Source organism: Cinclus cinclus, chromosome 28 (assembly GCF_963662255.1).
Source record: "Cinclus cinclus chromosome 28, bCinCin1.1, whole genome shotgun sequence".
NCBI lineage: Eukaryota > Metazoa > Chordata > Aves > Passeriformes > Cinclidae > Cinclus > Cinclus cinclus.
The window spans coordinates 2,463,501-2,602,603 of NC_085073.1; the positions used below are offsets into that span (position 1 = coordinate 2,463,501).

Consider the following 139,103-nt stretch of genomic DNA (forward strand, 5'->3'; position numbering starts at 1 on the left):
CCCCGAGCGGTCTGAACACGCCCCCTGACCCCGCCCCGTCCCATCTGCCCGGCTTCCTGCTCTCCAGACACGCCCCTCCCTCCTGATTACGTCTCTAAACACGCCCCGAACTCCCGCCCCATCCCTTCAGCGAAGCCACGCCCATCCATACATAGAGCTCCGCCCATTTCCCCTCAGGCCCTGCCCACTCGGCCCCTCAGGAGGATGCAGGCCCAGCGGGGGGCGGATCCTGCCTCTCATCCCATGGGATGGAAGCAAGCATCTGCAAACGCACGAGAGAAAACCACAACCCTGCAAGCTCTTGGAGCAAACACCGAGTGTTTAATGAGCTGCTGGACCTGAACTAGCGGCCAAGAGGCCGGTGGGATCTCGGGCTGTGTTAGGAGGAGAATCGGTGGTAGGACGTGGGATCCTGCCCCTTCCTCAGGCCTGCTGTGGCTCAGCTGGAGTGCTGTACCCAGCTCTGGGCTCCACGAGACATGGAGCTGCTAGAGTGGGGCCCATGGGGCTGTGGGCATAGTGCAGGGGCCGGAGCATCTCCCATAGGAGGAACGGCTGGGAGCTGAGGGCTGCTCCCTCCAGGGGAGACCCAGGTGAGAGAGGCCCTCAGTCCTGTGTGTCCGCGTGTGCAGGGAGGATCAGAGCAGGGCCCAGTTTCTGCTCCGTGAGGCCCAGCAATGGCACCAGAGGAACGGGCAGGAACCGATGCCCAGGAACTTCCACCTGGACGTGAGGCAGAACTTCTTTGCTGTGCAGGTAAGCACTGCACACGCTGTCCAGGAAAAGTGGGGGCTCTCCCTCACTGGGGATATTCCAGAGCCACCTGGACACAATCCTGTGCCCTGTGCTCTGGGATAGCCCTGCCGGAGCAGAAAGGTGGGAGCTGATGGCCCAGTCTCGTCCCTTCAACTTGAACTATTCATTCTGGGGCTCATCGCCCCCCAACCCCGCGACAGCCGCGTCACTGCCGCCACCGTTGTCACGCCCCCGCGTCCCCGGGACCACGCCCCTGTCCGGGGACCACGCCCCCGCCGGGCGCTCCCGCGGCTCCCACGTGGCAGCGCGGGCGCGCGCGGAGGGCACACGTGTGGGGACCGGGAAATTCCGTGGGAACAAGGTTCCTGCGCGGGGATAGGGGTCCCTCCATGCGACTGCGCGTCCTGGTGAGGCTGGGGGTCCCTCAACGGGGATGGGGGTCCTCGTGAGGCTGGGGGGGTCTCTTCGTGGGCCTGCGCATGGGGCTAGGGGTCACTCCTTGGGGCCGAGGAACCCTCCATAGGGATAGAGATACCTCCATGGGTGTGCAGGTCCTTTCTGGGGCTGAGTCCCCTCGTGGAGTCAGGGGTCTCTCCATAGGGATGGGGATCTCTCCTTTGGGATGTAGATCTGTGGGGCCAGGGGTTCTTCCATAGGGATGTGGATGCCCTCACAGGTCTGTGGATTCCTCCATGGGGTGGGGGTCCCACAGCGTGGGGCTGGCAGAGCTCTACCTCTCCCCTCTGCCCCTAGGTGTCAGCAGTGGCTGCACAGCCAATAGAGCCAAATTTTGGGCCATGTCTTTATTGGGGATGCAGCTCCGCAGGCTGCCACACCTGGGCACCCACTAAACACCATCACCCACTGCCCAGGTGACTGGTGTCGGTGTGGGAGAGCTGTGACAGGTGACAGGTGATATGATGGGTGATGGCCAGCTGGACGTAGAGCCTTGTGGGTGTCTCCACATGTGTAGGCACAGAGTGGGCAGTGGTTCAGTGTCCCCATGACCACAGTTTGTCCTCTACCCATGTGCCCAACACCCCTGGACGAGCCCCTACCCTTCGGTGACATGTCTCCACTGCAGGTGGGTGGTGACAGGGAACGGGAGAGGGAAAACAAAATATACGGGAGCTTTATATATATATATTATATATATATATATATACAATATACATATGCTTTCCCACCCCACCTTCATCATCCCAGCATCGGGGAAAGGAGGGAAATAGGGAAATAAACAGAACGGAGCTTGCAAACAAAAAGGAGACATGACCTTGCTAAGATCCACTTGGGATTCTGAGCCACTGCACAAGAGGGGAAGGAAAAGGATTTCTCTTACTCCCAGTGTTTTTCCCTTTGTTCTCTGCCTTCAGCCTGGGCTTTGCAGCTATTTGTGTTGCCCTCGGGGCAGAAAGAGGAGCCCGGGGGTTGTGTTTGTTTTATTCAGAAATAGCTGCACACATCAGCCCTTTTGCAGGAGCTTTCCCTTTTTAAGGGTAAAAGTCAAAGAGAAGAGTTATGTTTGCTGGAGTCATCATGGTGTGGAGAACATCCAGCTGCCAGGATGAGGCTGTGGTTGGGAAGGGCTGGCTGTACTCACCTGTGCTGTCGCTGTCCCCTCTACTGTCCCTCTGCTTCTGACTGGGCTGCTCTCTGAGGGGATCCCCAAAAACCTTGTGAAAATCCCTTGTTTTAACCCAGTTTGCAGTGGAGCTCAACCACTGTCACAGTGTCACTTTGTCACACCATCACACTGTCACACCCTCACACCCCCAGGACAGGGCCAGGCAGGGAAGCCCAGGCTGGGAGACACAACACCCTGAGCTGTGGGAAACATCTACAGATGGATTTGGGCCCAAGACTTCATCCTTCCCAACTAAATTTCCAGGGATTTCTCCTGAGGTATCCTGACTTAGTTCAGCCTTAAAAATAGAATTTGGGACACGATTGACTTTTTCACTATTCTTCCTGCTGAAGGGAATGCTGAAGGGTTTGGAATTCTCTTATGATCACCTTTAATTAAGAGCATTGCTTTAAAGCTAATTGCTGCCATTGATGAGACCTTAATCTTAAAATTCCCAGCTTTTGTCTTTCTTGGCCTTTGCAGATCAGATTTTTTTTTTTTTAATAAATTACGCCACCTCCTGTTTTCCCTGTTGCACTTATGCAGGCAACATTCCCAGGGAAGGAATTTTCCCACTCCAGCTGCATATCCAGCTGCTGACAGTGAGCATCCCTAAGGAATGCTGTGCCTTGGGAGAGCTGCTGAGCCCCAGTGTCAGTGGGAAAACACAATCCCAACCATCACATCCCCAATGAACCTGGGTCTGAGCTGCTTTTTGTTTTTTCCCCATGGCAGTGCTTCCAAGAGCTTTCCCCCCCCATTCCTGGCACTCAGAGCATTCCATGGGTTTCACATCCCAGCGAGGTTTAAAGAGGTTGTACTTGGTTATGTTAATTATGATTTTTGTGTAAATTGATCTGAAGGAAGAACCATGAAATCGGGACCGTTCAGCCTCTAAGGGTCCAGCCAGTGTTGCCATGTCATCCCATGACAGGATGTCCATTTTGGAGTGCTCGTTCTGGGGTGTCCCATGCCTGGATGCCCATATTGGGGTGCCTTTGTTGGAGTGTCCTTGCCAGGAATCCCATGCTAGGATGTTCTTTTTGCGGTATCCCATGTTGGGGTGTCTTCTATGGGACATCCAGGATGGGATGACTGTGCCACGGTGTCCTGTCCCCAGGTGACAATACTGGGGTACCCATTTTGGGATGCCCATTTTGGGGTGCTTGCATTGGGGCATCCCATGCGTGGGCGCCCATATTGGGATGCCTGTGTCAGAATGCCTTTTTTGGGGTGTCCCGTGTTGGGTTGTCCTTGATGCTCAGGATAGCATGAGTGTGTCAGGGTGTCCTGCCTCCTGGTGACAACAGTGGAATGCCCATATTGGGGAACCCCGATATTGCAGTCCCCATGCCAAGGTGTCCGCGACAGGATGCCCATTTTGGGGTGCCAGTTTTGAGGTGCATCATGCTGGGGTGCCCCATGCCCCAGTGTCCATATTGGCGTGCTCATATTGAGGTGCCTCTGTTGGAATGTCTTTACCGGGATGCCCGTGGTGGGCTGTGCCTATTGGGATGCCCATATCCAGCTACCCCATGCCGGGGTGCCCTTTTTGGGATCACCCTATCGGGTGCCCTGTCCTCGGGTGCCGCTGTCGCGACGTCCGCGTTGCCCCGGCACAGACCCCGCTCCGCCTGTCCCGGCTCGTCCCCGCGAGGTGGCGCCTGCGGCCCGGCAGAACCGGGGGGACACGGCGGGACACTCGTGGGGACCTGTATCGGGGGCAGGGACGCCCCGCCTTTGGGGGGACGGGGGCGATGGATGCCCCATTTTTGGGTGATGGGTGAATGGGGGCGATGTGTTCCCGTTTGGGTGCCGGGTGCCCCCTGCGTGGGGCTGGGGTGATGTGTCAATTCTGTCTGTTTGAGAGTGATGGGTGATCTTTGAATGGAGGTGACGGGTGCTCACATTTGGATTATGGGTGACCCAAACATGGTCCCACCCCCGCATTAGGGTGTGGGTGACGGCTGAGCTGAGGGGTGGGGGCAGCCGGTGTCCCCGCGGGCCAGGCACGGGGTGGGACACGTGGCCAGCCGGCGCTGCGGGGACAAGGGACCCATTCAGGAGGCTCCGTGTGCCGTGGCTGCCTTCGGGCGCTCCGGGTCCCGGGCGGCTGACTTGGGTCTGACACCGCTGCACGTGCGGCTGGCACGGTCCCCTCGCCCCCACCCAGCCAGAGCCTTTGTCCCCTCGCATCCCCTGCTGAAACAGGGGCGCGGGGTTGGACACAGCAGGGATGGAGCTGTCATGGAGCGGGGATGCAGCCTGAGAGTTAAACGCCCGCCTCGTGCTCACAAATTCCACATCTAATAAAATGCTTGGAATCCGTCCCAAAAGGTGCCACATTGGGAGGTCAGGCAGGGTGGAGGCTGGGAAGAGCTGGGCACTGCGCTCCCTCTGCTTGTGAGATGGAGCCAGGATGTGCCCAGCCCTGGCTGCCCCCAAACAGGGCGCAAAAAGGGTGAGAGAGGTAGGAGGCAGCAGCAGGGACACCCCAGCCCGCCCATGGGAGCTGGTTTGGTCTCTCCGTCCCCTCCTCCAGGAGCCAGGGCAGGGCAGAGGCTCCCTGGACGGCACCAGGGGCTCTCCACAAGCTCTCCGGCAGTGTGGGGTTTGACACAGCCGGGGCTGCACCACTGAGCGGTTCAAGCTCCAGCCGAGCCTCAAACGACTAAATTGAGTTTGTTTTCCCCTGGCAAAGCAGAGCTGATGGCAATCCCCAAGGGCTGGGTGGGAGAGAACCATTGTGTTCCAGTGAAAACATTCCTGGTAACTTCCCTGGGGTTCAGCAGGTGAGTCCTCTTCCATCAGCTGTTCCTGGCACAGGCAGTGTCCCTGGATTTGTCCATCTCGTTCCTTGCTGAATCTGGAGCTCCGGTTCCTTATGTACAGTGCTCCCAGTACTGGCTCAAACCCAGTTTGAGACCCGTTCCAGGACCAAAAGGAGAACACTGACAACCACAAGTGGCTTTAACCTGCCTGGACCTCTGCTGGCACCAGCACGGCTTTGATGCCTCACCCACCTCAGGTCCTCAATATCAACAGGACTCCCAGTGCAGAGGAAACTTGCATCATTTTGTTTTTGTGGCAACTGCAGCCAGAGCATCCCTGGAGAGATTTGGCCCAGAGTTGGCAGGACAGATGGAAAGGACAGATGTTGCTCCATCATGTGGGAGCAAACTCCCTGGTGCCATGCAGGATTGACCCCAAGAAATTAAAGTGGGGCTCAGAAAATTGCACATGGGGCATTGTGCATGAGTGAAAGGGAAGTTGTATACAGCCAGCAGAGCAGGGTGTTGGAGCAGGGAGCTGACTCCATCCCTGGGGCTATGGACCACCAGCATCCTGCCCTGCCACTACAGGGGCTCCAGTTGGGATATTTAATCTGATGGGAACAAACTTGCCTGCATTAACCCGCCTCATGATCCAGCTTGTTATTGTCACCTAAATTGGGTCAATACTGAAGATGAGCTGTTGCTGGAAGGCAGGTTGCACATCAGAGGAGCTGATGTGCTCCTCAAGCCCCTGTGCCAAGCATTGGCCCTGCCCAAGGGTCAATGGACTCGTGAACACAATAGAAGCCAACCCCACAACCGAAGTGGAGTAAACCCAGTGTGGGGTGAGCCCCAGAGGTGCCTTTGCACATGTTTTGTGCACGGAGTGTCAGAACACTGCTTGTACACAGTGTCCTTGGTGCATTAAGGCCCTCCCTGTGTCCTCCCACACCTGCACAATTGGGACTCCTATTTCAGGGGATCCCTGACTGGGGCTGTATGGGAACAAAGGTGGGGTGTGGGAGCAACGGGGCCGGAGGGGCTGTGCCAGCTGCCTGTGGGCACCAGCTTCCCACTGTACACTCTTGCCAGGGAAAAATCTCTTTTCTAGTGCTACAGGAGTGGAGTTGTGTGCACAGAGCTGTGCAGAGCTTCCCCATTTCTCCCTATCCAAACTGCTTCATCTGGTGGTGGCAAAAAAAAAAAATCAGCTCTGAATTGTGCTAGCATGGAGCCAGGAGCTGCAGCTGGGAAGGAGATGGGAACCTCTTCCCCCCACAAACCTCTGCACCAGAAAAATCCAGCTGCTGCCAATTTAGAAGTGGATTCTTGATTCTCTGGAAGGGTCAATGCTGCAGGTCACTGTCTGATGTCCCTGGGAAAGCATCGGCCCCTGGCAGCACCCAGCGTGTCCTGGTGCAGCACAGAGAGGAGCTGCAGGAGAGCACAGGGTGAGTGGGCAGAGAACCAGGGAATGATTCTTAAAGCCACCCATGCCACAGGCAGGGACACCTCCCAGCATCCCAGGCTGCTCCGAGCCCCATCCAGCCTGGCCTTGGACACTTCCAGGGATCCAGGGGAAACCTCTCTGCTCTGGACAACCTGTGCCAGGGCCTCACCACCCTCACAGGGAGGAATTATTTCCCAAAATCCCATCTAACCCTGCCCTCTGGCAGTGGAAGCCATTCCCTGTGTCCTGTTACTACATGCTCTGGTCAGAAGTCCCTCCCAAGATTTCTTATAGAACCCCAAGACATGCAAAAAAGCAAAAATCCAGAGCTGTCTAAAGGGACAGAGTGGCTCCCATGTCTTGGGGATTCTTATATCTCTCAAGGGCCAGTTCAGCTCACTGAACCAGCAGAAACCAAGGCACTGCCCTTCCTTGCTTCCTTCTCTTCTTCCAGATGGAAAACTCAGAGAAATCAGTGAAAGGATGTCCTGATTCAGGCAGGTGCTTCAAAAATGACCCACTCCCCACTACCTGCCAGGAGACATCAGTTCCAGCATTCAACTCTTGCATGGTGGCCAGATGGTTTGGATTCATCTGGGAAATCCTGAAAGCTTCCATTACTCTTTATTAGCAGCCCAGGAGCCTGCTTGGGCCACACAAGGACTTGGACGACAAACTGATTAAAGACCAACCTAACGAACTCAAAGAGAATTCTTTAAATGGAGCCCGCTGTGCCTTGGAGAACTCCTGCCATGTCTATTTATTTAAATTTAATGGAATTTTTGTGGTAAGCTAATTAAAAATGAATTGATTATTTAAGAGGCAGTCAGAGCAGTTTAAGCACTGCTGACTTGATGATTTTAGTGTTTTCCTTAGAAAAGTGTTCCTAGCTATGGAGCTTTCTGCACGTACAGACATTTAAGGGGGAGAAAAAGGATACAAAGAGGGGAGTGGATACTTGAGTTTAGAGTGGTTCCTGGTTAAGGGAGCAGCCATGGCCACAGCAGCAGGGGCACATCCCAGCCCCCATCACAGAGCTGTGCAGCTGCCCCCAGTAAACCGCTCCTGTCTGTGCTGAAAGCAGAGACCTGTCAGGAAATCCAGGTGTTAAATAATGTACAGAATCCCTCTGCAGGGAATGTCCCGCTCTGACACTCGTAGGCTCTGGATGCATTTCAGGCACGGTGCATTCCCTGCCTTCCTGTGGAGCACAGGGCCACAGGCAGTGACCCCAACCACAATGCCAGTTTTCAGCCCAAACACTGGATGTCTCCATGCCACATCTCAATCCCAAAGGATTTGCAGAGGTTCACTGAATGCAGGAGGCTTTGCCTGGCCCTAGAGCCACATCCCAGAGCAGGAGCAGAGTGGATGTGATGGCACCAACACAGAGGCACCAAAGTTGAGTTCCATGGCCCCCAGCTTCCCCAGCATGGCTGAGCCACATCCTCTCCAACAGAATAAAAGAATGATGGGATTAATAAACTGGGGACAACAGCCAGGAGAGCCAGATGGCAAAAGCATCCTGTCCCAAGCTATGTTTACTTGTCTTTGGCTGAGAAAGTGAGGAACCACAGGGGGGAAAGTTCCCAGCCCACATTGGCATCGCAGGGCAGCAGTTCCCAGCACCACTTCCACCACCAGTTTGATGGGGAAGGACTGGTTTTCCTTCCAGGTACCATTTGGCTCTGCCGGACCTGGCTGTAGGTCAGAGCCTGGGCTCACCCATGCCCAGCTGGGCTATGGGTACTTGTCCTGCAGGGATGCTCATCCCCAGCATACACTGGCTCCCAGCTGCTCTTCCAGCCCTCGGATGGAGCATGGCACCTGGCACAGTGTCACTGTCCCCTGGCCTCCTCTGGCAGTGCAGGGCGAGCAGCTGCGACAGGGAGGGGGTGGGTGCTGTGCTGGTGCTGGGTGCTCTTCCCTCGGAGTGCAGGGCAGGGTGCCAAAGTCCCCAAATGTTCCCAGAACCCAGGGCAGGCACACAGATACCCTCAGGTCCCAGGACAGGGTGGCAGAGCCTCCAAAAATGTCTCAGTAACCCATGGCAGGGTGGTAGAGCAGGATCATGGGACACTGAGATATCCCCATGCCCCAGAACAGGGTGGCAGGGCCCCCAGATGTCCCTGTACCCCAGGACATGTGCATATCTCTAGAAGAGGGGAATTATAACTGGAAAGACTGTGGAGGAGGAAGTTCTGGCCTGAATTTATTGCCCAGCTGGGCACCTATAGACATACAAACGGTGTCACCTAGCTCTGCGAGCACCTATAGACATGCAAAATGCTGTCACTGAGCCCATCACGGGCCATTATGGATATGCAGGACGGTGTCACCGCTCCCAGCCCCCACCCAAGGACACTTCCAGGTTCTGTCACTGCCCGACTGGGGTGCACTAAGTCCTACTCCCACGTTACACCGTGTTGTAAGGCTGTAGGTTCCGACGCTGCTCTCGGCACCCAGTGCTTGGTGTCTGTGGCTGATGGAGCCCGTGCCCATGTCCCTCCATCCCCCGTCCCGCTGTCCTGTTGTCCCCGCTGGACACCGCTGCACACAAGGGCTCAGCTGTGCTCCCCCATGGCAATAAAACTCCTCCCTGGAGCTGTGTGGAGCCCCTTGCACAGCCTGGCATGCACAATGTGTGTGTCTCTGTGTCCCCCCGTGTGACACAGCCCCCCATGACAGTGACTGTGACCTGTGATGCCAGGTGAAGCTCACACGTCACTTGTGTGCAGACTTTGCACCAGGAGCCACATGGGCTTGGTCCAGTGAGCATATGAGCATAGTCTGGCCTCACACGAGTGTGCCAGCCCTGTGCCATCAAAGTGTGCCAGCCCTGTGCCATCATATATGTGACAGCTTTGCACCACCACACGGTAGCCCAGCCCTGCAAGGCTACATGAATGTCCCATGCCAGCCTGGTGCTGTCATGTAGAGGGTCCCACCTTTGCCTTGCCACACGTTTGTGGCACCACCGGGTTCCATAAGCCACCCTTGCTGTGTCGTAACAGGGTTCCAGCCTGGCATCTCCCTGAGTGCCTTGTGCCAGCCCCACGCTATCACATGGAGGGTCCCAGCCTTGTGCTGTCACCTGGGTGCTCCACCCTTACACAGACCCTGAGTGCCATGGCCACCCTTGCCCTGTCATACTTGTGAAGATATGGCCTGTCTTATTCCCATGTGCCACCCTTGGCCTTGTCACATGTGTCACACTACAATACCTCCTGGTCCCATGTGCCAACCTCACCTTGTCACTCACATGTGACAATGTGGTTAGTCCCTTCCTGTGCCCATGTGCCACCTTCACCCCAACACATGCATGTGACACTGCAGCCCATCCTGCTCTTGTATGCCCATGTACCACCCTGGCCCTGTCACACGCACGTCACACTGCAGCCCGTCCTGCCATCGCACCCTGGGTGCCACCCCTGTGTCACATGTGTGCGACACCGCAGCCCGTCCTGCTCTGGTGTGCCAGGTGCCACCCTCGACCTTGTCACACGCGTGTCACACCGCAGCCCGTCCTGCTCTGGTGTGCCAGGTGCCACCCTCGACCTTGTCACACGCGTGTCACACCGCAGCCCGTCCTGCTCTGGTGTCCCAGGTGCCACCCCCGTGGCACGCGATCCCCGCCCGCATCCCGCGCGCGGAGGGGAGGCCGCGGGAGCGCGCGCGGTGCGGGGGCAGCTGAGGACAGGGGGGAGGGCGGGAGGGAGGGGAGGGGAGGGGAGGGGAGGGGAGGGAAGGGAAGGGAAGGGAAGGGACGGGGGGAGGGACCGCGGGGCCGCGCCCGCCCCTCTCCCCGCCCGCCCCCTCCCCGCGTCTGTCGCGTCGCTCGGGCCCGGCCCGGCCCGGCCCCGGCGCCTCATTGTGCTTCGCCTCACGCCGGCCCAAGATGGCGGCGGCGCCCGAGAGCCCCGCGAGCCGCCAACGACAATAGAGGGAGGGACGGGACCCGCCGCCCCCCCGGCACCGGCCGCCCCTCCCCGCCGCTCCCGCCGCCCCCCGCCCGCCGCACCGCGCCCACGCCCCCGGCCCGGCCCGGCCGCCGCACCCCGCCCCGGCCGGCCCCTCTAGCATGGTGCGGGGCCGCCGCCGCCTCGTCCTCCGGCTGCCGACATGGGCGAGAGGCTGGAGCTGCGGCTGAAGTCGCCCGTGGGAGCCGAGCCCGCCGTGTACCCCTGGCCGCTGCCCGTCTACGTGAGTATGGCCCGGCCCCGCACCTGTCCCGCGCCCTGTCAGCGCCCCCGGCCCTGCCCCGGCCCTGGCACCCGCCGGGCGATCCCTCAGCGCTGACCCTTCCCGGGATCCATCGGGATGATCGCCCCCCGTGCGGGAACAACCCCCCCCCCCCCCCCCCCGGAGCCCCGGCCCCGGGTGCCGCCGCTGCTCGCCTGGAAGTCAAATCCCCAATTTCATTTTATAATTGGTTGACTGAGCCGAAGGGCGGGGAGGAGGAGGACTGGTTAATGAAAAGTTTTCGTGTTTTCCTCGCGCTGGGCTGGTGTAACTGGTTAATAACCGGTGCTGCTGCGAGCGGGGTGGAATCCAGGGATTCTGGATGGGGAAATAGCGCTTAAATTATGGACGGCCTCGGGTGGTCGTGGGGACCCGCAGGGCCAGCCGCAGAGTGGGAATAAACAGCGGCCAGCGGGGGCTGTGGGTCTGGAGGCAGCGCTGGTGTCTGGGGCTGCCGCCAGTTCCCCTCTAGCCGTGCCCTTGGAGCTCCCCTTTTATTTATCCCGAGCAGAATTCGAGCCAGCCGCAGTCCTTGTGCTTCCAAATAAAATGTCACTTGTCCTTGCTTAGCTACCGAGCGGCGTTTTTCCTTAACTTGCCTGACTTTCTCCCGAGCCCGGACGAGCGATGTGTGACCTTGATAAACAATGTCCACGTTCAAATTGGTGACAATCCCACAAGAGGCAAAAGGCTCGGGGGAGGGTATTTTTGGATGCGTGTAGGCTTCTTACCAGCCCTTGAGCAATTTGTCTCCCTACTGCATGTAGCCCGTCGGAGCACAGTTTGCAGAGGCAGAACGTCTCTCTATATGTTTACTTGGCGCAGGCACTGTTGATTATCCCTGCGTTCCAGGCTGTGCTGTTGTACGTGAGCCGTTTCCCGGCGAGAACACGCTGGGACGCACAGGCTGGGGCAGCTGATACTGCTGATGTTGTTGCTCTCTTTGGCGTGTGTGAGTGATTAGGAATATATCGCTCGTGGCAGGGGGAGACGGCTGCCTGCTCCTATCTGCCGCCTGCCTTTCGGGGCTGCTGCTGTAGCTGTGCCTTTCCAAAACATCCTCCATGCAGGCTGGCGTGCTGCTCCCGGCGTGTCTCCCAGCACACACTGGTTAAACGCAGCCTTTCCTGTTTGGGCAGCTCTGTCAGTGTTGGCGGGCGCGCGCTCCGCTCAAATGTCAGAAACTGAAAGTACAAGCGATGACCGGGTTCGGTTTTCCTCGCCAAATATTAACTCGTGTCTAACCTCTCCCGCCCCGCACCCTCCTCCCCGAGCGGGTTGTGAAGCGGAGGTTAAAGATTACGCGGGATAGGGATTGTCCTGGGAGGGAGGGATGGTTTTATGTCTGTTCACAGAGATTCCTACAGGCTTAGAAACCGAAAAACCGAACCCCCCCCGCCCTTTATTTTTAAGGGTGAAACGTATGTTTTGCAGCGTGGGAAACAAGGATTTCGTCGATTTGGGAAAACTTAAGCAGCTGTTTTTGAGCATGGCAGAATAAATACAATTTCTTCTCAGTTAACCAGAAATGCAGCGGATGGGGGTGGTGGTGGGGGGAGGGGGTGTGATCCCCTCCATGTACTGAGAAATACCACAAACCCCCAAACATCCTGCCATTAAGCCGTCCGCTTGGCACTGCCAGCTTTTCCAGAGTAATTCCCGAGTGGATGGATGTTTCACTTGGAGCCGAGCAGCATCGCGGCCCCAGCTCCGGGGAGCGGAGCGCGGCGGCCGAGGCGTGCTCGCACACACGCACGCCCCGGCGCTGGCCGCGGCTGCGGCTGAGCCCTGGGGCTCTGCAAACAAATCCCTGTGTCCGTGGCAGCGCTTGGCCTGCTGACACCGTGCTCTGCTGAACTGCAGCCGCGCTTTCCCCGCGCTGGCGCGGCCCCGAGCTGCCGGAGAGCTCGGCTCGCTTTGACGTATGCAGAACATTTCTTCGTTTCACCGCTCGTGGTTCCGAGGAAGCAAGGTGGGATAGCTGAGAGGAGCGAAAAAAACCACACCACTCTTCAATGAGTTTTATTTAGCAGCGTTCTGGTTGCTTCCTGTTGTACTCTGTGAGATGTGTTTTTCGAGGAGAGTTGTAGGAAACGGGAACGGGAAACTCACGGTCCCGGCTGGTTATTTTTGGTGAGAGCAGCAGCAGTGGCAGGGAGTCATCTTTCCCAACATCCGAGGCTCTGTAGTGTGAACCCGCTGCGTGCCCGGGCTCCGTGGTGTGACGTAACCCTGCCTTGAGTAACTTGGCTATTTTTATGCTCTTACTACACCTTAAATTAGCAGCGTCGGTGTTGCTGCATACGAGGCTGGTCCCCCCTATTAATGGACGCCTGGATTAATACCGTGTCTCTTTATTTCTGGGTTGCTGCTTATTTCGTGTATAATAGGAAAAGCGGGGTCTCTCCAAACTGCTGAGTCCGGATAATAGCCCGGCTGACGACCCAGCGCTTGTTGGGATGCTAAAAGAACCGGGGTGGCTGATGTGAAACATGTATTTCCCTCCGAGTCTAATTAGGGCCGTGGGAGGAGAGAGAGCGGCGGCGGCGGTGCAGCTCCAGCCTCCCACTGGCTTCCACACAAAACTGAAAGTGCGGCTCCTTCCCCCGCCTTCCTCCGCCTCAAAGGAAAGGCCACGGTGCCCTAATGAAGCCGTGGTGAGCCGTGCTCGCCGTGCCACACTGTGATGAGTAAGTTGAATAGTGCATGGTGAGTAATCTCTCCTCATGACTCACAAAATATTTTCTGATGTTGACCTCTGTTTTTGTGACTGCCCCGCTTAATCAGATCTGAAGTGAGTGTACTCTTTTGTGGCCTGGTTAACTCCTCAGCTCCCACGTACCTGCCCCACTTTTTGCCCGTGCCAGGTTGTCAAGAGACTAGGGATACAGTGTTAAAATTTTAATTTTGCTACTATGAAAGATACAAGCCTGGATAAAGGAAGTATTTGGGTGAGAGGCTGGAGTTAATGGTTTTAAATAGGCTAATGCTGGTGGAGGATGACATTTTCAGTCATACTTCAAGTACTGATAAACATAACTTGGTACTCATAACTTAGATCTGAAGGGTGCAAGGGCTGAAATCCCCTTGTGTAGTTTTAAGACTTGCAGATATTTAGTCTTTTTCCCTGAGAATTTTTTTTAAATGGTTAATTTTCTTGTCTCTTTTACTATAGTTAAATTTGAATATGGATTAGGTTTACATGTGGAGTTTTTTTTTCATTTTATACCACAGTAAGGTCTGCCTGATCTGTGAGGTGTCTCAGGTTGTACTTTGAACTCCTGACAAGTTCCTGTGTAGAGTCACAGGCTGTTGTGTGTGCGGGAGGCAGAAAGGGGTGGAGGTGTTGTGGGGTGGATCAGCTCTACAGTCTGGTCTGGCAGGGTTCTGTTGATATATCTGTGGCACCAGAGAGGGATTGCTTACACAGGGAGCTGAGCAGCAGGAGGTTCAGAGCTGCTGAGGCTGATAATTGTCCCCAAAATCGATGTTTGCTGGACTGCACCCTATTGTAGCACAGAGCTGGTGAATGTGGAAAAGCCTGTTTGCAGTCTTTGAAAGAGAGGACACTCTTTGATTCATTGGCTCTCCTTGAGGCCTGCCCTGCTGGGGATGGCAGAGTGATGAGTGCCAGTTCTGAGTGGGAACAGGAGGCACAGCCAGGTGCTGAGGGAGGGCCTGCTTGTGCAGGGCTCTTGTGGCACCCACTTGACCCCACTGGCTGCAGGTGACTCGCTGCCTGTCATGGTCAAGAGGGTGCATGTCCTTTCCAGTTTCAGAATGAGACACCTGCCTGTTGTGTTCTGTTCCCTGCAGGGTGGCATTGCCACGGAAGGTGGCTGCAAACGTCAGTGTGCATCAGATGGTCGTGGGTTGTGTTCCCCTTCCCCTGTTTGACTTGCAAGGGCTGGGGGGTTAAGGTGTGACAGCACCTGGGAACTCCTCCTGCAGCCCCTGGGGATCCCAGTAGGGTTGTACTCTGGGTATAGGATCACAGAATCATGGAATGGTTTGGCTTGGAAGGGACCTTAAAGTCCATCTTGTTCCATCCCCTTCCACTATTCCAGGTTGCTCTGAGCCCTGCCCAAGTTTGCCTTGGACACTTGGAGGGATGCAGCAGCCACAGCTGCTCTGGGCAGCCTGTGCCAGGGTCTCACCACCCTCACAGCCAAGAATTTGTCTTCTGCCCTAGTTACCATATGGTAATACCATTATTTTTCATCTACCAGTTTTATTGCCTTCTTCCAGCCTTTGACTCCATCCCCGGAGGGGGACAGTCCTGGTTGTGCCACTGTGCACATCTTACCTGGGTGAGGTGCCTCTGCCCTGAGCTACTGGAGCTTAAACCCCCAAATAAGCACCTGTGATGGGAAGTCTGGCTTGAATAATTAATTTGTCTATGTTCCTCATCATTACTGCTGACTTTCCACTCAGCTGAGATGGCAAGAAAATTCTCATTTTCTAATTGAGTGTTGTCAGAGCACTGCCCTACACCTGGAGGTGTGTTTGTGGTTGCTACTGGGACTAATGGGGTACAAGCTCCTTACTACTAGATTTTGTACAGGTGGGAGGGTGCAGAGTGTGGGTTTTGGGTTTTTTTCCCCCTCCCTACTGTGGTGATCCAGCTGATACTATTCTGTCACCAAAGGAATGTGCTGTGCAGGGAGACCTCAAGGGCAGGGAGTGTTAATGAAAATCCCAGCCCAGCAGGGATTTTCACCTTTGAAATTAAAGATCAACAGTGGAGATGAATAACAAACCTTGTTTGAGAATTTAATCCTCTTTTTTTTTGTGCATGTCACTCAGCTTTCCTGGGAAGAGTTTCTGTGATGCCTGGCTTTGACTTCCCAGGCAGGAGGCAGGTGTGGGAGCACTGGAGTGCCATAGATGAATTTGGGAAAGACCTAAAGAGGAGCTAAATTGTTCCCTTGGGCTTGGAGCTGCCCTGCTGCTGAGGGTGGTCCTGTGCATCCTGCCCTCTGCCACAGGTCCCTCCTGTCCTTATTCCATATCCCACTGCACTCCTGTGGGATAAGCTGATGGAAAACACGTTTTACACGTGCTCCTGGATTTTCCCTGGGGTCAGCCTGTGCTGGAGGGGGAAGGTGAAGCCCCCCCGATCCTCCCTGCGGTTCGGAGTGTTGGTGCCTGTGGAGCTGTGTGTGGGGCGGCTCTGGGAACGGGATCGCTGGAAATATCTGGGCTGGAAAAATGTGTTGCAGTGTTTTCAGAGGCGGGCCCCCCCTCCCTGCTCTGTGAAATGTGAGTCAGGGCCTGCCCGGGGCAGCCGGCCCTACAAAGGAGGCAGAGGAGGAAACTGCTGCTGCCTTTGCCAGGCTAAAACCTCCTCATCCCCTGAGTAATCGCCCAGAAATTCTGAGCCGGGGCTGAGTCGGGGCTGAGTCCGGGGGTTTTCCCGTTGCTGTTGATGCAGTTTGTTGGGAAATGCTTGTGGGGATGACTAATCACTTCGAAAAGCTTGTTCCAGTGAAGGAAAGGTTTGAACACTTGAGCACAGTTCCGATTTCTCAGCACCTCTCTCTCTCTGCCTGCCCTCCCCAGTTGTAAAAACACCTGGAGTGGGGAGAGCGAGCAGCGTGGAACTGGGAAATACTGGCTCAGTCATTTCAAAAGCACTTGGGTTTCTCTACTGCCCAGCAGGTCACAGAGTTGGCACAGTTACATCACACTTTCTGCCCTTTTCCCAGGTGCCACAGGGACTCGGGGATGTGCTCTTGGGGGGCAGAAGAGCCCTACAGCATTAACTGTGCAGCACGTGGGCAGCACACAAGAGCAGTTTCCTTCTGGGCTTTACCCTTTGAAGTAGAACTTGCCCTGAGTGACAATCGGTGCTTGTTCAGTTCTCAAACTCCTTTTGTTCCAAGCTCTGACCCGTTGGATACAAGATAAATCATGAGTTCAGTTAACAGACATTTTTTCTCCCCAGTTTAAAAAGTGAAAGTTGGTCTCTTGTCTTGCATCTTAAGACCACACTAGTATTTATTTTTTTTATATAACTGATTTATCTGAAAGGCAGCTGTTGAAAGACAGAGTAGCTGTCCAAGATTGCTTGTTTTCCCCCTTTCGTTCATCAGCAGATGAGTGAGGATTAATGTTCCTGTCCCAGCAAAAGTTCCAGGTCAGGCAATTCAAATTTATCTACCTAAAAATTCACCCATCAGCTCCAGTTGAACACAACACTGAAAGCTTTCAGTGTGCCAAGGGAAATCCATGCCCCCACATGCAGCTCCAGCTCTTGTCCTTCATGGCAGCCTTATTGTATATGGAGATGATCATCCTTTCAAGTCCCAGATATGGGACTGAATTGTGTTGCCTCTGGGAATTTAGGCAAAATATCTTACCTCTTGGTATGTGAGATTTATGGGGGATTTAATCACCCTTCTCCCCAGACATCCATATGTCTACTTTTGTACTCTTCCTTCTTTCTTTTCCCCCTTTCTCATTGACTTGCTTTTTTTTTTTTTCTTCCTGCTTTGAGTTAACCTTTAACTGTCTGATTAAAGTTTTGCACTGTAATGATCAACACAAAGACCAGGGGTGGGGTGATTTTTTTTTGTCCCTTGCAGTGTCTTTTATCACAGATTGATAATCATGAAGGGTCTCAACATATTTTTGCTCCAATTATGTTCTCCTTCCTGACAGAAGGATCCACAGAAGGATGAAACATTTATGTTAGGAATTGCGAACATATTTACTTTCATGGTAATTATTAAAGACAAAACTAACTCTGAAGAGGAACAAGAAATAAAACTGACTAGAAAAGTTGGCCACATGCTGCTAGAGCTATCAAATCAAGTAGGGACTATTTTTAGAGCATAGGAAGAGGGTGAGTATATTTTACAGCAGGAAATGATGATTTCATAGATAGGAGCAGATCTGTGAATAATGAAAAAGTTCCTGTTCAGGGTATTTTGGTTTGTTTCATTTCACGAGTCAATGAGAGTTTTCTAAAAATTTACACTGAAAGAACTTTGTAGTGTTGGATGAAAAATCTAAGGAACTACTGAAGACAGATAAATGAAGCATTGGAAAACTTTTCTGAACCAAATGCTACAGAAAGTTCTGAATTAAGTTTCTTAGTAAAAGTTAATGGGTTTTAATAGTGTTTCTTTTATTTTCTGTGTACTGTGAGGGGCAGTTTCCTGAGGTTTTGGCATTAATGTGTCATTTACTTCTCGGAGCTTAGCAATATTATTATTTGACACTTGTAAAATTCCAACAACTGTGAGGTTTTGAGGCTTCTCATTTATTCCTCAGCTGAATTCCCACTGGGCTGCAGAGGTTCCCTCTGGTTCCCACATGTGTTGGCAACTGAACCTGGGAGATCAGGTGCTGGTTCAGGGTGGCCTCTGGAGCTGGGTTTGGAGTCTTTGTGGATCTTACCTTGGCTTCCATCCCTGCTCATTACAGCAAATAGTAATTTGAAATTCTGCAATCTGTGAAGAATGCATTGTAATATTGTAGGGTCATGTATAAGTCTTTAAAGGAAAAGCTTGTGGAAATGGTTGGTAGCTGGAAGTTGATGTCTGCTGTTCAGAACCTCCATTGGATCACTGCTCTGCTCCACAAGTTGAAGCTTATAAATGAAAACCTGAAAACCCATATATATATGTATATGTTTTTTTTCTACCTAACAAAGGGATTTCAGAAAGAGTACAAGGTTTTACTGCTAATTTCTGTTACATGGAGTATTTATGCGTGTTAAGTAGGAGCAGAATTTGTGAGCTGTCCAAGACTGAGTTATCTTTACAGAATATGAAGTGGTTATTTAAGCTGTTGTCTCACAGGATTCCCTGCAGGAGATGGGGCTCAGGCTGTGCCCTGAGCTTCCTCCCAGCTCCCACCGAGGCTGTGGGAAAACCCTGGGCTGGTGAAGGACATGGTGGCTACTTTCAGCACCAACAATATTGGGACCGTGTGTTCATTTCTTCCCTTGGGTTGTGTGTGCAGGTTTGTTTCTGGCAGTGTGGATGATCAGAGGTGTCCTGTGCTCCCCTGTACCTGCACGAGTGGGCTCTTTCCCTGCTAGCACAGGCTGTGGCTCCTGGGCAGGTGCAGGTTTGCAGCTGGGACATCTGCAGGTAGAAATGACTCTTGTCATCTCTGTTTCCTTGTGCCTGAGCTGCTCTCACCCTTGGAGCAGTTTGTGAACTGGTCTGGTTGAAAGGGAACTGAGGCAAAACCCCAACAAAAGTTTAGTTTTAGTTTTGGCCTCCCCTGCACTGCTGACCCCGAGCAAGAGGTGACTTTTGGGGAAGTGGTGGCAGGGCAGGTGGCTGGGTGGGGTTAAACTGTCTGGGAAATGGTGGCAGGGCTGCCTTCCTCTGTTCCAGGGGGTGAAAGCCCAGAACAAGCGGTGCTGGGTTCTTGTGCTCATTCTGGGGAACATGCACATGGGATGACCACAGCATCTGCCCAGGTGTGGACAGGGTGTGTCACTGCCTAGAACTCACCTGGGCGGGCAGTAGGACACACCAGTGAATTGCAGTTTTACCAAAATAATTGCATCCCCCTATGTATTCTGTTGGTGTTAGAATACATTGTTATGTATTCTAGCATAACATTATTTTAAACTGGGGTGGTTTTTTTGCATGGTGGAATTCCTTATTTTGTGTGGCTCATGCTGAGGAAGCTCATCCTGCTGTGACTGTCCTGTGTGCCTCCAACACTCGTGCAGGCTGATTGCATGTTAATGGATTGCCACAGCCCCTCCTGCACGTACCAGGGGAACCATTCCCTCCTGCATCTGTGCAGTGTCCGTAGCAACAGTTGGGATTGCTGTGTGCAAAGGCAAAACTGTTACTGTGCTTGAAGTAGCAGCAGTGCAAGTGCAATCCCTGTTGCAACCGTGCTAATGATTATCCAGAGCAGTTTGGATCTTCTTTCCCAATGCCTGTTTCCTTTTTTAGTTTATTTTGGATCTTGGGCCAACCTTTTCTTTTTATTTAAATGTCCTTGTGTAGTCATTAAAGAAGGCCATAAGTGACCACCGTATTTTCCAGCTGGTTTTGTGTGACAGTAACTTAGAAACTACTGAAACTACCTCAGGCTTATCAGCCCCCTGCTGTGTGGGAGATGGGCTTCCAAATGCAGTCTTGGGAGCTCTTCCTTCCCTTGTGTTTTTTTCCCTGAAACTGGGAGGAAAAGCATGGATACAAGTTGTTCTCTTCAGGAGATCTCCTTTTATACATTTTAATAAAAATGTATTATTGTGAATTTCCCTGTGCTCTCTTGATTAAGGTAATGACAGTAATTGTGTGGTTCAGAGGAGAGTTTTGGTCCTTGCTTCTCTTGGTAAGAAAAATAGTGTTGCTATGGAAGCCAAAATGGCACAACTTGATTTGGGATAAAATCTGGTAATATTAAACCGAGTCTTGCTATCCAGTATGGAATACTGCAAGGAGCAGGCTTTCCCTTAACTGGTATTGGAACACAAGGCAAACACCTGAAAATGCAAAGTGGTGGAAGGCAGAGCTGGCAGGACATGGAACCTGAGATCCTCCCTTCATTGAGCAGCTCCTGGCTGCTGCAGTGGCTGGAAGTGCTTTGGCTTTTCACAGACTCTTGTGAGCCTTTGCTCAGGTGTGTTGGCCATGGATGATGTGCTCTGGGCAGGAGGACTATGCTGGTGGGTCTCTCTAGGTGGGTCAAGTGAAATTAAACCCTGTGTGAGGAGAAACACAAACTTCTGACCTGCTGAAATCCCTGGTTTGTGAGGGTATCTGTGTGCCACGCAGAACACTGGGTCTTTCCTGGCTTCCAGGGAAGCTGCAGCTGCTGTGGCTCATGTTGCCTTTCCTGGTGTCCAGAGAAACCCTTATCATCCTCCCCAGATGGAGGGGGAAGTGAGGGGCTTGAAAGAGGCACTTGTCCCACCAGCATTCTGCAAGATTGATTGGCTTTTCCTAATCCATCTTTTTGATCTCTGCTAACCATGTTGTCTGCAGCTGTAACATCCTCTCCTTTGAATTTATGGACTGCTGCCTGGGGAGAGAGAGCTGCCACTGCAGGCAACCAAGCTGTTGTTTAAACCCAGGGGCTGGTGGGACTGACCTCTTTCGTTTTGTGAGTTAAATGGGTCGTGTGGAGATCAGAATTTGGCAAATCCAAATGACTTCTGTTAATCCATGAGTGGGGTCAGTGTTCAGGATTTGGGAGGAACTACTTTTACATCGGAGTTCTGGAAGTGTATCCAGACAGGGTCATTAAAAGGTACACAAGTGTTGCCATTGATTTATTTGTAACTGGCTTGTTTCAGGCTTGGTTTTCACACATCTGGTGGGCAGGGGAAAGTTGTAGGAGATCTGTCCCTCCTGCTCTGCCCCTGCTTGACCACAGCTGCTTTTCACATTTCTGAAGAGCTGCTTGGGTCACCTAACCTGTTTTTAGGGGAGGAAGCGTGGTCTGGTAAGTCAGAACTGGCTCTGAAAGGGCAAGGTTTGCTTTGGTGTGAGACAGTTAAGTCTAGGCAGCCAAAACTATGCCCAGAAATGCTCCTGCCTATGAAGAGGAGATAAGGAGTCTTGTGTGGTGCTGGGAGAATGAAGGATTAAAGGAGCCTGAGCTGTGTTTACTTTTTTTTTTTTTTGTTGTTGTTGTTGTTTTGTTTTTGCAAGAACTTACCCAGGTTTTCAAACCCATTTGTTTGCTGCTGAGGTCTGCAGGCTTTTTACCTTTTCACTACCTGTGCTGTGTGGATGGTCAGCTCTCACAAAGTTCCCACTTGCAGAGACTCGTGGAATCCCAGATTTGGGTTGGAAAGGACCTTAAAGGCCATCCAGTCCCACCCCTGCCATGGGCAGGGACACCTTCCACTATCCCAGCTGCTCCAAGCCCTGTCCAGCCCAGATGAGTAACTTGGCATGTGGGGAAAAAAAGTTTAGAAAAATATGATGTTCACCTTATTGCCTCAATTTAGGTTTACCCCAAGGCTAAGCACAGTTTCGTAAGAAGAGCCCAAATAAAAAAAGATGTAAATTTGGAAGGGTACTGGGGTGGTGTTTCTTCCTTCAGGCAGTTCTGGCTGCCCAATTTAACTGAATAAGTTCTTTGTGTTTGAGGATGGAAAACAGAACATTTAAAACTGTTGCTTTAGGTTATAGATTCACTTTAGACTATGTATTGTTGCACTGGGGGTTACATGTTCTATACAAACACACCCAAGAGTCTGGGATATGGTACTGGAAGGCAGAATTAAATCAAAATCTTGCCATTTAAGTATCTTAAGGGATGTTAGTTTGAAAATTTGATGTAACCAAAGCCCCACCACACCTGAAGGAGTTTCAGGCTTTGTTTTCTGGGTGAATTACAAACCCTTACAACAGCCAGCTTGTGGCAAAAATGTTGCAAATCTAATTTGTACCTTACCTTGCTCTTGTAGTGTGTTCTGTAGAAATGTGTGATTTGGCTGTTTTTAATAGGAATTTGGTGCTTTGTAGAACAAAGCTGTGCACAGATAACTGAGCTGTGGCTGCTGCTGATCGTGTCATGCACACTGTGATCTGTATAGACAGTATGTGTTATTGGGGCTGCTTTAGTTTTCTCACCGTGCTGGCAGAGGAAAAGCTGTGAGTGCTGCTGAGTCCTGGAATATCCTGAGCTGGAAGGTACCCTCAGGGATCATCAGTGCAGCCCCTGTCCCTGCCCAGACACCCCAACAATCCCACCCTGAGCATCCCTGAGAGCGGTGTCCAAACGCTCCTGGAGCTCTGGCAGCCTTGGGGCCGGGACCATTCCCTGGGGAGCCTGGGCAGTGCCCAGCACACTGAGTTCTGGTCATATTGGTGATTTTAAAATTCGAGTTAACAAACAAAGAATATGATTATAGAAAAGGATAATGATTGCTTCAATGTACATATTTGGAAAGAGGCTTTGGCCACTGTCTTGTTTGGCTTTCAAATCACCTATTAGAGCTTCTCATATCTGCAAAATACAAAAGGTCTTTTTTTTTTTTTTATGAGGAGGTAAAGGGAAAGATTGAACTCTTAAAAATTGCACTGTGGTCCAACCTCCACTGCCTGAAGGCTGACAGGAGTTGGTGTCTGTAGGAAGATTCAGCTCTGGGTGTGTGGGACAAGCACTGGTGTGCTCAAAGTTACAACACTGGGGGTTCCTGGCTCCAAACTCCTGTGCTCAGTTGTAGGAACGTGTGGATGGAGAAATCTGTTGTAAGAATCGGAAGTGTGAAGCTGTTCAGTCCTGCTGGCTGAAACTGTGCTCCACTGTTTTCTATAGAATGTTGGATGCTCTTTGAAGTGACTTTTGAGAAAGCGTCTGCTTTCTTTCTGTTATTTTTTCCAATGAAATATCTTGGCAAAAACTATTGAACTTTCTCTGGGCACTCATGTTTCAATTTAAAATTCATCATTTAGGTCGAAGACCAGAACTCTGTGGAAATTTCAGCTGGAGAGGGTTTGCTGCCATAACTCAATGTGTGTTTAAGCTTCATTTGTTTAAAACTTGTTGTGAAGAGCTTTGGGCAGTTTCAATAATTACTGTAACTCTTTACTTTAAATACTTTCCACATTAAAGAGATAAGGGTGATTGTGAAAAGCTTCCATTTATGTCAGTCAGAGGATTCCAAGGGCCTCTCAGACATAAATCCAGGAACATTGGAAAGTACATTCAGGCCAGGAGCAGCACGTAGTGTGCTCCATCCCCTCCAGTGCATGGAAGAAGGAGGGAGGGAGAGCAGCCTGGAGCAGGAGGAGGGTGAATGGAGCTGCTCTTTGTGACAGGGAGCACCGTGGTGGCATCATCTCATCTCATCTCATCTCGTGACTGGGAACAGAACACAGAGGCTGCTTGAGCCTCGGCCAAGAGACTTCTGCACGCAGGATTCCAGGATTGATGAAGTCTGTGGGAGGCTCTTCCCCAGGAGGTTCCACTGCCAAAGCCCTGTGGGTGTCAGAGTCCAGCACGACACACTAGCATAACCTGCTTGCAACCTGAGTCATGGGCACTGCAGCTGGGAAAAATAATATAAAACACCTGAACTGAGCCTAAAGTCCGAAACTCAGACCCGTGGCTGAATTGGAGAAGCTTCAGGCTGCCTTTGGGGGTGCAGGGTTGGCTGCTGGCTGAGCCAGGGTAAGGTTGATCAGGCTGCAGAGCTGTCAGCAATCACCATCAGCCCTCCTAAGCTGCTGGATTCAGTGTTTATCCCCTGGGGATCCAAAGGAGTTAAAGCTGCTGCTCTGAGCTCTGGTGTGTCTGACCTGAACCAGTGCATCTGTTTGGGATGTTGATGGCAGAGGCTGCAGCAGGGTCAGGATTTGGGGAGTTTGAAAGGCTGATAACAGAGGCTGGAGCAGGGTCAGAGTTTGGGGGGGGTTCTGTTCCATTTGCTTTTTGGTTGTCTCAGTCTCCCTGTCAGTGCCATTACCAGTTGCCTGAACACAGATGTGATGCCTGTTGCTGTTCGATGTCTTTTCTGATTAAATCATACAACCATAATGATGAAATGGAGCTGGAAGTTTCTCTAAGAAAGGGGAAGCTGCTCTGTATTCTCTTCAGATATGTTTTCCCCCTTCCCTCAATTTTCCACAGCCAGCTCTGCTTTAAAGAAATGTAGGAAATCCTACTGATTTTTTTTTTTTTTTTTCTCCCAAGTCTTGCTTCTTGGGACATTGGGAGCTTCTCTGCTCGGCCAAAGTCTGTTAGAGAGCAAAGTAAACCTGGGAAGTGTTTCAGCATTGGAAATTCAGCAGCAGTAGATGTGGACCTCGTTTAGATTTCTTTATTCCTAGATAATGTTGCAAACTGAGCTCAAAGGCTTCTTCTGCCTGGAGTTTCCATGTGAGGTTCTGCAAAGTTGCTTAAATTGGCTGATCTGTAGTTGTAGATGTGACTTGTGATTTATTATTATTTTTAGGTAGATTTTTGAACTTTTTAACCCAAGACAGAAGAATCTGTTAATTAGACAGTTTTTGTCACTCACAGAGGTGTCTTCATGAAGACCTGTAGGACAAGAGGTCTCTCATGTGCTCTGCTCACACTGCAAGTGTCCAACCCCAGCAGTGGGGAGTAGAACTGCCTCCCAGGAAATGGTTATGCCAGAATAAGCCTGAAGTAATTTTTCTGGTATAATGTGCTTATGTTGATAAAGCAAATTCTGACTCTGCAGGAACACAGTTTACTGGGAGAGCTGGATCAGCCCAGGGCGGGCTCTGCTGAGATAATTCTGCATGGAGTGAAATGTGAACATTTCTGGGGGATGTTTATGGATGAGCTGCTGTCCTCGGTTATTCTTACACTTGGCAGATAAAAAATGAGAAGAAAGAGAAGTTCTGCACCCTCCTTGTGCCCTCCTTTCAGCACACGGAGAAAAGAGAACACACTCTTTTATTTGTGCACTGAGAGGCAGGAGCAGGTTTTAGTTCAGTTGCTTCCCTGATTTCTAGGTCAAGATTTATCAAAAGAATTACTGACATTTCTGGGAGACTGGATTATGGATGCTGCTGTTTTCTATAGGGTTTGGGCTGTCCCAGCCCAGGAGACTGGGGGGAACACAGCCCCAGATCTATTCTGTGATTTTTGGGGTGCTGCTGTGGCAGCAGCAAGTTGTGAAATGTGGAAAAGGCAGTGCTCAGGCTCCAGACTCTGTGTTCCATCCCAAGTATCCTGGCTACTGCTGTTGGCTGTTTTTCCTTCTCCAGTGTTGTAACTGGAATTATTTAGTTTTCTTGGCTTAGTCTTCCGTGTGACTTCTAGATTTGGGGTTAACTATGTTATCTGAAAATAACATTTTTCCTGGTAAAATAGTGTTCTCTCAGAGCTTTCATACAGAATCCTAGCCTGGTTTGGGATGGAAGGCACCTTAAATATAATTTAATTCTATCTTCCACTATCCCAGGCTGCTCCAAGCCCCAATGTCCAACCTGGCCTTGGACACTACCAGGGATCCAGGGGCAGCCACAGCTGCTCTGGGCACCCTGTGCCAGGGCCTGCCCACCCTCCCAGGGAACAATTCCTAATTCCCAATATCCCATCCAGCCCTGCCCTCTGGCAGTGGAAGCCATTCCCCCTTGTCTTGTCACTAGCTCCCCATATTAAAATTGCCTCTCCCTCCTGTTTATGAGCCCCTTTAAGGCACTGGAAGGATGGCAGACCTCAAATTCTTGCCTGTCTGTCCATCTGTCCTGAGATTTTTAACCAGGCATTGAAAGGTCTGTGTACAAATTTTTTTGGAAGGAGAACTGCAGGGCTGGCTCATCCCAAGTGCATGAACTGGTTATACAAGGGAAAATGCTTGCTCCTGAAAATAGGAAAGCTGAGATACTGGTGGAAAATCCTTCCATTTTACTGAGATCATGCCATTCCATGTCTTGAAAATGAGATAATCCAACAATTTTGTGTCATCAACAGTCAGCCCTTCCCTTCCCTTCCCTTCCCTTCCCTTCCCTTCCCTTCCCTTCCCTTCCCTTCCCTTCCCTTCCCTTCCCTTCCCTTCCCTTCCCTTCCCTTCCCTTCCCTTCCCTTCCCTTCCCTTCCCTTCCCTTCCCTTCCCTTCCCTTCCCTTCCCTTCCCTTCCCTTCCCTTCCCTTCCCTTCCCTTCCCTTCCCTTCCCTTCCCTTCCCTTCCCTTCCCTTCCCTTCCCTTCCCTTCCCTTCCCTTCCCTTCCCTCTTTGTTACCTGTCTCTGCCCTTTGCTACACAATTTCCCCTGGCAACTCCACAGAAATTACATTTCTGCAGCACAAGACAAGGGAAATGATTTGAGGGAGCCTTTGCACTTGTATTTCTGGAAGGGCTGTAGATACAAGCCTCCTAATTAAAAGGTCAAAGCGACTTTCAGAAACAAATGTCTAAATATAACCCCAGCTTTGTGTAGATGGACTCTGGTAACTAAGGCTTCAATGTGTGTAAGGAACTCCTGTGGCTTCCCTAAAATAGAACTTTTTTTGTACAATGGTGCCTGTAAATGCAGCTCCAAGGGCTCTTCTTAGCATGAATTTGTAATTATTTGCTAAACCCACTTGTGTTTCTATTGCTCCTGAATAAACTCCCAAATGAAATCAGCAAACCTCCATGTCTCACCCTGGTGTGGAGGTGTGATGTTCAGGGTTTGATGTGTTTTGGGTTTCAGTTCACCAGTAGGGCTGCATATCCAGGCCTTTTTCTGTGTGCTCTGAGGGTGTTTTTCCTGCACTGACATCCTCTCCTACTGTTTATTGGATGCTTTATTTTGGAAAGTCATTCCCTGTGTGAGGCTCTCGCTGCCCATCTGGAGCTGGGAGCCTGTGCCAGATGCTGGGCCAAAGGAATCAGCTGTTCATTGGGAACTTGCAGTCAAGTACCTGCTGAATCTCAATAATCCCCAAAGGCTTCTGTCACATAATTCCCAGCCACACAGTCCCTGATGGCAGGGAATGACAAAGAAATAAGTACAGCAACAGTTCCTTCATATCAATCAGAAACACTTGAAAAATTTATTTGCTTAAGCCTTATTTTTTTCTTAGAGGGTTCATTTTGGTGGCTTTAATGGGTGGCATTCAAAGATTCCTTTCCAAATATGCTTGGCACCTATATCCTTAAAAACACTGCTTCCTGTAAACTCCTAACAAACAGCACCTGACATGTCTTATTTTTTTGTTTAATTTCAGGACAAACACCATGATGCTGCTCATGAAATTATTGAGACAATTCGGTAAGTACTCACTGCAGCCTGCCTGGGACCCTTCCTGTGCCTCACTGCAGCTCTGGGGAGGGCTGGCTGAACTCAGGACATGCAGGAGGGCAGCAGTTGCCATTTAGCAGCTCTGAGTTATTTTCTAAGCTGAATTTGCTGTAATACAGAGCTCCCTGGCAAATAGATTTTGTTTTCTCTTGCTATATTTCATTCTGTTTTGAACAGAGTTAAAAATGAGTGGTGGTGTTCAGCTTTAATACTTGTGGCAGTTTGTATTTGAGCTTCGGACAGACAAGGTTAAGGAAATATCCTTGGCTGATGTGTTATGTCCTGATCTTGCCTCTGCCCAGCCTCTCTGTTTCCCCTGTTGCTGTGATCTTGCAGCATTTGGGTTGTTTGGCAATGATCTCCCTGTAGCATTCCTCTTAATCCTGCTGATAGAGTTGGAACAGCATGGGGAAAATGGGAGGATAAAGGTGAAAGACAACTGTGAGGAGCAGGAAGTCAGAGGATTTCCCAACACGGGCTCTCAGGACGTGACTTGCTGTTATTTCAGCAGGATTAGGAGGGGACTTGCCAAAGAACAACTTTTAATAAATGCTACATGAATTCCCCAAACACCTGAGGGATGAAAATGAGTTATCCCCATTACAAAGCTGCTCTTGTTAACTGTTTTAGATCCTTACAGGCTGCCCTTAGTTCAGCTTGAGGCTGTGTCTGCAGCAGGTTTTAATACTTGGGTGGTGCAGATACAGGTGAGGGAGGAGGTGTTTTACCTGCAGAACCACCTGAACTCAAAATTTGGTCACATATGGGAAAGGAAAAGGTAGTAGTGAGCCTTGTGTGTTCCCAGTGTGAGTGTGAGAGAGCCAAGTACTTGATAAGATCACTCACGTGCATGAAATCAGAACATTTCCCATGGTCTGGGGTGCCAGATGATGTGGAATGAAGCTAGAGCTGAAAATTTTTCTCCTGAAGGAGTTTCTTTCCTATCTACAAAACGCTGCCACTGGTGCTGCCAGTTTGCTTGGATTGGTGGGGATAAAATCTGTGCCTTGGGATCTTGTATCTTGTGGATTTGCTGATGGGTGTGGAGGAGGCCCTCTCCAAGGGGCTCAGAGGGAGCTTGTGCTGGAGGGGTGGCTGGAGTTGTTGCTTTCTGTGCTGGAGGCAAAAGGGGGCTGTGTCAGGGAGCAGTTGTGTCATATAATGTTTCACAACTGTGTTTTAAGCAAGGTTTGAGTGAACTCAGTGTCAGAAGCTCTCATGCTGCCTTTGCCTTGTGCAAAGTGGCCAGTGTTGTGAAAGTGGTGGGTGAGAGAAGGCAAGGAAGACTCTATCTCATCAGGCACTGGGATCATGGAATATCCCAAGCTGGAAGGGACACAAGGATCAAGCTGCTGGTAGGCAGCTGTTGGCTGCTTGTTCCTGGGATTTAAGAGTAAGAAGTTTGCAGGGAGGGCCCTGGTGCTTTTAGAGGAGATGGGAGATACCAGAAGAGGGCCAGCCATACATGTGCAAGTTCTGGTTTTCACTGGCCTGTGTAGTTATTAACCATGTGTGAATCAGCCAGAAGGATCACAGCTTTAGCAATATTTTTTAACCCTTTTAATAGTGAAGAATGGAGCAAAGTTCACAAGGAAGAAATTCTGCAATTCCTATTTGAATTCATCCTGTGATGTGGGTTTTTTTTGATGCTGACAGTGCTTTCCAATTTGATATTTGTGGAAGAAAGTGTGTGCAAAGCTTCTGTGGCATTTAAATTGCCTTTGAAGGGAATTAATCTTCCTCCATTCCACAAGTGAAGCTCTCTCCTGTGAGCTGCCATTGTTGGATGAACTGCAAGTGGGCACGTGCTTTCCTTTCTGATGGCCACAACACACAGGGCTGTGTTAATTCAGAGCATCAAAGGGGTCTTTTTTCAAAATAACTTCTAAAATCTGGTTTGCTTGGGTGTGTAAGGTGTAAGAGCAGTTTAGACACTCCCCAGAGGAGAGTATCTTGGTGCTGAGTGGTTGGTGACAGGGTTTTTGGGCTGCTCTGGGAACTGTCTTCTCCACATTCAGCTTTGTCAAAGCTTCCTGCAAAATCAGAAGTCTTTGGAAATGCTTCACTTCTGCATTTTATGTTAGATTAACATCAGCCATGACTTTGAGTATTTTTAGACACGTGGAATACATTTATCACCTCATTTTGAAGCTTTATGCTCCTGCCAGTGTCTACAGGCATCTTGCTGTTTATTCAGTACAAATGTGAATTGTTGCAGTTTCCCATGATGTCTGCCTTATTCCTCACAATACTGTGAGCTCCCAGGGCTGCTGCAGTAGCCTCTCTTCATGCAAAGCAGTCCAGAATGGAGACAAATGACCTTATTACACTTAATTTCCAATACTTCTTTTCATTATTTCTTCTCTCCTTCCAGGTGGGTCTGTGAAGAAATCCCAGATCTCAAGCTTGCCATGGAAAACTATGTTTTAATTGACTATGATACAAAAAGGTGAGAGGAATGTTTTTGTTCCCAGCAGGAGTTCAGGCCAGCACAGGGTGTAGTGAACCAGTGTGTAACTGGTTATTCTTAGACACTACCAACTGAAATTTTCTCTTAGAACTGGCTTCAGGCTCTGCCGGAGTTATTTTGGTAGGAAATGTGTAACAGCAACATTGGCAAAGGCAGTTGGATTAAGGACATAATTGGAAACTCCACAGAGCTCCAGTGCAGCTCTGCTGTACATTGAATTACTCACTGTGAAACAATGCTCGGTATCTGCGCCCTTGGAGTGCAGCCAGGGTGGGACTCTCAATGGCACTGAGGTTCTACTCCTGTAGTAACCAGGAATTCCTGTTCACAGCAGGGCATGGCAGAGCTGGGTGCCAGTGGGACCTGCACCTTCCCCTCCCTCCCCTTCCTGCTGGGGGGGAGCTGAATTCAAAGTTGACATTTCCAGGAGTGTTTTGGGCAGTTGGAGGGGTTCTGAGGTGCCTCAGTTACATGGGAGTTTATACCCACAAGCAGTTCAGAATGAATGTCTCTTATGGGATATGGGATATCTTATGGGCTGAGAGAGGCAGATCCTGACCTGGGGTGTGTCTGTGGAGAGTTCTGAGGTTTTGTGCATGGACTTGGCTCTACTGAGACTGGGAAAAGGGAGGATGCTCAAGCTGCAGTTTACAGAAACCTCCTTGGTTGCCTTCATGGGAAAGACTGAATTTATCCAAGTCCACAGAATGACTAAACTGTTAGAAGAAAACTTACAGATGAAACTGCATTGCTTAAAGTAGAATCCCAGAATATCCTGAGCTGGATCCCATGGATCATCAGTGCAGCCCCTGTCCCTGCCCAGACACCCCAACAATCCCACCCTGAGCATCCCTGAGAGCGGTGTCCAAACGCTCCTGGAGCTCTGGCAGCCTTGGGGCCGGGACCATTCCCTGTTCAGTGCCCAAGAACCCTCTGGGGGAAGAAGATTTCCCAACCAAACCTCCCTAGCACCAGATACTACTGTCATGATGTGTTTAAGGTGTTGCTTCCTCTTCTCTCAATTTTCAGTTGTTTCATTGCAAGACTTGTTAGTCCCTGTCTTCCTCCTGAAAAATTCAAAAGGAGCAATCAAGGTCAAGCATTCCTTGTCATTGAAATCCATTAATTTGGGTCTGTGGATTACTCACAGCAGCTGCATTACTGTAATTTAGTGGTTCTGGCATCCTCATTGGGTGTGTTTCACTGAGGACTATCAGTGTGGTTGGCAGCAATGCTGAATTAAAGTGAAACCCCTCTGTTCCCCGAAGTCATCCCCAATATCTTCCTGCAGCTTTTCAAGGAGTCATGAACTGGAATTCTGGTAATGATTTCAGTCTCTTTTCTTCCTTTGAAAAAAAATTTGTCAGAAAAATCACTGCCAGCAGATGGGCTGTGCCAAGGATGTGAAGGAGAAGCAGCAGGTTATGGAAATGCAGACAAACCCCATTGCAGCCTCTTGCTTTTTCCAGTGTGGAAACAAGCACAGGCAGCTGGAAGCTTGGAATGGAATGGGCAGAGGTGTCCTGGCCAGTATAGTGACTCTGAGGATCACAAGAGACTGAAGTGTCCCTTCTGATGTCCCCTGTCCCCCCATCCCTTCCCAGCTTTGGGAATGCCTGTGGTTTAACAGTGTCGCTCCTGTGACTCCTTGTGTTGTTTTTGCTGCTCTTTGTGGGTCTGCTTGCATAACAATTGATGTTCCCAGGAATATACTTTCTTTCCTGGCCTGAGATGAATTGTTTTAATCCTCTCAGTTTGTGTCATTAGGGCATCTGCCTGAGCTGACCATAATCCCATCCAGCCCATGGAACAATCCCCAGGCTTTCCTGATGGGTGATGTTTCAGGCTGTGTTCTGTCTCTGTCTGCATTTTCAGTCCCTGAGTGAATTTCTGGAAAAGCATCTGCTTGTTTCAGGATGGATTATTGTGGAGAGATGATAACAAAAAGGAGAAAAATGTACAGACCTCTTAAGTTTCTACCTAACTGAAAATACGGAGAAGAGGTTCTGAGAATACAGAACTTTACCAGGAAAAGGGCTGTACTCAAAGTATGACTTGTGATAAAGGAACTAATATAATTTGTCATGTACTCCTGGTCTGCTGAGGATTTTATTTAAAGGCAACAAAGTCTTAAATCTATGTATGTAATTAGATATTCTGAGAGAAACAAACGCCAAATGCCTACTAAGCAAGAGGATGAAAAAGCCCAAGGTTTTACCTTCAAACCTGCCTGTTTTGAGCGGCCCCTGTGTTCTCCCCCCAGCTTTGAGAGCATGCAGAGACTGTGTGACAAGTACAACCGAGCCATTGACAGCATCCACCAGTTGGTAAGTCTTGAATTTGGGCCCTGCCATGGTTTTTTGGGTATTGAATTTGGGCCCTGCCATGGTTTCTGTATGCCACGTTTGAATTCAGGTAGTGAAGAGCAGCAGAGAGCTGTGACTGATCAGTGCTGTTATACATGTTCCTGTAGCATCATCAGTATCCAGCACTTCCAGTTTTTGGGGGGCTTGAGCTTGGTATTAAACTTTCTTTCTAAACTTTCTTTGATTACACCTGGGCAGTCAAGGAGTTAGTATTGGAGGGACATTCTTACAGAAAGACAGGGAATTAAACACCACTTTTTGTTCCCAAATTCAGAGCTGTTGCTCTTCCTTGTGCACTTCTGGCACTGTTATTTTGGCTCTTGGAAATAGCTGACTTGCCTTTGGGGGAAAGGCAGCTTTATCTGCATTTAACACAGGGATTTCTCATATAGATTAACTTTTACACAGGGAAATATGTGACTTATGGGTACTTAAATAATCCATATGAACTCTCCTGTGTGTTGTGGAAATGATCCATGGCTTAGGAATTTCCTTGCCACAGTTCAGCTATTCTGGCCTGTGGGATCACTGGCTTTTCAGGCCAATTTAATGAGCTTTTTGGTTCTCTTACCCCCAAAAAAGGTTGAACTGGAGGAAGCAAAACATGAACAGTGAATAATGTTACTATTCTCCTTAATTTGAAAGCATAGGTGGATTTGTTTCTCTGCTGTACTTAGGGGAATTATTTGAAATTTGAAATATTGGCAGTAAGCCTTTTTACTTGCTTTCTAAAACTTTGCTTTGGATTTTCTTAATTTTTCAGGCCTTAAAAACTTATGCTTATTTGGATTCAGGCACCTTCATGTCCATGCTGGTTAATAGCCAAATATTAACAGCTATTCAGCATTTGCAGTTGCTATCTGAACTGGCAAACCTGACGGGTTTAATTTTTTTCCTTTCTATCTGAATCTCACAGGAATGTTTAGGAAGGATTGTGGAATTGCCCTTTTTTAGTTGGTTTTTATCAAAGGGAGAGGTAGACATTTTTAAAACTTAACAACTTGTATGCTTAGGATGTTTTTGTTTTTTTTCTGAAGAAGAAAGGAGGCTTGATTTCCATCTCTTTCCTGCCACTCCTGGCTGAGTGCATCTGATCCCTCCCATGTGACAGCTCCTATAGCAAAATTAACCTGTTTTTGTGTTGACAGTCAATATCAGTTCAGGGAGGGTAGCAAAGAATAAAGGAGTGAACAAACCTTAACACCCACCCCAACTCTATTCAGTGTTGTGCTTTAAATTGCCAATTGTTTTTTGCATCTATAATTTCCCCTTTATCACCTGTGACATTACTGTTAATTGAGGTGGGACAAGGTGCAGAGCAACTGCTGGTGTGCAATTTCTGCAGTATCACAGAATGGTTTGGGTTGGGAGGGACCTTAAAGCTCATCCAGTGCCACCCCTGCCATGGGCAGAGACATCTTCCACTATGCCAGGCTGCTCCAAGCCCTGTCCAACCTGGCCTGGGACACTTCCAGGGATAATAACCACAGAAAAAGAGGTTTACGTGAACACCAGATCAGCATCGACCACTTCTCAGTAAGGTATGGGGTGGCACAAGTTAATCTCTCTCCTCTGGAGAGTTCCCAATATGAAGAACACAATAAAAAAGCCCTGTAGCTTTTTTCTAACACTCTCACAAAGACACAGAGAGAAGGAAAGCTTCCACAGGGAATGCCAAAAGCTGGACCTGAACAGAATTCCAGACTGGTTTGGGTTGGGAGAGACCTTGAAGCTCATCCAGTGCCACCCCTGCCATGGCAGGGACACCTTCCACTGTCCCAGGCTGCTCCAAGCCCCAATGTCCAACCTGGCCTTGGACACTGCCAGGGATCCATGGGCAGCCACAGCTGCTCTGGGCACCCTGTGCCAGGGCCTGCCCACCCTCCCAGGGAACAATTCCTAATTCCCAATATCCCATCCAGCCCTGCCCTCCGGCAGTGGATGCCATTCCCTGTGTCCTGTCCCTCCATCCCTTGTCCCCAGTCCCTCTCCAGCTCTCCTGGAGCCCCTTCAGGCCCTGCAAGGGGCTCTCAGGTCTCCCTGGAGCCTTCTCTTCTCCAGGTGAGCACCCCCAGCTCTCCCAGCCTGGCTCCAGTTCTGTATCTTTAAGAAGCACCTGCAGCCCAAGCTGAGGGAGAGGGGCTGGGAGGGGGCTGTCCCTCATTCCTCAGCTGGGTTTGGTGCCAGTCCTTGTCCCCACGTGGGTTCACCCCCTGTCCCTGCTGTCCCTGCAGTGGAAGGGGACGACGCAGCCCATGAAGCTGAACACGCGTCCGTCCAACGGGCTCCTGAGGCACATCCTGCAGCAGGTCTACAACCACTCGGTCACTGACCCTGAGAAACTCAACAACTATGAGCCCTTCTCCCCTGAGGTCTACGGAGAAACTTCCTTTGACTTGGTGGCTCAAATGATCGATGAGATTAAAATGACAGAAGATGATTTGTTCGTTGACTTGGGCAGTGGTAAGTGGCCAATAACTCCCTTCTCTCTCTCTCTCCCTCTCCCTTCTCTCTCTCTCTCCCTCTCCCTTCTCTCTCTCTCTCCCTCTCCCTTCTCTCTCTCTCTCCCTCTCCCTTCTCTCTCTCTCTCCCTCTCCCTTCTCTCTCTCTCTCCCTCTCCCTTCTCTCTCTCTCTCCCTCTCCCTTCTCTCTCTCTCTCCCTCTCCCTTCTCTCTCTCTCTCCCTCTCCCTTCTCTCTCTCTCTCCCTCTTTAAAAACCCTGATATATTCCCATATGGTTCTGGGAAGTAACCCAGAACTAGGGATTGTGTTATAGGATAAGCATCTTTTCTAGATAATCCCCAAAGATGCTGCTGCTTTTTATGCCAGGATTAAATGGACCAAACGAACATGCCAGACCTCATTTCTGGTGGCAGTGAAATATCAGCCTGCAATGCAATAAACCTTTGTTACAAACCCCTTTATTTGTGTTGGTATTGTTGGATGCACTTGTGAAGAAGCAGCAATGTTAAAAATAATGTTTGACCCATAAAGTTGCATTCCTGAAGATTCATGTGTTTTCAGTGGATTTGCTTTATGCCCTTCATATCTGAAAATGGGATTTCTTGATCCTTCCCATGTGAAACACTTGGTATGGAATCTGAAAATGAATGTTTTTTGCCTCTGACTTTCAAGTGTGTCAAAAAAGCTTTTATAGTCTACTTGAACAGTTGTGAAACCCCACAAAATCTAACCCACAACTGCAACAGTTGAGTTTTAAAAGGAAATCGATGTGTCTAGTGGGTGAGGAAACCAGGTATGACTCAAGCACATGTGCAACAGAGATACTGAGTAAGAAGATGTTCTTTTTCTTGGTAAAGTCTGTTTCAGAACAGGAAAGGAGTAATAAGAATTTCCCCTCTTGCTTGATGTGTTCTGAAATTTTAACACATTTAAACCCAAACAACTATGTATGATACAGGACCTGGGAGGAAAAATATATATTTTTAAAAATTATATTTTAAAATTGAAAGTATATTTTTAATATTAAAGTTATATATAAATATTCTATATATGTGTTATACATAGGAAAATAATGGATTGTAGAATAATCAAATATTAAGTAGTTATACTATTAAAATACATAATATATTAACATATAAATTATGAAAGATAATAATTATAAAATATATAAAATAGAATAATATATCAATATATGCATACAGGCTCTTCAGTGATTTTCTTACCCCTGCTTCCTCTCTCAGTGGGACTGACTGAAAGTTTCTGTCAGGGGCTGATGTTCAGATGAGACCTTTAGAAAGACATCAGAGCTGAGAAACTCTTTTCCATCTGGAGGGAAACAAAATCGCCATAGATTCTCACAATTGTTTGTCCAGGAAGGTTAAAGAAGATCATATCTGGGGCCCTGGGTCACAGGCCCATGTCAGATACTTTACTGTGCTATCCCCAGAAATAAATCAGGTTTAAACCAGGTTTCTCGTTCTGATCTTGGGGCTGAGCAGCACCAGGGGAGTGGGAATGACTTTGGGAATGCCCAGTGCCTGCATTGTGCATTCCAGCTGGGAATGGCAGATCCTGGCAGCTGAAACTGCCCTCAGCCCAGTCCCACAGCTCACCTGCTGCTTTTGTGTGCACTTTGCTATAAAAGCTTCTCTCCCTCAGCAATGGCTTCCCTGGAAGTGCTCTCAGCTCTGGGTTTTTGTTCCCTGCAGGTGTGGGGCAGGTGGTGCTTCAAGTGGCTGCAGCCACAAACTGCAAACATCACTATGGAGTGGAGAAAGCTGATATTCCAGCCAAGTATGCCGAGGTGAGTGAGCCTTGCTGTGCTGCCTGTGGGTGCAGTCACTCACTGCTGCAGGGTGGCAAGAGCTGTGCTGCAGGAAAAACAAATTTTCAGCCCTGCTGGATTTTAGCTTCTCAGATCAGCCAGTCCTGGAGCAGTGAAATATCAGCCTGGAATGCAAAGATGTGCTTGAGGAAAGAAGTGTGTCCCATCTGGAGTGTTCAGAAGGAGCATTGTCATTTTTCTAGAATGATTTCAGGCCCTGCCTGTTCAAAAGGGAGTGCACTGTAAGCTTCACCCGAATACCTGCAGCCATTCCATGTCTGGAATGGCTCTAATGCAGCTCTCAGAGGCCACAGCATGCAGCAAATCCAGGAATAAATCCACTAAACAATTAGTTCTTAAATATTTTAAAGGCCGTGTGTCTGTCTGTGGTGGTGGTGATGCCCCTTTTTCAGTTATTAAACCACCAGAAGTTCCTCCTGAGGCCTGTGCTGGGTGTCTGGTGTGTAACTGCTTGGTGAGGAAAACCATAAAATGGCCTGAAGCTGAAGGAGGGGAGATTTAGATTAGAGATTAGGAAGGAATTTTTTGGCTGTGAGGGTGGCACAGGGTGCTCAGAGCAGCTGTGGCTGCCCCTGAATCCCTGAAAGTGCCCAAGGCCATTGGGGGACATTGGACATTGGGGTTTGGAGCAGCCTGGGACAGTAGGAGGTGTCCCATGGCAGGGGGGTGGAACTAAATGGTATTTAAGGTCCTTTCCAACCCAAACCATTCCGTGATTGTTTGATAATGTTTAGTCAGGCTTCTTTAGTCAAGTTTCTTTACACTTCTGATTCTGTGCCAATGGGGCACACACAGATGATGAGTTCAAGGCAAACCTGGGAGTCCACAAGCACACAGGGGGCCAGTTATGTCTTCCCACAAGAAGTTTGCTTCCTTCAGTAGCTTGAACAGAAACTGATCCCTGTGAACTGTCAAAACACAGATTCAGCCTGAACAGTTTGGAAAATTATCCCTGATGAGGGGAGGGAATAAATAAAACTCCTTGTTCCTTCTCTTCAGTGATGTGAGCAAAAATGCATAAACACAGGGGTGAGGATGATCAGTCAAGGACCTAAAAATCCACTTTGTTTCCCCTGCCAGAACTGAGTGGAAGTTTCTACCTGGAGGGCTTTACAGCCCCTCTGTGTGAACATCCTGGTTTCATTTTGGAGCATTTACAAGGCCAGGAATCCCCTCTCTGTTTACCATTAAAGATCAGCTTTATAAAGAAAAGTGGAATTCTCACTTTCACTAAAACCCCTTCCTGTCACTATGCAAACAAGGCTTTAGTGAAAACAGCAAACAAAAGAATGACAAACAAACAGCAAACAGAAGAATACACCACAAATGGAGTATTAGGGGTAGTCACTGCTGGGGTACCTTCAGTGTCACAAGTCTTCCATGGTAGTACTGGGTGGACAAAATGTTCTGCATTATTTCCCTGGTTAAATCCAAATTCAACAACCAAGGAGCTGCTGCAGTGTCAAAGTGTCTGAAGCTGTTTTGTGCCTCTGTTAGGGCCAGTTTTCCTTCAAATATTTGTGGAAGAAGTTGGGTTGAGTTTCCAGTTGAATTTGCTGTGGCACCACGGTGCCATGATAATAGTATCCAGATAATAGATGGACAACAGGACTTGAAAAGCTTCACCTAAAGACAACAGGACTTGAAAAGCTTCACCTAAAGAGAAAGAATGTTGTGGGTTTTAGTGAAGTTGTCTTAATTTATTAAAATTTAAGTTAATACATAAAAATACTGAGGATTTTTGGGTTATGCTGTTCAGCTTTGGAGTGCTTTTTAGCATAAAACGTGCCTGTCACCACACACACAGTTTTTTTGAGCTGCTGATGGAGCAGCTGATCAACCAGCAGCTTGAGTTGTCAGTGGGATCAGAATTTCTGCTCGGCTTCTCACACATAATCACAGAATAGTTGGTGTTGGAAGGGACCTCTGGCAGGGTCACCTGGAGCAGGCAGCACAGGAATGTGTCCAGGTGGGTTTGGAATGTCTCCAGGGAGGGAGACTCACCTCCAAATTTGGGCCAAATCCTGAAGATGAGCTGGGGCTGGGCTGCTGGAAAGGTGGTGATGGGGATGTGTGAGGTACTGAGCTATGTGGATATGGGATTTTGTTCCTTTCTCCCTTCTTTGGACAATGGAAAACAGCAGAGCCATTCCTCCTCTGCAGCCCTGGTGTGTTTGGGTGCAGTTTGAAGCACTCCCAGTTGCTGTGGGAAGCAAGATTCTCTCTCTGGGATGCTTTGCCTGCTTCTTTCTGCCTCCCCAGTGACCTCAGCAGACCTGGTTTTGTGCTGGCTGTCCCTTTGCACCCTGGGCTTAGGCTGGGCTGTACCTACCTCCTCCTTGTGGGGATTATGCACTACAACTTAAGGCTGGGCTATTTTTAGTGCTGGGCAGTGTAAGGGCTTTTCTTAGAACAAGGAACTTCCATGGAAAGTGGGGGGGTGGGGGTGGGGTGAAGATGCCAACTTTGACTTGGACCTAAGGAAGTGAGGGTTTGGTTTTTTAAGGAAAAAAAAAAACAGGAGCTCTGTGTCTGCCTGTCCTTGGAATGTTAATGGCAATAAAACCTCCAACCAGACAGAATTCTTGGGGTTCAGTGTTTCAGAGCTGTGTCTCCATTGCTTTGATGGAATTGGAAATATGAGATGTCCTAATAGCTGCCTTTGGTTTTCCTCTCTCTTGCAGACGATGGACAGAGAGTTCAGAAAATGGATGAAATGGTATGGGAAGAAACATGCAGAATACACAGTGAGTGAAACTCAGCTTCAGATCGGGATCCACACTCACTTGCAGAGTTTGTAAAGTCCCCTCCATCCTTTCCTCAGCCACCAGCAGTTGAGCCATAGCTGCTTCCTGGCTCTTATCTTGATCCTGGGCACGGTGGTTCCAGCATATCCTCCCAGACCCCTCTCTTTGTCTTGCCTGACAAAGACATGTGGGGCACGGTATTATTGGGAGCACTTCCAGGTCTTTCCAGAAACTCTTGGAATATTTATTCTTCTAAAATGTTGTTCTGACTGGGTCTGCCGTGAGTTTTCTGTTTGTGTTAAATTCCCTTTCCCTTTTTCCCTCCTCCCCCTGGATTGGGATTTTTGCCAGGTGTGGCAGCTCCTCCCTGGGGTTCTGTACTCTCCTGCTGGAAATGAAAGCTGAAGCTTTGGTTCTGCAGGCAGGGGAAGGTGTGGATACCTGCACCCAGTTCTGGAGGGGATGGGGAGGTTTTGGATAGATGAAGATTGGAGCAGGAAGCTCCAGGAACAGTTATCAGGCTGGATGGTCCTCAGGGGAGGGTGGTGGGAGGTTGGTTCTGGTTTGGAAGGGTTTGGAATTGGATGCTCTGAGCCATGGAGCTGGAGCAGGAAGAGTAAATGGATCATGGGGGATCTTCCTGCCTATGGCAAGGGTTATGTTGGAATTCCTTTATCTTCCTCCTGATGTTTATTTGTCTCTGAGGATGTTTTGCACTCCAAGGATGGTGTGAGGCATGTGCAAATCCATGCACTGTCCAGTTCTATTCCTTCCCTTTTCCCTTTCTTCCCCTTGGTAATTGTCATTAAGAAAATCTGCTCACTCTTTAATCACTTTCCAGTCAGGAAATGGATGTACAATAGGAGCCCACTGGGAGTCTTGCAAACACATCTAATTCTGCTTCTGCCACTTTCCTATGGTCAGGGAAAGAGGCTGGGTGGATCAGGGATATTCCCAGATATCCCAGGGAAGCTTGGTCACTGCTCAGAGGTTTCAGCTGGCCACATGTCCTGCATCCAGGTGTGAGCCAGGACTGGGGAGCTGCTCCTTCCCTTCCCTTCTGTGCAGAGCCATCCCTGCCATGCCCATGGCATGGTGTGATCCAGTGGCTTCAGCATCCCAGCACTGTGGAGTCAATGGCAGGCTGGAGTTGAGCAGCCTTTATTTCCCCGTTTTCTGTCTGCTGGGATCCTGGGTGCCATCATCTTGTAGTGAAGCTGCTCCAGCTCTCCCTTTGGGAAGCAGGCTGGGAAGGTGATGGTCCCACCTGCCCCTAACACTTCCCTCCTGGAATTCCTGTCCTGAATAGAAGGATTGCCTTCCAGGGGATGTTGGGCCTGCTGGGGTCTGCAGCAGGATTGATAATGCCTTCCTGCTGTGGAAGCACTGGGAATGCTTTACTTTTCCTGAAGTGGCCATATGGCATTTTTCCATTGTGTCACCCAGCTGGCATGACATGAAAGGAGGTGTTCCTGAGGATGCTCTGCCTCTGAGCTGGATAATTTAAGAAATAGGAGAGGAACTTGGACTAAAATATTGGAAGCATATTGCTTGCCTTAGGCAGCATTTCCATATTGAGCATTCCAAGTGACAGAGTCTGGTGCTATAGTGAAACAAAGCTATTTATTTTTGCCAGGTTCTTTGGCTTTTATAACTCTGTTTGCTGCAGTATTTAGAGTAAAATTTCCCTGAATATACAATCTGGCAGGTTTTTTTGGGAAAAATTAAACACTTGCAGCATTGCTTGTCTGAAGGAAAGTTGGTTGCCTGTCACCTTGGAGTGATGCTTGAACACAGGTTTTAGGCTTTTACAGTAGGCACACAGGGCAGATTTTATTTAGTTTTTATTCATCAGACTTTTGCCAGGCAGTTAATTTTCTTTAGGAACTCCTTAGCAGCATCTTCTGTAGGTGTCAAACACAGAGCAAACTTGCTCATGATGCAGCTGGAGGGCACAGGAAGATGTGAAATTGAAAACCCAGCATCTTTGTCTTTCTGGAGAACAGTTTTATCCCTGCAAAATGCTCTGTGAGGTCCCAAAATTCCAAATGTTGGAGACAAAATAAGCACAAATTGAAATAATTTGTCATCAACAGAGCTCAACTCATGAATTCCACTCCAGTGTTACAGGCAGTCCTATGAAAAATCAGTGTTTTGAGAAGAATCGAGTGCTGGAGGAAGGGAGGGCTTGGCAGGAGTTCAGTGGGAAGAATCTCAGATCCCACCTGCAGCTCTGGCTGAACTTTGTGGATGGTGGTTTTCTCTTGCTGTAAAAGTAAAAACTGTGGTGCATAAGGCAGCAATAAATCCTGGAGCTGGGCCTGCAGGGTCGTGCTGAGTTTTTGGGTTAGTTTAACAGCCAAGATCCCAGTACAGTTAGAGATTTCCAATTCAAATGCATTTTGAGTTCTCCCTGAAAAGTGTTCTGCTGAAAAGTTGACTTTAGCAGCGTGTTCCATGCTTGTTTGGATTTGTGCATCTAAACAGTTCATTCTTACTTGAGATGTTATTATCTCTGTAGCTTTTCACCATCTCCAGCCTTCCCACCTGGTACAATCTTCCTGAGAAATATTTTCTGTCTTTTTTGCCTTTTGCAGCAGTCCAAGGGACTCAGAACCTCTTGATGTTTTTGTAAGCTGCCCCAAATCCTCCCAACAGGATTTTTTCAGATTACCATTAAAAGAAAGTAGTCTAGGAATGTAAACAAACAGAACCCCACGGCCCCCAAAACTGTCCAAACAATAAATTTGTGTTTGAGAACCCTTGGACAGAAGGGCAGTCACTGTTACCTCACCAAATTGTTCTGCAGCCTTCACATTCACCTTCTGGTCTTCCCCATTGGATTGTTCTTGTTACTGCTGGAAGTTCTGATCTTCAACATGAATTCTGGAGAGCAAGGCCCAGTGCCAACATTTAAAATAAACCCTGATTGTCCAAGTGTATTTCCACCTTATTTTGTCCACAATTATATTAAAAAAAAACCCTCTTGAGCAATGGTTCCGCACAAAATTGCAGCCTGAGCTGTTCTGTAGTTATTTGGTGGTAAAAGCACATTTAACTTCCCCAGCTGCAGGTGGCAGAGTGTCCTGGGGGTGTTAGATGCCCAAGGCTGCAGAGCCACAGCTGGATCATCCCTGCAGCTGGAGAGGGGGAAGATCCATGTGGGGCATGAGAGGAGTGGGAGGAATTTGCTCCTCATGCATTGCCTTGGGGGCACCTGATCTCCAGGTGTTGTTGGTCACTGAGTCTCATAATCCTCTTAAATGAATATTTACATCCCTTGCTCTGCTTGTGCAATACCTGCTCATTTAGGGAAAATCAGATTCTTTGCTGCTCTTCTCTCCTGCATTCCAAGGGAGAGATCCTCCTCCTCTACACCTTTTCATCATCATCTGCTTCAGCTTTTTGGACTAGAATGTCCCACTTCCAACACACATCCCTTTGTTCCAGTCCTGTTATCTTCTCCTTTCTCTTCCTATGGAACTGAGACGTTTCCAGGATTAACTTCACCCCACTCTTTTCAAGTAAACTTGTGTGAAGGAAGCAGGAGATTTTGGGAAGGTCATTAGGCCTGGCTAATTAGAGAGTCTTTCTTGGGGAATTCCTGCATATGTGCAGCCATCAAATTAAAAACCCGGCATGGCAATTAAGAGACAGATGGGTTTTCATGGTTTCTAACTGCAAATATCCTCATGTGGCCTCAGAATTGGAGCCATCTCGGGTATCTGGGGCAGGAGGCTGAGATTGCTGAGTAGCACAAAGTGCTTCTCTTCTTGGGCTCCCCTTGGAGAAAGTTTTCAATATTTTTTGGGTTTTGTTGAGTTCTCAGTGCCTGTGACCTGTTGTTCCCTTTTCCTGAGAGAAGAAAACACAGAGCAGCCTTGCTCATGATGTACCTGGAGGACACAGGAAGATATGGAATAGAAAGCCAGACATCTTTATCTTTCTGGAAAGAAACTTAGTCCCTGCAAAATGCTTTGTGAGGTACCAAAATTCCAAATGTTGAAGACAAAATAAGCACAACTTGAAGGATCCCAGGCTGAGCTCAGGGCAGTTGGGAATTGGTGCAGTCCCACGTTGGACTCTGCTGAGAACCAGGATTAGTTTTGTGTTTATTTACTCAAGGTTGTTATAACAGAATTCCTGCCCTGCTCTCCATAAAAGCTTCTTTTAGCAGGAGGTGGCAGTGATTATCAAACCAAGAGCAGGAAGCAGGTCAGCATTCCTAAAGGTGGGATTTGGGCTGCATGGATGTCTCTGTCTGCTCCCAGGAAACCCCAGGAGCTTCTGGTGGCTGGAGATGGTTCAGCCCTGAGGATCAGGGGTGAGTTTTGGGCATGGATCACTGCCAGCCTGGCTCTCTGGCTTGCAGGTCTCTCCCTAATTTTGGGGTGCCTTTCTGCCTGCTTTTCCTGTTCTGAGCAGAAGCAGGGAGTTGTGTGGGAGTTCCAGTGCCCAGGAGCTGGTTTGTGATGGTGACTGACATCACCTGTACCTCAGAGCTTCCCTGCCAGGAGTGCTCTCAGGGAAGGATGAGACAGCTGTTTGCTCCCAGCTGTTTGCTCCCAGTATTTTTGACTGCCCCATTTCAGCAGGAAATTTGCTGTTTGGCATTTGAAAAGCCCTCCAAGCGTCCCCTGTGGCTTTGAAATCATGCCACATTTTGGAGGTTTGGATTCGTGCCTCTGGTTATTTTTGAAAAGAACAGAGACCTAAAAATAACCATGTGTACTTTTCCAGGCAGAAATGCTGGGTTTTTGGGAGCCAAGTGTTTGCATGGAGGCGGCTGGAATGAGGCATCCTGCCTGTGAATTTATGGCTCTGTGGAGTTACCAGAGAGCCTCCCTGTCCAGCACTGGGGTGAGAATCCAGCTCTCCTCCACAGGACAGGGGCCTGACCTTCCCAAATCCCTGCTCTGCTCCATGGTGAACTCACACCCTCTGGCTGCCTCCCCCGGGCTGGGACCTCCTGCTTTCCATCCAGTTGCAGGAAGAATTACAGGAATCAGATGCTGCTGAGTGTATTCCTGCAGTGTGTGTTTGAAAAACCTGAATAAAAACCTGGTCTGGCTTCTAAATTTAGAAGCAATGTAGGCAGCAGCTCTGGAGGCTATTTTGCTGAGCTAATTATCCTGTTAGATAAAGCATCTCCTGCATTGTCTAATCAGATGAAAATATGTGTGTTACAGATGGTCCCTTCCATTCATTATTCACTAAGGAGATTAGATTTCTGAGAGAGAGGAGGAACAGGATGAGGGAGGGGACAGTGGAGGAGGAGATTGAGTGTGGCCCTGTGGCTGTCACCATGTGGATGTGTCCCCTTGTCCCTGAGTGACCAGCATGGACCAGTTCTGCTGGTTCAGCTGCTGCTGCCCTGGGGCAGGGATTAATCAGAACTTCCCAGTTCTTGTTTCACTCTCAGAATTACTGCAAACCATCAAGCTGAGTGGGATTTTGGGGGGAATTTTTTTTGATTCTCTATGTCAGCTGATGGGTAAAGAGCTTCTTTCCTCCTATTAGGGCATCATTTGTTGATCACTGCCCCAGCACAGTGGGTAAGGAGCTGCTTGGAGGGGTCAGGCAGCTCAGTCCTTGTTAGAGGGGAGCATCCAGGAATCACTGCCTTGCTTCCAGAGGGAAAAAACAACCCATTTTCTTCCAGCCACAGCTGATAATCTGATTATTTCTGTACTCCAGTGTTTTTCCTGGTGAAGTTTTCCCTTGATTCTTGGCTAAGCATGAGCTGAGGAAGCAGTGCCACACAAAAATAGATGTGTTTAAGCTGGGTTGTGGTTCATTTGAATTGTTAAATGGCTCTGGCTTTCAAATTATTCATCTTCCATGGGTGATATCAGGTTAAAACCTGGAGATTTTGGTTATAAGTGCTCTTCTAACCACATAGGGCAAACACACAGTGAAACTGGACCTAAGTGAGGCCTAATAGCCACTTAGGTTGGATTTTAAGACCTTTATATGAAGTTTAGCATTTCAAAATTGTTTCATGTTATGCTGGTTCTCTGTACTCTTGCAAACTGTGGTGTTCGTGGTTCCTGGTTTTCCCAGTGTTTTTCTTTCCCTGTTAGTGTAGGAAAACCCTGTGGAGACTTTAGAAACTGGTGGTGTGGAGGATGCCATAGGGAAGCTGACTTGCAAAAATTGTTATAAAATAGAGTTGCCTGTCATGTGGGTTTTCTTTGTCTTGGTTACTCAACCATGTAACTGTTCACTGCAATAATAGATAATGCTGAGAAAAAATTATCTCTTAAAACAGTCTAGAGATGGTGTCCACATATAGACATCCAGAAAAAAATCTTTCCTTATATGAGATGAGAAAAACTCTTCTTGTAACTTTTTTGATGTTAAGTCTCTGGTTTGGATTCTGACAGTACCGAGCAAGATGCCTTGGGTTGGATCTTTGAGTTCAGCTTCCAGCTGATCCTTTCTTTTTATTGCAGCAGGGATGTCAAAGGTGCTTCCCCCTTCCCAGCAGGTGGGACATCACAGGTAGTAATTCTGATTTAACTCTGATTGCAGCCCAGCTGGTGGAACAGGTATTTCTGAATAACTTGAGCTAATCTTACCTGCTCTGTTCAGTTTCTAGCACTTCAGGCTCTTGACAAAGTTCTTGATCTCTTGCCCGAGGACCCTGAATGTCAACTTTTCTTAGGCCTCTTGTGTAGCAGCAGGACATTTTGGTTGTTTTCCCCTTCCTTTCCTCCTGGAAGCAGCCCCATTCCTGTTGGGACCTGTGGTTTTCTCCTTCACAGTGGCTCAGGCAGGTTTGTCACCTCCTGTGTCCCTGCGTGGCACCAGGCTCTGGAGCTCCCTTTGGATGTTCCCAGGCTGAGGCAGCCTTGAGGGATGGAAGTTGTTCCAGAGCCTGCACTGCAGTGCTGGCACTTTGGAGTTGTCACTAATGAGAATTAGTGCTGCCATGTGAAATCATGGCTCCTTCCTATACAGAGAAATCAGTGCAGGTAAAGGACCCTCAGCAGCTGCTGCCATTGCTTTGATGTTCCTGAGGTTCTGGCACAAACCATCGTCTTCAAAGGGTGTCATCAGCATTATTTATAGACTTGCACCTTATTTTTTCACCTTATTTTTTCTCTCCTCTTATCTTCCTCCCCTAACCCTCCTCCTGCCTGACTTGTGCCACAGCAGAAGAGTGTGGTCCTTGGGCTCCTCTCTCATTTCCAAAACACGACTGAGAAAACATCAGTCTGTTCAAGAGCTCTGTGTTCACCTGGGACTTGAAAGGTGCTCCACAAGCCACTGAAGTAATAACTGTATTTATTTTCAAACAAGGCCTTTATTCCAACTTGAAAGTGTTGGAAGTGCTCAGGTTTCTATTTAGCACCACAAAAGTCAGATTCTTGTTTGTGCAGTGCAGCAGGAGCCTGAATTGGGAGCCAGGGCTCCCAGCAGGAGCTGTTCCCAGTCCATGCTCAGCTCCCTCTGCTGAGGGGGGATACCAGATGTGGGGGCCTTCAGGAGACATTTGCTGCTCAGTTTTGCAATGAGTGCCAGCACTTCTGGCTTCTCCATGGAGCAGCCAGAGCCCCTTCCCTGTTCTTCCTGAGGGTGGGAGCAGGGAGGGAGAAACCTCTGGGGTCTGAGGAATGAGCAGGGTCAGCTGTCCCTGCTCCACCTCTGGGCTTCCAAAAAGTTTCATTTGTCCCTGGTTGTTGTGGGATCAGGGAGCTGGTGCAACCTTTGTCCCTCTCTGAAAGGGAGCAGGAGGGAACCCTGTTAACCCCTCTGTATTTCTGTGTTCTTTGTCTTGTTTAAAGCTGGAAAGAGGTGACTTCCTCTCAGAAGAATGGAGAGAGAGGATTGCAAACACAAGGTACAGTACAGCAACTGAACGCTGCTTTCTGAGCTGGATATTTGGGAGTTTGTATAATGGAAATTGGGAGGCTGGCCAGGTTTTTATATAGAATTTCCATAGCAAATACCCAAAGTCTATCTGCCAACTCTTACACTGGCCTCTTTAGATCCTGTTTTCTGACTAGAAGTGAGTGCACATCCCATGATATTCCCTACAAGGGTGTATCCAAGATAAATTCTGGTTATAAGAGGAGCACAAATCTTCATTTGTTTTACATATCCCTGTAGTTCATGTCAGGGATTCTGGCAAAAAATGCTCATTCTTTTGGCTATTGGGGCACATAGGCTCACTTTCTAATAATAAGGAAAATACCCAAGTGAGTTTGTTCCAACTTAAATTGAAAGTTCATTTAAACTAATTGTCTTGAAGATTTATTTATGTGGAGAACTGCGCAGAGGGTTGGGCTCCTTTCTGAAGGAGGAGAAAGGGAGTAAATTTGTTAAAAGCAATAAAAGTCATCTGTATTTTTAAAGCATTGCATTCTTTCAGTCTTATGGGTAGGAAAAAACCTCTTTATTTTTATATGACCTTCTGGGCCACCCTGTTATGTGGGGGAATGGAAGGCAGTTTTCAGAGAGAGCTCTGAAAGCCTTCAGAGTTGTGGCAATTTCTGGATTGTTCCCAAAGCTCTGGTTTTGAGGTCCTGGGGGAGGCGTCTGCCAGGCTGGTGACTCCTGCAGGATTCTGTCCCTCACTTTCTTCTGGAGGTTCCTTTTAATTTATGGACAGACTGGTCCCAGCCTTGCAGCACACTTGGGTTTGGCTTTGTTGCTTGTTATTCCAAGTGCACAATCCTCTGCTGCCTGGGCAACTTTCCTCAGAATTAATTTAAAATTTTTTGAGAAATTTTTGGCTGCAGGTGCTCTGACTGCACCCAGAAGTGCTGGGAGATGTTTGGTTTGTGTGGCATGGCACTCACTGTGTGTCTCAGTGTTGCTCCAGCTTGCTCTGGTGTAGGATTGGGGAATTCTGGAATGGTTTGGGTTGGAAGGGACCTTAAATTTCATCCAGTGCCACCTCTGCCATGGGCAGGGACACCTTCCTGTATCTCAGGTCCTGCTCAACCTGGCCTTGGACACTTCCAGGGATGGGGCTGGTACCAAGACATGGTTCTCTGTGTATTCCAGGGGATCCCTGTGCCTGTGGCTTGGCAAAACCTCCTGGAATGAGGGCTGAGCCCAAGGGGGATTCGGGGTTCCTGTGCCCTGCACGCTCACACAGAATTCTGTGCCAGAGTGAACACTATAAAAACACGTATCTGTAGGTTCTGGCTTTTCCCCTTCCTCTCCTGGATGTTTTCTATTCCCATTAATATGTTTGGCTCTTTTGCAAGGCCTTTTTTTGGCACATGAGAAGGAGAAGGAAGAAACCCCTGCTAGCTTTACTTGCCAGGCAGGGTTTCCTGAATTTCCAAGAGCAAGGCGTAGCAAGAATAACTTTTTTTTTCCCTTGGTGCATAAACATTTTTTTCATTCGTGGTTTTTAATAGCTTTGACTGCTGCTCTTAAACTCTGTGTCCTTGTTGAACACGTTTCATGTGTGGAGGCACTGGGAAGGGAGCTTTTCAGAAAAGAAATCAGTTCTTCATGTGGGAACAATAGGCCAGGATAGCTTCTGTACTCCATAGAATCTTGGAATATCCTGAGCTGGAAGGGACCCTCAGGATCATCGAGTCCAACCCTGCCCAGACACCCCAACAATCCCACCCTGAGCATCCCTGAGAGCGGTGTCCAAACGCTCCTGGAGCTCTGGCAGCCTTGGGGCCGGGACCATTCCCTGGGGAGCCTGGGCAGTGCCCAGCACCCTGAGCTCCATCCCAAATCTCCCCTGACATGTTCATTCAGCAGGGAGCTCAACCACTTCCAAGAGGTGTTGAGGACTCTTTTTGCAGCCTGGTAGTAAATGAGCATCAGGGACAATTAGACCGGGCTGATTAGACCTTAAAACTAAAGGAGTGTTTCTTTTCTAATCTGTGGCATGTTCTGTTTCTTTCCCAAGCCCTTTTATCCCTTGTGGGATTCTACCTCTGTGCAGATTTCTTTGTTTCCATATGATTGTTTTTTTCCAGGAACACCCCTCCTCTCCTCATTGAAATTCCTAACCCAGAAAGAAAGATGCAACTCCTCTGTTGTGGGTAGGGCTGAAGTGCTAGGTTTAGGACAGGGAAAATGAGCTAAGATGTCACTGTCTTCTGGCATTAGCAGGAATTTGGAGCTGGAAGAGAAGCAGATTACCCAGAGCAGCCGTGGCTGCCCCTGGATCCCTGGAAGTGTCCAAGGCCAGGTTGGACATTGGGGCTTGGAGCAGCCTGGGACAGTGGAAGGTGTCTCTGCCATGGCAGGGGTGGCACTGGATGGGCTTTAAGGTCTCTCCCAGCCCAAACCATTTTATGATTCTAAAATACATTTTGATATTTTGCTGTAGTATTTGTAGTCCCCATCAAGAAGTAAGGGATTAAGTGCTAAGTGTTGCTCTCCATATTTTAGGTTGTGGAGCTGTAGAGTTGAGCACAAGCAGGTTTGTCCATGGCAGGAGTGACTGGGAAGGCTCCAAGTGGCTGTGGTGTGACTGGGGGTCCTTGTGGGGTGTTCCTGGCTCCCTGATTTCTAACTGGATCATTGCTTTGCAGTGTTATTTTTGTGAATAACTTTGCCTTCGGGCCTGAGGTGGATCACCAGCTGAAGGAGCGCTTTGCGAACATGAAGGAAGGTAAATCACACTGGAAATGTTTTTCACTTGGTTTCCTGATTCCTGTAGGAGCTGGGGTGGGAGGGAGGCTCGGTTCCAGCTGGCAAAGCCAGGCCCTGGGGTTTGTTCTGTGCCTTGGGGCCAAGTGTCTGCATCACAGTGGGATTTCTACTTCCCACCTTTGTGTCTGCCCAGACCTGCCTGGCTCCTTGGAGCATCGCCTCTGCTGGGGAGACTCTGGAGCAGGATTGGGGTGGGAGGAGCTGCTGGTCTGTCCTTCCCTCGTTTGAGGGCCCACAAAACACCCAACAGCCAAGGCCAAACTTCCTGGATCCCTGGCAGTGCCCAAGGCCAGGCTGGACAGGGCCTGGAGCAGCCTGGGACAGTGGGAGGTGTCCCTGCCATGGCAGGGGTGGCACTGGGTGAGCTTTATAATCCTTTCAACCCAAACCATTCCATGATTCTTGACTGCAGAGGCACAGCTTTGGAAGGCCAGTCTGCAATTCCATACAGAGTTCACTCCTGGCTTCTCTGTTCAGAGTTGTCACATTCAGTGGTGGGTGTTAACTCCTGACTACTGAAATGTTGGAGTCCCCAACCCCTGGAAATGCTCCAGACTTGTGGGGATGTGGCACTGGGGGCAGGGTTTAATGGTGAGCATGGTGGTGGTGCAGGTTGATGGTTGGACTTCATGGTCTTAAAAGTCTTTTCCAACCTTCATGGTTCCACAATTCCATAAAAACAGGGACACTGTCACTGGATGCTCCTGAGAAGCCACACTACAGGCTGGGGACACCCACTAACCCCATCATGCTCTCTCCATTGCCCTCTGTGTCTTTTCTTTGCTCTTAGACACTGGGATAAGTAACAATTTTACTTGGCTGTGGCAGAAAAGACAGAAATAACAATTTCTGAAAAGAAAAATGTGTGGTGGGAACAAAGCAGCTGTGACTTCCCATGGCACAACTTTGTGCTGTGATAAGTAATGTGACTTTTAGACTCGGCTGCAAACCATAAAACCCCCAAACTTAAGATGTTTTCTTTAACTTAGCTGGATTATTTTTTAGTTTTCAAACTTGCTTAATGGTGGCTTGAGAGCAGAGGGAAGGTAGGGATGGTTCAAGAACCCTTTACAATGATGAGACCTCATACCTCTTCCCAGACTGTGCTTCAGGCTCTGCTGAATGACCCCAAATACCCATGAAATGGAGATTAGTGGCCTCTAAATAAAAGGACTTTGGGGGTTTGTGTATCAAAGATCCCAAGTAGGAAAGAGATAATTTAAATTTCTTTAGATTGCCACTGAGAATTAACATGCTCTTTTTTTTTTTTTACAAGTGTTTCAAAGCTGTCATTTTAAAGGGATCCTTGAGGTGTCACCTGGCAGGAATCATATATTGGCTTTCTTGGAGCTGTCAGAATGAGAATTAAGGGATTCATTTCTTTTTTAATGCTATACAAGGGGCAGTTTTAAAGGACAGCTCTTTAGGGCTCTGTACTGGGTTATATTTAATAAGCAGTTACTTCTAGAAGAAATAATGGAGCTGACTGTTCTCTTTTTCTTTTTTTCTCCTTTTTCCAGGTGGGAGAATTGTGTCCTCAAAACCTTTTGCACCTCTAAATTTTAGAATTAACAGTCGAAACTTGAGTGGTATGATTGCCCTTTTTATTGTTCATTACAGTTGTGGATATTCATTATCTGAAAATGTCTGGAATGTTACTGCTGTTTAGAGTTGTTTAAGTAGAAGATGCTGTTGGATTATTAGGGCACACCAAGTGACAGGCACTTAAAATCAATCTAAAAAACGTTACCCAAGAGAGGAGCAGACACTTCTAATGGGTTTGTACTGTTGTGTTTTGCTGTTGGTTCCATCAATGTGTCCCTGTCTGGGCAGCTTTAGAGCTGAAGAGAAATAAAGAGTTCAAGGGTGCTCGATTTCTTCAGGCACACAGAGCTGCAGTGGCTCACAGTGGAGTTCCTTACACCCTAAATCCAGGCAGATAAATCCCACCAGTCAGGATTCCTGAGGCTTAGAGGTTATGGAGCCAGGCTGGGAGAACTGGGGGTGCTCACCTGGAGAAGAGAAGGCTCCAGGGAGACCTGAGAGGCCCTTGCAGGGCCTGAAGGGGCTCCAGGAGAGCTGGAGAGGGACTGGGGACAAGGGATGGAGGGACAGGACACAGGGAATGGCTTCCACTGCCAGAGGGCAGGGCTGGATGGGGATATTGGGAATTAGGAATTGTTCCCTGGGAGGGTGGGCAGGCCCTGGCACAGGGTGCCCAGAGCAGCTGTGGCTGCCCCTGGATCCCTGGCAGTGTCCAGGGCCAGGTTGGACATTGGGGTTGGAGCAGCCTGGGAGAATGGAAGGTGTCCCTGCCATGGCAGGGGTGGCACTGGATGAGCTTCAAGGTCTCTCCCAACCCAAACCATTCCAGGATTCTCTGAAATGTTTCACTTTGAACATCTCCTGTGCTGTGCATTGAGCAAACAAACCCCTCCCAGACACACCCAGGCCCTGGGACTGGTTTATTGCCAACGCTGGGTCGTGTTTTCCTTCTGCTCTGAACACGCCAGACTTGATGTTTGGCAGTGTTGTCCTTTGCAAGGACGTGAGCTGCACTTTAAGGAGGTATTGGGACATTCCATGGGGTTGGTTATGCTTTTGACCTTTTTCAGACTTTCATTGTTGAAACTGGGGTGTCTGTGCAGAAGTTGGACTGACATTCTCTGTGAGTCCCTTCCAGTTCAGGTTATTCTATGAAATTTGTCAAGCAAAAGAGCAGTCCAAGCTGGGCTTTATATGTATTTGCTGTTTTTAGTGCTAAATTTTCCCTAAATCAAATCCCCCTCATTCCCTCCCTGTGCAAACGTGGGGAGCAACTCGATGAATTCCAAATCTCAAGCTGTGCTGTCTAATTTTGGCCTAAACTGCTTTTGCAGAATAGTAATTTTTGGACTGCCGTGAAGTAAATTGTGCCTTTGGGAGTTATTTTTAAGCTGGAATTCTTTTGGATGTTGCACACATCAGGGGCTCAAACCTGCACTTTTCTTCTCTGTTTGAAATTTCTCTTCTGGGGCCACTGGTGGTTTGGAACCTTATTGACCCTTGGGTGCTGGACTGCCAATTCTTTGGAGACATGGATTAGAAAATAGAAGTGAAAAACAATGGAATGGTGCTCCTGGAAGTCCTCAAGCCTCGAGAGAGCCCAGATCAGGCTCTCAGTTTGCTAATGAGGCAAAGAGAACCTGAATGCAGCTTGGGCCCTCTTGCAGAGCCCACCAGAGCTTGAGGAAATCCAAGAATGCACTTGGAGAGATTTAAATTAGACCTGCCCACTAAAATACAGGGCTTTGGCCTCTCAAGCCTTTTCTTTCCTGGATTCTTCCCATTCCCTTCTCTTCTGCATTTGGGAGACTGAGGCCAGCATGTGCTGCTGTTTCACCTCAGAACAGCCCTGGCTATGACTGTCAGTGGAGCCCGATCTTTATTCCAGTCCAGTTCTCACCCCAGCATGGATTCATTTGGAATGTTTTCTAGAATGCTGAAGGTTCAGATCTCAGCAGTTATTTAATGCTGAATGGAAATGCTGATGTTAAAATTATATTCAGATGATTAATTGGGGTTTGGATGGAGGAGAGGCTTAGCAAAGGGATTTCCACCAATAGAAAACTTCCAGGGATTCAGATAAAAAGCCACCAAAAAAAATATATCTTTGCATGCTACTAACAGAGAGAATTGTGTGCACATATTTTAGGGCTTAATCCCTTTCTGAGACCATATTATGTTTAGGAAATACCAACATCAAATGAGCTTGTGTGGGATGTGCTGAGCCTGGGGCTTGTTGCAGCAACCTGTTCCAAGTGACACTTCCAGGGAAATGGCATCCTCTGCCATGGTCAGTATCCTGCACATGGAACAGGGAATGTCACTGCACTGCTGCCTTTGTGCTGCCCCACAAGGCTTTTCATAATACTTTTATTCATCAAGGCTTTTTTTTGGTGCCTGAGCATGACTTGAGTCATGTCTCACCTGTCTATCAAATACTCTGATCTTGAGCATGAACACTTCAATAATTTATACAAAACACTGGAAAAGATCAAGCTTTAACAAGGAGGCACCAGTTCCTTCAATACCACTTTTGTCCTTAGCAGTTCCATCTGTAGGAAGAAGTGGAAATGTGGAAAGAGTTGGGACAAATGAAAACAAGTATTAAAATGTGGTTAAAATAGTGGTTGAGGTTGCTGAATCCCAAACCTTGCTTTTGGCCTCTTCTGGGTTATTTGTGTTTAATTAGAAACGTGCCATAATTTCTCCTGCAGCCCTGCCACTCACTCAGTGGCTGTGGCAATGTTAAAGGCACATCCCATAGCTATTAATTCTGAAGAACAAAACAAATATAGACAAGAAAGCAAACCCAAAACATGTTTGTGCCCAGTCCAAATATGGGGCAGCTGCAGCTGACAGGGGCTGAGCTGGTGATGTTCTGGGACTGTTCAGTTCAGTCCTGTCACACATATGTGTTGTTCCTTGGAAAAGTCGTGTGGGACACAGTTCTGTTGGCCAGAAGTGAGGAGATCATTCTGGGATGGTTGGCTGCAAGGTACACGTCCCACATGTTTGCTTCCTGTGGGGTGCACGTAGCAGGAGAGGAAGGAATTCCCTTCAAACTCCCAGCAGTGTTTTCCTGTAGGATCTGCAAACCAGATTTCTCTCTCTTGGTGCCTGGCTGATCTCAGCTGAGCTTTCCCCTAACGTGGCTCTCCTCCCACAGATATTGGCACTATCATGAGGGTTGTGGAGCTGTCACCACTGAAGGGCTCCGTGTCCTGGACGGGGAAGCCAGTCTCCTACTACCTGCACACGATTGACAGAACCATAGTGAGTACCAGGGGTGCCATGGGGCCAGGAGCCTCTGGCTGCTCCAGGGCAGCATTTCCCAGCTCCACATCCTTCTGCTTTGCTTTTGTGTTCATGTCCCTTTGTGGATTTACACACCTGAGTGTGGAAACCCCCTCTGGCTGCTCCACACACCCTGGGGTTTGGGGAAGTGTTGATTTACTGAAGTTGCAGAGATTCACTGATAAAATTACTTCTGCAGCTCCTCAGAATTGAGGTCTCCTGCTCTAATTTCCTCACAGAGGAAAGACTCAGTGGGGCTTTGATTCCTCTGTGGTGCAGACCATTTCATTCAGTCATATTCAACCAGTAAATCTCAATTTCAGTAAAATTCTCAGCTGCTGTAGAAACAGCCCAAGCTCCATAAGAATAGTGAAGCATTCACTGTTTTGGTTTTTTTTTAATTAAAGAAAAGAAAAATCCAAGAATCAACCAACCAACAACAACAAATCCTAACAACACCCCCCCACCACCAAAAAAAGCCCACCAACCCTCCACAAAAAAGGCCCCCAGGCCCCCTGTAATACCCAGCAAACCCTGTGGAAATGAAAACTTGATGGACAAATCATTTATCCTACCCCAAGGTTTTTGCAGTGTGATAGTAAGGCTGTTTTCCTCACTCGGCTGTAGTCTAATAAAGCTTTTGTTCAGGAATGTACCAGAGTGAAGATAAATGATGGACTATGAGGGTGCAGCAGCTTCAGTGGAAATAACTTCATTGAAAATCAGTTTCTGCTGAGGGGAGATATGTGACACAAAGCTTTAAAACAAGGCCAGGCAGTGGTGGGGATGATAAAGCCTTGTAGAGGTTGGATTATACCCTGTTACACAACAGGCTGGGTGGCTGAAAGAATAAATGTAAATGGTTCTTGATGTAGCTTATCAGAAGCAAAGCAGTCAGAATTTCTGCAGTTCTAAATTTTAAGCTAATATTTTATTCTTCTGTGTTCATCTGTCATGGGTTTGAGGATGACTCTCTTCTCTTTCTATTTTCAGCTTGAAAACTATTTTTCTAGTCTCAAAAATCCAAAACTCAGGGTAAGTTTCAATCATTTTCTGTAGAAAACTCAAACTAAGGGAGCAGCCACTGTGAGGAATTTAATCACAGGTGGACAGAATTGATAAGAAATCAGATTTCCTTGGTAGGCAAAGAACATGGAGCTAATTGAAGGGAAGTCTCAGATGCCATCAAGCACTAATTCAATCATGTCCAAGGGATTTCTAATAGAGAATTAATGGGGCAGCCCCAAGGTGCTTTTACCTTGCACTGGAGGTCTGTAATGAGCTATTTCTTCATTAAAGAACTGGAATTAAAGAAGGGAATGATGGTTTGAATCTGTCCCAGTGCTCAGTTTCTGAAATGAAGCTGAGCAATGCTCTGAAATGTTCCTTTTGGGACGTGCCATTGGAGGCACAGAGTGAGTTGTCATTTGCTGCAGTCTAGGCTTTTACACATGGAATTAAAATGCCAGAGGATTTTTGGGACTGTGCAGGGCTGTGTTAACCTGAAATAATCAATGGATTCCCAGGAAGAGAATTAAGTGAGGCCACTTAATTTAAAACTTCAGGTGAATGTTCATCCTCAGGCTGGCTGGCTCTGTAAGAACAGACATGTGGGGGCTCTGAAGGGGAATTATTTCAGATTGCTCCACTCAAATTTGAGACAAAAAAGACGTCTTAGAGAAAAAATAAAAAAGGGGTCAGGGTGCTTCTGATCTTCCCTGCTTTTCACACTTAAACCTGCCACTGGTTTGGTTGATAATGTGCTTAAATCAAAGGTGTCTTGGAATTTCCAGAAGTTTTATGCAGATTAAACCTCACCTGGAAGGTGCAGGAAGGGCTTTGACTGAGCTCTTGGAAATTTCCCGTCTGAAAGAAGGTTTTTTTCCTGAGAGAAAAAGAGATTTTCTCTTAACAAGGAAATTCCTGTCAGCCTGGGAGTCAATCAAGTGAAAAAAATGCTGCTTTTGTTTTTTCTTAGTCACCTCAATAAAATTGGCTGAAGTTGAATTAGATGATGATTAATGGCTTTGCTATTTCTAGTCATGGAAGATTTTTAGGGTGTCACCATCAAATGTCAGGGATGTGGAAAAGCTATTGAAATGTATAATGATAATAATAATTTTTAAAAGTCCAAATGAAACCTGATCCAGCAGTATGGGGCTGGGAGGGGAGAATAAGGGAAGAGGTTGAGATTTAATCCCCTCTGGAGGTGGAAAAGGACTTGTCACCTGAGTGTGGCCTGAGCCCAGGGGAAGTTTGTTCCCTTTTCTTGTGGAAAACTAAGCTGGGAAACAAGGTGATCTGTATTAAAAAGTGCTAAATACATGAGCAAATGGTGAAATCTCCCACCCCTCTTCCCCAGGAGGAACAAGAGGCAGCTAGACGTCGTCAACAAAGAGAAAACAAAAGTAACACAACGACTCCAACGAAGATCCAAGAAAACAAGGTGAGCATCCTGCATTTCTGTGCACTCAGTGTGTTTCCTGTGGCTGTGCATGAGCTCATGCTCTGAGTCAGGAGAAGCCTGGCTCTGTGGGAAGGCTGCTGGCTTTTACTCTGAGCACACAAACTGCTCTAGCTGTTGCTGTGCCCAAAAATATGATGGAGTGAGTTAATAAAAGCTGCACTTGGGAGCTGCATCACTAGTTCTGGGGAAAAAAAAAAAAGGAAAAAGGTGTTGCAGGATGAATAGTTGGTTGTCCACCCTCGCTTGCATCCAGCAGGAGTTTGCAGAGCTGTCCCTGAGTCACAGCCCACTGAATGGAGTTCAGAGCGTGCCGAGTCTCTGCTGCAAAGACTCATTTCCTTTCTTGTGTAATGCTGTGAGAAATGCAGTGCCTGTTCATGCCCAAAAATATAAAGTATTGATTGTACTCTGAGTTTTGAGTGAAATTCAGTTGAAGAATGTAGTCAGGGAAGGATGAATAATCAGCTTTTGTCAGCTGGAACAGATTTAACAGAATCACAGGAGAGTTTGGCTGGAAGGACGTTAAAGCTCATCCAGTGCCACCCCTGCCATGGGCACTTTCCACTGTCCCAGGCTGCTCCAAGCCCTCTTCAGCCTTGTCTTGGGCACTTCCAGGGAGAGACCTTAAAGCCCATCCAGTGCCACCCCTGCCATGGCAGGGACACCTTCCACTGTCCCAAGTTGCTCCAAGCCCCAGTGTCCAACCTGGCCTTGGACACTGCCAGGGATCCAGGGGCAGCCACAGCTGCTCTGGGCACCCTGTGCCAGGGCCTGCCCACCCTCCCAGGGAACAATTCCTTCCCAATATTCCACCTAATCCTGCCTGAAGTTCCTCTCCCTCAGCATTTTCTTTTATTTGATGAATAAGTCTAGAAGAGAATGAACACAACCCCTTGGGCACAACTCTTATCCAAAGCAAGTCCACTTCCCTGGCAAGTTATGGAACTACAGAGCATCAGTTTCCTTTCAGAAAGTTAAACACCATTATTAATGTTTGCTGAAAAGGAATGCTGCATATGGATGTAGAAATGACCAAAGTTTTTCAAAATCTCTCAGGATTCTGGTGCTGAAGAAGAAAAAGCTGCAGCAAATTCTGTTAAAAAGCCATCTCCCTCCAAGGCCAGGAAGAAAAAGCTGAGTAAGAAAGGGAGGAAAATGGCAGGGAGGAAACGAGGGCGCCCCAAGAAAATGAACACAGCAAGTACTGAACGCAAGACCAAGAAGAACCAAACTGCACTAGAACTTCTGCATGCTCAAACTGTCTCCCAGACATCTTCATCCTCTCCTCAGGGTGAGTGCAGGGCTGCTGGAAGAGCCTGGATAAGTCTCTGAAGCTCTGGACATGATGGTTTTTGCCTTTATTGCCAGGTTGAGTTTGGTTTCGTGGCATAACTTTCCTGTTGCCACCAGAGCAAAGCTGCCCTTGAAGTGATGGTGATAGGATTTATGGTGATGGATGTGTTAATGGGAATGTGGGTGGATTCACGTAGTGATGGTGATTAATGTGTTAATGATGATGGCATTAATGTATTGATGGTATGGGGGTGTGATTAATGTATTGATGGGGTTTGGGGTGGGATCTCTCTGTGGGATATCTCAGCTGGGGCTGAGCTGTGGCTGCTGCCATGTCTCAGCTGCTTCTCTTAGGATGGATCACAGACCCTTCCAAAGAGTTTGGAGCAGCGTGTAGGTGGACTAAGCTGCTGGATCTCATGACAAATGCCATGTTTCCAGTGGCAAAGCTCCTGTCCTTGTCCCAAACACGGAGTGCTGACCTGAGGTTGTGTTTGTGTCTCTCCAGATGCCTACAAGTCACCTCATAGCCCATATTACCAACTACCTCCTAAAGTGCAACGGCATTCGTCCAACCAGCTCCTGGTGACACCCACCCCCCCTGCACTACAGAAGCTGCTAGGTAAGGCTGCCCTTGGCCTGCCCACCTCCCCTTTGGGGTTCTGCATGGGGCAGGAGGGGGATTATCTCCTCCCCACCTTCCTTTGCCTGCCCCACATCCTTTGGCATCACAACAAGGTCCTCCCTCATGCTGAAGTTGGTGTTTTACTCTGTATTTTTTATCTGATGTTGTTTCAGCTCTCCTTTGGCACAGCAGGCAGCAAGCCTGGATTAGCAGGAATAGTCAGGAATAGCTTTATTTTAAATGAAATCATTCTTTTAATCCTGGGTGACACCACTCCATTTCCTCTGCCGAACCCAGAGCTGGTAAATGAGGTCCTGTCTGAGAGTCTGAGGTCACAAAGGTGTGGTTGGAAAATGCACTTCATGTGCAAGAAGTGATTTAAGGGAAAACCTGGAGGTTTTTTGTTTTTTTTCATCCTCTGCTTCCAGCTGTTTCTGGCTTTTGGCATTGGGCATGAACCAGTCCAGGATGCTCTGGGAATCTGTCAGAATGGTCCTGTCTATGTGGGGACCAAGGGCTTCAGTGATGTCCTTAACTTGTGCTCTCTTGCTGTTGTGTCAGTTATGGCTGATTCCTTGTTGAAAAGAAAGAGAGGGGGGAAAAGTGATTTAAATAGATATTTTGTGGCAAAAAGAGTGATTTTTTTTTTTTTTGAGGGATATTTTGTGACAAAAAAGAGCAATTTTTTTTAAGGATATTTTGTGGCAAAAAAAAATGTGATTTTTGAGGGATATTTTTTGACAAAAAAGTGTTTGGTTTTTTTTTTGAGGGATATTTTGTGGCAAAAAAAGAGTGATTTTTGAGGGATATTTTGTGGCAAGAGTGTTTCTGAGGAATGTTTTGAGGCAGGGTGGATGGGGACAATGACCCTTGTCTGGGCTGAGCTTCCTGCATGTTTGTGCACACCAGGTAGTGCCTCTTTTGTGCAGCAGATTGGGCTTAACCCTGGGGTTCCTTTAATGATAAAAGGGCTGGGGAGGAGGAAGGGTCCTTGTTGGAGATGAAGGGTAACAAGAAGCCAAGTGTTCCTTGGAGGGGAGAGTAAACTGGGTGTAGAACTCCTCATGTGTGTGGAGGGAGGAGGAGCAGGCCCTGTGTTGGTTCTGGGTGAGTGCTTTGAGCTCAGGGCTGGTTTGGCTCCTGCAGCTCATTTCTTTTATTATTTCTGCTTACAGAGCTCTAAAACCACTCAGCTCCTCTTTGCTCATGCAAGCACACCCTCAGCCCCCAGCACCTTCCTGTGCCTCTTGGGATCTGTTGTCATGGCTTCCATTGGATCTGAGGGATCCAAGAGTTCCTTTTGTGCTAGGAGAGGGATTTACAGCATGTTCTTAAATCCATCCTCAATGGCTTAATCTGATTTAGAGTCCAAATCAAAAGCAAGGGAGAGACAAGTGAGGAGAGGTGGCCAGGGAGGAAATGGGGGTAAACAGGGCCATGGCACTTGCTCTCTGCTGAAATTCCTCATCTGATTTATTTTGCAGACTCATTTAAGATCCAGTACATGCAGTTCATGGCATACATGAAAACTCCTCAGTACAAAGCAAGTCTGCAACAGTTACTGGAGCAGGAAAAGGTGGGTGTCACTTTTTAACATTTCTAAACAAAATTACCTGACTCTTAAGTTCCTTGTATGTGGGGAAGTGTGCTGGAGATGGGAACTGTGTGCATATACACCAGTCCTGCTTAGGCTGAACAGCTGCCAGGAGATTTTGTTGCAAACTTACTTTTTGTGTGCTTAAATCTGTAAAATGAGAGAGCTGTACCTCCCCTGTTCCCTCTGTGCCCCCACCTGACAATGCTGATTTAGAATCATAGAATCCCAGACTGGTTTGGCTTGGAAGAGACCTTACAGCCCATCCAGTGCCACCCTGCCATGGCAGGGACTCCTTCCACTGTCCCAGGGTGCTCCAAGTCCCAGTGTCCAACCTGGCCTTGGACACTGCCTTGGATGGGTCCCTCCCAACCCAAACTAATTCCAGGATTCTATGAACCACAGTTCATAGGGATTAAGAAACCCAAACTGTCACTAGCTGTTATGGGGATTTAGCAGAGTATCCTTGGTATTGATAATTTGAATGTGTTGGATTGCACTGATGGGCAAAGTGTAAATGTCCCAGATAATGGACTGGGAAATGTGAAAAGGGAAGGAGTCCTGGAGCTGTGCACTGGGATGTTCCTGCCATGGAGCCACCAGCAGAGGGAGGAGATCTCCTGCCTGAACACCTTCTTGTCTTGCTTTGTCTCAGTTATGAATGATTTCATTGCTGTATCAATTGGCCCTGATGAGAGTCCGTTCCTGATGCTTCTGTGGAGGAGCCCCATAATGCTCAGCAATTAACTTGAACTTCCAGTTAAAACCTTCCAGGGCCTAAAGGGGCTCCAGGAGAGCTGGAGAGGGACTGTGGACAAGGGATGGAGGGACAGGACACAGGGAATGGCTTCCACTGCCAGAGGACAGGGCTGGATGGGATATTGGGAAGGAATTGTTCCCTGGGAGGGTGGGCAGGCCCTGGCACAGGGTGCCCAGAGCAGCTGTGGCTGCCCCTGGATCTCTGAGAGTGTCCAAGGCCAGGTTGGACACTGGGGTTTGGAGCAGCCTGGGACAGTGAAAGGTGTCCCTGCCATGGCAGGGGTGGCACTGGATGAGCTTCAAGGTCTCTCCCAACCCAAACCAATCTGGAATCCTGTCCAGGTCCAGCTTTTGGCATTCCCTGTGGAAGCTTTCCTTCTCTCTGTAGTCTTTGTGAGAGAGTTAGAAAAAAGCTACAGGGCTTTTTTATTGTGTTCTTCATATTGGGAACTCTCCAGAGGAGAGAGATTAACTTGTGCCACCCCATACCTTACTGAGAAGTGGTCGATGCTGATCTGGTGTTCACGTAAACCTCTTTTTCTGTGGTTATTTCCATTTGCTTTCACAGTCAATCAGTACTTAGAACTTCCAGCTTTTTCCTTAAGTAGCAGATTTTTCTGCTTGTTCTGCACTTGCCAGGAAAGTCATCACTAAGTGAACTTCTCTCCTGCACAAAAGAAATGATGGTGAGCAAGGGTTGTGCCCTGCACAGAGAATGAATCATGAGTGTGGAAAAGTCATCGCTTGGTGATGGTGTCCAACAGCTGCTCCACACTTTTAAACGTTAAAATGAGGAATTCAGTATGAAAATATTTTTTAATGGAGTGTTACATGGCAAATTAAACCTCACAGAGGCAGAACTTGGCTGGGTGAGGGGCTGGGTATGGTCTGTTCAGTAACTCCCTCTTACAGGAAGGTTTTCAAGTACAGTGATAATCTCTCTGTAATAATGATTTTTAAATCAGCTGCTGCTTCCCAGAGTGCCCTTAGATGGATCTGTCAGCCCCTGCAGTGCCTGGGAAGGCTGAGTGAAATGCCTCCTGTTGAAAACAAAAATGATTTTTCAGCATCCCCCAGAACAGCCCCTTTAGCATTGCAGGGACTGTTTTCCCAAGCCAGGTCTCTGTGTTCCTGCATGTGGGGAATTTCCAGCACTGCTGCTTCCCTCCTTGGAAGATCAGTCATAGAATCCTGGAATTATTAAGGTTGGAAAGGATCAAGATGCTTTCTTTTTGCCCTCGTTCCCCACTTCTCCTGGAGCCATGGCTCAGTCTGTGCAATCCCTGCTTGGTCTCAGCAGCACAGGGTGGAAAACAGGATAATCCCAAAGTTCCCTGTCCTTGCTGCACTAATCCTGCATTTGGGGCTGGGTAAATGAGCTTCTTCAGCCACTCCTATCCTGCCCTTTGCTGTGCATGGCCACGGATCGAGGGAGCAGGGTCTGGTTAAGGAATGTTCTGGGCAGGGAATGTGCTGTGAGTGGCAGGAGTGACCTGAAATAATGGTAGCACAGGTAGGAAAACTGGTTTTGGCTTATTTAGGACTTTCCTCCTGCCTCCCCCCCAGTGTATTTTCATTTACTGCATCTCTTCCATGGGTATTGGACAGGGAAACTATGAACTGGGGCTCTGGGGATTTGGAGCCAGTTCCCAGTTTGGGAGCAGATTTCATGCAGATAATCTTTTCTGTGTTGTGATTATTGCTGCTGCTTCACCATGCACTAGGAGGATAAAAATTAGTTTCTAAGACTGCCTTGATTGTATTTTACCATACAGGAGGAAAAATCTACTTAAAAGCTCTTTACAGCTGGCTTAACTCCACCAGTATCACACCCCAACAAATCCAGGCTCTCAGGAGTCTGGGGCACGGCTGGATGAGCTCTCCTGCATCCACCTTCATTGAAGTGCTCCACAAACCTCTCCTTGAGATGGCCCATGCTGCAGCTGGTGCTAAAAGTGTGTTCTGTCACTGTTCCCTCTTCCAGGAGAAGAATGCTCAGCTGCAGGGGACAGCCCAACAGTTATTCACCCACTGCCAGGCCCAGAAAGAGGAAATCAAACGCCTGTTTCAGCAGAAGCTTGATGAGGTACCTCTGTGCTGGGGGGGATCTTTCTGAGTCAGCTGCATGCAAGCATTTCTGGTCAAGCTAAGTAAGACCAGAGCAGATTCAGATCTTCAGCCTCTGCTTAGCAGCAGATCAGGCTCAATCTGTGTCACACTCTGGTTATGTTTTGATTTTGTTGTTGGAATTGTTGTGTGCCCGGTGCACAAGGAGGGGACAGACCAGAGTTGTGTGGTTGGTGAAGGATTCATCCTCTGCTGCTCAAAGAAACTCTGTTTGTGCTGCCATCCAAGCCCAGGAGCACAGGAGGAAATGTGGGGGCTCTCCACAGACTGCTCTCCAGTTCTGTTGGCTGATAAAGCCTAATGCCAGTTTTAAAGTTGAAGGGGTGGAATAGCAGCTCCAAGGTCCTTGTGTCCTTCCTTGTTATCCCCAAGAAGCCACAAAATGCCTTGGAGAATGCTGGGAGGGGTCCTGAGAGCTGCAGAGTTCTGCAGATCTCCTCAGTGTCACTTGGGAATGGGACAATCACCAGGAATGAGGGTCTCAGGACCTTATTGACTGATCTCACCCTTCACCTTTTAGCTGGGAGTTAAAGCTCTGACATACAATGACCTGATCCAGGCTCAGAAGGAAATCTCTGCTCACAACCAGCAGCTGAAAGAACAGACAAAACAGCTGGAGAAGGACAACAGTGAACTCAGGAACCAGAGCTTGCAGCTGGTGGGTCCAGTCCCTGGGCTGGGAACAGGGGGTGCTGCCTTTGGCTGAGGGCAGGGCATGAGCTGTGGGCTAAGACATCATCCAGCTGCTCTGGGTCCTTTGAAACAGAGGCAGGGGAGACCTGCAGGGAGTCCTTTTTTACCTCTGATTTACACCATAGCAAATCCTGAGGTGGCGGTTGCCTCTGGCCTCAGCTGTGTCCCCAAACAGCTTGGGATATCACTGGGTCTAGCTCTGGCTGGACAGGAAATTTGTGCAGGGCTTGCTCTGGCCATAACTCCTGTGGTGCCCATCTTGTAACTCAAACCTTGAGAGTCATGGAAGTGTTAATGTGGGAAAAGGTCTGTAAGATCATTGAGTCCAGCCATCAACCAGCACCACCATGGTCACCAAAACACCACTTTCTCAAGTGTCACACCCACTTGTTAGAACACTTCTAGGGAGGGGACTCCACCACTGCCCTGGCAGCCTGTGCCAATGCCTGACCACCTTTTCAGTGAGGAAATTTTGCCCATCTCCAACCTAAACCTCCCCTGGCTCAGCCTGAGGCCGTTCCCTCTCCTCCTGTCCCTGTTCCCTGGGAGCACAGCCCGACCCCCCTGGCTGTCCCCTCCTGTCAGGGAGTTGTGAAGAGCCACAAGGGCCCCTCTGAGCCTCCTTTTCTCCAGGCTGAGCTCCCTCAGGAGATAGATGAAGGGAATATCTGGATGTGGAAGCCGTGAGGGTGGGGGATTACACTATTTTAGAAAGAGCCAGGCCACCTCCTGCCACACTTCCCAGCACCAAACTGGGAGAACTTTTCAGTGGGCTAAAGGGTTCTTGCACATTCAGTGAAAAATTGCTGCTTCCAGCTGGGGCCCCAGGCAGTGTGCAGAGGTGAGAGCTGTGTTTTGACCTGTTTGTCTCTGTGTGTCCCTGTCCCTGTGTGTCCCTGCAGCTGAAGGCTCGGTGTGAAGAACTGAAGCTGGATTGGTCAACGCTGTCACTGGAGAACTTGCTGAAAGAGAAGCAGGCCTTGAAGAATCAGATTTCTGAGAAGCAAAAGCATTGTTTGGAACTTCAGGTAGAGTGCAAGAAACAAACGCAGGGTCACCAGTTTGGGCTAGCTCTTGGGCAATGGGCCAGTTATGGGTGTTAACACTAAACATGATGGGAAGGGATGAACCAGGTGCTGCTTTTTTGTTTATTTTTATTTTATTCCCACAGAGATTGAATTTTCTATTAGAGGATTTTAGTAAATAAGGGCGTGGTTAACTTGTAAAGGCAGTAGATACCATGATCTGATTCCTTGGTGATGCTGTGGAAGGAGGAATCATGGTTTATCATTACATATAATTAAAAATCACAAGCTGATGATTTTCATGTATGCTCTCATGTACTAGTTCAAGAATCACAGAATCCCAGACTGGTTTGGGTTGGAAGGGACCTTAAAGGTCACCCAGTTCCACCCCTGCCATGGCAGGGACACCTTCCACCAACCCAGGCTGCTTCAAGCCCCAGTGTCCAACCTGGCCTTGGACATTTCCAGGGATAGGGTGGGAATTATTTCCCCCAGAGTGACATTTCTCATAGTGACAAGGAATTAAACTCCTTTGTGTGAAGAGCTTTTCTTTCCCTGTGATAGTGCCTATTGCAGCCTTTTGCTGGATGCCTTGGCATAGAGTGACTGTGCAGTACTAAGTTACTCCACACTCTCTCTGTAAATTTGGGATATCTTCCTTTTGGTCTTAAGATATGAAATGTTCTTTCTCAGGGTCTCTGAGCCATTCCCTTCACCTGGGCCTTTTGGTCTTAAGCTTAGAGCAGAAATTTTTTCTCAAACTTTGGGTCCCTCGTTCTGCATTGTTCCCAGAAGCAGGGAAACTTTTACTTAGGAGAATTTGGAAGAAAAATTCCACAATATGGTAGAATTGTTAAGTGTAGTCTTTAATTTCTGTTTTCCTCTTCATTTAAAGATCAGCATCGTGGAACTTGAGAAGAGTCAGCGGCAGCAGGAGCTGCTGCAGCTCAAGTCCTACACGCCCTCGGAGGAGCCCCTGTCAGTGCAGCTGCACAGCAAAAGCCACCTGAGCCGTGACCCTGAGGCTGAGCACGGCAGGTTCCAGCTGGAGCTGGAGTGCTCCAAGTTCCCCATGCCCCACATCAATGGCATGAGCCCCGAGCTGTCCATGAACGGCCACGCCACCCCCTATGAGCTCCAGCATGCCTTCAGCCGGCCCTCGTCCAAGCAGAACACCCCCCAGTACCCCAACTGCCACCTGGACCAAGACATCGTGCCCTGCACCCCCAACCACAGCAGCAGGCAGAAGGCAGACAAGGTGACCAGCCTGTCCCTCCCAGATTACACCAGGTTCTCCCCTGCTAAAATCGCCCTGCGGAGACACTTGAATCAGGACCACGGGGTCAATGGAAAGGCAACAGCTAATGAGATACAGAGGTGAGAAGGATGGGCAAGGAGGGTAGTGGCTGGTGTTAATAGCACTGGGAATTTAGACTGTGGAAAGATTTTTTCAAAGTGGAGGTTTATCTGTTTTAAGAAGTTTTGTTTTGCAGAAATGAGTGATGAGAGCTAATGGGGTAAATAAGGTGGGGCAGTGCCTCGAGTATGGTACAGGAATTCCTTGTCACTGGCTTTTGTATCCTGACAATTGTGCATCTCTCTTCCAGAGCTGAGCATGTCAAAGAGAATGGCCTTACCTATCCAAGCCCTGGAATTGCAAATGGCATAAAGCTGAGTCCTCAGGAAACTCGGCCCTCCTCCCCCGCGGCCTTACCCAGTGCAGGAGAGAAGGTAAAGGATCTGCTGCTGCCCCTGGGGCAGCAAAGGGCAGGGTGGCCACACTGGGGAGTGAAGGAATGCTGTGTTCTGTGGCCAGCTTGGCATGGGAAATGACACAAAATACAGTGGGTGTGATGCAATAAATCAGAGCTGGTCAGAGGGAGAGGAAGATGTGCTCCTCTCTGAGCACCAGTAATGCAGTGGGACTGTTGCTAGATCTGGCATGTGTCTGCTTGAACTGGGAAAGGAGGCTCTTTCATAGTTATAAAAATAGAGTGGAAAATATGGTCCATGTAATTGGTGCAGCCATGGAGCATATTGGGGCTCACAGAGCAGCAGGTGCCCTGCAGTAGCAGGTTGCCATGGAAATGCATCTGGCTGCTACAGAGGCCCTCAAGATAAAAAATCTGACATCTGAGTGCTTTTCACAGAGCTGTAACCAAAACACAGGGAAATGAGTTTGCCTAAGGCTTTCTTTTCCTGATGCTTGGGGCCAGCAGTGGCTTTAATTTACACATTTCTGTGCTGTGGGATGCTGCTGTCCCAGGAGCCTGGTGCTGGTAACCAAGCTGCTCCATGCCTGCCCTGTCTGATGTACAGTCATTGCTCCTAGTCCTGTAATTCCTTAAAAAAAATGAGTGGGGGAGTGACACACACATAGAAATGAGCAGTTTTTCATTACCTTAAAAAACTTTTTCAATATCCTGTGTAAGAATTTTGCTTTCTCTTTTGATTTTACAGGTTTTGAGAGAGAAAACCTCTGTGAGTAATGGAGAAACTATCACCAGCCTCCCTATCAGTATTCCTCTGAGCACAGTGCAGCCCAATAAACTCCCTGTTAGTATCCCTCTGGCCAGCGTAGTCCTACCTAGCCGTGTTGAGAAGGTGGTGAGTAAGGGATTGTCAACACTTTCCATCCCTAACTAAAATCCCAGTGGGCAGGAATGGGGTGCTGTGCCCCAGGATCCTCCATGGGCTGCTAATCCTGGAGGTCTGATCCTCGGGGGAGGCTGCTGGGGGATGCATTCTCTTGGATCCTGGAGATTTTTCCTCTCCTTTCTCTGTGGGGTGGAGGGGGGTTCAGCCAGGAAGAAGGAGAGTAAAGTAAATGCTTCATGAGAGCCTAGTCTGGAATGTGTGTCTAGGTGAAAAGCCTGAGAGTTTGTGGCAGTGGAAGCAGAGGATTGCATGTGTCCATTTGTTCTTAGCCCTGCTTCCTGCAGGAACCTTGGAGAGAATTCTTCTGTCTCAGTCACCTCAAAGCTGCCTGTTCTCCTCACACGTGAGCTTGAACAGTCCCTTGGGGCTGTGATACCTCCCATGTGAGTGACTGCTCTGTAGCAGAGAGCTTCTGGGGCCATCTCTTTTTTGAGATATGACAAGCCCTTGCCTCTCTGAGTGGAGGAGTTCAAAAAGGCCTGGTCCAGTTTATCACACCAGTTTGTCACAGAAGTGCTACAGCAGAGAACTGAGAAGCTTTTGCTGCTTTTCCTGAGAGGTGTGAGTTAGAATCCATCCATGGCTTGTCTTTCAGTCCTTTATTGGGAAAGCTGGAGTTGGTTCACAGTATTGAATCAGTTGCATTTTTCCAGCTGAAGACCTCTGGCTTTAGCAACACCAGAGTCTGCCCAGCTTTGGGTGTCCTTAAGGCAGTGCCAGCCCTGGGTGACACCTCCCTGTTTGTTCAGGCTGCCCTTTCACAGGTGTTTTCCATGTTTTAGGAGAACATCCTCAGAGAATGTTCCAGAGAACATGGCCTGATGCACTTCATGCTCCCTTTGGGGTTGTGATGAGGAGCTTTGTGAGCACAGGCCTGGGAATAAGATACAACCATCAGTCTCCTCTCTGCTGCAGCAGTAGACTGAACCATTCCTGCTCCTGGCAGAGCTGGTCTGAATCTGAATATCTTGTGATGATGAGCCTCCCTCTCTGCATGGTGTCTGCTGTGTGTGTGAGATACTACTGCAATATAATTAATCACATTTTTGGCCCCTAATGTGCTGACCCATGATTTTCTCAAAACAAGCTGAATGTAGGGCATACAGGAAGTAGAGCCACTTCCCTAGACAGATGTACTAATGCATGTGAATTTGGTTTAAGCTGTAGATTTCTGATGCTGTGTCCTGAAATGCCTGTTTCTCTCCCCAGAGAAGCACACCCAGCCCAGTTCACCAGAGTAGAGACTCATCGACACTTGAAAAGCAGATTGGTGCTAGTTCTCATAATGGCATAAGCAATGCTGCTGGAAACAAGCCTCTGGCTTTGGCTACCTCAGGTAACAGCCTCACCTGTGCACAGCTGCTCCTGGGTTGGGGCAGCACCTGAACACACACGGCCGAGTTTTCCAAGCACTTCTTGCCAGGTCCTGCAGACACTGGAGTGCTGGATAACTGTGGGTGAGACCAGAAACATGATGCTCTGATGTGCCTCCAGTTTGGGTGCATCTGGCCCAAAGGGTTGGATTGATGTGCCTTTACTTGTAAATAAACTGCTTCTGAAAATTCTGTGGGGATCCAGAGATTCCCACAGATTCCCACAGATTTACAGTGTGGCAAACCTGCAGAGTGCTGCACAGCCATGTCCTGAGCTGGTGATCTGGCTCTGAAAGTTTTATTTTACAGGGTCTTTAAATAGCAGAACGAATTTTTTGGGGCAGGTTACGGAGGTGCCTCATGAGCACCTGTAAAGGTGCAAGAACCTGGGTGGGAAAAACTCAGATGGGAGAGGATGGGGATCCCTTTAGGTGCAGACATGGCTTGTGACTTACTCATCCATGGAAATCATGGTCTTTAGCTACTCTGGGAGTGTTGTGGACCAGGAAAAGTAGGTTCTACAGCTGATCTCTCACCAAAGAGTGCTTTTGTTCTTGGTGTTTACCACCCTGAGGGGCTTGGGTTGTTTCAGTATCTGTTTTGCAAAGGACTTGGCTGCATTTTTCTCTAAAGCCAATGAAGTATTTAAAAAAACCTTGTTGTAAACCAGTACCACGTTGTTCCCATCTGCCCTTTTCATTTAGAGAGCCCAGGCCATCCTAGAGCCCTAAACCCATTTATAATACCCCATGACAAACACTGAATTCCCTTCCCAGCACTCATCCCTTGTTGCATTTTTCTGCCACTATGTCTTTGAGGGTCCCCTGTCACTTCCTAAGTCACAGCCTTTTGTTGAATTTGGAGGAGGTGGGCTGTGTGGGTGGCAAAGTCCTTTTTATTTTGGGGAAGGGAAGGACTGAGTCCTGCCACCCCTTTCCTTGATGAAAAGAAGGAATAGAGGAGCCCTGATTTCAAAAGGGATAATAGTTCAAACAAAGCTTAAACTAGAATTCCATGTAAAACTGGGAGGAGCACGTGTTCTGTGGGATACCTCCATGTACCACTGAACAGGCAAGAGAGTAGTGGAAGTCCCTGACCCCCAGCTGGCACCTCAGCACCCAGAACCACGTTGTCACTGCCCCGTGGAAGAGCAGCCGTGTTTCCCACGTCAGGCCAGTGGCTGTTCTCCAGGCAGAGCTGGAATCCCTCCCGGCCCTCCCAGCCCTGTACTCGGTGACCTCTCCCTCGCTCAGCCCCAGCAATGATCTATACTTTCCCTCTCAACAGGTTTTTCTTACTCTTCTGGCTCCGTGGCAGTCAATGGAAATCTTACAAACAGCCCAGCCCATCTTAACCATAGTGTTGATCAGGCAGCTCTGGACGACTCCGGGAGTCTCTTTAACTCTGTAGGGTCTCGGAGTTCCACTCCACAACATCCTTTGCTAATGATGAGGAACTCTGGGCAGAACTCCCCTGCTCAGCAGCACTCGAGCCCCCGCTTAAGTGGCCCGGCCCAGAGCCTGGCAGGGGGACTGCAGGGTGCAGAGGCTCAGAAGATCTTTGCCGAAGGAACAAAGGGGGACCTGCAGTCTGATGCAGCGTTTTCAGACCCTGAGAACGAGGCCAAGAGGAGAATCATCTTTACAATCTCTCCTAATACAGGACATGTAAAACAATCCCCTTGCAGCAAGCACAGCCCAGTGGCCGGCCAGGCCCCGGCGCAGGACGGGAAGAAGCGGGGCCGGCGGAAGAGATCCTGCACTGGGAACCCCAGCGGGAACGGCGCCGTGTCCCCGAAACGAAAACCCCTGCCCTCGGTGGCTGGGCTCTTCACACAGCCCTCGGGCTCACCCCTCAATATCAACTCCATGGTAAGGAGCTGGTGCACAGCACAGTGTATACCTCCAAAAACATCTAATTGGTAAAGAAAAATCGTACATGAATATGAGGATTAAATATCAATATCGTTATCTAGATATAACCAATAATAATAATTATATAATATTGTTATAATACTTATATAAATATCATAGAATAGAATACAATATATCATGGAACAGAATACATTACAATATAATATATTATAGAATAGGATATCATAGAATAGAATACAATATAACATAGAATAGAATGTATCTAGTATATAGTATATAGTATATAGTATATAGTATATAGTATATAGTATATAGTATATAGTATATAGTATATAATATGATATGACATGATATGACATGATAATATAATATAATATAATATATAGTATAATATAGTATAATATAATATAGTATAATATATTTATAAAAGGAATATATAAAATATAATAAACTAACAATATATAATACATAATATAGTATAATTATATAATAATTATTAAAATGATGTATTATATAATATTTATTATATAATAATAAATTTATAACTATAGAATAGTAATATAATATGATGTAATATAATACATAGTGTATCCATAATATATATAAAATTAAAATATATATTAAATATAATAGCAAACTAACAATATAAAATTAAAAAAAATATCTTAAAATAACTTTATAATACTTATATCCCCAACCATCTATTCTATTAATATTAGAAATTAAATTCTACAGCTTTAGAACTAATTCCAAAAATTAAAAAAAAAGGTTATTATAAAAAATTATACTTAGTCCCCCACATCCTTCACACAAACTATTTTATCTACCATAAACAATAAAAAGACTCGTCTCTTTTTACTCTTAATTAATTTTTCTAACTAACTAAAAAATGATATATTTTTTTTCCTTTTTCTTAAAATTATTCAAACCTACTCTAAACTAAAACTGCTCCACAGGAGGAGCAGTGTTTGGGAAAGCTCTTGGAATTCGGGAGAGTTCCAGGCTGGAATTGCCACGAAGGCTCTTTGCAGCAATTCTCCTGCCTCTTGTTTTCACTAAGTTGGTGAACAGTGTGTGTGTAAGCAGAACGTCTTCAAAGAGCTCTTTGCTGTCAGAGCATTAAAAATTAAAAGTAATCTCCTCCCTCATGACAAAGAGCTTGTTTCTGCAGTGAAGTTGATTTTTAAAGCTGTAGATTCAATATTTTGAAAATAGTTTAAGCTAAGATTCACTAAACAGCAGAGGAGTGCCAGAAGCATATGGCATTCTTGCTAATGAAGCCAGCTAGAGAGTTGTGTGCATGTGATCCTGCAGTGTAGTTTGAGAAGAAAAGGTTTATCCCAGGTTGTCACTTCTGATTTCAAATATAAAATCAAAGAATGAAAATTAGCTGTTTTTCCAAGTTGCATTTAAGTTTTCACCCCGGGTTCTAATGTAGGAGGTGGAATGTAGCAGCAGCAGTGCTAAAAAAAGGAGCTGTTGGGTGTCCCAAAGCAAGTTAAACCTACATTAAAAATCCTTAACAAGATGCCTTTCCAGGGATACTCTCATCTGTAACTGCCTTCTTTCCTTCTCACCCAGGTCAATAACATTAACCAGCCCTTAGAAATAACAGCCATTTCCTCTCCTGAAAACTCCCTGAAGAACTCTCCTGTTCCTTACCAGGACAATGACCAGCCCCCAGTGCTGAAAAAGGAGAAGCCCCTCGTTCAGAGCAACGGAGTCCATTACTCCCCCCTGACATCGGATGACGAGCAGGGCTCTGAGGATGAGCACAATAGCAGCAGGTGAATGCACAGGCACAGTTTCAGGATGAGATTTCTCTCAGGGCTGATAACATTGATCTCAGCAGGAGGGGTGTGTTTAAACCTCTTTGTTCCCCTTGCTTGAAGGCCCATCCCATTATCCTAAATCCTTTCTGTGGCCTAAGCTGTGAACGGGGAAGGTATAAGGTATTCAGGCAGTGGAATGTGGGAACCTGCTGCTGTGTTTGCAAGGCTGGCAGGGTCTGGCCTTGGAGATAACTGGGGGAGAAATGACAGAAATGGAGGAGACTGAGGGGAGACTCCTCGGGGGCTGCAGCTCCTCCCGAGGGGAGGCAGAGGGGCAGGGGCTGAGCTCTGCTCTGGGACAGGGACAGGAGCCCAGCAAGGGCTGGAGCTGTGTCAGGGCTTGGGCTGGAGCTCAGGGAAAGGTTCTTCTTTCCCCCGAGGGTGCTGGGCACTGCCCAGGCTCCCCAGGGAATGGTCCCGGCCCCAAGGCTGCCAGAGCTCCAGGAGCGTTTGGACACCGCTCTCAGGGATGCTCAGGGTGGGATTGTTGGGGTGTCTGGGCAGGGACAGGGGCTGCACTGATGATCCCTGAGGGTCCCTTCCCACTCAGGATATTCCAGGATTCTGTAATTTTATTACTGTGTTGCTTTATAGAAGCACTGAGTTTATGTGTGATCTCTAAGGAGATCTGTCTCCTGCTCACTCTCAGTTTGAAACTTTGTTTAAAATTTTTCAGTTCCTGCCCTAAACTGTTGATGTGTTACTCTGGAAATTGATTATTTACCATGCTTTGCCTGCCTAGGGGGTGCAATATTGTTTTGTTTAAGATGCTGGAAAGCTGGAAAGCTGGAAAGGGCAGGGCTACATGGGATATTGGGAAGAAGTTTTCCCCTGGGAGGGTGGGCAGACCCTGGCACAGGTTGCCCAGAGCAGCTGTGGCTGCCCCTGGATCCCTGACAGTGCCGAAGGCCAGGCTGGACATTGGGGCTGGGAGCAGCCTGGGACAGTGGAAGGTGTCCCTACCCATGGCAGGGGTTGAATAAGATGTGCTTTAAGGTCCCTCCTAACCCACACTATCCTGTGGTTCTGTGAAAAATAAACACTACAGAAATGTGGTTTTACTTCTTGTTTTGAAAGAAAAACAGCAACAAAGTTCTCTGAATGTGCACTGATCCTGTCAAAGAGCAGTAATTCTGTAATAGCTCCTGCCTAAAATTTGTGGTGGTTTTTTTGATGCTTATAAGTTCCTTTAGTGACAAAAAACTGTGGGGCTGACTTGGATTTTATACTCTCTCATCTGATAAGACCTGATCCTGAGTATAGAATGGGAGGGTAAATGTGCAACAGAAGGTTTGCCCTAGGTGCTATAACCTTTTTATTTTCCCACTAGAATTGAGAGGAAAATTGCAACAATATCATTGGAAAGCAAATCTCCACAGAAGACTGTTGAAAATGGTATGTGTGAGAAATGGGAATTGTTTGTGATGGCTGGGGCTGGGAGTGGGCAAAGCAGTCAGACACTGGGAGGTTCCTGTCTGCTGCTGGATAAAGTGCCATTCTTAGTCATCATTAAGTCAGGTGGCTGCTAATTGCAAATTTTGGGTCACTTCTTTCTGTAGTCACAGGTCACCAAAGATCTGAGCAGTTTTTTCACTAGCTCAGGGTTTGAGGAGGGATCTGAAGTGCAAAGATAAGGGGAAAAAGCAGATCAGTGTTCTCAGACTTTTCCTCTAGCAGTTTAACACTGAGTGTTAAACTGAATTTTAAGGACTTTTAGGTGACTTCACAAATATTTCTGCCTTTGGTTCAGAAATAGAATTACAGAATGGTAAAAGGTGGGTGTTGAAGGATAAAAAAATGTGGGTGCTGCCCAGAGAAGGGTCTGGAGCACCAGGAGCAGTGGAGGGAGCTGGGGGGGCTCAGCCTGGAGAAAAGGAGTCCTCACTCTCTACAACATCCTGACAGGAGGGAGCAGCCAGGCTCTGCTCCCAGGGAACAAAGGGATGGGACAGGAAGAAATGGCATCAAACTGTGCCATGGAAGGTTTAGATTGGATATTGTGAGAATTTCTTCACTAAAAGGATTGTCAGGCATTGGAATAGGCTGCCCAGGGCACTGGTGGAGTCCCCATCCCTGGAAATATTCAAATAACCAATGGATGTGGCATTTGAGGACATGGTTGAATGATAATCATGGTGGTGGTACTGGTTGATGATTGGACTTGATGATCTTAAAGGTCTTTTCCAGCCTTAAGAGCTCTATGATTCTATAAATCCCCATTCTCAAGGGGCAGATTTAATGAATGCTGTTTATTGACATTTGTAAACCTTCCTCCCCCGACCAGGTGGCAGCTTATCAGGGAGGAAACAAGCACAAAGCAACGAGAACATGAACAGCAGCAAATGGAAATCGACTTTTTCACCGATATCTGACATCAACCTGACCAAAACCACAGACAGCCCCTTGCAGGCTGTGTCAGCTCTGAGCCAGAACTCCCTGTTTGCCTTCAGGCCGCCCTCCGAGGACGGGCTGCCCATGGACACCAAGGTCCCGGGACACCCCAGGAAGAGCCTGGCAGTGCCCTCGGATGGGCTGAGCCCTGGCACAAACCCCCCCAATGGCTTCACCTACAACGGGGGCCTGTCCTCCGAGCTGGGCCTGCACGGCTTCGTGGACAGCGCTGCTCTCCCACACAAAGCTGCGGATGGAACAGCTCCCAACTGCTCCCTGGGCTTCCCCTCGCAGCGAGCCAAGGACCTCGGGGTGTCAGACACGAACCTTTTCCTCAACAAGAGGCAGCTGGAAGGTCTGGGCACCAAGGGAGAAGAGCTGAGCCGGCCGGGGATGAAGGGCAAAGAGCTCAGCGAGCTGAGCGCCCGAGCTGGGGGGACTGCGGAGAAAAACTCTGTGCAGCACAACGGAAAGGTCGGCAAGGGAAGGGACCGAGATGTGGAGTTTAAAAACGGCCACAACCTTTTCATTTCTGCTGCTGTTTCGTCTGGTGGCCTTCTGAATGGTAAAAGCCTTTCTACTGCTGTTTCCTCAGCAGGGACCCCAGCGCCCTCGGTCCCGACGCACCATCCTTTCCTCAACACTCTGACCACTGGATCACAGTTCCCCCTCGGCCCCATGGCCTTGCAAGCAAACCTCAACTCGGTGACAAATTCCTCAGTATTGCAGTCCTTATTTAATTCAATGCCAGCTGCTGCCAGTCTGGTCCACGTGTCATCAGCTGCAACCAGACTGACTAATTCTCACACTATGGGGAACTTCTCTCCTGGGGTTACAGGTGGAACAGTTGGAGGTAGGCAGAACTCTTTCTCTGGTATAAGACAGGGCCTAAAGGAAAGTCTGACACTGCCTCTCCAGGGGTGAAACCCTTTCGTTTCTACAGGATGTGAAGCAGATCTGTCCCACATAACCAGTCTCCTCTCTCTCTCTCTCTCCCTCTCTCTCTCTCTCTCGGAATTGCTAGGATGATTTCAGTTCCCCACAGTGAAATCTCTTGAGCTTTGTCTGCTAGATGAGCTTGTTGTACCACCTTAATGAAACAATACACCCAGACTTTGTGATTGATATTGTTTGCTTGTTCAGATGTTGCTGTGTTGGAACCAACTTAGGTCTGCCTGCAGGTAACAGATTTGACTTGTCCTGGCACCATGTTAAGGATATCTAACTTGTCAACTTGAGTAAAGGTTGGGATTAGGATTTAGCATGATCCAGGAGGAGCAGAACATCAGAGGAGCTGGTGTTGGGAGTTCTGTAGCGTTCTGGCCCATGAATGGACACAAAGAGCATTTCTTGGCCAGGAAGGGCAATGCCATATGCACCTTGCACTTCTGGGATTCTGCACAGGCTTGGCTTCTGTGGCCCACACCGGGGACAAGCTGGCAGGACTAGAAGATAGGCTGAACCTGCCGTTTCTAAGTGTCCAGGGCAGTTTTTCTTACCTGTCCATAATCATTCAGGCACCATGTCGGGAAATCCTAACTCTCACATCTCTCAGCATGTAGATTTGCTGGAATTACAACTCCCCTCTGCTGCCCTGTAAGTAGGGGAGCAGGAGGGTGGGGAGGGAAGAGCAGCACTTTGAGTCTTCAGATAACCAACTCTAAAGACCACTTCTAATCTCATCAAAACTCTGCCCGTGTGGTATAGAACTGACAGTTCTTGGGTCTGACCATTTTTCCTCGTGGCATTTAGAGGTTGGCAGTAGGAAAGGTAAGTGGAATCTTTTGTACCTCCTGGCCTGCACCATTATCTCTTCATTGCTTGCTGCCTTCTCACACTGCATATTTTTGTATGGGGCTGTAACTATTATAATTTTGCTCTTTGTTTGTTTCTTTTTTTTTCTTTTTTTTTTGTTTTGTTTCTCTTGTCACTTGAGACTGTACAAAGCTCATCTGTTGAAGCTGAGTTTTTCTCTCCTGTTTGCAGGTATTTTTAACCATGCGGTGCCTTCTGCCTCCTCTCCTCATCAATTTGGAGCCAGTTTCAGCAGCAGTGCTGTCTCTAGCAGCACCGTGCTAAGCTTAAACCCTCTGCAGGCTGTTGCCAGCACCTCATCCTCATCCTTCCCACCCTCTTCCTCTAATTTAGTAACATCTAGTGAGACTAGAGCTGCTCAGCACCTCAACAGAGTGCCAGTGCAATCTGTGTTCCATCCCCCTCCTCCCCCTCCTAACGTGTCCTTGCCTCCCCCTCCTCCTTTACTCGCTTCTAACTCCGAGCCTGCTCTCCTGCAGAACCTGCCCTCCATCTCCCCCGGTGAGACGTTCCTGCCCTCCTCCTCTGCTCCTGTCCAGTCTAACTCCTCTTTGTCTATTAAACTGGCTTCTCTCCAGCACAAACCCTCCCGCCCCTCCTTTACAGTGCACCACCCGCCCCTGCCCCGCGTGCTCCCGCAGCCCAACGCCGCTGGCACGGCCGCTATGTGGGTGACCCTTGGCATGCAGCCTCCTTATGCTTCGCACCTTTCGGGGGTTAAGCCACGATAAAGAGCTTGCTTAGCTAACGGTTCTTGTTTTGTAAGGTAAGGCCAGACACAAAACCAGAGGAGTTTGCGTGCGAGATGCTCACTGACGCTTCTTCCTTTGCAGAGAGAGGTCGGGGCCAGGCTCTGTGAAACAGAAACCTCTGAAACGGGGAAAATGATCCCTAAAATGGGGGAGAGAAACCTCTGAAATGGGGAGAGAAATCTCTAAAATGCGGGGAGCAAATCACCTGATGGCAGAGAATGGAAAATGTTGGTGCTCTCTGTTCTGGGAGTCAGGATTTCTCGACAAGGAGTGCTCACAGGGGTAACTCTGCTCTGGCTCAGGGTTATGTTCCAGCTGAGATCTCTTCATAGAAAGAGAGTATTCTTTCTGGAGGTAGTAACAGGAGAAAATTTCTATTTTCCATGTGGTTTCATACAGCTGTTGGAAGTGGTGTTGCCCATCTGATCCCCTTCCCCTCCTGCACAGCCTGTTTATCCCAAACCAGTCCTTGTCCATAGCATTGAGGTGCTCCAAGGTACCTCTGTGGCTCCTTGTGACAACGTGGTAGTCAGTAAAAACTGCCAGTCAACAACACTCTAAATAGTCATAAATTTAAAAATCTCTAGCTTATAAGCTTCAGCTTTGCTTGGAGAGCAAATTCCCTAGGCCTGCAGTGCAGTCAGTGTCCCCTGCATCCCTGGAAACACAACCACAGGTAGCAGAGAAGGGCTGTGACTCCCCTGTCACTTCCCTGTGCTGGACTTTCTGCCAGGGCCAGCAGGAACAGTCTCAACAGATGTTTTATTTTTGCTCACAAGCCCTGGGAGCACAGGGAATGCAGAGGGGGAAGTGGGATCCACTCTCCACAAAGGCTGTAGGAGAGGACGGTTCTGGAGGCTGTATGCATTTTTCCTGAAGCAGGTATTTATTGAACTGTCTCTAGAGCTACTCCAGAATAAACTGTACCACCACAGAGCTGGGTACTGTGGTTCATGCAAACACTCTGTGGCAATCCTGCTGTACCAACTCGTGCTTGCCAAATACATCCAGCCCCGGAGCTGGCTCCGTGCTTTTCTTGTAGGTCTGTGATGTTGTTGCTCTACACTGGTACCAAAGCTACAAACGTGGTTGAACACACTTTGCTGCTTATAAAACTCGATTACAACATACCTGAGAGAGCCTCTGTGCATTGTGTGTAGTGTCTTCCTCATCAAATTCCTCCTCAGACACCACAAACCCCTGGTTAGGTTTTTGGGAGGCACGTAAGTATTGCCAGGAAAAGGAGGCTGAGGAAGGGCTTTGTGTGCCAGAAGAGAGGTGGGCCTGGAAAACCCCAAACAGAGAGAGAGTGGGGATGAAGGGAGATGGGGATGGTGAGGAGGGTCAGTTTGGGGTCTGTGTATGAGGGCACTGTAAGAGTCTGCTGGAATTACCTGGAACTGAGGCCATGCTGGACTAGGATCCATGAGGTGTGAGAGTCCCTGTCACTGAAAAATTCTGAAAATAGAGGCACAAAAGGGACTTGCAAGAAGAGTAGCTGGGTGTCAAAGCTGGGTTGTGGAGCACAGGAGCAGAGCTGATGGTCCCAGAGGTGGTTGTGATCCAAGCCCTGTGACTTGAATCCAGGTCAGGTATTTAACAGTGTCCTTGATTTCAGGAAGAACAGATATGTTCAGTCCTTGAGGAACCAGGACTGGAACCAGGAACTGGGGTTTAAAAGAACCTGCTTTGCTTCTCTTCTGTAGAACCAGGCTGGGAGAGCTGGGGGTGTTTACCTGGAGAAGGCTCCAGGGAGAGCTGAGAGCCCCTTGCAGGGCCTGAAGGGGCTCCAGGAGAGCTGGAGAGGGACTGGGGACAAGGGATGGAGGGACAGGACACAGGGAATGGCTTCCACTGCCACAGGGCAGGGCTGGATGGGATATTGGGAATTAGGAATTGTTCCCTGGGAGGGTGGGCAGGCCCTGGCACAGGGTGCCCAGAGCAGCTGTGGCTGCCCCTGGATCCCTGGCAGTGCCCAAGGCCAGGTTGGACATTGGGGCTTGGAGCAGCCTGGGACAGTGGAAGGTGTCCCTGCCATGGCAGGGGAGGGATGGGATGAGCTTTAGAGTCCCTTCCAACCCAAGCCTTTCTATTGTTCATAATGTCTGTCCCCCACAATTATAATAAAACTCAAAGCAGATTAACTTGTACTATAAAAATGTGAAGTACTTAGGGAGGAAATGCCTTCTTTTTCACTCTTCCTCTCACTTGATGTCAGTTCCATAGGACAGAATTCAACACAGTCACAACTTGAAAAACGACAGCATTTGCAGGGGCCACATGTCCCTTGGAATATCCATCCTTTCCTCTAACTGGGATTGGGTCAAGATTTGCTTCATCTGAGGAAGCTGAGGAGGTCTTGGAGCAATGTAGAAATGATTGACACATCTAACAACACAGCAGATTTTTGCCTTTTATTTAGATGAGTCTCTTCCTCTCCTCCTGTTGTGCAGGTAACTAGGATTTCTACCTCAACCCAATGTGACCTATGCAAGGACAACGTGGACCAACTTCACTCGGCTTCCACTGAAAGGTGCTCACCTGGCCTGTGCAGGGGTTTCTACTCTCTTACTACTGGACAAAATAAAAAAAAAAAAAACATAAAAAAGACCTAAACAACAGAGCAAACATTTACTGTGAATCTGAGTAAAAAAAAAAGGAAAAAAGGAAAAAAAAAGGCAAAAGAAATGCTTAAAGCTCCAGTTTGTATTGTTGATAGTTTAGATAAAGTATTTATCTTTTTTTAAAAAGGAAAACAATTTTGACTTATTTTATTCCACCTAGACTCATAAATACAAATTATTATTATTAAATTCTCTGAATACTAAAGGACTGGCACACCAGCAGAGATGTAAAAGAGCCTCCTCGGTGCTATTTTTTCCGTCAGAACTGTGCCTCTGGTTTGAATCCTTGGTGCTGATTTTGGGGGGTTGACCAATGCCAAACCCAGTTCTTAAAGGTCTGCAGATTATTTATTCCCCTGACTGTTCATATCCCAAAACCTGCTTGCTGACAGAGGAAGGAATTCTCCTCCCTGGGGTTTGGTCTGGACTGAGCCAGGCACTTCTGAACTGGGTGGGCTTTAATTGAGTTTGTGACTAACAAGGGCTCTGTGCTCCCTTCTAGAGCAGCCTGGGTGGGCACAGCCCATGCAGGCACAGTTGGAACAGGAGAAATAGAAAGTCCTGCCCCATCCCAACTAAGTCCCTGGGCCATTTGCAGTTGCTGGTGGCGCTCGGGTCACTGTGAATTTTGGTAGCTGGTCTGGTAACGCCTCTTGGGGCTGCCCTTGGTGTATGAACAGGGTGTGTTCAGCTGTGTGAACAGCTCACTGGTGCTGCTGCAGCCCTTTCCCCAGCCTTGCCAAGACAGAACATTGTGCTTCTGTCCTGCTGCAGGGTGCAGGGTTTGCTCAGCTTGTTGTTTTTTCGTTCCAAGCACGACATGTTTCCTTGGTAGGGTTTTGATACTTGACTCTGACGTGGCTTGGTCACGTACATGGATTGACAAGGTGCATTTTGCTTTTGTGTTCCTTTGCTTTTGAGTAGGTTCTTGAATTGTAGTTCACAAAAACACCCTGACCTGGCTGCCTGTGCTGCCACTGCCCCCCCTGGGGCAGGGACTTGTGTTGTGACTCAGTGTTGTGTGTGCAGGAAGGGCCGATTTTATAGAGCTGTGATGAAAACTTCTAAGTTTCCTATGCTTTATTTCCTTTATTTCTAGGTTGTTACAATGCGCAATGAACTTGTAAAAATTTATTTATTCAAGTGCACAAAGTGAGGAGGAGAAGGAGGGTCCATTTAAGTAGAAATCAGGCTGGTCTGAGTTCAGGCTGGGCTAAGCACCAATAAAGGAAACTATAGTAGAAAGGGGATTGCAACAGCAAAATGACTGGAAAAAAAATCACATTCAGGCTTTGGAAAACACCTCCCTGCTGACCTGGTGCTCAGAGGGGCAACACTGTCTTTAAATCCCTTCTAGTGCTCCCTGGTGAGTCTCCCACTGCAGCAATTGGGCACTGGCAGGAGCTCCATGGAGCATCCCGGGGTCACAAACAACTGTTCAGCTCCTGCCTCTGGGTTTGGAGGCAGTGAGGTCCCTGTGCCCTCCTGCTGCCTGGATCCAGCAGGGCTGGAAGTGTTTGGAGAGGGGGTGAGGAGCTGCAGCAGCTCCCACCCTCTTCAGGGTTCAGCTCTCTGTGCCTCATCCTGGGCAGTCTTAGGAGAGATTTAGGACCAAGTGCAGTTTTTTTGTTGATTCCTGACTGTCTTCCATGGGAGCCTTTGTGTGCAGACTCTGGGGTCTGGCTTTGCCTCCTTATCCTCTGGGAAGGGACTGAAAGCCCTGGGAGTTGGGGGCATTTTGGGATGTTTTCTGCTTTGTGTGTCCTGCTGAGGGACTGGCAGCACGAGGAAGACCTGGAAAAGGGCAGGAATGCTCGGGGAGAGAGGAACATCCAGTAGCTTCTCGTAGGAGCCAAACACAGTGTATGTCCTGGAATCCAGGAGCACAATGTAACCCAGATGTTTTGCAGCTGGGAGTTGGGCAGCTCCAGCTTCTTCCCCAGAACACAGCGGAGTTCTGGGGCCTCTGGAGACTGTAAATGAATGATTGCTGGAGGGGCAGCAGCCTTAATTAATTTCCTAATTACCTCTCCCCCATCGTTTATATCTCTGGTGAGAGAGAGAGAGGAGGAAATACAAGTAGAAGCTTTTCATCCCCCTGATTTTATCAGATCCTTCCCTGCAGAGGATATGGTGCCCATTGGGGCTCTTGTGCCTCCCTTCACCTCCAGCCACAGAGATCCAGGAAGAAAACTCAGCTGCCATTCCTTGTCCTGGCTTGGTTGGTGCCCAAGGCACTCACAGGATTTGTGCTGGAGAAGGAACCAACCCACAGATTCTATGGAACCCTCTGTGCTTCCCAGCACTGCTCGAGGCCTGGGTCACCTGTGTCACCCTGCTGGCACCTGACGCTCCCTGCGGGATGAGGAGAGACAGATCCTTGTGGGGATGATGCACTCTGCACCCAGGAGTTCTGGAGAGCCAGCCTGAGCTGTCAGAGAGCTCAGGGTGGCGTGGGCGCTGTGTCCTCAGAGTTGGACTCACTGATGTCTGAAAGATCTTTTCCAACCTGAACAATTCTGTGATTCCAGGACCTTTGGAGCCAAGGCCTAGGGTGAGGAGTTTGTCACCTGCTCTTTGGTGAGTGTTGTGGAAAAGCAAAGCCCGTCTGTCCCTCGGTGTCACCTCTGGTCACTGCTTTGGTGGCCAGCCAGTGTCCAAGGCAGGGCTGGCTCAGGAGCAGCCTTGGGAATGGGCAGCACAACCCCTGGAGCTCAGCACTCAGCTGTGACTGAGCCACTGCCAACCCCCCCAGGATTTCTGAGTCTGTGACTCTCCAGATGTCATCCAGGAAGGCCCAAGGGAACCAGACCCAGGAATGAATCTTTGGGATTCCTGGAAAGAGACCCAGTCTGCCTGAGCATCAGCTTCCCCTGCCTGTGCACCAGTGCCTGCCAGCACCCCCCTGCCTGCTGTTCCCACCCTGCCATTCCACACTGCTGGAATCCGGAGCTGCTCTGGCCTTGCCAGTATCTTCCCCCAGCCCAGGCCCTGCACTGTTCCTGCTCCTGGTAGCAATTCCCAGATTGTGCTTCCAGAGGGGGCCTGCTCAGCACTGAGGTGGGAAGCCAAGGGGACAGTTTGGGACTGGTGCCTCGGCACTGGCTGAGCTGGGAGATGTTTTTGCCAAGAGATTCCTGGTTTTGTCTTCCTGAGCTTTTATTGCTTTGCCATGATCTGGGGCAAAGCTCAACTTAAAATCATGGAATCACAGAACATCCTGAGTTGGAAGGGACCTGGATGCTGCTTGAGTCCAACTCCTGGCCAGTCTCTTACTGCTCTGTCTGCACATTGGGAAGAGCTTTCACCTGGAGCTGGTGGGATCTGATCCATGTGGACACACTGCTGGAACACTGAGCCAGAAGCTGAAACCTGATTGCAATAATTGAAGATCCTCTGGAGCAATCAAAGCCAAACAGTTCCAAAAAAGAGAATTTCTGCTGGTGCTGGGTCCAGTCATTCCAGGGCTGTCACACAATTCCCCCTCCTCCACGCCCCTGCTGCCAGCCAAGGACTCGCCAGGAAGCAAAAACACATCTTGGAACAAGTATGCTGCCAAAAAAATGGAACTTCCTGAGTGCTGTGCTGAGGAAAACTTGTCCCTGCTGCTAAATGTCAGCCTTGAGGAACAAGGCTTGCATGGGCTCTTCCTTTTTTGGGGATTTGCCACCTCTGGCTCGCCAGGCCCAGTCCCCTGGGACCCACACTGCTGGGAGGGCTCCAAAGGCACTGGACCTAAATTTGGGATTTGCTGCAGATGAGTCATTCAGCAGCAATTCTTCCATCAGCCAGGGGCGTGGGGACACCCAGCAGTTGGATTGCTGAGGGACAGAGTGGGAAAGCATTGCTGAGGATGTAGAGGCTGGATCTGAGCTGGTGCAAGGGATAATGGGGGTATCCCTCCATCACCTCTCAACTTGGTACAAACCTGCAGGAAGGTGTGGATCAGTCTGCACAACCAGGGAACATCTTCACCTCAGTTCAGTTGTGGATGCAGTGGGAGAGAGGAGGAGAAGCAGCTTTTTAGGGAAGCAGCAGGGAGTGCAGCACATCCTTACTGTCCCTGACATTCCAGGACAGAGCATCATCTCCAGCTCCTTTGATCAGCAGAATTTGTGTCTCCTCCACCAGACAGATCAGGAGTTCTTGTGCTTCCATCTCTTTTCCTTCCATCCTTCCTGTTGAGGACAGCACTTTATTTTCAGTGCAGGCTTTGTGCTCCCCCTGCTCTTGGCTGGGGTTTGGCTCTGGGCTCAGCCTGGCACGGGAAGTGCCGGGACTCACTGCTGGGATCAAGCTGAGTTTGGAGTCTGGGTCTGGGATCATACCCACAGTCCCTGAAGTCCTGCAGGCAGAAGGTGACATCATTTGGTCATGAATGGATTTACTCATCTCTTTTTGGATCCCGAGATTCCAAATCTCCAGGACTTGACCCTCCTTAGTGTGAAACTCGCCCAGCTCTGGGTCACACTCAGTTCAAGCGCTGAGTCACTTTCTTCTTTCTTTAGTCAAACTTAATCCTTGAGGAAGTCACTTGAGCAATTGTGGCCTGGCATTGGAGAGGTTTCCAGCCTGATCAACTCTTCCATCCCATCTGGAAACATCTCCTGCTGGAGCATTGCTCCAGAGCTGCTCGGGGCTGTGTCCCTGCCCTCACCCCACTGGGGACATGTTGTCTTCTGAGATGTGTGCTGGGGTCACTTCTTCAGCCTTCTTTGGGGTTGGGCTAAATGACCTACAAAGGTGCTTTCCAATCTTTCCAAACTGTTCTGATTCCCTGCACAGACACATCTGGGAGGAGGTGGGTGAGAGCCAGACCTACCTCACCTGCTGCTCCTGCACCTTCACCCCAGCACTGTGGGGTACAAGAGTTGGCAGCTCAGGTGCTCCCCACCACAGGGAATTTACTGCCTGTGCTCATTGTTTCCATCTCATCCCAGCATTCCCTTGGAAGAGCCTGGATCTTCCTGTTCTGCTGGGCTGCCCTTTCCAGGGGAAGTCTTTTCCTGTGGCCATGGACAGGCAGCCTGGGGTTTGGTTCTTGCTGGGATTGTGTTCAGAAAGCAGCATCTGCTACTCACACCCATTATTTTTCCACTTGGAAGAGTCCAGGTAGAGGAGAGGCCGAGGGGCTGGTGGCAGGGACAGTCCCAGCAGTGCTGGACTCCCCAGCCTTGGCTCAGGGAGGGGACAGCCAGTGCTTCCAGCTCCTTGGCACCGGGCACCTGTGGGACCTGTGCCATCTGTGCCCTCGGGATGCTCTGGCTCCCCTGCCCTGCTCCAGGTCCTGCTGGTCGCTGGCAGAGGAGACTCCCAGCTCTGGGGGCTGTTCTCGAGCTGCTGATGGTGATTCCCCTCCCTGCCCATCCTTCCCTGGGCCCTTCCTTCCCTCTGGGTCTGGAGCACCCCCGAGCCTGGGGCTGGCTGCACTGAGCCCCTGTCCCCAGGGAGCTGGGGGTGCTGCTCTGGAGCAGGATTTCCCCAGGATTCCAGAATTTCTCCTGTGACTGATGCTGAGGTGGCTTCTGTGGGTCACGTCCTGTGCGAACCATTTGCTTTGGGTGCTGGAATTCTGTTCCAGGGCATGGAAACCTGAATGTTCTCTGTGTGTTTTGTCCTGGGTAACTCCACCCTGGAGTTATCCCAACTCCCAGGTGTGGCTGTCATGGAAAATTCTGCTTTTCTTGTTTTGCCTGAGCCAAAAGCACAGAGAGGATTAAGGGTTGGGAGGAGGGGAGGGCCTTAGGGCTGTGAACCCGAAATCCTTCAGGGGAGCAGAAACTGCACAGTGTTTTTGTGAACTATCTTTGCAGCACTGAGAAAAAAATCACAGGAATTGGAGTTTTGGGAGCACAGATGTGCAGTCAGTGTATGAATATTTGAAGTCTTACTGGTTTTAAAGGGTTTTTTTCTTCCTTTTTTTTTTGCTTCATTTCCATTTTTCCGCTCCATTTGCAGATTAGGTTTTACCCAAAAGCTGCAGTTCCAGTTTCAAAATGTTGTTGTGCCATATTTTATTTATCCTTATACACTATAAATATATAAATATCTATTTAGACTGAATATTGCATTAAAAGATGCTGTTATTGGGAACTTCAGGGTTTAAACCCGAGACAAAAAATTTGGGAATTAATTCTCCAGTGCTTTTGCTGTTTTGGACCTTTCTGAAGAGGCTCCTTGAGTTCTTTATGGTGTAAAAATAAAATCACATCTGAAAATTCGAAGTTTGATGATGCTAACCCTGAAGTTCTCAGATTTGTGATCATTTGGTTTTCTCGAGGTACATCTGGTTGCTTTTCTGGTGCAGTCAAATAATTTTTTTAAGATTTTGTCTCTGGAGTTATTGAGGAAAAGATGGAATGGGTTGATCCATCCTACTTGGCTTTTTTAACCTATTAATCTTTGAAGTGATCGATTTCCAATAAAAACCCAACTTTTTAGGTCTCTGTTCTATTTAAACTTTTTAGGAGTGAGAGCCTGCCCTCGCTGAGTGGGACTTGGATGAGGAAAGCAGTAGATGATGAGGTTGCTGTTGCTCAGGAATTGATTAGTAAACTTTTAACTACTAATAAAAATCCATTTTTCAATGGATTTTTAGAAAAACCCATTTTCTTAGGACAGTGATATGGGATGTTTCCTAGTGAATAGGAATTAGTTTATATAGTTTAGCCTATTAAACTGAATTATTTAAAATTCAAACTTCCCCTAATTTATCTTTTCTTTGGTTGTTTTTTTTGTTTTTTTTTTTTTTTTGTTTGTTTGTTTGTTTGTTTTTGGGGTTTTTTTTAATACTGGCAAGTTGTCCTGTCATTCCTTTCATTCCTGCCTAGCAGTAGTGTGAATTCTGGTGTGTATATATGTATGTATAATATATATATTTCCACCCGGCCTTTCTAATTCTCCACAATGTAAGAGTTAGTTTTTGCTCACCTCCTTCCACTTAATTTCTTGTGTCTCCCTTGATTTGTAATTGAAACAATGCTTTGAAGTTTTGTCTTTATATTAAAGTGTCTGTATTTTAATACACCGAGCTCGTGTGGACTTTCACTGCCTCAGCAGGACAGGCTGGAAGCAGGAGGGAAATGGGATTTGGGGATTTTCTGGAGGCACAGAGGGACAGGTGGCACCTTCAGCTCTGAGGGTTTGGGCATCCTGTGCTGGGCACTGGGGAGGGACAGCAGGGCCTGGGGACAGCTCTGGGCAATCAAGGGACACTGAGGGGCTGGAGCATGTCCAGAGAAGGGAAGGGAGCTGAGGAAGGGGCTGGAGCACCAGGAGCAGCTGAGGGAGCTGGAAAGGGGCTCAGCCTGGAGAAAAGGAGGCTCAGGGGGGCCCTTGTGGCTCTGCACAACTCCCTGACAGGAGGGGACAGCCGGGGGGATTTGGGATCTGCTCCCAGGGAACAGGGACAGGAGAGGTAACAGCCTCGGGCTGGGCCAGGGGAAGTTTAGATTGGATACTGGGAAAATTTCTTCACTGAAAGGGTTGTGAGGCATTGGCACAGGCTGTCCAGGGTAGGAGGGGAGTCAGCAGCCCCAGCAGTGTTGGAACAAAGGGTGGATGTGGCAGCTGGGGACATGGGGCAGTGGTGGCCATGGCAGTGCTGGGTTATGGCTGGACTCAATGATTTTTCATGTCGTTTCCAACCTAAATTATTCCATAATTCCCAACCCATCCAAGCTTTTTGTTCTCTTTTAGCCAGCAGTGTCACCAGTACAACAAACCTACAGGCAGTCAGGGATATGTTTAAACCTCGGAGCTGGAGGCCACAAAAACTTCCTGAGCTAATTCCCTGTAGGATTTAAAATGAGCCACAGCCTGACCCAGCTCCTCTTCCACCCAGGTTTGTCACCTGCCCCTGCCCTGGCTCCAGAACCAAAACCAGTTGGACTAGATGACCTTTAAAGGTTCCTTCCAACCCAGAATATTCTCTGATTGTATGAAAAAACCTCTCCAAAGCCCCTGTGGAAACCATTCCCAGGTGGCTCCTAAGCAGGAATCACACCTGGTGCCCCATGGCAGGCCCCTGAGCTGGCTCCAGCCACCCCTCCCAGGGAGATTATGGTGTGGGAGAACAGTTCTGACCATCACAAAGATTAAAACAGGATTTATTAGGAATGTTCACTGTACAACAGAGAAATGGCTTCAGCTGGCTCTCAGGGAGCCTGGATCCAGCTCTAGCTGAAACACAACAAGCAAAGTCAGAGTGTGAAAAATGAGTAATTGTCTGTAAATCACCAGCAATTGATGCAGATTTCAAAGTGTCTACAAAGTACCATCCTCCCTCCCTAAATCCCACCCCTGCCCTACAACAGATCTGAGTCCCTGGGCCTGGCCTGGCCCTGGTAACTCTTCACAGCTTTTGTTGTACATTCAGTTAAGAAATGTCATTGGTGATGAACATTTAAATCAGTGTTGGGCTTTGCTCTTGCTCACCCAACTGTTCCCTGGAACAGCAAATAAAACACCCATTTTCTGCACAGTGACACTGGAGGGTGGCAGCCCCACCTGCGGAAAGGTGTCCAGAGAAGAGGCCACCAAGTCCTGCAAGGCACAGGTGACACATTTGCTACAGTGGTGGCAGCCCAGCTGAGAACTCAGCTCTGGTTTGTAAAAACGCAGGCTGGACAGGATTAAAATGCACTTTGGGGTCATCCAAGGATACCGATTCCCTAAAGCACAGCTCCTGTGTGTTCCTGCTTTTAATCCCTTGCTGCTTCTTCCCCTGGAGCTGCCATCTGTTGGCAACCCCCCCCCGGATTCTGCTCCCTCCCTGCTGCCCTCGGCTGGTCCCCCAGGGCAGCTGCCCTTGGCTTATTTTGGTAATTTCTGAAGCAAGCACCTGGAATGATTCAAAGGAAATGGAGTGTCTGTGGAGGGAAAAGGAAAATCTCAGCTTGGAGATAAAAACAAAAGCAACAGTGACAAGTGTCACTCCTGGTACTCAGCTGCATGAGGTAAAGTGGGAACACCAGGATACCAAAGGCTGCAGTGTGGGCTCTGGTTTGGGCATTAATTCCCAGCCAAGGAGGAAAAGACCCCAAAATTCCCTTCAATCCCAGCTCAGAGGCTGCTCCACCCCCTCCCCAGGCTGGGCAGCTGGAGGGGAACCATACCCAGAGCTGCAGCTCCCCCAGGCCCAGGCCAAGCCCCTGCCCTGCCCCAGCCCCGTTCCTGCTGCCAGTAACCTCTGACAGTGACACCTGGGACCCTCCCAGAAGCTTTTCCTGGGCTGGTTCCAGGGAAGCTGCTCTGGCAGTCAAGAATCTGGGTCTGCTGCAGCCCTGGGTGTGGGGAGTGTCCTCCATCCCTCATTTCTGGGCAGTTTTCCTTGGTGCAGCTGGAGCCAGGGCTGATCCTACAGGGTGTTGTTCCTAGTCCTTATCTCTTCCCAGCAGGAGCTCCAGGACAGGCAGCCCTGGTTCCCTGTTTCCCTGTGACTTTGGCACAGTTTTTTGGTCTGTCCCTTTGGATAAAGGGGACACACAGAGGGAAGAAAAGCTGCAGCAGTGGCTCAGGGAATGAAGGGTTAATGCCTGGCTGAGCTGGTGCAGTCCTGCAGCTCCATCCTCCAGCCAAAGGGAGCAGCTCCTGCCTTTGCCAGCTTCTCCATCTGCCTCTCCTCCCTGGGAAGCTGGATCACTGCAGAGCTCTGCAGACAGGCACTACTGCACAAGGATCTCTCCCTATCTTTGTTCCCTCGTGCTCTGCAGCTTTGTTCTTTTGGATGGGCTTATCCAGCCCCCAAGAATTCCAGCACCTGCCCAGGGGAGGGAAAAGAAAACCCCAAAAGTCCGTGGCTGCACAGGGCTCTGCCTTGGCACAGGGGAGCAGATGTCTCTCTCCATCAGCTGGAGCTGTGGCTGAGCTGGAGGAATTCCCACTCCTCCCCGGAGGGGGTTAACCCTGGAGCCCAGAGATGCATCAGTCACAACATCCTCTTACAGCCAGGGATGAGCTGATGGCTCCTGGGACTGCAGGAGGATCCTGAGCCAGGGAAGCCCAGCAGCTCCCTCAGGACAGGGGAGAGCAGAAGGGCTGGAGCTGGCTCAGGTGGCCTCAGCATGTCCTGGAGGAGAGCAGGAGCTGGGAGCTCCGTCAGTCCCTGCCTCTACTCATCCCAGGGCTGGGGCTCTGCTCCCACTGCAGCATCCATGGAGCAGCTCAGCCCCCCCAGCTGGGGAACTGGGAATGTGCAATGAGCTCACTTAAAAAAGTACAAAACCATTTGGGTAATAAATAAAAAAGTCACGTGGTCACTGTGGGGAGCTGGGGTGGAGCCAGGAGCCAGTTCCAGCCAGGTAAGGGGGGGGGGGGGGGGGTCACTGCCTGTGTGTTCCCAGCTGGAAACGAGCTTCCTCAGAGATTCCATACTGCTCCAGGGGGTCCTGCAGGGGAGCACAGGGAGGCACCAGTGAGATGAAGATAAAGCCCAGCAGCCCTTGGACGCACAGAACACAGCAGGGACACAAGGTCCAGGACACAGACACACCCAAGATCCAGGGGAGCCACAGCCACCTCCCTCCTGGAGCAGGGAGCTCCCAGCACCTGGCAGGAAGTGAGCAGCATCTCCACCCACAGATCTGCCCAGGGCTGCTGTGAACTGTTCCAGAGATTCCCCCCCACCAGTAGACCAGGCCAGCCCTGGATGTGCCCAGCTCCAAACCTTGGGCCCCACTCCAGCACTGGGCTGTGTGCACCAGGGTGGGAGTGAGCACCCAGGGAAGGTGCTCAGGTCTGGCTGTGGAAACCATGGCTCCCTGTGAGATCAAGGATCTCCTTCCCATACACAACCTGTGCAGGACTGGCAGCAACAGCCCCTGCTGCCATCCAGAGCCATCAGTCACCACCTGACAAGAGCCCTGCAGGGACTCCCTCACCTTCCCTGTCATCTTCTGGATCTCGTTCCGGTAGAAAATCAGGCTCCTCCTCAGGAACTCGTAGCTGTAAGACAAGAACAGCGCATGGAGAGGGCTGAGCAGAGAAGGATGTGGTGAAGTTTCAGATGCTATTTAGAGCTGAAGGGAAGCTTGTCTGGGAGGAGACAAGCACTGCCCTCCCAGTTCCTGATCCCAGAGCCCTCAGCACTGCCCTGGCTCTGAGGGCTCAGCCCACCTGGCTCTCTTGAGTGCCTCGACCCACTCCTGGCACTGCTCCTCCGTGGCACACTCAAAGCAGTATTTCCTCTCTGGCTCCTCGATGAAACCTGCCAGGATCAAGGAAAAGGCTCCAGGCAGGTCCTGGCAGAGCTGCTGGTGCTCCCCTGCTACCCTTACCAGACTCTGCCAGGCCACACTTAGCAGCTCTGTTAATTAAGATGAGCTGGGAAAGAGTCTGTAACCCCAACCTCCTGCCCCCCTCCCATTCCCTGGGTGGCTCTGGGTGCCTCACACAGCATTTCCCAGCTTATCGCAGCCAGAGACCTCAGGAAGAGCAACTTCCCAAAGTGAGGGTGAACTGAACTGGACCAGCACAGCCACATCCAGGACTGACTCCCTGAGGCCCCTTGCAAAGACACCATGGATTTAAATCCAAGTGGGAAACAGCCCTGAGAGAGGAACTGGGATACCTGCAGGAAGCAGCCAACTAAGGAATTAAACTGCACTGGGAAAAATCCATGAGCTGCCTTTGCTGGAAGCTTTTGGGGATGTGGTACTCACATGGTACTCCCACCATGGAGAGCAGGTCCCAGTGCCACTCCAGTCCTTGACCAGGACAGAGCAGGACATGTCACCAGTTTGGAGCTGCTGCTACCAAACACCTGGGCCAGGGTGCACCAGCACCTCAGGATGTGCTGTGGACACATCCCAACACCAGGCACTGCTGGGTTTAACCCTGCCAGAGCTCCCAGCATCCCTAAAGCCCCAAAATCCAGCACATGGTGCTCCAGTTTCAGTGTGTCCAGGCTGTTTGAGGGTCCTTTGGAAGCACAGAGCAGAGCCACAGCTGTGCCTGGCAGCCAGGCCAAAAGATATGGGGATGGCCTTGGAGAAACATCCTGTTCTTGTGGCCACATACCTCTGGCACAGGGAGAGCTGAGGATCAAAGGCTGCTCCCAGGGGAGCTGGCCACGCTGCAGCCCTCACAAGGACAAACAGGGGAGGACGGGGCTGGAGCAGCTTTATCTGAGCCTCTCCAGGGTTTTTATTTTTATTTTTTTATGGGGGGGGGGGCATAAAATGCAGCAGCGCAGAGCAGATCTGTCAATAACCAAGCTCCCCCTGCCAGGGATTCCACAGGCACCCAGTGGGGTCTGGCTGCTGTTGGTGCAAGTCCCACAGGCTGTGCCACAGAATATCCCTGAGATCTCCTGGGGCTGGCCTCAGGCACAGTGAGCAACAGCTGGCAGCTGAGGAAGGGAAAGGCTGAGGTTTGTTCAAGTTGGAAAAGGCTTTTAAGATCATCAAGTCCAACCACCAGCCCAGCACCACCAGGTTCACCATTCCCCCCTGTCCCAATTGCCACAACCAGGCATTTTCTGCACACTCCCAGGGATGGTGACTCCACCACTGCTCTGAGCAGTCTGTGCTAGTACTTCCGAACCTTTTTGGTGAGTAACTTTTCCCCAGTGTCCAACCTAAACCTGTCCTGGGCACAACTTGAGGTCGTTCCCTTTTGTCCTGTTGCCTGGAAGCAGAGCCTGACCCCAGCTGAAAGACCCTGACCTCACCAAGGAGGGGAAGGGCTGAGCTGACCCCACTGTCACCAGAAAAACAGGGAAAAGCAGGAATTGAGCAGTAAAACATTTCCTTTCCCACATGCCATGAGGGGAAGGCGAAGGGGTGCACAGGCAGCACTCACTGATGGAGAAGATGTTCTCCTCCTCTTTGGTGATCTTGCAGTGCTCCAGCAGCAAAGCTCCAATGGGCTGGAAAACACATGAAGAGAGGGTTTAACCCACAGTGCGCCCAGCACCCCGGGGAGGGCTGAACCCCCAGGGCTTCCCTGGAGCCTTTCAAACAAGTTTCACAAGCTATTGCTACTTGGAAATAAGTCAGTCTGATTGCACCTTATTTTGTGTTCCTTCAATGGACCTTTTCATGCCAGTCTCACCTGTAGCACTTTGCATTTGTTAATTAGGTGTTAAATCACCTCTACTGGCTCAGATTCAGCCTGGCCTTTACCACTCTGTCATAGCAGAGAAAAACTTTTGCTTTGTAAATCAAAGATGAAACATCTGCTGTGATGCCCAGAATAACCAACACTGAGCTGTGTAAGGGCTGTCCTGGAGCCTTGCAAGAGATTAAACAGCATGAGGGGAGCTGGAGCAGCAAAGGATGAACAAAAAATTATCTGGTACCACTCAGGGACATGGGGACAGTGGGTGACACTGGCCATGAACAAGAGCAACCCAAGGAAATCCTTGCCCAAGTAACACAAAAGTGCCAGAAGCAAATCAGGCAGCAGGGAAGGGATTGAAAACCTGCTTCATCTTGTATTGCATAGAACTCTTTGGGCTGGAAGAGACCTCAAAGCCCATCCAGTGCCACCCCTGCCATGGCAGGGACACCTTCCATTCTCCCAGGCTGCTCCAAGCCCCAGTGTCCAACCTGGCCTTGGGCACTGCCAGGGATCCAGGGGCAGCCACAGCTGCTCTGGGCACCCTGTGCCAGGGCCTGCCCACCCTCCCAGGGAACAATTCCGAATTCCCAATATCCCATCCAGCCCTGCCCTGTGGCAGTGGAAGCCATTCCCTGTGTCCTGTCCCTCCATCCCTTGTCCCCAGTCCCTCTCCAGCTCTCCTGGAGCCCTGCTGAGCTGATGGAAGAGGAAAGGCAGACACTGGTCCAACTCTGACCCTGCACCATTTCCCAGCCCCCACAATCCATGCACAGAAAACGAAGAAAGAAGGAGGGGACCAAACCCTACCCACGAGGCCCAACCCCTACCTCAGCCTCATCGGTGCGGAAATAGAAGAGAAAATTCACCACGAGCTTCACCAGGCGCTTCTTCAGCACTGCAGGGACAGCAGGGAGCTGAGGCTGTGGGCACAGGAAGCAGGGGAAACCCTGCCCGCCCTGCCAGGGCACTGATCCCACCAAAGCATCCCCTGCACCCATCCCCAGGTCTGCTCCCCCAAACAGTCTGAGTGGCCTCAGGAAGATAAAGTCCCCGAGCAGCTTCTCCAGCAGCTCCTGGGCAGTCAGAGCTCACAACAGCAGCAGCACAGCCTCAGGCACTCCAGGAAAAGCTCCAGATCTGGGAGCCCTGCCTGGAGCTGCCAGCACAGGTGTCACCTCCAAGGGACAAAGTGCACCAGGTCCTCAGAGGAGGAAATACCCAGGACAAGGAAGTGAGTACAACGCTCCTGTGCTGGTTTGCAAGGGAATTTGCTCGGAGATTTCAGGAGAGCTTCCTCCCCAGATCCCCTGGAAACGGGAGCTATCCCTGGTCCCAGCCCCGCCCCAGAACCTCCCTTCATGCCCAGACTGGATCCCACCACTCGTGCTCCCCATTCCCACACTCCAGCCCTCCCAGTTTGCCTGTCCCCATTGCTGCCTCCCAGCACTCCCAGTCCTGCCCTGGTTTCCCAGCCTGGATTCTCCAGTACCCTCAATCCTCCCACCCAGCTCCGCCCGTCCCTCTCCAGCCTTGTCCCACCGTAACTCCAGTTCTGATTGTGCAGTCGGGGGCCCTCAAGTACCACCAGTCCTTCTCTGGTCCTACTCCCAGTTTCCCACTTGTGATTCTCCAGTTCCCCCAGTCCCACCACGCAGGGCACCCAGCCTCTCTCTCCAGTCCCTCCTCAGTATCCCCAGTCCTGATTCTGCAGTCAGGGCCCCCCCCAGGTACCCCCGGTCCTGATCCATCTTCACCTTCCCCCCCCTCCACCTGGCGCTCCCAATATTCCCAGTTCGCCCAGTCCTGACTTGGTCCTACCCCCAGTTTCTCACTCGTGATTCTCCAGTATCCTCAGTCCTACCAGTCCCTCCTCTCCCACTTTCTTAGCCTGGAGTCTCCAGTACTCCCAGTCTCTTTCCAGTAGCCCCAGCCCCGATTCTCCACTCAGGCCCCTCCGCGGACTTCCCCTCACCGCTGCCCTTCTTGGGTACGCTCATGCGGATCTCAGCCGCTTTCTCGGCGGGCTGGCGGGCCAGGGACAGCAGCTCCCGCTCGTTGTAGCGCATGGCGGGCCCGCCCCGGCCCATGGCCCCGCCCGGGGCCGCCGCCCGCGCCGCCGGAAGTGCCGAGAGCGGCACCGGAAGTTCCGAGCGCGCCGCCGGAAGCTTCGTATCAACACCAGAAGCGCCGAGCGCGGCACCGGAAGTGCGCATGCGCCGGGGCCGGAGTAGGGCCGCGCGCAGGTACGGGCCGGGAGAGGGGGTCGTGAGAGGAGAGGGGAAACTGGGACGGGGCTGGGATAACTGGGACTGCTGGGTAAGGGGGGACTGGGGAACTGGAGCCGGGAAACTGGGACTGCTGGGTAAGGGGGGACTGGGGAACTGGAGCCGGGAAACTGGGACTGCTGGGTAAGGGGGGACTGGGAGAGATTGGTAAGGACGGACTGGGGGAGCTGGGTAAAGACGGACTGGGAGAGCTGGGCTCCGTGTGGGGAGGTCTATGGGGAGCTCTGGCCTTGCCGAGGGCAGAAGGAATTCAGGAACTGACCTTGCTGCGGGGCTTGGGGGGCTCTGAACCTCCCACAGCTGGGGGAGGTCCTGGGGCTTCTGAGGTTTTGGGGGTGTTGGGGTGGTGGGGGAGCACCAGACCTGGGTGGTGGAGAGGGGGAAGCTCCTGGGGCTGTTGGTGCCTCAGGTGAGGAGGGAAGGCTCCTGTTAGGGGTCTCGTGGAGCCTCTGGTGGGGCTGCTTGGCCTCACTGGTACCAGATGGGCTTGGGAATGGCTGAGAAGACGGGAAGGGCTCCGGGGAGATTTTCTGGATCCTTTTACTCTGGTTTCCTGGGTTGGCGGTACTAGATGTGCTCCATATAGAATTGCATCCTGTGGCGTGTGCCCAGGGCATATCTGGGGTGTCATCCCCATCCTCTCTGATAGGGCTGAACAGTTCTCTGCTTCAGTTATCACTCACCCTCTTGTCCCTCCTTTTCACAGACTCCCCTTTTCTCCAGGAGGAGCTGAAGCCCAGAAGTGCCCACCATGGATTTCCAGCACCGCCCTGGGGGTAAAACGGGCAGCGGGGGCGTGGCCTCGGCCTCGGAGAGCAACCGGGACCGGCGGGAGCGGCTGCGGCAGCTGGCCCTGGAAACCATCGACATCAACAAGGTGGGGACAGCACGGGCCCTCCCACAGCCCAGGCACAGAGGGGACAGGCACCTTCATGGGATCCCAGAATGGTTTGGGTTGAAAGGAATATTGAAGCTCATCCAGGGACACCTGCCACTGTCCCGGGTTGTTCCAAGCCCCATCTGCCCTGACCTTGGACACTTCCAGCCACAGCTGCTCTGGGAAGTCTGTGCTCTGTGCCTCCCCACCCTCACAGCCAAGAATTTCTCCCCAATATCCCATCTAAACCTATTCTTGGTCTATCTGCACCAATTACCCCTTGTCCTGTGCCCCCAAGCCCTTTTGCAAAGTCCCCCTCCGGCTCTCTAGGAACCCTTGTAGGCTCCATGGTCATCTTCTCATCTCCAGGCTGAGGAGTGGATTTGGTTTAAATACTTCTGTTTCTGGGCATGTGGGGGTTGATTAAGGACTATTTGGGACACAGTGACAGTGAGGTGCCAGCTCTTATGTATCCACCTATTTCCAGTCTCCTCAGGGCTGGTTTGGGTTGTGATGCTTCCTGCTGCACTTGGGGATTCTGTCACCAATGCACATGGCTGCTGTTGGTTCTCTCTGTTTCCTCCTCCTAAAGCTCTCTTGTGGTGTTAATTTAAAATCTGAACTCAGCTGCAGGATCCTAGGATATCCTGAGCTGGAAGGGACCCATAGGGATCATTGAGTCCAGCCCCTGTCCCTGCCCAGACACCCCAACAATCCCACCCTGAGCATCCCTGAGAGCGGTGTCCAAATGCTCCTGGAGCTCTGGCAGCCTTGGGGCCGGGACCATTCCCTGGGGAGCCTGGGCAGTGCCCAGCACTTCCTCCAGTGCAGAACTCTGCAGTATTTTGGTTATTCTCCTGCTTTGCCAATGGATTTTGCTCATAACTTGTTAATCATTATTTCCCCAGGACCCCTATTTTATGAAAAATCATCTGGGCTCCTACGAGTGCAAGCTTTGCCTGACGCTCCACAACAATGAGGTGAGGGGAACCCCTTCCTGTCCTGATCCCAGCAGCAGCAATTTGGGAACAACAGTAGCTTCAGCCCCTGGGCAGTGAGTGCTGAGCTGTGCACTGGGCATGAGTGACATGAGGGGTGGTCAGACCTGACAGTGTGTGATAGCTCAGCAGCTGTCTGGTGAACAGCACTTCTGGAGTGAGTTTCCTCTGTGCCGAGGATTAAAGCACCCTTGTCAGGGTGTGATACAATCTCCCTGACAGGAATGCTTCAATCATGGCTTCATTTAACTTCTGCATTGGTTTTATTTCAGGGCAGTTACTTAGCACATACCCAGGGGAAGAAGCATCAGACCAATTTGTAAGTCATCATCTACCATAACTTTATTCTCCATTACTGAAGCACTTTGATCTTATGATGTTGGTTATCTTTAACTCCATTGCACTCTGCTTGATTGTTCTTTTACTGTGGTTCCTCATGCAGCCAGGAGGCACAGCCTGGATCTGCTTTAAAAATGCTGAAAATCTCCATTTTAAGCTAAAGTTCAAATGCAGTTGTGAAATTTCTGAAGGAAAGGGAGAAAGAGGTTTAAAAGCAAATTGTCTGAGTCTAGTTAAAAGGACCTCTGCCTGCCAGAGCTCCAGGAGCGTTTGGACACCGCTCTCAGGGATGCTCAGGGTGGGGTTGTTGGGGTGTCTGGGCAGGGCCAGGGGTTGGATTTGATGATCCCTGTGGGTCCTTCCAACTCAGGAGATTCCAAGATTCTGTGATCTGTGTTTGTCAATACAGTTTTGGAGACGTTTGTAAGTTTTATTTCAAGGAATCCAGTTTGCTTTGCTTTTTTTTTTTTTTTTTTGTTGTTTTTGTTTTTCATTTTGATTTCAAGAATTAAAGTCTTCTGAAATCCATCTGTGGAGCCTGGCCTCAAGGTCATGGTGAGGGTGGATCAGATGGTTGAGTGACAGTTGAGGGAGGGTGGATAGAGCTGGGGAAGGGAAATAGGCTTTCCTGGCATGATTCCTGTGAAATGCTGTGCTGAGGGATTCAAACTGCTCCTGGGTATTCTTTAGAAACAAAGGCAGGTAACTCTGAAATTCTCAAATTAATCCCCAGGGCCCGACGAGCTGCCAAGGAAGCCAAGGAAGCCCCTGCCCAGCCTGCCCCAGAGAAGGTCAAAGTGGAAGTGAAGAAATTTGTGAAAATTGGGCGTCCAGGCTACAAAGGTGAGTCAGGGGTGGCCAAGAGGTCCCTGATGGGGAATGCCTGCAGTGGGATGTGAATTATTCATTAGTCTTTTTAGCAGCTCTGCCCATGAATAAGATATGGGCTCTCTCCTGGAGTCCTTTTCTTGTTGAAATTGCTCATGGAACATCTCTTTATTGCTGACAGGCAGGGAGAACCACTTGAATAATAGATGGGTGTGTCTCAGGCTGCCAGGGAAATGATGGCATTTCATCTCTTTCTCTTGTGCTGCTGCAGGTTTCATTAATGCTGTAAATCACTCACTCTTTGCAGAACTCATGGGGTTTTTTCTGAAATCCCATCATTCTGGCCTTCAATACAAAATTTGGCTTTTAAATCTCGCCAGTACTTTGCCTCACAGCAGCTGAATTTCAGTAGAAGAGAATCATGGAATAATTTAGGCTGGAAAATACCTTTAAGGTCATCGAGTCCAGCAGTAAACTTAGAACTGCTGAGGCCACAAATAACATGTGTCACCAGGTGCCACATCCACAGATGTTTTAACACTTCCAGGGATGCTGATTCCTGGACATCCCCTTCCAATGCTTTGCAGCCCTCTCAGGGAAGGAATTTTCCCAATATCCAACCTAAATCTGGCCCAGCCTGAGGCTGTTCCCTGTCCTCCTGTCCCTCTTCCCTGGGAGCAGAGCCTGACCCCCCTGGCTGTCCCCTCAGAGCCAGAAGGGCCCCCCTGAGCCTCCTTTTCTCCAGGCTGAGCCCCTTTCCCAGCTCCCTCAGCTGCTCCTGGTGCTCCAGCCCCTTCCCCAGCTCTGTTCCCTCCCCTGGACATGCTCCAGCCCCTCAGTGTCCTGCTTGGGGCGAGTGGCCCAAACCTGCCCACAGCAGTGACACATTCCCAGCATGGTTTGAGTTGGAAAGGACCTCAAAGCTCATCCAGTGCCACCCCTGCCATGGCAGGGTCACCTCCCACTGTCCCAGGCTGCTCCAAGCCCCAGTGTCCAACCTGGCCTTGGACACTTCCAGGGATCCAGGGGCAGCCACAGCTGCTCTGGGCATCCTGTGCCAGGGCCTGCCCACCCTCCAAGAAGTAGCTTTCGTTAAAGATAATGTGACATTTTGTTTGATAAAAAGGTGAAAAGTCTTGTAATATTTAGTTGTTGGAAACTTTGTGTGTTTCCTATAGCAGATTAATGCTACTCTCACCCTGTTGGGGGATGTTCTCAGCTTTCTTTTTTTTTCTACAGTGACCAAACAGAGAGACCCAGAAACAGGCCAACAGAGCCTTCTCTTCCAGGTAAGGGCAGGGTTAAGACTCTGCTTGTCAGGTTTTGCCAGGTAAAACTGCTGCTAAATGAGCAGTTCTTTGCAGGATCCATGAAATCAGTAATAACGAGGAGGCCTTATCTTCCTAGCTTCTGCAGCTGATTGTGTTGAGCAAATCCCTGAGCTCAGCTGTCAGGCTGTGTGATGGGAAAGGAATGTGTAGTGTGAGGTGGAATGAGATGATCCCAGAACCACAAAATGGTTTGGGCTGGAAGGGACCTTAAAAATTATCTATATCCAACCCCCTGTGATGAGCAGGGACACCTTCCATGAGACCAGGTTGCTCCAACCTGGCCTTGGACACTTCCAGTGGTGGAGCAGCCACACCTTCTCTGGACAACGTGTGCCAGGCCCTCTCCACCCTCACAGGGAACATTTTCTTCCCAATATCTCTCCTAAATTTCACCTATTTCAGCTTGGGGTCTTTAAGGTCCCTCCCAGCCCAAACCATTATGGGATTCCCAGCCCTTTCCCCCACTGTTTGTTTCTTTTATATCGGGGATTGCTCTGGGTATGTTGCACACTGGAGAATGTGTTTGGAGCAGAGGTGGGGGTGCAGAGGGGGGTTGTTCATGCTGCCCTGCCCCCCCAGATCGATTACCCTGAGATAGCTGAGAGCATCATGCCCCGGCACCGCTTCATGTCAGCCTACGAGCAGCGCATCGAGCCCCCGGACCGGCGCTGGCAGTACCTGCTGATGGCAGCAGAGCCCTACGAGACCATCGCCTTCAAGGTGAGACCTGGGAACACCTGCACAGGAAACCTGGCACAGGAAACCTGGGAAGTCTGGGAGAGTTACCCTTCCTGCTCTGCTCTGCTCTGGTGTCAGGAAAATTAATCCACAAACACCAGAGGTTTGTGTCTGAAAAGGAGACAGAGGAGTCCTTTTACTTTATTCAAATAAAGGGAGAGGCCATGGGCCATTTCCCTGGGATCTCTCATATTTTTGGAGGATGCAGCTTCCTTTTTATCCTAACTTCCCTCTCCCTTTCCCCATTGGCTGAGGCACTTGAGAGGTCCAGACTTCCCAGAACGCCTGATACTTGAGATTCCCCTCTAATGTATAACTCTCCCTTTTAATTTTTAATTCTTATAGAATTCATGGTTTTTCTTCATTGCTTCTTTCATCTTTCAATATCCAGTTTCATTTATCAGCAAACCTACAGTTTGTTTGTAAAGGCAAATATCTTTTTGCATTTTATCTCTCAGTGCTGGTTTTATCTACCAGCAGACCCACAGCTTGTTTGTAAAGACAAATTCATCATTCTTCTCACTGGGGTGGCCTCACTGTCCATGTTGTGTGTGGTCACTGTGCTGTGAGAAAGAGATGCATTGGAGAGTGTCCAAAGGAGGGACACGGAGCTGGGGAAGGGTCTGAGGAGCAGCTGAGGGCACTTGGCTCGTTCAGCTGGAGCAGAGGAGACTGAGGGGAGACTCCTCGGGGGCTGCAGCTCCTCCCGAGGGGAGGCAGAGGGGCAGGGGCTGAGCTCTGCTCTGGGACAGGGACAGGAGCCCAGCAAGGGCTGGAGCTGTGTCAGGGCTTGGGCTGGAGCTCAGGGAAAGGTTCTTCTTTCCCCCGAGGGTGCTGGGCACTGCCCAGGCTCCCCAGGGAATGGTCCCGGCCCCAAGGCTGCCAGAGCTCCAGGAGTGTTTGGACACCGCTCTCAGGGATGCTCAGGGTGGGATTGTTGGGGTGTCTGGGCAGGGACAGGGGCTGCACTGATGATCCCTGAGGGTCCCTTCCCACTCAGACATTCTGTGATTAATTCCTAATGAGCCCTCTGATGTCTGTGCTGACCCTCAGGGGTTAATGGAGTGGGAAGGGGAGTCAGGAAGGCATGGATGGAAGTCATTAAACCCCAGTGAGGTTTGGTGGAGGACTCTGGCATGAAAAGCAGACTGTGCTGAGCTCTGGGGAGCTGTGAATTCCCAGTGTCTGGCACAGACAGGAGCCTCCTGGGCTTCACTTCTCAGCCTCTGTGCAGATGTTCAGGGAGGGATTTTTGCTGGTTGTCCTTGACCGATAGGGAAGTAACTTAATTCTTTCCTGCTCCCACCTCTGTCTATAACAACCCTGCAAGGCCTGGAATAACTGTGCTTGTCTCCCAGGCTCTGGGGCTAAAAAGGGCCTTTGAGCTAATCTGGTGCTGCTAAGAATAGCTCTGTGTTCTCTTTTGGTGCAGGTGCCAAGCAGAGAAATTGATAAAGCAGAGGGAAAGTTTTGGACTCACTGGAACAGAGAAACTAAACAGGTAACTGAGGTTTTGTAATGTCTGTCCTTAAGGAGGGCAGAGCAACTTGAGACAGTGACATCAGTTCTGTCCTGCTGCCTTCGATGTTCAAATCTCCATTCCCTCAATGAACCTGTGCAGTGAGAGCTCCTGACAGAGATCATCCTGTGGGGGATCTTGGAGAGGATTGAATTTCTGTCAGCAGCACCAGGATGGGGCATAAATATCCAGAGGAAAGGAAGCTCAGGGGGGCTCTTCTTGCTCTTACAACTCCCTGACAGGAGGGTGCAGCCAGATGGGGTCAGGCTCTGCTCCCAGGGAACAGGGGAAAAGACCAGAGGGAGCAACCTCAAGCTGTGCCAGGGGAGGTTTAGGTAGGAGACTGGGACAATTCCTTCACTGAAAGCACTGTCAGGGTGAAGTCACCACCACTGGAAGTGTTCAAAAACGTGTGGATGTGGCTTTTGTGGATATGGCTTAGTGGTGAATGTGGTGGTATTGCTAGGCTGATTAGGTTTGGCTTTTCCCATCCTAATGGTTCCATGATAAATGTGCAGCACAGTGTCCTCTCCATGGCTCTGTGCCTTGTGTTCTCTGCACACACCTGGCTGAGGGAGCCTGGGGCTGGGGGTGCTCCCCTGTATCCTGGAAGGCAGAGAACAGTGCCTGGGGGAGTTCCCACCCCTCACAGGAACCTCAGTGCTCAGAGTCCAGAGGAGTTAAAATCTGGGGCAAGGCTGGTGCCAGTCACAGCTGCTGCCAGGGCTGCGACATCTGGGGGTAACAGGAGGGGCCTGAGCTGTGCTGTGGGGCAGGGAGCAGCTCCTGTGTGCTGGCAGAGCTGTCACCAGGGTGCTGGGCACTGCCCAGGCTCCCCAGGGAATGGTCCCGGCCCCAAGGCTGCCAGAGCTCCAGGAGCGTTTGGACACCGCTCTCAGGGATGCTCAGGGTGGGATTGTTGGGGTGTCTGGGCAGGGACAGGGGCTGCACTGATGATCCCTGAGGGTCCCTTCCAGCTCAGGATATTCCAGGATTCTGTGAATCTCTGATTAATTGTTCCCTTTTCTCTGCTTTTCTCCCATTCCCAGTTCTTCCTTCAATTCCACTTCAAGATGGAGAAGCCCCCAGCCCCCCCAAACCTCCCTCCAGGACCCCCGACCGTCAAGCGGCCGCCGCCCCCTCCCCTAATGAACGGGCTGCCCCCACGGCCCCCCCTGCCCGACTCCATGCCCCCCCCTCCCCCTGGGGGCATGGCCCTGCCCCCCATGCCCCCCTCTGGGCCGGTGCCACCCCCACCAGTGCCCCCCCAGCTGCCCCCAGCTCCCGGGGTGCCCCCTCCTGCTCCCCTGCCCCCCATGATGCGGCCGCCGCTCCCCACGGAGGGGCCGGGCACCATCCCCCCTCCCCCTCCCTCCAACTGAAGCCCCTCCTGGACTCTATCCCTTGGGATTTGTGTCTTTTTAACTGCAGCTCACCCCCAATTCAGGGAACAGTTCCTTTTTGTATGTCTGGAAACCTGACTGAATTCTGTAGGTTCATTAAAACGTTTTTGATTTTCCTTTCCCTCTGGTTTTCTGTGCTGCTGTGGGTTCAATTTCCTTACCCCTTACATACAGGAAGCATTCCCAGGCTGGTTCTGTTTTGGAAATTCTCCAAAGAATTTCTCCTGCAAAGAGGAGGCAAAGGATTGGGAATCTCAGGGCACCCCTCTCCTGACTGGATATCTCCATCAGCTGTCTTGGCCTGAGGTATCCCCCTCAGGCTGCCTGATGAGTGTCCCATTAATTATCCCTCTTTAATCAGTTTTGATTCAACCAAAGCCCTTCATCTCTATTCATTTGGGGGGGGGGGGGACATGGAAGGGCTCCTGCTACTGGTACTAAATCTTAGTTTATTATTATAGTTCATTAAGTGTCAGTACCTGCTGTCATATGATTTTATTGTGTGTCCTCCTCCCACTGACAGTTCAGGCAAGGTTTTAGTTCTCTGTGGGTTTATTTATCCTGAGTGTTTCCTTCCAGCCATCACTTAGTACCCATAAAAAAGCAGCAGTTCTGCCATTTCTCTGGCCTTTTCCAGGTTCCTGTCCTGACTAGGGGGGTCAAGTGGGGGACCCTGGAGGGCTCAGAGGGTGAAGACATGCCCAGGGCTGGGGTTCCTGACCAGTTCTGGTTGGTTGAGGGGCCATGGCAGCTCTACAGCTACACCCCCTTGATGAGGAATCAAAGCCTTCATCTCTGCTGCTGGGCTGAGATGGTCCAGTCAGTCACAGAATCCCAGACTGGTTTGATTGGGAGGGACATTAAATCCCATCTTGTGTCCCCTGCTGCCTTAGCAGGGACACCTTCCACTGTCCCAGGCTGCTCCAAACCCCAGTGTCCAACCTGGCCTTGGACACTGCCAGGGATCCAGGGGCAGCCACAGCTGCTCTGGGCACCCTGTGCCAGGGCCTGCCCACCCTCCCAGGGAACAATTCCTAATTCCCAATATCCCATCCAGCCCTGCCCTGTGGCAGTGGAAGCCATTCCCTGTGTCCTGTCCCTCCATCCCTTGTCCCCAGTCCCTCTCCAGCTCTCCTGGAGCCCCTTCAGGCCCTGCAAGGGGCTCTCAGCTCTCCCTGGAACCTTCTCCAGGTGAGCACCCCCAGCTCTCCCAGAGCAGAGGGGCTCCAGCCCTGGGAGCAGCTCCATGGCCTTTGTCAGCTCCTGTGGAAGTGACCTCGGACTCCTCCAGCCCTCGTCGTGGTGTCCATGTCCTGCTCCAGTCTGGGTGCTCTGTCTGTTCCTGACAATCCTGAGCTCCAGACTGCAAAGACTTGGGAAGAGAGGGATCTTCCCTTCCAGGGAAGGGTCTGGAACTTTTTTGTTTGGATGTTTCCCCTTGCCAAAATCAGGAGATCTCTTGGGTGTGGGGGGCAGGTTTCCAGGATGGTTTAGGCAGGTGGCATTGGCAATTCCAGCTGTTCCAGGCGTCTGAGCATCTCATGGAGGGAAAAGTCCTTACAACACTTATGTGTGAGAGTTTCTAAGGGAGGTACTGAGTGTTTAAAGCCCTCAGGCTGCTGCTGCCCCCCGTGATTCTCATTCCCAGGATGAAGCCCTTTTCCAGGGCAGCCTGTTGAGCTGCAGGGTGTGAGGGGAAGGTTTTCCAGTCAGAAGAGGGAATGCCTTCCATACATTTACTTATTTCTGCCCATTATCTGCCCCTGTCCCCCTCCTCCTGTTCTGGCTCGCTCTCCCCTGCCGGTGTTTCAGTGCTGGTGGGGTTGTATGTGCCATTCCCCCATTCCAGACACTCATCCTCCTTTAGAAAACATCCCAAGTCAAGGCCGTGCATCCCTACGAGCGAGCACAACAGCTTCGGTTTTTTGAACGTTTCCAAAACGAGCTGCAGACCCAAAAATAGAACAAAAAAAGTTTCTTTGCCACCTCCCTCGCTCCTGCAGCGCGACAGCCCCGGGGCGGCTCAGGGGAGGTTGTTGTGCCTCGGCCACTCAAGGCCACCCGTGGTTAAAAGGGAGACGCCGTCCTCCCTCTTCCTGCCGAGGGCTTGGGATGCATGAGCTACTCCAGGGAAGAGCTCAGGTGGGACCATGAGTGCTCTCAGGGAGCTCCTGCTGTGCCTGGTGCTGCTGCTCCCCTCTGCAGCTCTGCCCAGGAAAAAGGAAAGAGATTCCCTGATGGAGCTGAGCCTGCTGGAAGAGCTGGGGCTGGGAGCAGAAGGGAGAGAGGTGGGAAATAGAAGTTTACAGGAGTCCCCCAGGTCCAGGAGGGCTCCTGCCACTCGCCTCTTCTCCAAGCCTGAGCCGGGAGCCAAATGTCCTCAGGGAGTGGCTGAGGAGGGGGACCCGGGCTGGTCCCGCTCCAGCCCGCAGCCCTGGCCCCTCGGGGGGTTGGAAGGGCCCGTGTGCAGGGTGAGGATGGAGCAGGACGGGGCCAGCCCGAGGCACCTGGAGGTGGTGGGTGTGCTCAGCCACTACGAGAGCAGCTTCATCAAACTGCTGAGACGGCGCCGGAGCTGGGACGGGAACTTCCCGGGGACCTTCGGGCTGTGCCGGGTCGGGGAGGCAGCGGCTGCTCCCCATCCCCTGCAGAGCATCCACAAGCACGTGCTGGAGCCGGGGCTGGAGAGATTCCTTGTCCTGCACCTGGAGGAAGGTTGGTGGGAGAGCCCTGCAGGCTCCGAGGTGGAACACGGAGGGAAAGGATGCAGGGCTCGGGGTGGTGATGCTGTTTGCTGGCCGGATGCCAGGAATTTAAACACAGAATTAAATTTAGGGCTTGGGTTCCCTTTAGAAACAGCGAAGTGATGGAGAGAAGTGTCTCTGGGCACGTTTTCAGGGAGGTTTAGCAGTAGGGATGGCAGCGTGGCTCTGCCATCTGTGCCTGCCTCTAACTGACACCCAGGTGCCACATTCCAGCAGCGTTTGGACACAGCTCTCAGGGATGCCCAGGGTGGGATTGTTGGGGTGTCTGTGCCAGGGGTGGGACTGGTGATTCCGGAGGGTCCCTTCCAGCTCAGGATATTCTGTGATTCTTGGTGGCTTCTGCTCCACTCATGAGTGTTTCTCACCTTCTGCCTTAACACGGCAGATGGGTTTGGGTCCCATCCCGATCTGCAGAGAAAGGAGGGGGTCAGACCCAGCTGTTCTCGCTGTGCCCTGAGCCCAGCATGTGCTGATCTCCCACTCTTGGGGCTGTGGACCTCCTGTAGCTTCAGCCTTATGGGCAAACCTGAACATGCATTCCCCTTTCCTATCCCGGGGGTGATCCCGGGGCTGGAGAGGGAGCAATACCCTCCAATTTCCTCCGTAACAAGAGAGAAAGGATTGTTCCTTTCGTCCTGAAATCTTCCTCCTCTCCTGGGATTTGGATTTTCAGCTGAACTCAGCAGTGCCGGGCAGCGGGGAAGTGGAAGTGGCTCTTCCCCGAGCCGTGGCCACAATGTCCCCGAGCCACTGGAGAGCAGATTTCCATGGGATCTGGGGGGAGGGAGGCAGCTCCCTGCTCGCCGGGGGCAGGGTGCATCCCGCACTCCATCTCCCTGGAGCCGGGCACGAGATTTGCTGTGTCCCTTCACCCAGCCGGTTCCTGTGCCCGGTCTCTGGTCCCTGCATGGGGACAGTGCTCGGCCCAAGGCATCCTCCTCACCCTCCGGAGCCCCGCGGCGCCGGAGGGGATTCACGGCCGTGTCTCCCCCGTTCCAGTGCAGTGGGAAGCGCAGGTGAAGCTGCGGTTCCAGCTGGTTTTCCAGGCGGAGGTGGGACGGGCACTGGGAGAGCTGCAGGCGGCCGTGATGCTCTTCTACCTGGGTCGCAGGGAGGGCTCCGGGCACCCGCAGGAGATGCTGCTCACCGGCCCGGGGCTGGCACGGGACCAGGTGGGTCCGGGCCTGGGTGGGATGGGGTGTCCCGGCTCTGCTGCCCAGTGCCATTGTCATCCCTCCCAGTTCGCTCAACAGCCCCTCCAGCTCCCTTTGTTATCCCCTCCCAGTTCATTCATCGTTCCCCCCCAGTCCATTCACAATCCTCTCCCAGTTCATTCACAATCCCCTCCCAATTCATTCACAATTCCCTCCCAGCCCCTTTGTCACCCGTCCAGTCCCGCAGCCAACCCCTCCCAGTCCCTTTGCCATCCCCTCCCAGCCTGTCCGCCCCGTCTCCCGCTCCCGTCGTGCCTGAAGATGGAGCTCTTACCCTGTCTCCAGCTCCCGCAGGGCCAGACGGGCTGCCAGAGGTACCCAGCCCGGTCTGGGGTCCTAATCCCTCGCCTGCTCCCTCGGGGGGCTCAGTGGGTTCCCTGCGGCCCGAGACCCCCGGAGCAGCTCTGGGGCTGGGGGCGAAGCTCGCAGCGGTGCCCACCCTCCCTGTCGCTGCTCCCCGGGCCACCGCGGGCTGGGTGACCCGGAGCCCGCAGGGACCACAGCGGGGGCTCCCATGAGCGTGCCCCCGTGACGTCTCACCCACGCCCTCGGGGCTTCTGTGTCTTGTGCCTCGGTGCAGAGGCTCTGCCTCTCCAGGGACACGCAGTACCTGGCCCTGGCAGCCGCCGCAGCCTCGGTCACCCGCAGCGCGGAGAGGCTCCGCTTCTCGGCGTCCCTGGCTATCCACGGTGGCGCGGGAGGTAGGGACGGGGGGACACCCTGGGGACAGCAGCATCCCTGCCCTCGTGTCCTCCCTTTGGCGTTTGGGGTCCTCTCAGGCCCGCGAGAGGCGGTGGGGACGTGCAGGAAACCCCAGACCAACGCCCTCACCTCCCGTCGCCGCCGCAGGTGCCCCCCTGCCCCGCACGGAGGTGCAGCAGCTCCTGTTCGGCTCCGATGACAGATGTTTCACCCGGATGACCCCGGTGCTGCTGCTGCTGGCTAAGTCACGGCAGCAGGAGGAGCAAGAGGAGGCTTTGGCCCCATCCTCCTATCTCTCTGCTGAGGGGGTGGTGGACACGGCTCCGTACCCACAGCACAGGTCCGTGGCCATCGCTGCAGACACGGGAAAACAGAGGCTGGGAGAGGAAGTGGGACAGGGGCAGCCCCAGCTGTGGGACCATGGGTGGCTGCAGGGCACGGCCTGGTGGGAACCCCGGGGTACACGGGGTACCCGTGACTCTCCCTCTCTTCCCCTTGCAGCCCACCCCAGGCCAGGACCGAGGAGCTGCCGATCCCCACTGCCCCGAGCCAAGCCAACACTTCCTCCCCAGCACCCGGTGGCAGCGCCCAGTTCCTGGCAGTCCTGACCCAGTTCATCCGGCAGCTCCTGGATTCCTCCACTGAGCGGCCACCCCAGGCCAGTGCCCACCACTGGCTGGACTTCGAAGTCATGGAGACCCTCCCTCACCAGCTGCTCAACCTGTCGGAGGAGGCGGCGCTGGAGCGCCTGGTGCAGTCGGAGGAACCCTCGGTGCTGCTGCTGCCCCAGGACAGCGGGGCCGTGCTGGAGCAGCACCTGGGGGACTGGCAGCCGGAGGGCACCGTGCTGCAGCTGCTGATGGGCAAACTGCAGGTGCTCATTCAGGAGCTCAGGGACATCCCGGCTTTCCAAGCCAACGCGGCGGTTTTCCAGCACCTCCTGACCTTCTGCTACTACCCAGCAGAGCCGGAGCAGGCCGAGGCGGCCGAGCGGGGGCCGGGCCCGCGGAAGCTGCGCACGCTGCTGCTGCTCAAGGCGCTGCAGTCGGTGCGGGCGCGCTGGCAGGAGCACAGGAAGGTGCAGCGGCAGAACCGCAGCGCTCGGCACCAGGCGCACTGCCGGCTGCAGGAGCTCACCATCGACCTGCGCGACCGCCACTTCATCGTCATGCCCACCGCCTACGTGGCCAACAACTGCGAGGGGCCCTGCCGGCTGCCGCTGTCCTCGCGCATCTCCAGCTACTTCTCGCACACGGTGCTGCTGCTGGACGTGCAGGAGCGGGGCTCGCCGCTGCGCAGGGCTCCCTGCTGCGTGCCCGTGCGCTACTCGGACCAGCTCATCATCAGCCTCTCCTCGGACGGGCTGGAGATCCGCAAGTTCCCCAACATGGTGGCAGAGGAGTGCGGCTGCCGGTGAGGCTCCCGCCGGCCTCCCTGCTCGCCCCACCCCGGCCCCTCTCCCGGTTTGTCCTCCCGGCTCGGGATCTGGTGCTTCTCGCCGAGACGGGAGCTCCCGTGTGTCCTTTCCCCATGGTTTGGTTCGTTAGCGTCGCTCTGGTTCTGGGTTCACCCATCCCTGGGGCTGCTCCGTGTTCCTTGGGGATGTCCCTGCTCCCGCTGTGGAGGATGCCCGAGGTGCCCGCGGGCTCTGACTCCTCGGGGCATTTGGGCTGGGTATGGGCACGGGAGAGCACAACGTGGCAGATCCAGGCAAGACCATTCTTGTTTATGCCTCCCTCTCTGCCCCTGCAGTGGCTGGGAAGGGCAGGTGCTGCTTCCTCCAAGCCTTGCAGCATCCTCTGGCCATTCCCCAGCCCACAGCCCATCGCGGGACCCCCCGGCCACACGGCTCCACCTGTGATAGCGCAGCAAGAGGCCAAATCCCCTCGCAGAGACCAGCCTTGCCCCGGGGACACGTCTCTGTGTGAGCCGGGGCCGTGAGGAGCCGCTGGCAGTGGCCTGGGGCTCCCGGCCAGGTCAGGTCACATCTGCGTCACCCCGCGCCGACCCCGCTGCCGGGGCGAGGGGAGGAGGGACGGAGCGATCCCATTACACCTCCCGGGCCGCTCACACCATTAATGGGAGCGCGAGTAAGCGGCTGCCAGAGCACCTGCTCCGCGTCCCCGCCGGGCCCAGCCCGGGCCGCCTGCCCCAGATCATCTTCCAGCCTGAGCCCAGCCCTCAGCCGGGGATCCAAACCCTTGGGAAGCAGCTCCTGGGCTTGTCCTGGCTACACCTCCTTGGGTTTTGCAGTGTCCCCACGGGGAGGCACGGCTGGAGGCTGGTACCAATCAGTCCCATCTCCCAGACCTGCAGGATTAGCCCTGAGCCCCTCGGGTTTGGGGGGCACAGAAAACACACACACACACAGGGACAAAACACATAACCAGGGACAAAACACACAACCAGGGACAAGGACTTTTCTCGTTTCCCTTCCTCCCCATTTTTAAACACATCCAGTTGAATACCTTATTAAAAATGAAAATAGTTTATTTTAACCACTGTTGATTTAGCAAATACTGACACCTGCCATGGGTCAGGGCTGTGAACACCTCTGGCTGTGTGATATTGATCTTGTGTTTCTTTCCTAAAAGCAACTCGGAGAAGGCGAGGCCTGCAGGGATCCCTGGGTGAAGGGCTCCAGCCTGCTCTGTCACCAGCACATTCTGGGTCACCCTTGGACTTGGTGAGGTTGGGGGGATCTGTCCCTGATGTCCTTCTGAGGACGGCTGCAGCCTGGTTCTGTAACCCAGAATATTCTTCTCTCTTGATTTTCTTTCAATAAAACCATTAATCCAAGAGCTGCACAGTCTGGACATAGCTTTGTTCTCTGGGGTCCCCATGCCGCCCCAGAACCACGAGTGGAGATGAACTGCAGAGGGATTTTGGGTGGGGATGGAGAAGTAACGAGGCCCAAAGAAGCTCCTTCCATGAGTCCTTTCAGGTTGCTTTTGATCCAGGGAGGCCCAAAGTCCCCGGGAGGCTCGTGCCAGGCTCCTGGGCTGCTCTGCTGCTGCTCGGGGGTCCTGGGGTGCTGCCCCTGTCCGAGGGTGTCTCTGGAGGACAGGCAGGGGCAGGGGTCCCTTGCCGGGGGCAGTGGTGGGATTGGATCCCCCCGGACCCAGCGTCATCGAGCCCCGTGCCCACCTCAGCCTCAGTCGCGCCTCTTGCCCTCCCTGGCCCGGCCGTCCCTGCCCGGCGCCGGCTCCCAGGGCTTCCTGCCCTTCTGCTGCTTCCAGTCCCGCCTCGGGCTCTCCCGGCCGCCGTCAGCCCTGCCGGGACGGCCCTTCCCCGCCTCCCTCCGGGACTCCTCCCGCTCCCGCCGTCTCTCCTTCCTCTCCTTCCTCTCCCGGTCCCGCTTCTTCTGGGGCTGCTGCTCCGGTTCCCTGGGGGCCCTGGGGGCTCTGCCAGGTTTATCCCCCGGTGTCCTGTCCTTGGCTCGTGCCTCCCTCCAGCTGCTCCGCTCTGCATGAACAGCACGGCCTTCTCGGGCTTTCTCCTTTTTCTCCTCCTTTTTTTTCTCCTTCTCCTCCTTCTCTTCTTCCTCCTCCTCCCCCTCCTCCTCATCCTCCTCTTTTTCTTCCTCCTCCTCCTTTTCTTCTTCTTCCCCCCCCTCTTCCTCCTCTTCCTCCTTCTCCACCTTCTTCTCATGTTTCTCCTGGCTCTTTTTCCCCTCCATCACAGCCACTGGAACCTCGGGGACATCTGCATGTTCTTCATCCTTGTCCTCATCCTCATCCTTGCCTTCATCCTTGTCCTCATCCTCTGGTGTTGCGCGGCCAAACCACTTCTTGAAGATCCAGGGTTCTGCCTGTGGGAACAAAGGGGACCAAGAACAGATGATGAAGCCGAGGGGACCCCTCTCCATCCCTCCCCCTGGGGACAAGATGCTCCCTGTCCCGGGAGGTGCCACCCTGACCCGTACCAGATTGCTGTCAGCTTCACTGTCATCGTCATCATCTTCGTCATCACCGTCATCCTCCATCACGCTGCTCTCCGGTGGCGGCACGGGCTGGGCAGTCACCACCTCTGGGATCTCCTCCGCCTTGGGGCTCAGCACCTCTGGGAGGGGACAGGGAAGGGTCGCTGTCAGCTGAGGCTGTTTGGGCGGGATAACCCAGACTTGGGGGGGCTCCCAGGGCCACCCCACCCTGGGATGTTGCTGGATCCGGGGGGACTGGGAAGGGACGGAGCGCTGGACCCACCGGGAATGGGAGGGGGCGGAGGTTCCTGCCGGCCACGGGCGATTCCCTCCTTGGAGCATGGCGCTGGAAGAGAGGAGGGGACAGGAGCCAGGAGCTGGCAACACGGTCTGGCCACCCCTTCCCGCTCCGTCCGGCTCCCGACTCACCTTGAAGCACCTGGAAGGTGACGCTGAGCAGGGCGACGACGGAGGCCACCAGGATGCACTTGTTGAGGGTGAGCCCTTCCCAGAGCAGCGGCTCCTCCGCAGGGTCGAGACTGGGCGGCTCCACCTTGCTCTGCACGGGGAGGCTCCTGGGGACTGGGGCCCCCACAGAAAAATGTTACTGGAGGGAACTGGGAAGAGGCAAATGGCTCTGAGCTGGGGGGTGGGAAGAGCTCTTAACAGCCTCCTGCACAGTCCACTCAGGGCAGGGACAGGGACAGGGACAGGACATGTTTGCACTGCAGGAGTGGGGACAAGAGTGTCCCGGGGACTGAGACCGAGGGGATTAGCCATGGTGGCTTTAGAGTATCCCGGGGATCAAGCTGGGAAAAGCTCTGCCCATGCTCCTCCTCCATCAGCAAATCTGGGCAGGTTGGAGAGGAGGAGGAGGACGAAGAGGAAATGGAGGGTCTGGCAGGCGGCTGAGGACCCCTATCTCCATTCCCGTGTCACTGATTTCCCTGAGGACAAGTGGAGAGCACAGCTCTTTCTGTCACTGCTCCAAGGCCAGGCGGTGCCCCCCAGGCTGGCTGGGATTGCTGGGGCTAGGGTGGCCATTCTGGGGCAGGGAACGGGGGAAGGGCTTTCCCACACACCCACCTGGAGGCCCGGCAGCGCTGCCCTTGGCTCCCACCTTCTCGACCCGCTTCTTCTCCGCCGCTTTCCTGTCCCCGCCGAGCGGGGCTGGCTCTGGCATGTCCGGCTCCTGTTTCTGCCTCGGGGCTCGTCCGGGTCCTGCTCGGAGACACCGCGCCAGGGACTCTCTATTCCCTGCGGGACAGGGACATGCTGCTCTGCGGGTCGCCGGCGCTGAGCCGGTGCTGCCCCAGCGAGATGCACCAACCCGGCTCCTGCAGCACCTAAGGCGTGTTCGCCTCAACAGCTCTAAAACACTGGGGTATTTTATGTTATTTAAGTTGGATTTAACCACGAGTTAGCCCCGGCACACGCGGGTGGGCCCCAGGCTGCGCTTGGGACCCCCCGGAGCAGCCCTCGGGGCTGGACTGGGGCTGCAGCATCCACCGAGGGCGGGGTCGATGTGTGCGGAGCCGCGCTGTGCTCCGGGCTCGGCGCTGAGCGGGGCTTTGGTGGCCGGGCTGGGTGTTGGTCAGTGCCACCAGGGAGAGCTGCCCACCGGCACGGATCAGTGACAGTGACAGCGACAGCTGGGGGACCTTGGGCTGCCCCGGGATGGACGTGCTGCAATACTGCCGGACGGAATGTCACTGTGGGACAGCCCCAGCTCGGCTCCCTGACCCTGCCCCAGCACAGGGATCCATCCCTGGCACCCCCTGCTCTGCCCCAGCACAGGGATCCATCCCTGGCACCCCTTGCTTTGCCCCAGCACAGGGATCCATCCCTGCCACTCCCTGACCTGGCACAGGGATCCATCCCTGGCACCCCTTGCTTTGCCCCAGCACAGGGATCCATCCCTGGCACCCCCTGCTTTGCCCCAGCACAGGGATCCATCCCTGCCACTCCCTGACCTGGCACAGGGATCCATCCCTGGCACCCCTTGCTTTGCCCCAGCACAGGGATCCATCCCTGGCACCCCCTGCTTTGCCCCAGCACAGGGATCCACCCTTGGCACCCCCTGCCCTGACCCGGCACAGGAAATCCCCAGGCACCCCCACCCTGCCCCTGGACACTCACATGGGCTCCACTGCTGTTCCCTGGCTGTCACTGCTCACCGGAGCATTGGCATCTGTCAAAGACAACACAGCACAGCTCTTAAGGTGACAAATTTGGAGAGGTGGGAATCACCAGGGGTTGGGGGGGTGTGGAACCCTCGGTGACACCCCCCAGCCTGCAGGGAGGGGACATCGGGCCATGTTGCCCCTGTTGGTGTTGCTGGGTCACCTGTGGATGGGACAGAGGTGTCCCAAGTCAAGCAAAAAGCCCCTGGGGATCAAGGGGGTGCAATGGGAGCTCTGGGGAGGTCTGGAACTCTGTGCCCCAAAATGTCACCAACCTGCATGTCCCAAGGGAGCGGCAGCCAAAGGGACAGTGACCTCCCTGCCAAGGCACATGGTGGGACCAACAGCCCAGGGTGTGCTCGGACACCCCAAAAACACAAGGCTGGACACTGGAAGGCCAGAGCCTGGACAGCAGGAGAAGTCCCAGCTACCACGGAGCAACCAGACCTCAAACAGGAACTCAAGGGGACTGCCAAGCTCAGGGAGGACTCTCAGGGCTTTTCGCAGCTGGGAAGTGGCAGAGCAAACTAAGGGTCCCCAGGGCTCTGACACAAGGAAGGGCTTGGGAGGGGGTTGGGCTCCTCAGGCTTCTGGGAGAGCTGTGGGGCTGGGAAGGCACCACAAGGTCCCAGAACCACTGGCCTCAGCCCTCTCCAAGTCCAGTGCCTCAGGTGCTACACGTTCCCCAGAAAGAAGAATTTTTGCCTCCTTTGAGCCAGATTTAGTTTATTTCCCCCCTGTGGAATGCTGAGAAAAGATACCAGTTCTCAGGATGAAACCTACACCTCTGGAAGCAGAACAGATAAATAAGAGGAAACCTTTTGGCCATGATCTGAAAGGTCTTTGCATTCAAGAGGAAATAAAACGAGTCTTTGGTTTGTTGAAGTGATGTAAGTCTGGTCTTTTCTCTGCTGGGAAGGGACAGAGCTGCCCCAGTGATGGCTGTGGGGGGTTCCCAGACCCAGGGAAAGCACAAAGGTGGAGAACTTTTCCTCAAAGCATTTCCCCCTCATGTGCTTGCTGTGCCTTGATTGAATGATTGAATGATTGAACTTCTCAATCATTCACCCTGATTTTGGGCGCAGATGAGCACCAGAAAGGGTGAGGAGGGCCCAAGCCTCTGTTCCTCTTCTCCCTGGCCATGATCCATGTTCCTATGGTGTCACACAGGTGTTCCTCAACCTAAGTGTTCCCCAGTCCTCAGCTGAGCCCAGTGCTCTGTCACAGAGTGCCAGGCTCTTCCCATGTCTCCACCCCTTGGGCTTCACCATGATGGAGGAGCCTCCATACCCGGGGACAGGCAGGTGTCCTTCCCTGCCATGTGCCCCAAAGGCATGACTCAGCCCCAGAGCTGAGCAGATCCATGTCCAGATCTGTCCCCTCTGCACAGGAGATGGGGCTCTGAGCCCTGGCAGGAGGTGGATGCACTCCGGGGCTCTGCGGCCCACACAGGATCCTCATTCCCAGCTGGGATGGGCTGTGTCACCTGCAGGAACAACCTTCCTGGGCTGGTGATCCAAGCACAGCCACAGCCCAGGCCAGGCACGGCAGGGATGGGCATAGTGCCAGGGGTGGCCACCAATACCAGGGGTGGCCACCAATGTCAGGGACACTTTGCCCATGACTGGGCTGGTCACCCGCAGCTCCCAGGTCCAGCTGCAGCTGCCCAGGAGCGCTCCCATCCATCCCTCCTGCCCGCCCATCCCGCTCCCCGGGACTCACTCCCCGCACATCAGATCCGCCCATAAACGCTCAAAATCGCAGGCACGTAAGAAATAATCAGCTCCGCTCTGCTGCCACTGGGACTTCTCCTGCACGGGCTCCCGAGGTCGCCTTCACCGCTGACTCACATCAAAGAAACTTCCAAAAATAGTCCCCTCGTCTGCCCCGCTCTCCCTGCCACCCTCGCCCGGGGATGAGCCCCGTTGGCTCCCGGTCCCTCGGGGCCAGAGGGAGCCGGGCTGTGGCCAAGGGCTGGCCAGGGGCTGCCACACATCAGGGCTTAAAAACACAGAAATCTGTACCTGGGGTCGGCCGCCGCCTCCTCCTCGGCTGCACCCCCGGGCGGCCCCGGCTCTCTCGATAAAGAACAGCAACAGCTGCCGGAGGGAGCCGGAGCAAAATAGCGCCCAATCACCGGGGCCCGAGCACCACAAAAGGCAGCTCAGACCCGGCCCCGAGCGCAGGGGCTGCCCCGGGCACGGCGTGCGGCTCTCAGGGGCACCTGCGAGGGGGTTTATCCCTGTGTGACACTCCCGGAGAGCACGGGGAGCACGGAGAGCACAAGGACCCCAGCCCCGGGTGTCTGAGCCAGGTGCGGGAGGGATGGATGGATGGATGGATGGATGGATGGATGGATAGGGATGGATGGATGGATAGGGATGGATGGATGGATGGATGGATGGATGGATGGATGGATGGATGGATGCAAGTACTTGGGGTGCAGAGGTGGAGCAGAAACCTGCCAGGCATGGTGAAACCTGCCAGGCACCTGCCAGAGAAGTGCTCAGACAACCCCAATGAAAATCTCAGTTTGCAGTGTTTGGAGAGATCCATTGCCCTCCCACCCCTCTGATGTCCCCGTTCCTGTTCCCAGGAGCCCTGCCACAGCCACAGGAGCCTCGTGGGCAGGTGGGAGAGGGGATGTCCCATCCCACCGACTCCCAGGATACAGGAAGGAGATGAAGAATCCCATCTGGGAGCTGCAAAAGGCCCTCGGGCTCTGGCCCTGCCTGTGGGGGTTGTCCTGAGCCCCCAGCTCAGCACAGGCAAGAACAGCCTCAGGCAGAAGCTCCTGTGCCAGGGATGTGGTGCAGCAGTGACTGGGACCAGTCTAGCACATCCCACTTTGAGGACATTTCTCTTATGGAGAAGCTTCAGGCTCAAAAACCCCCAAATCCCTGAAACTGTAACATTTCACATCTGCAGTATTGACATTTTTCTTCAGCAAAATCTAAAGGAGGAATAAACCAGGCACTGCCTTTCCCAGGACACCTGGTGAGGTTGGATCCAGGTCCTGCTTCAGGAGCTCTCAGCACATGAACTCAGGAACAGCCTCTGCTCTCCAGGGCAGGGATTTGCCCTCTCTGTCAGGAATAGAACTGAGCACACAGAGGAATGAACAACGTGCTGTGGAAGCCGGATGGATGGAGGAGGGATGGGGCTGCACACAGCCCCTACAGCAGCCACAGCAGTGGGCACACTCTCAGGAGAGTTTTCCTGGTTGTATTCCCACTCCAGCAGGCTCAGGGTTGTTCATTGGCATGGCATTTGCTTTACAGGGAGATGATAAAAGAAGAAAATCATAAACAGGCCAAATAAAATCCCTTTTCCTCCCAGTTAATCACGTTTCCCATGCTGCCCCCAGGTTTGTTCCTTGTTCCTGCTTCCCGTGGGTGAGCTGGTCCTTCCAGGAAAGATGCCAGGGGCTGAGCAGGCACCGACTGCACTCATAGAGCTCTGGCAAAACAACCTCCCACTTCATCCTTACACAGCATAGAGAGCTCTCCTCACCCTTCCTAGGACCTTTCAACACCCTGTTCCCGCAGTGGGGAAGGACTGGCAGCGTTTTTGTCTCCACACGTTTAGCTCGGAGCCCCGTGAAGCTGCAAAGCCTCCACCTCCATCGCACAATTTATCCTAGGCAGATGGAGGAAAGAGACTCCCGGAGGCAAATTCTTTCCTAATCTCTTGAACCCCCCCCAAATCCCAGCTTCTTCCCTGCCCTGAGCCTGATAAAAGTGTGTCTCTGGGAAGGGGTGAGCTCAGGGAGGGGGAAACCTGATCTGGCTGGGAGAGCAGGAGGAGAGAGCCAGGTGGGAGAGCAGGGGAGGGTAGCGGAGCAGCGTCCAGGGTAAATACTGACTTTGGATTCGGCTGGATGACACAGCCCCTCTTCCCTGGCTTCCCAGGCTGTCCACGAGCTTGTGTCCTCATGAACTGTGGTCCAGGCTGTGCTGCAGCATCCCCTCACTGCCATGGCAACGCTCACTTATCCTCCCACCAGGACATCATCTCCCTTCTCCCCGTTTTTAATAACTCACAGTTAAAAGGGAATCAGAAAGGCATAAAATTAGTCACGGAGTATTTTGGGCACAGGTTGGTTCTGGGGATGAATCTTCCTTCTTTCTGTGCAATTCCCTCTCTCCCCAGAGCTCCCAGCCCCTGCCTGACTCTGACAACTCCTGCTACAGGTACGAGGGGAGGCAGATGCTCAAGCTGGCTGTTCAGGTGGCTTTCCCACCACTCACCAAGCTGGCTGCAAGTTTTCCCCTTGGATTTCATCCCTGGCTCCATCAGAACCTGCCTGACCACACTCCCAAGGCTTGGGACTCCAAAACTCTTCCCAGTCTTTGGAGACTTTACTCTCCAACCTGGGCAGGGTTGGGTTCTTGGCCTGATTTTAGAGATGGGAATTTGGATGTTGTCTGCCAAGCCAAGTGCCCTGGGCATGCCCAAGTGCCCTGGGCACAGCTCCAGCTGTGTCACCCCCATGCTGGCATTGTCCCTTGGGGGCTGCACAGGGCAGGTCCCTCACTGCTGGTACCAAAGACCTTCTGGAGATGCATGTGAAGTTCACCCAGGTGCTGCACAGGCTTGTTGGAGCAGCTTGGTGTCTCACAGCCCACCACACTTCCCTCAGATGTGGTTGGGGATGTGCTCAGAGCGGGGCTGGTGGAAAAGAGGATCACAGAAACACCAAAATTCTCCAGGAAATGGGGTGAAAGAGCACCTTGATTCCCTGCACGATCCAAACCCCAAAGGCACAGGTGTCCCCATGACAACCTGGCCACAGCCCAGTGCTGACAGCAATATTCCACTGATCCAAAATTCCTCTTTCAGCTGGATCCACTAGCTCTTTCCAGCCTGGGGGGTTGTGCAATGGCTGTGTTGATGCTCAGCTGCTGCCTCCTTCCCCTGAGGAACCAAACATCCACCTGGGAGATGATTCCTGCAGGAACCACAGAGCTTTCCGAGCACTGGGGTTATTGAGGAGCACTTGGGAGGTTTCAGGAAGGGAAGGGATGTCTCCTCTCTGCCAGCTGTGCTGCTCCTGTCAGATCCCATCTGTCAGCATGGAGATTTCAGATCTGCCGAGCTGAGCAATCTCCTTGCAGAGGTGTGGATAATGGAAGGCCTGGAGCAGTTTGGATGCTGGAGGTTCCTGTGGCTCCACATCCCCAGGTGTGGCAGCAGGGCTGGAGGGAGCCAGCAGGAGAAGGAGCATCCTCTGCATGAGCTGATTCCCACAGATGATACCTGGATGGGCTCCATGTGCCCAGGAGGGCTGATTGTAGATCATGGGCCTGCAAAGCTTCTGATGCCAGTTCTGATCAAGAACTCAGACCTGGGCCCTTCCTCGTAGCTTCAGGGATTTGGTTAAACTGGAAAACACAGCCAAGGGCATCTTCTGTCTCCTCTCTTGGGCTTGAGATGGTGTGGGACTGGTGAGGGAAGATGGGAGCTCTCTGGCCTGGTACCACCTTGGTTTAATGAACCACAGCTCAGAGCATCGATGGGACAAGAGGAAATGGCCTCAAGCTGCTCCAGGGCAGGTTCAGGTTGGACATCAGGAGGAATTTCTTCATGGAAAGGGTGGTCAGGCATTGGAAGGGGCTGGCCAGGGAGGTGGTGGAATCACCAAGGAACAACTGGAAGTGGCACTCAGTGCTCTGGGCTGGTGACGAAGTGGGGATTGGGCACAGGTTGGACTCAATCGTCTCAGAGGTATTTTCCAACCTAAATGAGTTTGGGATTCTGGGATCTTGGAGGATCTTCTTCCTCTTATCTTTTTGGCCCGGAGGGAATGCAAGCCAGAAAAATGATGGCTCCTGTTTGAAGGGAAGGGACCCAGGCAGGGAGGACACTCCATCACAGGGTTTTGGGAGCAGATGCTGCAGCTTAACACATTCCTCCAGCTGAGCATGGAGAAAGGGATCACATCTCTTAGAAAAACTCTCCCATGTCACCTCTGGCTTCCCAGACCTAAGCTGGATCCATCCATCCATCCATCCATCCATCCATCCATCCATCCATCCATCCATCATCCATCCATCCATCCATCCCCATCCCTATCCATCCATCCATCCTTGGAGTGGTGGTTCTGGACACACACCCACCCCTGACAGCAGTGTCCTGGTCACCTTCAGGTTTGGGACTGTCTCACAATCACTCCCAGGGATGGAGGAATCCTGCTGGGGACAGGTTTGGCAGAGCTGAGCAGGACAAGGAGCAGACAAAGTCCTGCTCCCCAGCTTTGGTCCCTGCAGGTCACTGTGGTTCAGTTACAGACCTAAGTCTCAGGACTGGCTGGAGCTCAGGCCACCCAGCATAGGTACAAGATCAGGCTGGCAGGGACTCAAAACACATCATGGAACACCTTTGTCACTGGTCAGGAGCTGTGGATGTGCTGTTGGATGAAATGTGCTTGGCAGGGCTCTGTGCAGAGCAGAGGAGCAACAGTGAGGGACATCCTGCTGTGACATCTGTGTCTGAGCCTGAGCATGGCACAGGATCCTGCCCCATGGATGGCTCCAGGATCTCCTGCAACTTGTGGGTGTCACTGGGACCACACAGGGGTGAGGGACACCCCCAAGCCAGCAGCCAGGGCAGAACACCACAGTGACAGTGGAGGGAGAGACTTCCATGGCTCATCCTATCACACCCTGGAATGACGCACAGGTATCTGGAGCAGCTCTGAATCAAAGCCATTCTGCCCACCCTGGAATCCACGTGTGCCCTAAAAACTCTAATTCACAAATCTCAGAGGTTTTGTTCCTTTTCCCTGGCAGTAGGAGCTCATTCAGGTCAGCAGGGACTGAAGATCCAGATCCTGTTAAATCCTAGTTTTAGACTCAGCTCCTTTCTATAATCATTCCATGATCCCTTTTCTCACAGGTCAGCACCACTCAGGGCTGATCACTGTTCTCTTTAATGATTTACAGCTGTTTGTCACTCCCAGGAGAACAGGAGGACGTGACTCCATTTGAACATGGCATTTCAAAGAATTATCCTTGGAAGTGCTATTTAGGATCGGGAAAATGGCCACATATTTGTCCCACCAAGGGCTGGGGGCTGTGGCACACTCAGTCTGGAACAGCCATTCCACGGGAAACTGAGGCAAGGGGAGATTTAGGGGAAGTGAAGCTTTGGGTGGAACAGCCTGGGAATACTTAACATCCCAATGATCAAAAATCCTCCCCTTTTTTGGCTTTCCTGATGGATGGAGTGTTGGTGCATTTACCCAGAGAGGTTCTGGCACTGGGGGGTGCAGATCCCAACCTATTCCTCCCTTCCCAAATCATTCCCAGTGAAGGAGCTGCTTCCGTCTCCTCTGAAGAGGAACCTGCAGACAACTCAGAGCACCAGGAACAAGAGGGTTCTGGCTCCTGTGGGAATAAGGAGCTGTTCCTCAGCTCCTCACACAGAGCCACCAGCCTCTTTGGGATGATGGCACTCACTGGAGAGCAGGTCCTGCTGGATTTAACACTTTTCCCAGGGCTCCAGGTTTGCCCCACAGGACTGAGCAGCCAGTTCTGAAGCAACAAATCCATATCCAGAGAAACATCCTTGTGCCATAGGGATGCTCCCAGACTTGGCTGTGCTGGGAGCTGCTGGGCTGTGGGACATGTGAAGGGAGGAGACGTTCCAGGCAGGCTTCAGGTCTTAAAAGGGTCATAAAAGTACAAAAACCACCACAAAGTACAGCAGAAATTCCTGCAGGGACAGCAGAAATGGCAGGAACTTCCTACCCACCCCCAGACCTCACCTGGCATTTCCCAGTTTCTCCATGACTCCCACCCTGTTCCCCATTTCTCTCTCTCTCTCTTATCAGACCAGAAATTCCCAAATTAAAACTTAGCAGACTCCAGAAACCAAGGGCAGAGGTTTCACCCTGCCACGCCCGTCTGCTCTATCCTCCCTGCCTCACAATTTCTCAGTTCCTTTGGGACAGTCTAGGAAGGCTGGAGGGGTTCGGGTTCCTTCCTTATCCCCTTGCCAAGACCAGGACTGTGCTCTGGTGCTCTCTGATCATCTAAGGCACTTGCTGGGGTCCTCATGGAGGGGTTTTGTCATCTCTCTGAGGTCTGGAAACTTTGATGATGACTTTACTTCTCCAAAATTGGAGCTGGTACCCAAACTTCTCTGAGTTATAGTGGGACAGAAAGGGCTGGGACCACGTGGGGATGCAGTTTTTGAATGAAGCCCTTTCTGCTCCAGCTGTCCCTCTCCCCACAGCAATGCCAAATGCAATATTTTATGTAATAGGAACAAGCAAGAACCAAACCAGCAAGGACTCCAAACAGCAGGAAACTCCCTTTCCAAAGCCACATTCTTAATGAATTAATTTTCTCTCATTTTTGCTCATCACCCTTGACCCACCCTGCAGACCAGGCTTTGTTCAGTACTGATAATTTCTGTGCAACGAGGAGTTGTCAAAGCTCAGGATCTTTAATGTTTTCCAGTTCTTTTCCAATATGTCCTTGCTGGACATCTGTTCCTAAGACATGTCCTGCTCAAACAACAAGATTTATGTTTAAAATAAAGCTTGAGCCTTCCCAAGGCACCACCAACCTGCAGGAAAGCTAGGGCGTGACTAGAAGAGAAGGGAGAGATGGATAGAGAGAGGTTCACCCCTCTTACCATAACCCTGGATCCTGAATTGCCATCAGCCTGGTCCTGGGAGCCAGGACCCAGCTCCACCACACCAGAGGCAGCGTGGTTGGGCTGGACCAACAGCCAAGCATTGAAATGTCTCATCTACCCTACAGCACAAACACAAAGTCCTTGGGAGAGCTCAGCAGGGCCCATCCGTGTGGCACTGAGGGCAGGGATGTGGCTGTGTCTGATGTCACCCTTAACACCCACAGCTGCCAGGGCTCCAATGCTGGATTGGTGCTGGATCCATCCGAGGCAGCCCCACTGAGTCGGGGAGTCAGAGTTTGGGGTGGGAGGGACCTTAGAGCTCATCCCATTCTACCCCTGCCATGGCAGGGACACCTCCCACTGTCCCAGGCTGCTCCAAGCCCTGTCCAGCCTGGCCTGGGACACTGTCAGGGATCCAGGGGCAACCACAGCTGCTCTGGGCATTCTGTGCCAGGGCCTACCCACCCTCACAGGGGGAAACTTCTTCCCAATATCTCATCTAGCCCTGCCTTCTGGCAGTGGAAGCCATTCCCTGTCCCTCCACCCCTTGTCCCAAGTCCTTCTCCAGCTCTCCTGGAGCCCCTTTAGGCTCCGGAATGGGCTCTGAGCTCTCCCTGGAGCCTTCTCTACTGCAGGCTGGACACCCCCAGTTCTCCATGGGGTTACAGAAGACCTAGAAGGAAATCACAGAGATCACAGGCATCAAAAAGGCCCAGCTTTAGTATTGTTGTTCCTCCTCAGCTCCCTGCCAGCACCATGAGAGAGTAAATGTCCTACAAAAGCCAGGCTGCATCTACCAACTTGTTGTGATTAATACAAAATCAGGTGGAATCCTTCACTGACTGACTGAGAAGAAGATCCAGGAGTGACCCTCCAGTGGCTCTGCCCACCTGGCTGGGAGAGGATGATCCAAGGGATTTGGACAAGTATCTCTACCCAGGCAGCTCCTGAGCTCAGGGATCCAGCCTGGAGCATTGCCCTGGTTTTTAGGCTGTGTTCTCACCACCACCACCACCACCACCACCACATGGTGATGTGAAGACTGACCCCTCTCTTCTCCCTCCTGTCCAAACATCCTCACTCCTACTCTTGCTTTTAGCTGCCTGTGCTGTACTTTGGGCAGGGCTGTGATCACACCTTGGATCACAGAGTTCAACACAGACTGAAGTGGTTCCCATGATCAGATACGACACCAGTCTGGTATTTGTTGGCAAAAAGGCACAAAGGAATGAAATATGCCCCGGGATGGGGCAGGAAGGTGCAGAGACATGCAGGGGAAGGGCAGCGTGCCCAGGAGCTGAGGCAGGAGCCTGCAGGCTCTGGTGGTAACAATCCTAAAAGTGATGATGGAATTATTAAAACACAGCAACACGGGTGTAGGAGTGGGCAGAAGAGCAGGAGAGGAGCTGCTGCCCAGGCTTCTCCCAGCAGAAAGGTGCTCAGTGTTCCTGCCAGCCAGGAGAGTACCCTCACATCCCTGGGGAGCCAGGCTGGGAGAGCTGGGGGTGCTCACCTGCAGAAGAGAAGGCTCCAGGGAGACCTGAGAGCCCCTTGCAGGGCCTGAAGGGGCTCCAGGAGAGCTGGAGAGGGACTGGGGACAAGGGATGGAGGGACAGGACACAGGGAATGGCTGCCACTGCCAGAGGGCAGGGCTGGGTGGGATATTGGGAAGGAATTGTTCCCTGGGAGGGTGGGCAGGCCCTGGCACAGGGTGCCCAGAGCAGCTGTGGCTGCCCCTGGATCCCTGGCAGTGTCCAAGGCCAGGTTGGACACTGGGGCTGGAAGCAGCCTGGGACAGTGGAAGGTGTCCCTGCCATGGCAGGGGCTGGAATGAAATGGGATTTAAGGTTCTTTCCAACCTAAACCATTTTTGGTTCCTGTGATCTCTTCTCCTGGGACTCCTCAAGTGACCAGTGAAGATTCCATGACTTTGTAGATCCCAACGGGAGGAGCAAGGACCTGGATCCAGTTGTAGGCTCCATCCTGGGAAGGAAATGGAGGTGGTTTGGCAGGGCCGTGGCAGGAGCTCTGTGTCCTCTCCCAGCCCCTCTTTGGCTCAGCTGCCCTCGAGTGGTGTCTCTGGGCTCCAGGGAAGCTCTTTAAGGGACATTAAAGGACATTAAGTTTCCATCACAGCTCCAAGATCAGTGTTTTAGCACCACTAACCACACTTCCCCCATTCCCTCCTCTCCCCACCTGTGCCCAGCCTGCCTTGGCTGGGGGGGACCAAACCAAAACCAGCTGAGTCCTTTTGCTGTTTTCTTTCACTGTTTCACTGAAATATCCACCACAGCCTGAAATAATTCCCACCTTGAGTCCCAAGCCAGGCCCCAAATGAGACACTGAAATCCACAAGGAGGCTTTTCCATAGGAAATGCTGCAGGAGTTTCAGGCACCAGCATCCTTCAAATCCAAACCCCACATCTGCTAGGCTCAGGGAGGAGCCAGGTCCTGCAGGGCACAGTCCCTAAGCCAGCCTCGGGTCCCTGCAGTGGAGTGGTTTCCTTGCTGCAGGTGGTTTCATGTTCTAGATATCCAAGGATTTCAACAGTAAAAGAGAGGAGAGGAGAGGAGAGGAGAGGAGAGGAGAGGAGAGGAGAGGAGAGGAGAGGAGAGGAGAGGAGAGGAGAGGAGAGGAGAGGAGAGGAGAGGAGAGGAGAGGAGAGGAGAGGAGAGGAGAGGAGAGATCACCTTCCTTCCACCCACCTCTTCCCTACAGAGAAGTAGGACATGAGACCTCTCCACCTCCACCAGCCTCCACCAGTGATGATGGATCCCACACACCACCCAAGCCAGGGAGATTTAGCACCTTTTTTAACACCCATCTCCAACAGCTTGCTGGTTATTCCCACCCTGCACAATGTCAGGAAGGTGCTGTAGGAATTCTGGGGGGAAGGGCAATTCCCTTTTTTCATACTCACAGAAGCCATCCCCAACTGTGGAACAAGACCCCCCAGATTTCTGGGATCTGTTCTGCAGATTTCTGGGATCTTCACCACTGGGATCCTCTGTCCTACAGCGACCAGGATCACAAAACCATGAAATCATCAAGGTGGAAAAGATTTTTAAGATCAAATCCAACTATCAACCCACCACCATGGCCAGCACTGAGCCACATCCCCAAGTGCCACTTCCACACATTTTTGGAATGCTCCCAGACAGACACTGTGGTGGCCCAGCAAATGATGAGAAGAGAATGAGGAAGAAACCTGGAGAATGAGGAAGAAACCTGGAGAAAGCAGCGTCAGAATCCCACTGGGAGTGTTCTGATCTTGCTCTGGGAGGTGAATGAGCTCATCAGAGAAGCATCAAAGCCTCTCTGCAGGTGAATGAGCAGCAGAGCCAGGCTGGGAACCCGGGACATGCCAGGACAGGCTGTGGCACAATGAAGAGCTGGGATTTTGGCCACGGGGAGCTCGACGCCCTGAGCTGCCCTGTGGGAATTCCTTTTACACTCAGGCTGGGGAGGAGCCTGGGTGAGTAATTGCTCCATGGCAGGTCCAAGAAGCGAATAATATTCCAAGAATAAAGGTTAAAAGCCTGGAGACTCCAATGAAAGGTGCTCTATAAATAGGATGAAGTAGGCAGAGCAGTGGGAATAACAGGCAAAAAAACTTGATGTGGAAAAGGGCAGGGAAGGATCTGACACCCACAGTAGGATTGGACATGGACTGGCTCCACAGAACAGATCTTATACATGTGTTAGCACTTTGGGATTTTATCAAAAATTAAATCTGGGCATCCCTCAGAGGGCATCTTGTGCCTGTTGGGAGCTGCTGGAACCATCCTGCTCCAGCAGTGTGGGATTAGTCCCTGGGACAAGACAGCAGCAGGACAGGAGGAGAAATTCAGGGCTGCTCAAAACACCATCACAGGGGACAACTTCTGCTGTGCCCAAGGGAACTGGAGGAATTTCCTTTCCCATTTTTGTTCCCCATTCCCATGTCCCTGGTGGGACCAGGGGGTGCAGGGACAGCCTCACTGCCAATGTGGCACAGGCCCTACATCAGGGAAAATCACCACTCCCAGGGATGTTTCTCCTTCCTTCCAGTTCATCTCTTGCTGGTTGGTGTTTCTACACTTATCAGAAGGAGTGAGGTCACAGCACAACTTATAGCCAAAACCACTTTGGTTCTTTAAAAAATAATAACTTTTCTGCAGAACTAGGCTGTGAAGGAGCCAAAGCTGTTCAGACACCTCAGAAGGTGTCACTGTGCAAATGTCAGCTTGGGGCTTTAGGCAGCAAAAAGCCTTGCCAGGGAATTGCTGTGGTGCAGGGATGATGCTTGGAAAGATCATCCTGTGTTTGCAGGAATCCCCTGCAGCCCCATGGCTCTGCACACAGCTCTTGCTCACCTCGGAGAGGGAGAGAAAAGCAAGGAAAAGGGATGGGCACAAGAGCAAATGGTGCAAATGGCAAAGCTTCCCCAGGAGGAATGGCTGAAGAGAGGGAAATGTCAGCTTGGAAGAGAAACAACTCCAGGGAGCTCTGGAGAAGGAGCAGTCTTCCTTTAGTCCACAAAGCACAGAAGTTTGGGTCCAGACGTAACTGGAAAGCCACAGGTTGAAACCCAGCAAAGATCTCTTCATAGAATCCCAGAATATCCTGAGCTGGAAGGGATCACTGAGTGCAGCCCCTGTCCCTGCCCAGACACCCCAACAATCCCACCCTGAGCATCCCTGAGAGCGGTGTCCAAACGCTCCTGGAGCTCTGGCAGCCTTGGGGCCGGGACCATTCCCTGGGGAGCCTGGGCAGTGCCCAGCACCCTCGGGGGAAAGAAGAACCTTTCCCTGAGCTCCAGCCCAAGCCCTGACACAGCTCCAGCCCTTGCTGGGCTCCTGTCCCTGTCCCAGAGAGTGCAGTGCCTGAAGACCTGTAAGGGACTCATGGATCTCGTTTCTGTGGGATGTGGCTGGAGCCAAGCGATCTGTACTTTGGGAAAGGGTTTAAAACCCACCTGGAGGAAGGATCTGTGAAATCAGACTCTGGAGCCCTAATTAATACTTGAGTGCCCAAATTTAGACACTAGAGCCCAAAGCTGGGCAAGTTGGTCAGTTTTCTGCCCAGCCCAGCCTTACCCCCTGATTTCCAGTTCCAGGGCAGATCCAGCAAAGGCAGATGATTTACAGGAGCTCTGGAACTGTGTGCAAGGTTAGAACTGGAGTACAGATCTGCACATCAAAACAGAATCCCCATAAATTACTCTGTTAAGGCTTTTCATAAAAGTTTCACAGGGGGAGAGTTCAAGAGGAACCTGTAATGTTTAATTAAAGGGGAGAAACGGATCCCGCTGTGAAAATCTTCCCAATTCCATGCCAAGCTCATCACTGACTTGATTTATGGGACATAAACAGGCCAGAAAATGGCATAAGTGGGAAAGTCAAGGAACTTCTGCCAATGTGGGATACAAAGATGTGCAAAGGGAGGGGAATTTAAAACCTAAGTAAGGCAAAGATGGAGGTGCAACAAGAAAACAGGGAATAAACTCCTGGGCACAGGATGGGAGGATCCAGCCTAAATCCAACCTCCAGCTGCTCTTTGTGCCCCTACCCTGGGTTCTGCCTCTTGGCATGAAAGTCACTGCCATGAAATTCTCTATTGCTTAAATGTCCTGCATCCTTCAGGCTGGAATCCCACATGGAAAAGTGTCAAGGCTGCAGTGTTGGTGACACAGACACTGCTCTGATTCTGGTGGAACTGACAGAATGACTCTGGATTTACACAGTTCCACCCCACCCATTGCCAGGGGAACCTTTCTCCAGTTTTGCTGGACCCAGGAGTGTTTCCCAGGAGGGAAACCCAGGAAGTTTCCCTGCCCTGCTCATCCCTCTCAGTGTAACAGTGCCCATGGTGAGACACAACGTGTGCCCAGAAAGGGACTCTTGGTGTTATTCACATGGAAAAAATGCAGTGGGATTGCTTCAATCCTGGAACTAACTGGTCCCATGAGCTCAGTTCATGATTCTTGATTCCTGAGTGGAAAAATTTCCAAAAGTGAGGAGGGAGAGGCTGCTGGGTTTGTGGGGAAGGGACAGGGAGGCTGCAGTGAGAGATTGCTGGGAAAGAGATTGGCTTGGAGAGAGCTCAGCTGAGCCTGGCTCCCCACACCATAATTCCAGAGCAAACCAGGGAACTGCGACCCCAAGAGCCACAGAAAGCTGCTGCTGGAGTTGCCTTTGATGAGGAATTCACCAGTCACTACATAGAGGAGTTCCCCACTAACAGGGAAAAGAAGTGAGAAATTCAAAGGCAGGAGGGAGAGGTCACTGCAGAGCTCCTCCAGCTCAGCAGCAGTTTCACAAATGCATTAAAAAACTTGAAATAAAACACTTTCAACACCACTTCCTGCTGGCCTGACCAGGCCTGGTCACTGCAGAGAAAATTTAAAGCTCAAGGGAAAAAAATGTGAATAAATACAGAGGAATATCAGGCCTAGCTCCCTGATTGTACAAGGAGACGCCTCCAGCTCCTTGGATGATCCTTGTGGGTCTCTCCCAGCTCAGGCTCTGATTCTACAATTCCTCCTTCCTTTGGTTGCTGTCAGAGTCAGGATCTGGCAAAAAAGTTGAATCTGAGTGAAGGAAATTGCCAAGGCAGACAGGTGGCTCGTGTCACATCCCACAGGCAGCCCCTGCTGAGGACTGGGGATGTTCCACCTCCTTGGGAAGAGGCTCTCATTGAGTTTCGGGGATACCAGGGGCACAAGAGGGGCACACTTCTCTTCAAAGCAGAAGAGAACAAATCAGAAAGGCAAAAATACTAGGAAAAAAGCCCAACCCAAATCTCTCGGGTGAAAAAAGTGTTGCAGGAGCCAGGAACAACTGTGCATGATACACTTTCATATTCTCAAAATCAGAAATCATCTGTGATCCACTTTTACATTCCCACAACCAGGAATCCCCAGCCTGAAACTCCATTCCTTTAGCTCCAGCCCTTTTATAGCACTCCAGCCAAGCCTCTGCTTCCGTCCTTCGGACGTGCCTGGCTACGGCATCAGCTGCTCAGTCAAACTTCAATATCTGATTTTCCCTGGTTTTAGGGACAAACCAGGCCCAGCACAGAGCCAGCTCCTGGGAATTTTTCTGCCCTGAGCTTTCCCACTTCCATCCCTGCAGTGCAGCTGAGGCCGGGGTGCGTCCCACATCGCAGGGATCCAGCTGGGAATGCAGTGGTGAGGGAAGGTATGGTTTAAAAAGAATTTAAGAAAATGGAGTTAAAAAGTCATCCAAGCCAGCCTCAGATCCTAAGGGAAGCTTCTCAGCTGTGTAGCCCTGAGATTTTTCTTTTCTTATAACCCAGAATGTTGTTAGCAGGACCACCAAGAAAATACAACGTGAGTGAGAGCAGGAGGTAAAGAGGAAAGCTGGGCAGCACTGGGAGCAGAGGGAGGGAATGTAAAAGGAAGAAGGAAAAAAATCGGGGACGTGGGCGAGCAAACGAGCCAAAAATTCTGGTTAACAAAGCAGGGTCTGAAAAAGGCAATGCAAGGAAAAAGGAGCAGCCCAGCAAAGCAAATCCCTGGGGAAGAGGCAGCCAGGGCAGCCTTGGAGGACGGGAGTCACGGGAAGAGGGATGGACCCACAGCTTGAAGGATGGGGACTGAGCGTGTCCCTGTCCCTGTCCATTCCTCCCCTCCCCGGCCCAGGGAAGTGCCCTCGATGCTCCAGAGGATGGAGCACAGCCCCCGCGGGAGTGGGACCAGCACACTCAGCCACGGCCACCCCTCCCATCTGCTTTTTCTTGTGCCAGATGGGCAGGGGAGGGAGGGAGGGAGGGAGCGAGGGAGGGAGGGAGGGAGGGAGGGAGGGATGGGGGATGGAGCCGCATCACTGCGGTGGCAGGGACTCATTTCGTCCCATTCTTTTCCCTGCGACATTTAAGCGGCTGGCCCCAAAACTCTTTCTGATTGCTGCGCTTGCCCCAGTGACACCAAGGCAGGAGCCCTTCAGAATAAATCATTTAGAGGCAGAGAGAGAAAAAAGCAGCAGCTCGGACCCCAAAGGCACAGAAACCTCCCTCCTCTTCCTCCCCCTCCCTCCCCGCATGTTTTGGAGCTGCTCGAGCAAAGGGGAGAGCGAACAGGAGTAATTTTCCACGGATGCAGGGAACAATCGAGCCCCGCATGGTTTTTCTGGTTGAAATGTTTCCCTGCAGCAGTTCGTGCTCATCCCCGGCACACAAAGGCGATGCACATGCAGGGACCGGTCGTGTCTTGCTCCAGCCGCCGGTGCCGAGGTGCGGGGGACGGGAGGAGCGGGGGAGATGCTCCAGCTCCGCTCCCTGGGCAGGGGATGGCTGAAGCCGGTTCTGAGTCAGCCTCACCCAGCCCCGGGCACAGCCTCTGCCCTGCCCAGGGACGGGGCTGCGGAGGGCAGAGGGCACAAGAGTGGCTTTGGCACAGAGAGAAGGCACCTGTGGGTTTAGGGTTTGGGGTTTAGGGGCACCACCGTTTTTCATGCAGAGTCCGGGGGAGGAAGGAGGCCACTGTGGCTTCACAACAGTGTTTGCTTCAGCCTTGTGCCCGATTTCTCCTGGGATCCGGCCCCTCCACTCACACGGGAGACCCCCCTGCCGCATCCAAGGGTTGCTCCCTGGGGACAGGGTGTGCTGGTGCTGAGGACGGATCCTGGCATCACGTTCGTGGGGAGAGGCTTTAGGGAGGAGCAAGGAGCCCTGGGCACCCTCAGCACCATCCCCCGATAGTCCAAAGGGGGCTGGACAATGGTGGGGCAGGGGCAGGACCTGGGAGTGGGGTCCAAGTCCTGAAGGACAGCAGGCTGAACTCCAAACAAAAGCTTGCCAGGATCCTTTTCCTCCTTGATCCCTGATTCCCTTCCCATCTTGACTCCATTCAAAGAATCCTGGAATGGTCTTTGGTGTTGGAAGGGCCCTCAAAGCCCATCCAGTGCCACTCCTGCTATGGCAGGGACACCTTCCACTGTCCCAGGCTGCTCCAAGCCCCAATGTCCAGCCTGGCCTTGGACAATTTCAGGGATCCAGGGGCAGCCACAGCTGCTCTGGGAACCCTGTGCCAGGGCCTGCCCACCCTCACCCATCCAATATACCACCAAACCTCTGACAGTGAAAACCATTGCTCCTTGTCCCGTCCCTCCAGCTCTTGTCAAGAGTCTCTCTTCAGAGGTAGGAATTCCATCCCTGGCTCTGAGCAGCACCCTCAGCCCCTTCAGGAGGAAGGTGATAAAGCCTGGGCCCTCAGAAATCCTCTCCCCATGTGTCAAACCTGTGAAAATATCAACTTTTATAGCCTAGACCTGCCCCAAATAAGAGCTTCAGACTTTTGAAATGAACTTTGAAATATCTGTCTCTAGGGCCTGCAGGACAGCAGGAGGCACAGTTTGGTTTGACAGCTTTGCTGCTCTTGCACATCAAGTCACGGCACCATTTCTGAGCCCCTTTTGGCTCCTCTTCCCTGGGGTATGCCTGTTACACCCCCCTGGGAGCACTCAGGGCTGAAGGGACAACACCTCTGGTCTTGTGGGAACCCTGTCAAGAGGACCCTTAACTCTTTCTGTGAAGAAATATGAAAAGCACTCAGTTTCCACAAAAAACCCCACAACAGTTCTTAGTTCCTGATCAAAGATCAGTACACAGGAGTGAAACAGACCCAGACTCCTGCTTGAAGATCTCTAAGCAACATTTTTGTGGTGCAGAGTGAGGTTTTGCCAAACTCCTTCCACCTCCATCCTCCTGAGCCAGGGGCTCAGGCAGGGCTGGTTTGGATCCCTTTGCCAGACCACTGGAGGCAGCTTCCAACAGAACATCAAAGCAGAGACCCACAGGGATCACAGGATCCAACAGCAACATCTAGATGGGATATTGGGAAGGAATTGTTCCCTGGGAGGGTGGGCAGGCCCTGGCACAGGGTGCCCAGAGCAGCTGTGGCTGCCCCTGGATCCCTGAAAGTGCCCCAGGCCAGGTTGGACATTGGGGCTTGGAGAAGCCTGGGACAGTGGAAGGTGTCCCTGCCATGGCAGGAGTGGCACCAGATGAGCTTTAAGGTCCCTCCAACGTAAAGCATTCCATGATTCCATGATTCTATCAAATCATAACCCCACCATGTAGATGTGCCAAATTCTTATCTCCTTATTCTGCTTGCGTGTTTGTGATTTTTTAGCTCATTTTCCAACATCAAGCAAATGAATTTAGAAACACTTGGGTTTTACCCAAGAGGTGACGGCACTTAGGTGGTCGTGGAGAGATGCTTTCCATAAATAACTTGTGTGGGAATGATTCTGGATGGCTGAGAGGGTTCCTTGACAAGAAGCAGGGAAAGGAGAAAGAAAAGATTTACAGAGCAAAGTCTCAGTTTGCTTTGCCTACCAAAACAAAGGGGTTGGATTGCTACACACAAAGGCACCAAGAGAGAGCCAAGATGCCAATTTAAGCATAAAGACAATGCTGGCATGAAACCAGTTGTGGGTAAAATGGCTAAAATAAATAGAACTGGAATTTAAAAGGAGCTTTGTAAGTCTGAGGGCTTGCAGCTTGTGGAAGGGACACACTGGGGGCTGAAGGGGGAGCTCTGTGCCTTTAGGAATCCTTGGACCACACGTGGACAGCAGGATTGGGCTCAGAAGATCCCTCCCTGCCCTATACCTCCAACAGCAAACATATTCCACGTGCAGGTCTCCAAACTGGGAAACCAAACCTTGCAGGCAAAGAATGCTCAGTGTTCCCATAGAGCTGCACCAAAAGCTATTGAAACCTTCCCAGATGAAAAATCAGCCCAAGGATTGGGAATGCCTTGGGAACAGGAGCTTTTCAAAACATTCCGACAAGCAGGGATCTGGGAGAGCTGATTTCCAAGGAAAATGAAGGACAGCTTGTTTTCCCAAAGCCCAGTTTCCTCACAGTGCATCAGAGCTCTTATACCTGGAAGTCAGGGGGAAAAAAAAAAGTCATGGAAAAAAGGCCTCATTGGAACTAGTAAGTGTTTTGGATGAAAGAAAAGACTTGGATGTGTCCTGACTGAATCCAGTGAAGAGAGACTGAAGAGAAACTGTTCCTGCCTGTGGGAACTGGGAGATGAACAGCAGCCATGGATTTAAGGGGGGAAATCCCAAATACTTTGTAGTAGTAAACACAGCAAAGTATTGGAAGGGATTGTTTAGGGAAATGCTGGCCTCCCTCTCTCTAAAGGGTTTTCTGACCAGGTTTGTCAGGAAGGGTTCCTGAAAAGCCCTTCCTTCTTTAGGGCAAGATCCTGGGTTATTTGTCCTTCTCCAATGGCAACAACACCTGCGATCCAAAATGGACTTCTCTGATCCCCTGTGTCCAAAGCTGCACACAGAACTGCTGCTGGCTGCCAGCAGGGACCCCAAGGTCCCTCCACATCCCACAGTGACCTGGAAACACCATTCCTGAAGCAGCTGGAACACCCTGGTCCCAGCCTTAGTGTCACGGTTTGACCCAGAACGATAAAGGCTTTATCATATTAATTAGCTTTATTTGCACTGCTTTGCATGGAAGCCTCAGGAAAGGCTTGTTGTTAAAATTCAGAGTTTTCTAAGTCCCAGGGACACTGAGAGCAATGATACAAATAACCAGAGTTTTGGTGCCATTGTGTTGTGTGACAGTGATAGGGGTGGCGCCTGTCCATCGCCAGCACCCTGAGAATGATAAAATAAATCCAGTTTTCTATAAACTGATATTCTGCAGCCACCTCCATAACATGGGGAAAAGCAGGAATATTCCTGATCTCAGTTAAAATCTTAAAATTGCAGAACATAAACCTGACAATGCCAAACAGCAAGGAAACCATGGGAAAATAAGCCAAATATGATAGAAAAGAGAATTAAACATGATTGCCAAAGTGATCTCCCATATTTTAAAGGCAACAAATAGATCAATTAAAAAAATAAATAAGGAGAGTTGAGATAGGATTAGGAGAGATAATTTAGATTAAAAGGAACATTTTGTTTTGGAAGACTATTTACAAAGGAGACTTTTCAAAGTGACCTGAAGTCCCCCAGTCTATTCTCCCCAGAGAAGGGAGGGAGCAGCAGAGCCAGTTCAGCTCCCAGTCCCCAGGGACCCAGGGCAGCTCCCTCTGGAATCACAGCTCCAAAGGGGCTGCAGGGGTCACAGGGGACCCTGTGCTCCCTGTCCCAGGACCCAGGGATGCCGTGGGATCCGAGCCCGGGTTTAGCAAAGCGGCAGGGCAGTGGCCTGATCTGACTCCCATTGCTTCCTGTCACATCCCGTTCCTCCAAGGATTCCAAGTGATGTTTTCCTCCCTAATGAGCCCAGCGAGGCTGAAGATGGGCTGAGAGTGCCCAGTCCATGATCCTGGCCCCAGGATGTGGCTGTGTGTGAAACCAAGCACGGGAATATCAAGGGGAAGGAGGAAATGTGAGCTGAGAAATGAAAGTGCTGTAGGACAAAAGTCCAGGGAAGCAGCAGGAAGGCAGAGCACCACCAGAATCTGAAAGGATTTACTTACTGGACAATCCAACAGGGAAACTCTGACCCAAGAACAAACATTTATAGGGTGATCAGAAAGGTGCTAAATACCCCAGAAAACAGACTTCAGAACTAAATCTCAGGTCCAGTTTATTTCCAGTAGTCACAGTCACTCCCAGTCTTCCACACACCTCTGAGACAGGAGGTTTTCAGATCATCACTTGAAGTAGCTGGCAAAAGTCACTGTGAGCAGGAAATCAAACTAAGTAGGTCACAGGTCCAAGCCTGAGCAGTAATTTCAAGGGTCTTTACCTTCCTTATGCCACCTCTTTATCTTCCAGCACCTCAGGAAATCTGCTAGTCTCATAAAGAGCTCAGGGCATGTGCTCAGCTCTGTTGGAAGTGGGGTTTTGCCTTCCCAAAGAGGAGTCAGGGTGTCTGTGTGTGTGACACACACTGCAGGGCACATGGGAATAAAGAGCTCCCTAGAGTCTGGTTTCTCTGGAAACACCAGGACAGGCACCAGGGGAGCATGGCTGTGAAACACTGCAGTGCTCATCCTTCTCCTCAAGAAATGAACCCTTCAAACGTCAGCTTCTCCCAGAGTTAATGACCAACAGGAGGCAGGGGAAGTTAATCTGTACCTAGAAGAGCTTCATAAATAAAACGCTTTGGGAAAACTGGAAAATTCTGGCACAGAACTAGAGCTGCCTTCATTTTAAAGCTTCCACTCCTGAGTATGGTGGCAGCCTGGGGGCTCCTTTGATGGCCTCAGTTTGCTGCCAGTCCCTTAAGGAGCACCAAGTCTTTGGACTTTGGTTTGTTATTTCCAGAGCAGGTTTGTCACTTCCTGGGGAGATGCCAAGGCCTGCCCAGGATGGGGGTCTGCTGCCCATCCACTTCCAGAGGGGATTTTTGACTGCAGAGCCTCTGGGGTGGGCAGGTTACTGCACAGAGGGCTCGTGCTCACCAGAGCTGTCACACTGCCACCTCTCCCCAGCCTGGAAGTCAGGAGTATTTTTAAAAAAAGATGTAAACAAAGGGAAGCTGCTAAGCTGGGCTGATGCTGGCTCCAGCCCTGCTCTCACTGCAGGGATTGCTGACAATCCCAGTATACAGAGCCCTGAGTAAATATTGGTTCAGACACAGATGCAGAGAGCACGAGGCTGCCTGCAGCTCAAAAAACAGCCTGGCCAAAGCAGCTTTCTCCAGGCTGCACCTTCCTGTCCCTCCTGCAGCTCGAAAAACAGCCTGGCAAAAGAAACTTCTTACCAAAGCTGGACCTTCCTGTCCCTCCTGCAGCACCTCAAGGGCTGCCCTGGCCATGAGCATGGAGAGCTCTGGCCAGGGACAGAATCCACGTGGATTATCCCCAAAATAAAGCAGTGTGGAGCACAGAGAGCTGGGAGAAATGCCCTCTGCCTGTTGGTCTCTGGCTCACTCTCATGTTGAACTGGTTCCCTTAGCCCCAACTCTCCCAGGGCTGAGTGTGGGATAGAACTGATTCCAGGCAAAATAACCTTCCCTGCCCTCCAGGCCTGCTCATTTTATTTATGGGAAAATATGCTTGTTAATGCTCTTATCGTGCAGGATCTAATCGGGGGGAAAAGTCTCCTTTGAGTATCTCCATGCTAATGAGCTGCTGGGTGAAATGTTTCAGCAGGCAAAGCTCACTCTGAGCTCATTTCTGACAGAGCAGCCTCTGCACAGGTCTTAACGCTCATGCTGCTGGCAGCTGTTTGTTTGGATAACATTTCCAAACGAAATTAGGGGTTACAAAAGCAGAGCTGCACCGGGTACTTCCTCACCCTTGAGGCTGCCTGATCCAAGCACAAGAGGAACTGGAGGAAAACAAGCCAGGCTGTTCCATTCCCAAGAAGAATTGTCGTGCAGGGAAACCTCAGACGGTGCTGGATTCTGAGGAGGGGGAAATGGAAACAAAAAAATAAACCCCTAAATCCAGCACACAAAGGCTACAGCAAGCAAGCGAGGAGAAGGAAAATTCATGGAGGAATTGCAGGGAGCCTGATCACGATGGGATGGATTGTGGAGGGGTTTGCAAAGGTTTTGCTCAGGATCCCAATGCCCTCTCCATGCAAACAGGAGGGACAGGGCTTCATCCCCTCCCCGAATTAACTCCCCTCTGTGACTCCCCAGCAAGAACCATCATCTCTGAGTAACTCTGGAGAGAGGTGGAGCTGAGCTGCCTCTGGCCCAGCAGAAATGAAACAGAAAATGGGGTGGGGAAGGGAGGCTGTTGCAACGTCTTTCACTTGATTGTGCTGCAACCACCTCCAAATTCCTTAGGGCCATTTGTTCACAACTGGCAGCAACAGCCAGAGAAAAAATCAATACAGGAATCAGTGTTGTGGAACATTATCCCTAAATTACAGACCCATAACAACAAAGTGCCTCAGACACTTCCTTCCCAGAAATCATCAGGTGCCACCCTCTGGGTGTTCCTTGTGGCTCCTGCTCTTGGCCAAGCCCCTTTACAGCTGATTTCCTGTTCCTACTTCAACTTCCCCCCCCCCTCCCCCACATTATTTCTATGTGGAAACTGCTCAGTTTGATCCTGCAAACTCAATAATAACAGCTCAGTCTTTCCCAGGTGATGTTGGATTCTACTCCTCATTCAGATAAATGAGAATTTACAGCATTTTAAACATCTGTTACCTCATCCGCATTCAATCCCTCTCCATGCCAGCTGTTTTGAAGTGGAAAAAACAGAGATCCAAAGTTTTTTTTGGTGAGAGTACAGACTTTTTTTTTGTTGGCCTGGTGACTGTTTTATTCTACTTCAGTATCTCTCAAAGATCTTGGAAAAATAAATTCTTCCCTGTGCTGGTAAACACCTAAAAATTCTGGCTTCATTTGGCAGAGTCTCCTCCTAGCACAAGTGGGTCTGCAGAAAACCTGACCTTCAAATGAAATTGTTCTCACAAGAATGACAGTGAAAATGAGGAGAGTTTTCCAGCTAGAAAAGGTGTTCTAATTACTTGTCCCACAAAGATCAGAATAGATTCTGACACACTAAAGAGTGATTTAGTGG

The 139,103-nt window shown here is 51.0% G+C and overlaps 4 protein-coding genes and 1 long non-coding RNA gene across 9 annotated transcripts; 3 read left to right on the forward strand and 2 right to left on the reverse strand.

Annotated features, from left to right (window-relative positions):
- Positions 1-10,513: 10,513 nt before the first annotated feature.
- Positions 10,514-80,017, forward strand: DOT1L (DOT1 like histone lysine methyltransferase). The gene is made up of 28 exons (XM_062510117.1): positions 10,514-10,807; positions 27,471-27,514; positions 29,919-29,993; positions 32,278-32,341; positions 34,615-34,843; positions 36,553-36,647; positions 39,374-39,436; positions 47,227-47,282; positions 49,954-50,033; positions 51,595-51,663; positions 54,786-54,892; positions 55,907-55,948; positions 57,276-57,401; positions 58,437-58,671; positions 59,182-59,295; positions 60,783-60,874; positions 63,636-63,737; positions 64,299-64,436; positions 65,374-65,499; positions 66,392-66,870; positions 67,098-67,227; positions 67,957-68,103; positions 69,364-69,490; positions 70,815-71,398; positions 72,983-73,188; positions 74,564-74,628; positions 75,518-76,477; positions 77,611-80,017. The coding sequence occupies exons 1-28, from the start codon at positions 10,727-10,729 to the stop codon at positions 78,168-78,170; spliced, it is 5,196 nt and encodes a 1,731-aa protein (XP_062366101.1). The 5' UTR covers positions 10,514-10,726; the 3' UTR covers positions 78,171-80,017.
- On the reverse strand, positions 11,009-12,045 carry LOC134054395 (uncharacterized). Its single transcript, XR_009934031.1, has 2 exons — positions 11,578-12,045; positions 11,009-11,482 (listed from the first exon to the last, which is right to left on the reverse strand). It is a non-coding gene; the product is annotated as an uncharacterized LOC134054395 (long non-coding RNA).
- Positions 80,018-88,907: 8,890 nt separating the features above from the next.
- Positions 88,908-95,964, reverse strand: PLEKHJ1 (pleckstrin homology domain containing J1). Of its 3 annotated transcripts, none has more exons than XM_062509936.1 (6): positions 95,850-95,958; positions 94,705-94,772; positions 93,617-93,683; positions 91,931-92,021; positions 91,696-91,759; positions 88,908-88,996 (listed from the first exon to the last, which is right to left on the reverse strand). In XM_062509936.1, exons 1-6 carry the CDS (start codon positions 95,941-95,943, stop codon positions 88,961-88,963), a joined length of 420 nt encoding a protein of 139 aa, XP_062365920.1. In that variant the 5' UTR covers positions 95,944-95,958; the 3' UTR covers positions 88,908-88,960. The 3 variants fall into 3 exon arrangements, with proteins under 3 accessions (XP_062365920.1, XP_062365919.1, XP_062365918.1); XM_062509935.1 differs by lacking the exon at positions 88,908-88,996 and adding an exon at positions 89,117-91,203 and having other exon boundaries at positions 95,850-95,964; XM_062509934.1 differs by lacking the exon at positions 88,908-88,996 and adding an exon at positions 89,117-91,203 and having other exon boundaries at positions 91,696-91,789.
- Positions 95,965-96,071: 107 nt separating this feature from the next.
- On the forward strand, positions 96,072-104,311 carry SF3A2 (splicing factor 3a subunit 2). Of its 3 annotated transcripts, XM_062509963.1 has the most exons (9): positions 96,072-96,120; positions 96,869-97,039; positions 97,948-98,019; positions 98,310-98,356; positions 99,110-99,219; positions 100,444-100,493; positions 101,115-101,255; positions 102,706-102,774; positions 103,842-104,311. In XM_062509963.1, the coding sequence occupies exons 2-9, from the start codon at positions 96,914-96,916 to the stop codon at positions 104,172-104,174; spliced, it is 948 nt and encodes a 315-aa protein (XP_062365947.1). In that variant the 5' UTR covers positions 96,072-96,120; positions 96,869-96,913; the 3' UTR covers positions 104,175-104,311. The 3 variants fall into 3 exon arrangements, with proteins under 3 accessions (XP_062365947.1, XP_062365949.1, XP_062365948.1); XM_062509965.1 differs by lacking the exon at positions 102,706-102,774; XM_062509964.1 differs by lacking the exons at positions 97,948-98,019; positions 98,310-98,356 and having other exon boundaries at positions 96,078-96,120.
- Positions 104,312-106,345: 2,034 nt separating this feature from the next.
- On the forward strand, positions 106,346-110,293 carry AMH (anti-Mullerian hormone). The gene is made up of 5 exons (XM_062510161.1): positions 106,346-106,910; positions 107,960-108,132; positions 108,755-108,875; positions 109,024-109,216; positions 109,378-110,293. The coding sequence occupies exons 1-5, from the start codon at positions 106,346-106,348 to the stop codon at positions 110,291-110,293; spliced, it is 1,968 nt and encodes a 655-aa protein (XP_062366145.1).
- Positions 110,294-139,103: the final 28,810 nt, after the last annotated feature.

Bases quoted from the DNA above. Each gene is read 5' to 3' on its own strand.
- AMH (XM_062510161.1), top strand. From the start codon at position 106,346: ATGAGTGCTCTCAGGGAGCTCCTGCTGTGCCTGGTGCTGCTGCTCCCC. The intron at 108,133-108,754 runs GTGGGTCCGGGC...GCCTCGGTGCAG, and splicing joins CGGGGCTGGCACGGGACCAG to AGGCTCTGCCTCTCCAGGGA. The intron at 109,217-109,377 runs GTCCGTGGCCAT...TTCCCCTTGCAG, and splicing joins GCTCCGTACCCACAGCACAG to CCCACCCCAGGCCAGGACCG.
- PLEKHJ1 (XM_062509934.1), bottom strand. From the start codon at position 95,943: ATGCGCTACAACGAGCGGGAGCTGCTGTCCCTGGCCCGCCAGCCCGCC. The intron at 93,684-94,704 runs GTAGGGGTTGGG...TGTGTTTTCCAG, and splicing joins TCCGCACCGATGAGGCTGAG to CCCATTGGAGCTTTGCTGCT. The intron at 92,022-93,616 runs GTGAGTGCTGCC...TGATCCTGGCAG, and splicing joins GGAGAACATCTTCTCCATCA to GTTTCATCGAGGAGCCAGAG.
- DOT1L (XM_062510117.1), top strand. From the start codon at position 10,727: ATGGGCGAGAGGCTGGAGCTGCGGCTGAAGTCGCCCGTGGGAGCCGAG. The intron at 50,034-51,594 runs GTAAATCACACT...TCCTTTTTCCAG, and splicing joins CTTTGCGAACATGAAGGAAG to GTGGGAGAATTGTGTCCTCA. The intron at 66,871-67,097 runs GAGGTGAGAAGG...TGTGCATCTCTC, and splicing joins GCAACAGCTAATGAGATACA to TTCCAGAGCTGAGCATGTCA.
- SF3A2 (XM_062509963.1), top strand. From the start codon at position 96,914: ATGGATTTCCAGCACCGCCCTGGGGGTAAAACGGGCAGCGGGGGCGTG. The intron at 100,494-101,114 runs GTAAGGGCAGGG...CTGCCCCCCCAG, and splicing joins AACAGAGCCTTCTCTTCCAG to ATCGATTACCCTGAGATAGC. The intron at 102,775-103,841 runs GTAACTGAGGTT...TCCCATTCCCAG, and splicing joins GGAACAGAGAAACTAAACAG to TTCTTCCTTCAATTCCACTT.